Source organism: Oncorhynchus kisutch, unplaced genomic scaffold (assembly GCF_002021735.2).
Source record: "Oncorhynchus kisutch isolate 150728-3 unplaced genomic scaffold, Okis_V2 Okis03b-Okis08b_hom, whole genome shotgun sequence".
Lineage (NCBI taxonomy): Eukaryota > Metazoa > Chordata > Actinopteri > Salmoniformes > Salmonidae > Oncorhynchus > Oncorhynchus kisutch.
This window is the reverse complement of record NW_022261980.1, coordinates 6,603,513-6,736,267: the sequence shown is the minus strand read 5'-3', so window position 1 is coordinate 6,736,267 and position 132,755 is coordinate 6,603,513. Positions and strand designations below refer to the sequence as shown.

Below are 132,755 nucleotides of genomic sequence, written 5' to 3'. Positions count from 1 at the left end.
TCACACACACACATACACCTGTAGATGGTGTTCGCTCCCCTGATGTTATAGGAAGAAGATTGTGTTTATGTGACCTCTGACAGTTTCATGTTCTGTGTCTCGGTCAGTCACATTTACACAGAGTGAGAAGAAAGCCAGGCTATAGTCATGGAATGGATTTACACAGAGTGAGAAGAACGCCAGGCTATAGTCATGGAATGGATTTACACAGAGTGAGAAGAACGCCAGGCTATAGTCATGGAATGGATTTACACAGAGTGAGAAGAACGCCAGGCTATAGTCATGGAATGGATTTACACAGAGTGAGAAGAACGCCAGGCTATAGTCATGGAATGGATTTACACAGAGTGAGAAGAACGCCAGGCTATAGTCATGGAATGGATTTACACAGAGTGAGAAGAACGCCAGGCTATAGTCATGGAATGGATTTACACAGAGTGAGAAGAACGCCAGGCTATAGTCATGGAATGGATTTACACAGAGTGAGAAGAACACCAGGCTATAGTCATGGAATGGATTTACACAGAGTGAGAAGAACACCAGGCTATAGTCATGGAATGGATTTACACAGAGCTTTTCAACGTCTTCACATGACTTGCACTGTATATTTTATTTATTTGACTAGGATAGGCAGTTAAGAACAAATTCTTATTTACAATGACGGCCTACCCCGGCCAAACTCTAACCCAGACAACGCTGGACCAATTGTGCGCCGTCCTGTAGGACTCCCAATCACGGTCGATTGTGATACAGCCTGGAATCGAACCAGTGTCTGTAGTGACAGCTCTAGCACTGAGATGCAGTGCCTTAGATCTGCTGCGCCACTCGGTAGCCCTATATAGGTCAATCTCACGACTAGTATTAGCTCCCAGAGCTTCTGCAGCGGGCTGACACAGTCTTGTGGTGTATAGCAGAGCTGGGTTTAAATCCAGTCAGTCACAGTTAAATGTTTGCTTTGAAAATCAAACCTGTGTTAAAGGACTGTTTTCAGACTCTGTTTGAGTTGTAATGTCCTATAGATCTCTGCCGGGGGGCTTTGCTTTTAGCAGTCCTCCAAGGTCCTTCCATCTCACTGCACTGCTTCCACACAGTCGATTCTTCAGCCTCATTACTTTTGGAAAGTTGAAAATACTTCCCCCGCATGATGTTTTTAAAGAGGGAAAATGGATGGGATAAAAAAAAAGGAGAAATGCTGCTTACAATGAAAGGTGCTACACAGAACGTATGGAGACAAGAATGGGTCTCATACATGGGCAGAAATATTATCCAGAGGTGATCTCATTGGATAGAATGGGGGCACACCTCCCCCACGCCCATGAGCATATATACTGAACAAAAATATAAATGCAACATGCAACAATTTCAATCATTTTAGTTACAGTTCATATAAGGAAATCAGTCAATTGAAATAAATTCACTAGGCCCTAATCTATGGATATCACAATTACTGGGCGGGGGTGCAGTCATGGGTGGGTCTGGGAGGGAATAGGCCCACCCTCTTGGGAGCCAGGCCCACCCACTGGGTAGCCAGGCTGAGCCAATCCGAATTAGTTTTCCCATACAAAGGGCTTTATTACAGAAAACAAATGCTCCTCAGTTTCATCAGCTGGCTGGTCTCAGACGACCCTGCAGGTGAAGAAGCCGGATGTGGAGGTCCTGGGCTGGTGTGGTTACACGTGGTCTGTGGTTGTGAGGCCGGTTGGACGTACTGCCAAATTCTCTAAAACTATGTTTTAGGCTTATGGTAGAGAAATGATCTGGTGGACATTCCTGCAGTCGGCATGTTAATTGTACGCTCCTTCAAAACGTGAAACATCTGTGACATTGTGCTGTGTGACAAAACTGCACATTTTAGAGTGGCCTTTTATTGTCCCCAGCACAAGGTGCACCTGTGTAATGATAATGCTGTTTAATCAGCTTCTTGATATGCCACACCTGTCAGGTGGATGGTGGATTATCTTTGCAAATGAGAAATGCTCAGTAACAGGAATGTAAATACATTTGTGCACAAAATTGAAGAGAAATAAGCTTTTTGTGCGTATGAAAGATTTCTCAAATCTTTTTCAGCTCATGAAACATGGGACCAACACTTTACATGTTGCGTTTATATTTTTGTTCAGTATAGTTTGCCTAAAACTAGAGATTGGTGTGGCTTCATGAGATATTATCATCCACAGTGTATCTTTAATACAACAATATACAGGATTCAAACACAAACGTAGAAGATGGTGTGTTGAATCAAACGTCTAATGTAAAGCAGTGAGAACAGTGTAAACTCCATTATGTCAGAGGTTTAACTATTGGGGATCGTGGTAAACTAATGGAAAATAGACAAAAATGAGACAAGCTACTTTCTTTCCGACCAGAGACGTCAATACCATACTCTCAACCAGAGACAAGCTGGGTGGTCATCTCTTTATGGCCTTCTCCAGTTTGATTTAAAGGGGACATCGACAACAAATCTCAGAAGTATTTTAAATGATGAGCTCTGAGCTAAATTCAGACCCTGTTCCTTGTCAGGACTACCCTCGGTGCTTTACATAATTCACGATATAACTTTTTAGACTAAGATCATAGCGAGATGTTTACCCTTCTGGCCTTCAATGGGCAGCCATTTTGGAGTATTTTACGCCTCGTACTGTAACTGTACACAGGTAACCTGATGCAAAGCATGAGAAAGCAATGGGAATATCAAAGCGTCACAACCCCCCCCCAACACCATCACTAGTGTGGAGTTTCTACAACTATACAATAGAGTGTTCCACCATTGGAAGAGGGAGAAATGTAGACTACTGTAGACTATACCCCTAATAGTTACAGCTTTTGTTATCATCAGGTCAGATGTCTCCCTGTCCTCTTTTGCTATAGATAAACACCTGATACAAAGCCAAAGTACACAGTGGAGGCTCTTGATGAGCGTTGTGTTTTATTTGTGAAAAGCGGCCCCATTGTCCCACAAGTCACCTCACACAGCACTCTTCTTCTGCAGCGCCTCACTGACTCTGTCCTGTTGCGTTAGTGTCACCGGCCGCTAAAGCACTTAGCTTGTGTTCCCAGTGTCCTCTGTGGCTGAGCGAAACATCCACTTGGAAGTCTAAAGGAACTTTGAAGACTTCGCCTGCACAGAGTGATATGCATTTTATATGTATATCCCTTTATGGATGGTTTATATATAGAGAATCAAGGTATTTTCTAGAAATAACGAAAACATAGCTTTGCTGACTTTACTATTAAAACTGCTTTTACTATTAAAAAATATAAATCATAGAATCCTACTGTTCTCTTCAGTTATTTTTTATTAATCGTTACATAATATAGTTGACTCTGTTCTTGACCCAATTAGGGTCGACAATGTAGTGGCACATAGCCTTCTGGGAGTCAAGGGGTAGCTTCTGGTGGGCAAGGTGTAGTGTCTGGTTGTCAATGTGTAGCATCTGGCTGTCAAGGTGTAGCGTCTGGCTGTCAAGGTGTAGCGTCTGGCTGTCAAGGTGTAGTGTCTGGCTGTCAAGGTGTAGCGTCTGGCAGTCAAGGGGTAGCGTCTGGCAGTCGAGGGGTAGCGTCTGGCAGTCGAGGGGTAGCGTCTGGCAGTCAAGGGGTAGCGTCTGGCAGTCGAGGGGTAGCGTCTGGCAGTCGAGGGGTAGCGTCTGGCAGTCGAGGTGTAGCGTCTGGCAGTCAAGGTGTAGCGCCTGGCAGTCAAGGGGTAGCTTCTGGCAGTCAAGGGGTAGCGTCTGGCAGTCAAGGGGTAGCTTCTGGCAGTCAAGGGGTAGCTTCTGGCAGTCAAGGGGTAGCTTCTGGCAGTCAAGGGGTAGCGTCTGGCAGTCAAGGGGTAGCTTCTGGCAGTCAAGGGGTAGCTTCTGGCAGTCAAGGGGTAGCTTCTGGCAGTCAAGGGGTAGCTTCTGGCAGTCAAAGGTTAGCTTCTGGCAGTCAAGGGGTAGCTTCTGGCAGTCAAGGTGTAGCTTCCGGGAGTCAACAGGAAGAGGGAAGACAGTAGCAAAATGGGTTGATAAATTAAGATAGTTCACTCAGGCCGTTTACCACCGGAAAAAAATGTGTCAGATCCGGTCTGCTTAACGGGATGGTTCTCCCATAGATGCCAATGCAATAGCAGCTGGGTCTAGTAAGATTAGTTCATTGACTGTAATGTAACCAGACTCTGACTGTAGATTACCTGACTGAATGGTGTTCAGTAGAAAAAAAATCATATATTTTGAAAAGGGAGGTACTACCTGAACTTGTCCAATAACAACGCTCATAATATTGTAAAACGTTTTGCGACGTTGAGTCCTACTGAACATGACCCAGTCTCTGTCCCTCACCGACTGTAGCTTGAGGAAAGAAAACGTGACTGTCATCTCCCCTTGGCAGGTCTCCAGATTCACAACAAGATAAAAAAATGTTCTTAAATGGTGAATCTCTGTTATAGAGCGTCCTCTAGATCACAACATCAAACACTGGTAACATGATCTCTTCCATCAGCACACTGCCCAGCTGTGGTAGACTGTTCCAGAGACTCCAGTAGTCTTTGACATGTTGGCTGTCATTCACATCCCAGGAAACACAAACATCCACAAATTTACTCTAACTTCAGTTCATTGCCTCCACCACTTCTTAAAGGTCCATTGCAGTCAAAAACGTGATATTTATGTTTTTTTTATATATTTCCACACTATGCATTTGGAATAATACTGTGACATTTTGAAACTAATTAGAATGCCCTTTTAGTGTAAGATCTGTTTGAGAAGACATCCTGACATTTCAGCCTGTTTTGGTGGATGGAGTTTTGGCCTTCCATGGTGACATCGCCATGCGGTAAATTAGTTAATAGACCAATAAGAAAGAGTTCCAAACCTCTCTGCCAATAACAGCTCATTTTCTGTTTTCCCCTCCTCACTCAGAACACTCCCAGACAGTCCTAGCTAAATTCTTTCTTGAGAAATGGCTCTTTGCTAAGAAGCTATTTTTGTTTCTTTTTGAGCGCTTTAATTGAAAACATTCACAGTAAAGTACTTCATTGTTACCCAGAAATTATTTGATATTTCGATACAAATGGCTGCATTGGACCTTTAAACTCTGTGCTGTTTTTCTTTCTTCCCCACAATGAAAACAAAGTTAGTGCCAAGGTAGCCTCTGTTTATTGTTTTATACAGAACAGAATGCAATAACTTTGAGTTGCAATATGACATGAGATTTTATCATGATGGTGCCTGTATCACTGGTGCTCCCTGAACAACAGTCAGAGAACTGTACTGATAGTGTCTGATGTGTTGCATGTGAATGACAGAACACCCTTGGTTGTTTTTTCTCGTTCAACCTTTTGACAAGGACAGATCATCTTAGGGAAAGGACTGCTGTCCTCTCTGTTGCATGCTCACAGCCTGTAATAGATGTCATAGATGTTGTCACAACAACAACAACAACTGAAATGATCTGAATTGTGCTATTCAAACTAACCATGGCTAACATGTCAGCACTGGCTTACTAGCAAATGCTAAATTCCTACTTATATGTTATGATTTTGATAAGATGTCTTGCTATTAGTGTCAGTGTAAGAATTAAACCTTCAGTCCCAAAACAGGGGACTTTCTCGGCCGGGTATCAGCAGAACAAATAATAATATAGATACATTTCAGTGAAAACACAAACACTCTCTCAATGTCCTTTCTCTACAACAGTCCTCCACTTCCTGTTGAAGTATGGGACATGGACACAGAGGGTTATGCTATTAAAACCAAAGGGCAACATATTCCCAGGAAGAGGAATCTGATAAACTATGTTGCCAGTTTCTCAAGGGGAGAGGGGGATGGAGGAAGAGGTCCGTTGAAAGGGAATGGGGCCAGATCCCCGGAGGAGATTCCGACACAAAACTAGGAATGTAATTTGTGCATCAGCGTGTTGAACCATTACAACAATTCTCAAGCAACAAGTCAATATAGACAAATTAGACTATTAGCAAACATTTGTGAACGGTTGACATTGTTGAACGCATGTCTGGTTGAATCTCTACTTTATCTGTATAGCAAGACAAGCGTTGAAACATATTAAATGAGTTAAATGACATTGGCGTTGATACTCCTCACCCCAGTCTGCAAATTTAATTATTTTACTGACATCTCTGCAGTGACTCGGTGAGAAAACATCAATGAACTCAGTGTATTAATTTGGATTTGCCTCTGTCTCCTTTGGGACCCCCTAATCACTGTCCAATGTGATGTGATGTCCGCGTGTTTATGTGCAGTTGTAATGTCTGAGGCTACTGAAGGAAGTGGGCATGGGCCCATGTAAGCAGCCCTGGAATTTCAAAGACAGGAAGGCCTGTTGATAAGAATCACACCAGGCAGTCTGTGCTCTAAACACCCTTAGACTAGAACATTATACAATGGTTTCTAATGGGCAGAATGACCTGTTAGGTAAACAGGGCTACTTTAAGATGTTTTTCAACATATTTGGTTATATGTACATGGATAATTATCAGTGTAACCACAACTACAGTACGAATACATTTAGTACATTTCAACGACAAAAACATGAACGTTTCTCGGGTAGTTTTTGATTCACAATGGAGCCCCTGCTTCTCCCTTCTAAAAGCCAGACTTCGAATGATATGAATAAAGTAAAAGATGACATTATGATTATCGTTTGACTCTATAACCAACTATAGACTGGGACTGGACTTTATGATACACTTTCTAGTGACTTAAATGTCTCCAACTAAGGGGGCTACTGTGTTTTGGTGGTAACCATGGCTACCTCCACTTATTATTTAAACTGTGTTTGTCATATCTCCACAGTGTCTTATAGTCATTTCGAGGTAAGTGATCTTATCAATGACATTTTATGACGCCATCAGAGAGAAAGACTTGGTTTGCAGACCATGTATGGGTAAATGTGTGTTGTGTTGTCATATAGCCATGGGACGGAACTATTTCACATTTCCCAAGCTAATTTTAGAAACTCAAGTTCAACTACTCCTCTATAGGCTTGTCTGTCTTTGGGCTAGATCAACATCTGACTGCCTGTTTCCTCTGTAACACAACATTCTAACTAGGCCTATTAAAGGAGCATTCCATAATATTGCCACACACAAATAGATTGTAATGTCTATGATATATAGTAGTAAAGGAATAGTATTCCTTGAAATATTTTTGTTGTTGTATTTTAATCATTTGAAAAGCTACAAGGTTGCTTGTCTACTGAGTGTCTGGTCTACCCATCTTCAATCGCAGTGCCTTCCTGATTCGCAATAGGTTCTCCTTCTTGCAGGATGCAAATGTAAACAACATAGGCCTGACCATATTTCATGTCCCACAAGGAATGTGTTTTTGGTTTATGATCAGGTAAAAAAAAACTGTAGTAAGCTATGTTCCATACTGCCTCTTTAAAGGGCTGAGGAATACTGAAATGTACACTATTCTACATCTCTACCAGTATCTACTGTGCACTGTTTCTAAGAAAGAATGTTTACCTCAGAGATAAGATGAACACACTGACCAATATAGAAAGACATGTCTGTTCTCTCTCTTAGTTCAACCACAGATACCATAACACCCTGACATGTCTGTACCCTCTCTTAGTTCAACCACAGATACCATAACACCCTGACATGTCTGTACCCTCTCTTAGTTCAACCACAGATACCATAACACCCTGACATGTCTGTACCCTCTCTTAGTTCAACCACAGATACCATAACACCCTGACATGTCTGTACCCTCTCTTAGTTCAACCACAGATACCATAACACCCTGACATGTCTGTACCCTCTCTTAGTTCAACCACAGATACCATAACACCCTGACATGTCTGTACCCTCTCTTAGTTCAACCACAGATACCATAACACCCTGACATGTCTGTACCCTCTCTTAGTTCAACCACAGATACCATAACACCCTGACATGTCTGTACCCTCTCTTAGTTCAACCACAGATACCATAACACCCTGACATGTCTGTACCCTCTCTTAGTTCAACCACAGATACCATAACACCCTGACATGTCTGTACCCTCTCTTAGTTCAACCACAGATACCATAACACCCTGACATGTCTGTACCCTCTCTTAGTTCAACCACAGATACCATAACACCCTGACATGTCTGTACCCTCTCTTAGTTCAACCACAGATACCATAACACCCTGACATGTCTGTACCCTCTCTTAGTTCAACCACAGATACCATAACACCCTGACATGTCTGTACCCTCTCTTAGTTCAACCACAGATACCATAACACCCTGACATGTCTGTACCCTCTCTTACATCTGTTTGTTTACGTTGTAGTTTGACGAGGATTTTACTTTGTTTAGAGTTTTACTGGCCCCACTTTGCATTTAAAAGCCCTGTTGTGCTGCTCTTTTACAAGTGCGGAGTACTTAGAGAGAGTGTTGTCTGTTGCTGTCTAAATGAACATCAATCAAAGAACCTAAATCCAAACATATAATTAACTCTCCACCCACCCCTCCTGCTCTCTCTACCTCTCAGAACATCTATTGACTAACAGACAACGTCAAGTCCCTACTAGTGACAGAGCACAGTCCTTTCTGACTTAGAGGGACTAAATCAATCTAATCCAAATAAACACTTTTCTTACAATATCTCATCTTGAAACCTGTGCTGTAGGTGGGATGCAGATTGTCTTCAGGCGGTTAGTTGCAATTCAACACTTCTACAAAGCAGGAATCGCATGTTATTAAGTGAAGTCTTAATGGGAAATCTGCCACATGGCCACCTTTTTTTTATGACAAGAACCAGTTGTGTTTTTGACATTAGTCCTGTCTGTTGTTGGGAAATACAATATGGCCAGTGGTACATCCTGTTCAATCTTCTTTCTTTTCTCAGGGATCAGTGGAATCACATTCAAATGTATTTTGCCTCTGAAAATCTGGAAATCAAATGATAATGGTCATCATTACAGATGGAAACACTGGGATTACACACTTTTACGGCTAAAATCTGTTTTCTCTCTGATTGGTGCCCTATTTAGAATGTGCATACCAGCAGAGGGTTATCTGGACAGAAGAAAGCTGGATTCTTGAGTCACCTGCTCAATTTAGACTCTAAGGCAGTCAGCAGAACTAACAGTGTAGAACCAGTGAGCGGAACTAATCTCATCAAATATTAAACCTGGTTTGGAGACTGGTTCAGTGGTGCAGGATTCCCCTGGGATCCAACATAGACAAAGCTTCAGGATTATAGAACACAGTGTACAGGAAGTGAAACCTGGAGTGGCCATTTTGAAAGAGTAGACTATGCCAAGAAGAAACCTACAGAAAATAAGGTCAATGCTGTTTTGTGCCACCACTTCCACTTCAGATTTATAGACGAAATGCTGACAATGTAGCTGATGCAGGCAAGGAGAGAGGTGACTTCAACACACGTTGTAGAGCTTGTCAACAAGAAGCGTTTTGTAAACCACAAGAAACGAGGCCAACACTTCCAGTGTTAACACAGCTCTTTGCAATGAAACTTCCTATCTCCAATTGTATATATATATATATATATATATATACAGTACCAGTCAAAAGTTTTAGAACACCTACTCATTCAAGGGTTTTCTTTATTTAGACTATTTTCTATATTGTAGAATAATAATGAAGATGTCAAAACTATAAAATAACATATATGGAATCCTGTAGTAACCAAAAAAGTGTTAAACAAATCAAAATATATTTTATATTTGAGATTCTTCAAATAGCCACCCTTTGCCTTGATGACAGCTTTGCACACTCTTGGCATTCTCTCAACCAGCTTCACCTGGAATGCTTTTCCAACAGTCTTGAAGGAGTTCCCACATATGCTGAGCACTTGTTGGCTGATTTTCCTTCACTCTGTGGTCCGACTCATCCCAAACCATCTCAATTTGTTTGAGGTCGGGGGATTGTGGAGGCCAGGTCATCTGATGCAGCACTCCATCAATCTCCTTCTTGGTAAAATAGCCCTTACACTGCCTGGAGTTGTGTTTGGTCATTGTCCTGTTGAAAAACAAATAATAGTCCCACTAAGTGCAAACCAGATGGGATGGCGTATTGCTGCAGAATGCTGTGGTAGCCATGCTGGTTAAGTGTGCCTTGAATTCTAAACAAATCACAGTGTCACCAGCAAAGCAGCCACACACCATAACACCTCCTCCTCCATGCTTTACGGTGGGAAGTACACATGCGGGGATAATCCGTTCACCCACACCGCGTCTCACAAAGACACTGCGGTTGGAACAAAAAATCCAATCCAGTCCAATTTGGACTCCAAGACCAAAGGACAATTTTCCACCGGTCTAATGTCCATTGCTCATGTTTCTTCTTATTGGTGTCCTTTAGTAGTGGTTTCTTTGCAGCAATTCGACCATGAAGGCCTGTCTCCTCTGAACAGTTGATGTTGACATGTGTCTGTTACTTGAACTCTGTGAAGCATTTATTTGGGCTGCAATTTCTGAGGCTGGTAAATCTAATGAACTTATCCTCTGCAGCAGAGGTAACTCTGGGTCTTCCATTCCTGTGGCAGTCCTCATGAGAGGCAGTTTCATCATAGCACTTGATAGTTTTTGCGACTGAACTTGAAGAAACGGTCAAAGTTCTTGAAATGCTCTGTATTGACTGACCTTCATGTCTTAAAGTAATGATGGACTGGTGTTTCTCTTTGCTTATTTGAGCTGTTCTTGCCATAATATGGCCATGGTCTTTTACCAAATAGGGCTATCTTCTGTATACCCCCCTTACCTTGTCACAACATAACTGATTGGCTCAAACACATTAAGAAGGAAGATATTCCACAACTTAACTTTTAAGAAGTTCATTCCAGGTGACTACCTCATGAAGCTGGTTGTGAGAATGCCAAGAGTGTGCAAAGCTGTCAACAAGGCAAAGGGTGGCTATTTGAAGAATCTGAAATATAAAATATATTTTGATTTGTTTAACACTTTTTTGGTTACAACATGATTCCATATGTGTTATTTCATCATTTTTATGTCTTCACTATTATTCTACAATGTAGAAAATAGTAAAAATAAAGAAAAAACCTTGAATGAGTAGTTGTTCTAAAACTTTTGACCGGTAGTATATATAGTAGGAATCCTTGCTTTATGAGCCACATTACAATTCCCACCAAGTGGGTTAACCCTATTTGAGCGACGCGTAGGGTGTGTTGCGTTTCATGCCAGCAACCCGAGTTTGCTTTCCTGCCCCACCATTCGCTACAATACAGTTGAAGTCAGAAGTTTACATACACTTAGGTTGGAGTCATTAAAACTTGTTTCTCAACCACTGCACAAATGTCTTGTTAACAAACTATAAGTTTGGCAATTCGGTTAGGACATCTACTTTGTGCATGACACATGTAATTTTTCCAACAATTGTTTACAGACAGATTATTTCACTTATAATTCACTGTATCACAATTCCAGCGGGTCAGAAGTTTACAAACACTAAGTTGACTGTGCCTTTAAACAGCTTGGAAATTTCCAGAAAATTATGTCATGCTTTAGAAGCTTCTGATAGGCTAATTTACATCATTTGAGTCAATTTGAGGTTTATTTGTGGATGTATTTCAAGGCCTACCTTCAAACTCAGTGCCTCTTTGCTTGACATCATGGGAAAATCAAAAGAAATCAGCCAAGACCCCAGAAAATACATTTTAGACCTCCACAAGTCTGGTTCATCCTTGGGAGCAATTTCCAAACGCTTGAAGGTACCACGTTTATCTGTACAAACAATAGTACACAAGTATAAACACCATGGGACCATGCAGTCATCATACCGCTCAGGAAGGAGATGCGTTCTGTCTCCTAGAGATGAACGTACTTTGGTGCGAAAAGTGCAAATCAATCCCAGAACAACAGCAAAGGACCTTAAGAAGATGCTGTAGGAAACAGGTGCAAAATAATCTATATCCACAGTAAAATGAGTCCTATATCGACATAACCTGAAAGGTCATTCACCAAGGAAGAAGCCACTGCTCCAAAACTGCCATAAAAAAGCCAGACTACGGTTTGCAACTGCACATGGGGATAAAGATCGTAAAGATAATTTTTTGAGAAATATCCTCTGGTCTGATGAAACATGGCCAAACAGTTTCTTCTAACAAAACCCTCGTTATGTTTGGAGAAAAATGGGGGAGGCTTGCAAGCCGAAGAACACCATCCCAACCGTGAAGCACAGGGGTTGGCAGCATCATGTTGTGGGGGTACTTTGCTGCAGGAGGGCCTGGTGCACTTCACAAAATAGATAGCATCATGAGGAAGAAAAATTGTGTAGATATATTGAAGCAACATCTCAAAACATCAGTCAGGAAGTTAAAGCTTGGTATTAAATGGGTCTTCCAAATGGACAATGACCTCAAGCATACTTCCAAAGTTGTGGCAAAATGGCTTAAGGACAACAAAGTTAAGGCATTGGAGTGGCCATCCCAAAGACCTGACCTCAATCCTATTGAACATTTGGAAAAACTGAAAAAGCATGTGCGAGCAAGGAGGCCTACAAACCTGACTCAGTTACACCAGCTCTGTCAGGAGGAATGGGCCAAAATTGACCCAACTTATTGTGGGAAGCTTGTAGAAGGCTACCCAAAACGTTTGACCCATGTTAAACAATTTGAAGGCAATGCTACCAAATACTAATTGAGTGTATGTAAACTTCTGACCCACTGGGAATGTGATGAAAGAAATAAAAGCTGAAATAAATAATTCTCTCTACTATTATTCTGACATTTCACATTCTTAAAATAAAGTGGTGATCCTAACTGACATAAGACAGGGAATTTTTACTTGGATTAAATGTCAGGAATTGTGAAAAACGGAGTTTAAGGAGTTTAAGGTGTATGTAGACTTCCGACAACTGTATATACAGTATACACAATATAATGCCATTTAGCAGAACCTTTACCCTATACCCTATGCCCTTTACCCTTTTATCCCAAAATACCTACAGAGAGTGCATAATACATTTGAGCATTATAGCCCCAGTGGGATTGAACCCACAACCCTGGCATTGATAGAGCCACATTCTTACCCTGGTGTTGTATCGCTCTGCTGGTCTTTCCCACAAGTTCATCTAAAGTTTTGGAGGTGGGTAGGGGTGGTTGAGTTTTGGAGGTGGGTAGAGGAGGTTGAGTTTTGGAGGTGGGTAGAGGAGGTTGAGTTTTGGAGCTGGGTAGAGGAGGTTGAGTGTTGGAGTGGGTAGAGGAGGTTGAGTTTTGGAGATGGGTGGAGGAGGTTGAGTTTTGGAGTGGGTAGAGGAGGTTGAGTTTTGGAGTGGGTAGAGGAGGTTGAGTTTTGGAGTGAGTAGAGGAGGTTGAGTTTTGGAGTGGGTAGAGGAGGTTGAGTGTTGGAGTGGGTAGAGGAGGTTGAGTGTTGGAGTGGGTAGAGGAGGTTGAGTTTTGGAGGTGGGTAGAGGAGGTTGAGTTTTGGAGGTGGGTAGAGGAGGTTGAGTTTTGGACTGAGTAGAGGAGGTTGAGTTTTGGAGTGGGTAGAGGAGGTTGAGTGTTGGAGTGGGTAGAGGAGGTTGAATTTTGGAGTGGGTAGAGGAGGTTGAGTTTTGGAGTGGGTAGAGGAGGTTGAGTTTTGGAGGTGGGTAGAGGAGGTTGAGTTTTGGAGGTGGGTAGAGGAGGTTGAGTTTTGGAGGTGGGTAGAGGAGGTTGAGTGTTGGAGTGGGTAGAGGAGGTTGAGTTTTGGAGTGGGTAGAGGAGGTTGAGTGTTGGAGTGGGTAGAGGAGGTTGAGTTTTGGAGTGGGTAGAGGAGGTAGAGTTTTGGAGTGGGTAGAGGAGGTTGAGTTTTGGAGTGGGTAGAGGAGGTTGAGTTTTGGAATGGGTAGAGGAGGTTGAGTTTTGGAGTGGGTAGAGGAGGTTGAGTTTTGGAGGTGGGTAGAGGAGGTTGAGTTTTGGAGGTGGGTAGAGGAGGTTGAGTGTTGGAGGTGGGTAGAGGAGGTTGAGTGTTGGAGGTGGGTAGAGGAGGTTGAGTTTTGGAGGTGGGTAGAGGAGGTTGAGTGTTGGAGGTGGGTAGAGGAGGTTGAGTGTTGGAGTGGGTAGAGGAGGTTGAGTTTTGGAGTGGGTAGAGGAGGTTGAGTGTTGGAGGTGGGTAGAGGAGGTTGAGTTTTGGAGTGGGTAGAGGAGGTTGAGTGGGTAGAGGAGGTTGAGTGTTGGAGTGGGTAGAGGAGGTTGAGTTTTGGAGTGGGTAGAGGAGGTTGAGTTTTGGAGTGGGTAGAGGAGGTTGAGTGTTGGAGTGGGTAGAGGAGGTTGAGTTTTGGAGTGGGTAGAGGAGGTTGAGTGTTGGAGTGGGTAGAGGAGGTTGAGTGTTGGAGTGGGTAGAGGAGGTTGAGTGTTGGAGTGGGTAGAGGAGGTTGAGTGTTGGAGTGGGTAGAGGAGGTTGAGTGTTGGAGTGGGTAGAGGAGGTTGAGTTTTGGAGTGGGTAGAGGAGGTTGAGTGTTGGAGTGGGTAGAGGAGGTTGAGTGTTGGAGTGGGTAGAGGAGGTTGAGTGTTGGAGTGGGTAGAGGAGGTTGAGTGTTGGAGTGGGTAGAGGAGGTTGAGTGTTGGAGAGGGTAGAGGAGGTTGAGTGTTGGAGTGGGTAGAGGTTGAGTGTTGGAGTGGGTAGAGGAGGTTGAGTTTTGGAGTGGGTAGAGGAGGTTGAGTGTTGGAGTGGGTAGAGGAGGTTGAGTGTTGGAGTGGGTAGAGCAGGTTGAGTGTTGGAGTGGGTAGAGGAGGTTGAGTGTTGGAGTGGGTAGAGGAGGTTGAGTTTTGAGCAGGTGGAGTTTTTAAAGGGAAGCAGTAATGGGGAGGGAGAAATGGGAACAGAAAAAGGAACATTCCAGACTTAGTCAAAGTGAAGTGCATTACTCGGGGGCGGCCGATGGGGTTGGCAGGCTCATCACACGTTACACAACGCCTCCAGTCAACTCCACCAGCACCAGCTGAGGCTTTACTTAGCGGGATAAATATTTCATACACCACCTTCCCCATCGCATGGGCCTGTCATAATGCGTTCCCTCTGACAACTAAGCACAACTCCACTTCTGGACATAAGAGGATGCTGGAGTTTGCATAATTTAGACGGCCCATGCTGTGAAATGTGCCCCGTACCCTTATCAAATATGTATCAGATTTGAACTTCAGGGAGGTTGTATTTGGCATGGGGGTGGGTTGGGGTTGAAGAGCTAGTCCAGACAATAGATGTGTGTGAAGTCCAATGTAGTAGTGTGACTCTGTCAATAACTTTTCCTGTCCAGACCACTGGGAAGCTAACGTATGTGGATGCTGTACATGCTAACGTGCATAGATACTGTACATGCTAATGTATGTGGATGCTGTACATGCTAACGTGCGTGAATACTGTACATGCTAATATGTGTGGATGCTGTACATGCTAACGTGCATGAATGCTGTACATGCTAACGTGCGTGGATGCTGTACATGCTAACGTGCGTGGAAGCTGTACATGCTAACGTGCGTGGATACTGTACATGTTAACGTGTGTGCCTGCACACATACAGTGCATGAGTGCAGGAAAGCAGAAACCTATGCATATTCAAAGACATCAGCCAATAGTTTGGTTAACTGGAGCAAGATAATCCACCCACTTACTGTGTACAGTATGAATGTAACTCTAGAGATCCTAGCCTTGAAGTGGTTGGATGCTTAACTGTTTCCTATTGCTAACACCAACAGTTCAACATTCCAACTGGAAATGGAAGTTTAAAAAAGTACTCCTTTTCAATAAAGCCTCAGCAACATGAAGGGAACTAACAGAATGGGAAAGCCTACCTCTCCTGACAGAAACGCAGTCTGCACTACCAATTATATCAGCACTAATAAAAACAAACATTCTCTTTTAATTATTACTATTAAAACAATTTAATGTATAGCTTTTTACATTGTATGGGGGAACAAATGTCTAGCACCCACCTTGGCCAAGCCATGGCAGCCATTTTGCACCAGAAACTTCACCACTCACCCCTTATCACAGTGGAGCAGTGAGGTAGAGCAAGGTAGTCACCATAACTAATGGGCCTATGAAAGCAAATGGAGAGCATGTGAAAATGGTGGTAGCACAGTAGTTGAGCTGTGTGTTTATTAAACAGAAGTGATGATCATCATGGAACAAAAGGCCCATTGGGAAGGGAGCCAACGAGGACAGCTGCAGTTACACAGGTCAAGGTGAAACAGGCCAAGATGAGTGGAGAGGAAGAGTAGTGGAGAGGATGACTAGTGAAGAGGAAGGGTAGTGGAGAGGAAGACTAGTGGAGAGGAAGACTAGTGGAGAGGAAGAGTAGTGGAGAGGAAGACTAGTGGGGAGGAAGACTAGTGGAGAGGAAGAGTAGTGGAGAGGATGACTAGTGGGGAGGAAGGGTAGTGGTGAGGAAGACTAGTGGAGAGGAAGACTAGTGGAGAGGAAGAGTAGTGGAGAGGAAGACTAGTGGAGAGTAAGGGTAGTGGAGAGGAGAGGAAGACTAGTGCAGAGGAAGACTAGTGGAGAGGAAGGGTAGTGAAGAGGAAGACTAGTGGGGAGGAAGACTAGTGGAGAGGAAGGGTAGTGGAGAGGAAGGGTAGTGGAGAGGAAGGGTAGTGGAGAGGAAGACTAGTGGAGAGGAAAACTAGTGGGGAGGAAGGTTAGTGGTGAGGAAGACTAGTGGAGAGGAAGGCTAGTGGTGAGGAAGACTCATGGAGAGGAAGGGTAGTGGAGAGTTGCAAGGAACACTTGCTGTATGGGTAAGTCTTTGGGAAATTGTCTTAACCTCATTTCTCAATAATAGTGTAGCTATTTCTGGGGGTAGCCCAAATGGTAAACCTACGACACTGTGGCTGTCAGTTTAACATGAAGAGATCCAAACCTTTTGATGAGGTCGTTGGTGTTTTACTTGGGATTGGTCAACTCCAGTCCTCAGGGGCTGGAGTGGTGTCACACTTTTCCCCACCCCTAGAAAACACAGCGGATTATACTAATTGCATTCTAAACTGATGATTGTGATACATTTATCATTGGACTCAGGTGTGTTAACTGAGGTTGGGGCAAAAGTGCGACACCAATCAGGCCCCGAGGACTGGAGTTGCCCATCCCTGTGCAAAAATATTATATCTGTGCTCATGCTTCTAGTACAGGGCTCTCCAACCCTGTTCCTGGAGAGGACCCTCCTGTTGGTTTTCACTCTTACCCTAATCTAGCACACCTGAATCTAATAATTAGCTGGTTGATAATCTGATTCGGGTTAGTTATAACTGGGTTTGGAGTAAAAACCTACAGGAAGGTGGCTCTAAAGGAAAAGGGTTGGAGGAGTTAAAACCTACAGGAGGGTAGCTCTCCAGGAACAGGGTTGGAGTTAAAACCTACAGGAGGGTAGCTCTCTAGGAACAGGGTTAGAGTTAACCTAGAGGAGGGTAGCTCTCCAGGAACAGGGTTGGAGTTAAAACCTACAGGAGGGTAGCTCTCTAGGAACAGGGTTAGAGTTAACCTACAGGAGGGTAGCTCTCCAGGAACAGGGTTGGAGTTAAAACCTACAGGAGGGTAGCTCTCCAGGAACAGGGTTGGAGTTAAAACCTACAGGAGGGTAGCTCTCCAGGAAAAGGGTTGGAGTTAAAACCTACAGGAGGGTAGCTCTCCAGGAACAGGGTTGGAGTTAAAACCTACAGGAGGGTAGCTCTCCAGGAACAGGGTTAGAGTTAACCTACAGGAGGGTAGCTCTCCAGGAACAGGGTTGGAGTTAACCTACAGGAGGGTAGCTCTCTAGGAACAGGGTTGGAGTTAAAACCTACAGGAGGGTAGCTCTCTAGCAACAGGGTTAGAGTTAACCTACAGGAGGGTAGCTCTCCAGGAACAGGGTTGGAGTTAAAACCTACAGGAGGGTAGCTCTCCAGGAACAGGGTTGGAGTTAAAACCTACAGGAGGGTAGCTCTCCAGGAAAAGGGTTGGAGTTAAAACCTACAGGAGGGTAGCTCTCCAGGAACAGGGTTGGAGTTAAAACCTACAGGAGGGTAGCTCTCCAGGAACAGGGTTGAAGAGCCCTGCACTAGTGTTTTCAGTCATATGAATGTGAGAGGACACTGCGTGGGAGTTCAGGCATGGTTGTGAATCTACTAAAGAGTCAAGGGGTCAAGTCTGGGATTATTTGCTTGCCAGTGAGTTGTGTAGGAGTGTTATTTCTCTGTTATCTAGCTGGCCGAAGCATAAAGGAGATGTGCTGCATCTAGCAGGCAGGTATATCATTAAATAGCATAAGACATACTAACATTAGAAGTGGTAATAAATGTAGTAGGTCTAAAACGGGAAGCATAAATTGCTAGAGCAGAAAAAGTCCAGTTCCAAAGCAACACCATGTTTTCATTATGGTAGATAGTTTGAAACGGCCTCCCACACCGAGTTAATTTAGAGAACTAAATAATCATTTTAAATAGTACCACAACTTTCTCCTAAGACATGATGTCAAAATAAGACAACAGCTACAGATGTATTTAATATATATTTGTTCAAAATCTTGTACATTTAAGAAGCAAAATGTTATTCAGCAATAAAATAAATGTGTGTATTGTCTGCCCCAACAAGACAAGAACAAAGCAGGTCTGTCTTCTTCAAGCTCGGAGAGGGATACCATACAATCCAACCATGTGATCGTGTGCCAATAGACACAGAGGTAGAAAGTTAATATATCTCCATAGAAGGTAATGTTTGCCAGTTCCTAATTATTGTTGACATCCATGAAAATGAACCCTTAATCATCCTCCATGTAAGGTGAACCTACGCACCAGAAGGCCTGTCTGTTATTTTAGTGATATTGTAAGGGCATTACTAAACCCTACTCTCTAATTCTGCTCAAATGCTGGTCATGAATGACCAGTTATGGTCAAATTATGGTAATTACTCAAAGTAAGGTTTTGGATCATTGCCCAGTCACTGCAAGTTCAGAAGAGACACCATCAATATCCAAGTTATAGAGAAGTAAGTTGACTGTTTTAGGACTCTATTGAGAATGGGGTTTTTCTGTTTAGTCTCGTGCCCAAATAAATGAAACAGATACATTAGATGCTGTGGTGAATTTATAATGGCCATAATGTTTAAAGAGTAACTTCCATTATGTTTACAGGGCAGACACCACTGTGGTGAATTTATAATGGCCATAATGTTTAAAGAGTAACTTCCATTATGTTTACAGGGCAGACACCACTGTGGTGAATTTATAATGGCCATAATGTTTAAAGAGTAACTTCCATTATGTTTACAGGGCAGACACCACTGTGGTGAATTTATAATGGCCATAATGTTTAAAGAGTAACTTCCATTATGTTTACAGGGCCGACACCACTGTGGTGAATTTATAATGGCCATAATGTTTAAAGAGTAACTTCCATTATGTTTACACGACAGACACCACTGTGGTGAATTTATAATGGCCATAATGTTTAATTAAAGAGTAACTTCCATTATGTTTACACGGCAGACACCACTGTGGTGAATTTATAATGGCCATAATGTTTAAAGAGTAACTAACATTATGTTTACACGGCAGACACCACTGGACACACCACATCATTTCAGCGTGGAAAATTAGCTCATATTTAGTATGTAGATATTGATCAATAAGATTCCAAACTATTTTCACCCACTCAAAAAGACAGCCAAAAGTTTGCTGAATTCACAATGTGTTATCATTAAGATTTCAACCATTTAAAGGGACATTCAAATTCCAATGGAAAAGCAATGTCTGATTTTTGGTTTAGTTGCACCTAAATGTGTTATAGCTCCACTTTCAACCATTTGAAAGCACACCACAGTTAGAATGGGAATACAATGTCAGATATTATGTTCATGTATACAACTTAATGCGTTATCTCTGTGCTTCATCTCATAGCAGAACCAAATGACCTGGATTGCAGTTAGTCGAGGTTACATTAAAGTACATGGTGCAAGTGATCAATGCCGTTGGAGATTCTGTGCAGATCATTTTGCAAAAGTAATATTGAATTGTGTTTGGTTGTCAACGCAACCATATATCAACATTTGAAGGAGATGTATCTTCTGCTTAGATAGTTCCATCTGTGCCACTAAAGGAGTCTGGCTTTAATTCCAGTTTGTCTGCAAATTAATAATTGATGTTGGATTCACGTCTCCATTTCAACCAAAAATCTAAGATAAAGAATAAGACTTTGTTTTTGGTTGAGATAGAGATGTGAATCCAACATATTTCTTATTAACTTGTTGATTCCATTTTAAACCAACCAAAGCTTGAAACTCTAGGCCTATGTATTGTCTATTTTTAGTTGAATCCTGGGCTGAATTTAAACTATAGCTGTTGATAACATGACAAATGCTATATAGGCCAAAATAGCATCATTGATGATACATGATTGATTTAATTTGCTCTATTGAACCTACCCTTTTGAATGACTTCGATAGCAACAGTGAATCTATTAAGTGGCGATCTCTCAACAATCATTCTCATGATAGCACATTGGTAATAGTCAGTGACATCATAGCTAAGCAGGGCTGGGCTTGGTTAAAACCCTGGATAGGAGACCAAAGGGTTAGCTGTAGATAGATCAACTCTCCAGTAGGAGGTGCTGCCCAGCCTATAGTTTTATTGATCTGACCTTGTTTCAAAGGTACAAATTCAACATATTTTATACAAGGTTTGTCTATGTTGAAAATTGGTTACCATGACGACATACTGTACATAATCCTGTGATTGAATTTTTACCCTCAAAACAACAGTTGATAACTTTTTTTAAATCTAATAAATTTCCTACGTAGATTCGTTGACAAATTACGTTGAAACAACGTCAATTTAACCAGTTTGTGCCCAGTGGGACATTAATATCGGTCAGACTCTAAAAGCAAAAGGAGACACAGACATCAGCAGACATCCCACTGGGCAAAAATTTGTTGAATCAACATTGTTTCCACATAATTTCAACCCAAAAATTCAGTGTGATGACGTTGAATCAACACAGACAACTGATTGGATTAGCAAAAAGTCATCAACATCAGGACATTTTGGAAATCCAATGACAGGGTGATATTTCTGGCTGATTTCACATTGAATTCAAGTTAGTTGACAACTCAACCAAGTGTAAATGAAAACTAGATGTTGAACTGACGTCTGTGCCCAGTGGGGGATGGCACGTTCTTCTCCCTCGGTCTATGTGTATCTTCAGTGTTCTCCTGCAATATAAACCAGCTCTGATCTGCCCGTCAGTGATTTGTTGCGTGAGTTCTCAAGATCAGTGGAGGACTGGAGGCCTCGGGATCAAGGGCTATAGAAATGGCAACAGTCCCGTCTCATGCACTAACGCTTGTTTTTTCCCTCTGGGATAGAGGACAGACCAGAGCAAAGCAGAGCTGAGCCAGGAAGAAGAATGACTCCCCCTGATACTGGCCCTTGTCTATCTATCCCCCGCTCCTCCTCTTTCGCTTCCCCAGCATCGCTAGCGCCTGTCTCTTGTTTGGATAAGTTAGTGGGGAGACGTCAGCTCGTTGCTGATGTATACCACCTGCCTTGGCCTCTCCCTGAACCTTCCTCCAGCTCCCACCACTGAGACATTCCACTGCCTTTTCTGGGCCTGTGTTTACACGGCAACAGCTTACCCAGCACTCCCCTCTATCTCTTTCTACTGGTTAAGGACAGGAGGCCAAGGGGCTACTCCACCACCACCGCTTCGCTGCCAAGATCCTCCCACTCATAATCACAGTCATGGTCATTAGGCTGAAAATGGAATGAAACAAGGAGATACTACCAGGACTCTTCCAATAAAGAACTTTCATTTTTGTTTTTTATTGCAAAATGTTTTTAAACCTTTTCCATTGCATGCCCTCATGAACAAAACCCAGAGCCAAGGACGGGTCAAAACAATTAGGGCTCACTAGCGAACATGCATGACCTCATCGTTACTGCCCTTTGAGAAGATTAATGACTGTTGATTTACACTTTATGTTCATTGAAAGCAATGGAAAAACGAGTAGTTTGGATGTGTGCGCACCTAACCATGACGCATGGAGAATGAAAAGGATCCGTGGAGGAAAGAGAAGTCATTCACACGGTCCTGCAGACAATGTACTCCATGCAACAGCTTCATTTCAGTTGATCCCAAGCTCATTGACGCCTGTTATCAGGATCTGACAGACTGTAACATTGGCTCTGTGTTGAGTCGAGTTTAGTGGAGAAACCACAGTTCCAGTGGGCAGGAGTTCCTTTTTAGTAATACAAGTATATGTGACTAGCTAAATAAGTTTCTGTTTATTATGTTAGACCTACTGTCCTCTCAGGGTAGCCATGTGTACACTGAGTGGTTAATATAACCATGTTGATAGAATCATCACAGGAAAACCTCTAAATAATAGGCACACATAAAACACAATCCCAAATCAATCCCTGGGTATAGGGTATATAGGGGAAAGGGGGAAACCTAGTCAGTTGTCCAACAATGTATTCAACTGAAATGTGTCTTCTGCATTTAAGTATAGGGTATAGAAGTATATAGTGGCTGTTCAGACAGTGTTTCTGTGTGGCACAGCCACAGCAGCAGCTGTTATCAATCGTGACCACCACCAGACTGTAACGGTCATTCAGTCTCTCCATTACTGACCACACACACACTGATACACCACACATCAAATACTTGGTCTTTACCAGAGAAACACCACCTGGTGTTTGACCTCTCATCTATAGCCAAGGTTCTACTGCTCTTCTCCCCAGAAACATAAAACATTCAGAGTTAGATCTGGATAGGTGCTGGAACTGTCCCCAAAATGTGCTGCTTTTCTATGATCATTCAGAGAGCCTTCTCCCACTTTAAGGTCTCCCACTAAATCACCTTTACTCAGAGTATATCCCTTCATGTCTTCATTAACAGTATATCCCTTCATGTCTTCATTAACAGTATATCATTTCATGTCTTCATTAACAGTATATCCCTTCATGTCTTCATTAACAGTATATCATTTCATGTCTTCATTAACAGTATATCCCTTCATGTCTTCATTAACAGTATATCATTTCATGTCTTCATTAACAGTATATCATTGAATGTCTTCATTAACAGTATATCATTGAATGTCTTCATTAACAGTATATCATTAAATGTCTTCATCCAGTAGAGCTTTCATCATTGTGAATTCTAAATGAACCCATCCTGGTATGAACTGTGTTTTTCAACACCTCATAAAATTGTTGTGAGAGCATGTGCACCGGCCTCAACACTTGTCTAAGATTAGGAACACACACACAAATGTAAAACTGACTGTGACAATGAAAGGCTAGGCCTATATACATTTTAAGACACTGAAGATAAGAACTTGTAATTTCTATAATGATCTCTTCAGTTGCATTATAGTTTTTCTCCACAACAAAGAGTGATTGATTGTTCCACGTGTTAACAGGCAACTCAGATAAATGGCCATAAATTGATAGTTGCTCCACAGCTCCACCAAGTGGCAGAACATAAAAACATTACACAAATAAAAGAATAGAAAGCACTGCACTACTGAACTAACTGTGGCAACCGCAGGCATGGTGGATATCATACCCTTTATTATAAAGTGTTAAGTTGAAAGAGTAAAGTACTCCATCGCCTTTGACTCATAAACAACAACAAAACACCACATCAGTATTTATTAAGGATCCCCATTAGTCCCTGCCAAGGCAGCAGCTACTCTTCCTGGGGTTTATTAAGGATCCCCATTAGTTCCTGCCAAGGCAGCAGCTACTCTTCCTGGAGTTTATTAATGATCCCCATTAGTTCCTGCCAAGGCAGCAGCTACTCTTCCTGGAGTTTATTAAGGATCCCCATTAGTTCCTGCCAAGGCAGCAGCTACTCTTCCTGGGGTTTATTATGGATCCCCATTAGTTCCTGCCAAGGCAGCAGCTACTCTTCCTGGGGTTTATTAAGGATCCCCATTAGTTCCTGCCAAGGCAGCAGCTACTCTTCCTGGTGTTTATTAAGGATCCCCATTAGTTCCTGCCAAGGCAGCAGCTACTCTTCCTGGGGTTTATTAAGGATCCCCATTAGTTCCTGCCAAGGCAGCAGCTACTCTTCCTGGGGTTTATTAAGGATCCCCATTAGTTCCTGCCAAGGCAGCAGCTACTCTTCCTGGGGTTTATTAAGGATCCCCATTAGTCCCTGCCAAGGCAGCAGCTACTCTTCCTGGAGTTTATTAAGGATCCCCATTAGTTCCTGCCAAGGCAGCAGCTACTCTTCTTGGGGTCCAAACACATTAAGGCACTTACATTACATATAAAACAAAAGATAAAACAGTACATCATATAACATTATTACACCACTACATATCTACAATACAAAATGTATATACCACCATACAACAATATTACAACGTACGTGTGTGTAGAGTGTGGAATCTCCTAGTTTTCAAATGATGTAACTAGTATATTAATTGTATATTTTTGTATATTCATTATTGACTTGATGGATCGGTTACTCCCATTGATAGATTGGAAAACCAACCAGGTATGGTCACAGGCCACAGTGCCTTCTCCACCGAACACACTGTCTTCCCCTAACACTAGCTGCAACGCAGTCATTCACGAGGGGTATCTGTCAAAAGCACCCCTTGGGAAAAAGACGTTTAGAAACCTCTTTGGGCAGAATCCGATCCAAGGAGATATTACGATATCTCGACACATTCCATCAGCCAATCTGATTGACCATTCTTGTCATGATTTCGAGCCAGCTGTCTCTGTGAATACGCAACTTCCCTCCTCCTTGCAGTCGTGCAATACAGTAGTTGAGATTAACTTCTCTTGCCTTTCAGACACTTCCGCAAGCACTGCGGCCGTCTCAGCAAGAAAAACATTGATGCACAGAGTATACTCTGCTTCCGATGACACCTTACGTTTTGTGGGGGACTGTCAACCCTTACAATGACACTAATGGCGTCAGTCCAGCAACTGACCCGATGACTCCCACTGGTGAAAAACTTTGCGATATCACAGACCGATATCCTCGTCTCAGTTCGCAGGTACTGAAGAGGTTGCCACACGCGGGCGCGGTGGTGACTGACAGACCTCGACAGCCACTGAAGGTGTTGAAGCACAAACACCAGATTTGGTTGAAAGGTTACAGCCACTCTCATAATAATGCGGCCACTGACAACTCGTACATAGGGTCCGAACTTTTAGTTTACACCTCGGATACCAACACCACCCGCTGGTGGGGGGATCCCGAGACACAAAGGGGGGGGCAACACTCAGTAAAAGGATTAGTAACCTCACGAGTTAAATTGCTATTGATAATAGCAAGATAGGAGTCACTCAGAGTGCAGCACGGGGAAGGGAATCTCCATTGCACTCTTCCACATTCCACCAATAAATAGAACCCTCCGTTCAGGAGAAAAGTTATTAGAGTCATGAACCACGATCACACCACATACGACTGGTCTAATACTTAGAGTACTTCCGTCATGGGGTTAGCTCATCCGTGTATAACATAGCTATGAAGTAGACTTCTTCATACCTACCTCCACTACAATAGTGGAAGACAGTGACTGGTAGTAAAACTACTACAGACTCCCTCGACACCAATTCTGACTGACCTCCAGGCATTGACCTGAAAATAACCTGACTACGTCAGACTCATTCTGAACAAGTTGTAATCTGCCAGGATACTTGGTTTCCTTCCCTTGACATGTGCGCTTGCGTAAACATAAACGCACATGAACAACGGAACATCCAATTAGGATTTATGCTAGGATCACTTAAGGGTCCGAGCAAAATATCAGCCTTAGTAAAGTGGAACATTTATTTTGAGGCCTTTAACTCTATCTACAGCTACATCACTCACCAGTTTCCTATGGACTTCAGAAGGCCATAGGTCATCCCTGTAGACTGCCCAAAACTAGTGCCTTACAGCTGTAGACTTATCATATAGTTATCAACTTAGGATAGTACCCTAAGCAACATCCCACAAATTAGGAAAGCCCTAGATATGACATTAGACAATGCCATGATAGGGTCATTTTGCCAGGACCATGGACGTATATAGAATACAGTCCAGTTAGATGATTAAGGGGGCATAACTATATTTTGTTTTGTTTATGCTTTCATTCATTTTGTTTCATTTTCTTCAGCACATAGAAAGTGATAGAGCCATAAACAACTTCCCCATATAACCACCAGTTAGTGCCACAACGCTTCTCATTTGGGAGGAAATGTAATGATATATTTCATGAGTGTGTGCATTGTTAACATCTGCATAAGTTACTGCCCAGATCTTCCAGTCTGGACGACCAGACGACGGGTCCGGAACGACGATCCCAATCCGGACATCCACTGCCCAGCCATGGAGCGGACTTCTTCCTTTGCAGATACCCTACCCGGGTCGACCACCAGATGGGGACCACAACCCACTGTCATTTTTATGTTGGTTTGCAACATGCAGGTTAATCGCAAGATTGAACCCAACATGGGGGGACTGTCATGACATTGGACTGGGGGTTAGGTTTATGACAGTCATAAATACCTCTTCCCCCCTTTTTCCTCTCTCTACCCTGCTGAGGTTACATTTGCAAAACCACCTGGTTAACATAGAGATTCGGGGAACATCAGAAGGTGGGGGGAAATGAACTATATTCTGGTAATGCGACCAATTGAACATATGCGGTGGTATTTAATGAATATGATGTCAGTTCGGTTGTCATCGGAGACCTTCTCATTAATGATAAGATGACATAAAATCTACAGTGGAAAGTCTACACATCAGAGTTATCGGATTCACATGGAATTGTTTTTCAATTTAAATGTTTGAATATGAAATTATTCGTGATGGGATGAAATGTGATTTTAGCTTCTAAAAGGTGAGATTTGGGTTTTCATAAGACAGGGCTCTGCTCAATCAGTGGCCCGCCCCTGTGAAGGGACATGGGCTATAAAACTTTTCAAACACGCCCTCCTCTCCCTTCCTATATAAGCCCTTAACGACAATATAACCCCTGCTGTTCCGATGATGTGAGGATGACGGTCCTATGTCAGAATGGTTCAGATAATAACTACAGAATGAAGCCAACATCAGCGTGAGCTTTGGTTGTGAATGGTATGAACTTCGAACTCTTATTCACTACAGAAGTGATACCTCCTAGCCATTGAGTTAGCAACAGCAGATGCAAACGAGGGTTAGGAAGGAACAGACAGAGTATCCCGTCTATCACCCAACGACGTTAGTACAACGTATCCAATTGACAACCAGAGACATTCTTCAAAGGACTCGGTTGAGCAACACGGCCTTCCATCTACCACCAACCTAGCGAAGCGCAGCTCAGAGTAAATATTTATTGCATTTTCCTTTTCCAAATGGGCGGTAATTTAGAATGCATAAGATACTGTATTTACGATAGCACAGCTTCTTTCCTTTGTTCCTCAGTCTTTGCGCTCTTTCACTCAAACCCAGACCCTTTTCTTTTGTGTAACAAGCTGTCATATCTGTTCCGCCCGCTAGGGGCGTTTTCCTTTATGATGTAATTTGTAATCAAGTTATGATTTAATTATGTGTATGTGTAATTCTGTGTGATTAGTTAGGTATTTAGTAAATAAATGATTAAACCCAATTTTGTATTGCTGATTCAAATGGTTAGCCAGGGTTCGTGCAGATAACCAAGAATTTACAACTTTCAGATGAGACTGAATTAAGAGGACGATTAATATTGACTGCTATTGATGTAAAATATTACTAGGTCTTTAAGAGTTTATTCACTCTATAAATATTATTTCGTGGTGCCCGACTCTCTAGTTAATTACATTTACATGATTAGCTCAATCAAGTGATATTAATTACGGATAAATTATTTTATAGAATAGCATGTCATATCACTTAATCCGGCATAGACAAAGACACGACAATTACTATACAAAACCCATTTTAACATAGACAATTACTATACAAAACCCATTTTAACATGCAGAAATTCAAAAATTTTTTGACAAGAGTTTAATAGGAATTGGCCATGGATATGAATATTAATTAGCTACACATGAAATGTGCTACAATTAAGCAATAATGCACGAGGAGGTGTGGTATATGGCCAATATACCACGGCTAAGGGCTGTTTTTAAGCATGACGCAACGCGGAGTGGCTGGATTACAGCCCTTAGCCGTGGTATATTGGCCATATACCACAAACCCCTGAGGTACCTTATTGTTATTATAAACTGGTTACCAACGTAATTAGAGCAGTAAAAATAAATGTTTTGTCATACACGTGGTATACGGTCTGATATACCACAGCTGTAAGCCAAGCAGCATTCAAGGCCCGATCCACCCAGTTTATAATCAAGTACAAACCCTAAGAAAATGAAGACCTATTCCCTCTAGAAAGTACAAATATCAGTTACATACAATTGTTAGCATACTTCAATGTTTGTTCCAACATCATCATCATGTTTCACCAAAAGGTGTAGGCTACAAGGCAGGAATGCTACATTTTGGCTATCACATTGTGTTTTAAACATCTGTCTACTGAATTTGCTGTTTGCGATAGTCCCTCGCCATTTTTCTCATGTCTTGGTATGGCTTGAGGTCAGTTAATGTCAGTAACTTGTTTGTCTTGGGATCAGTTCCAAGCCATGTCCTGTAAATGTTGGGAAGACAGTAAACCATTCTCAAAAAATAGTGGTCAAATAATTCATTTAATTCGTTAAGTAATTTAAAATGTTTACAGTAGGCGAAGACTTTCCAGTTTGAAGAATTGTCAATCAGTTAAATGTCTAAGCCTATCGCAATAAGACACAAAAACTACTGACACCGAACTGATATAGTTGCTAGCAATGTGTTATTTCAGTTCTGCATGCAAGGGATGAGAAAAAATGTATTTGATAAATAAACTAACAGTCATTTGCTAATATTTGAGCCCACAATTAATACAAATCAAATGTTATTGGTCACATACACGTGTTTAGCAGATGTTATTGCAGGTGTAGCGAAATGCTTGTGCTTCTAGCTCCGACAGTGCAGTAATATCTAACAGTTTCACAACATATACTCAAATACACATAAATCTAAGTAAGGAAAGAATTAAGAATTACACGAATGTGGCTTGTGTTTAAACAAACTCAGAAGCTTCCGATGAAAAACCACACATAGCGACATCAGCTTAATATTTTTGGATTTCTTTATAAAAGCAACACGTTAATTATGAATCATAAATAACGACATATCAATATGAATAATAACCAGCTTACCTCTTCAGATGTTTCTCAATGGCCTTTCGCTCGTACACTGTTCCCTCCTGGTTCTTCACTGGGTCAACAAACATCTTGTTGGTTAGTGGACAAATCAAGTGTGAGGGTATGAACTTCTCAGGCAACTCTTCACCCAACAATTCCTGTAAATTTAAAAGGGAAAGATCATCACACCCTGAACAAACTGTTACATTAAAGGGTTGCTGTTAAATAAATGTATCTGAGAAACTGCTAATGTAGACCAGGTATTCCCAAACTGGGGTCCGCGTACAAATGCCGTCTGGGGTACGCCAAATAAAAATGTGATTCACGTTTAAAATAAAATAAAAAATAAAAGGATTCTTCACATTTTCAAACAGTACATTACTATTTTCCAACGGGACTATACATTTGGGTGAGAAAATATCCTCGTTTCACTGCCCAAAAATACAATTGAACCATCTAGTGTTCAGCAAAATAACAACACAATGTCAAATACAGGTAGCCTAGTCAAATAACTAACATCCAATCACATTAACCGTTATCCAATCACATTAACCGTTTTCCAATCACATTAACCGTTATCCAATCACATTAACCGTTTTCCAATCACATTAACCGTTTTCCAATCACATTAACCGTTATCCAATCACATTAACCGTTTTCCAATCACGTTAACCGTTATCCAATCACATTAACCATTTTCCAATCACATTAACCGTTATCCAATCACATTAACCGTTATCCAATCACATTAACCGTTATCCAATCACATTAACCGTTTTCCAATCACATTAACCGTTATCCAATCACATTAACCGTTACTCTCTCGCGGGAAACCTTCACTCTTGTGGAGACATTTAGAAACAAAACATGACAATTTGAAAAATAAGCCATGGGTGTTTTTGAGCGAGAATAAAGACGACTTTCGAGTAGTAATACATGTATAAAAGTAACAGATAATAAGGGGCTAGAAGCATCTTATATGGTGAGCTACCGAGTGGCTAGGACAGGCAAGCCCCATACTATTGTGTAGGACTTAATTCTTCCTGCTGCTGTGGATATGACTGGGACAATGCTGGGGGAAAAGGTCCAAAAAACTATACAGACAATGCCTTCATCAAACAACACTGTTTCACGACGCATCAGTGATATGGCAGGAGTTGTGTGATGACCTTCTCCCATTCCTCCTCTGGATCATCCAGATGGTCATTGGCAAACTTCAGGCGGGCCTGGACATGCGCTGGCTTGAGCAGGGGGACCTTGCGTGCGCTGCAGGATTTTAATCCATGACGGCGTAGTGTGTTACTAATGGTTTTCTTTGAGACTGTGGTCCCAGCTCTCTTCAGGTCATTGACCAGGTCCTGCCGTGTAGTTCTGGGCTGATCCCTCACCTTCCTCATGATCATTGATGCCCCACGAGGTGAGATCTTGCATGGAGCCCCAGACCGAGGGTGATTGACCGTCATCTTGAACTTCTTCCATTTTCTAATAATTGCGCCAACAGTTGTTGCCTTCTCACCAGGTGCAGTTAATACTTCTTAAAGAAAAACGAACAGGTCTGTGAGAGCCGGAATTCTTACTGGTTGGTAGGTGATCAAGTACTTATGTCATGCAAAAAAATTGAAATAATTTACATAAAAATCATACAATGTGATTACCTGGATTTTGTTTTAGATTCCGTCTCTCACAGTTGAAGTGTACCTATGATAAAATTACAGACCTCTACATGCTTTGTAAGTAGGAAAACCTGCAAAATCGGCAGTGTATCAAATACTTGTTCTCCCCACTGTAGGTGCATCCTTTTAAGCACACCTTTCTCATTAACCTGTGGTGAGTTATTCACCATTATTGATGAACAAATAAGGTTTTAAATATAAGACAGCTAAATAAAGAGCAAAATTATTGATTATTATTATAATATTATTATTTGTGCCCTGGCCCTATAAGAGCTCTTTGTCACTTCCCACGAGCCGGGTTGTGACAAAAACTCACACTCATTCTTATGTTTAATAAAGGTCGTATAGTGTGTGTGTTGTATAGATCGTATAGTGTGTGTGTTGTATAGATCGTATAGTGTGTGTGTTGTATAGATCATATAGTGTGTGTGTTGTATAGATCGTATAGTGTGTGTGTTGTATAGATCGTATAGTGTGTGTGTCGTATAGATCGTATAGTGTGTGTGTTGTATAGATCGTATAGTGTGTGTGTCGTATAGATCGTATAGTGTGTGTGTCGTATAGATCGTATAGTGTGTGTGTGTGTTGTATAAATCGTATAGTGTGTGTGTCGTATAGATCGTATAGTGTGTGTGTTGTATAGATCGTATAGTGTGTGTGTTGTATAGATCGTATAGTGTGTGTGTTGTATAAATCGTATAGTGTGTGTGTTGTATAGATCGTATAGTGTGTGTGTCGTATAGATCGTATAGTGTGTGTGTCGTATAAATCTTATAGTGTGTGTGTCGTATAGATCGTATAGTGTGTGTGTCGTATAGATCGTATAGTGTGTGTGTCGTATAGATCGTATAGTGTGTGTGTCGTATAGATCGTATAGTGTGTGTGTGTGGCAGGCTTACACAATGATGGCAAAAAACCAAATTTGAGAGTGCGCTGACCCTGGTGCTAGCTGGAGGTATGTAGCTGGAGGTTGAATGTTTGAAGGGGTACGGGACTATAACAAGTTTGGGAGCCACTGACGTAGACTGTGACATGTCAGTTTTACATGGAAATGTCTGAGAAGTGAATCCACCTCTTTTTACACACAAACGCCCCCAATAAAAGATGTAGGAGAGCTTGCAAAAATTAACATAATTAGATAAGTGCATTCACCTTCTCCATGTCATCCAATGATTGGCCTGCAACTTCCTCTGTGTTCTTCTTGGCCTCTTCTTCATACTTGTTTCTGCTGGTCAGGTATTCCTCTGCCAAAATACTTTTACAAGACATTTTTATTCAGATAAAATGTAGGTATATGAATTCAATATACTACATACTAATAAATATAATGCACTATTTCCTACTTTTCCTTTTTAATTTTAGAATCAGAGTTAACACCACTCATTGTATACAGTGTGGTCATCAAATAACGAGAAACCAACCTGTCCAGTGGATCTTGGGGTTCAGGAACGATGAGCAGTCCATATACAGCATCCAAGATGTCTCTCATGGTTATGTGAGCGTTGTAGCTGCGGTCAAATATGTTGTGGCAGATACGACCCACACTGTTTATGTTGCAGTGGTACACCTTCGTCCACATTAAGGATTTTTCATGGCCTCCCGAGTGAGCAGTGGTCTAAGGCAATGCATCGCAGTGCTAGAGGAGTCACTACAGACCCGGGTTCAATCCCGGGCTGTATCACAACCGGCCGTGATCGGGAATCCCATAGGGTGGCGCACAATTGGCGCAGCGTCGCCTGGGTTAAGGGAGGGTTTGGCCTGGGGGGGCTGTACTTGGCTCATCGCGCTCTAGCGACTCCTTGTGGCGGGCCTGGTGCCTGCAGGCTGACCTCGGTAGTCAGTTGAAGTGTTTTCTCCGACACATTGGTGCGGCGGGCTTCCGGGTTAAGCAGGCGGGTGTTAATAAGCGCGGTTAGGCGGGTAATGTTTCAGAGGACGCATGACTTGACCTTTGCCACCCGACCCCTTTGGAGAGTTACCAGCGATGAGACAAAAAAAAAATGGGTAAAAAATAAAACGATTTTTCATGACGGAAAAAAGCATCAATCAACTGGATAGAATTTGAAAATGTATGACTTAGGCAATACGAATAAATACACTGTCTTCATGTATTCATTGTGTAGAAGGATACAGGTGTGACAAAGCGCACAAGTGGAGGTTTGACGGGGTAGTCAGCTCCAAACTGACAGTACAGCTCAAAGACTCCATCCTCATAAGGTGTATCAGGAGGGCCTTGCATGAGAATCTTCCAAAACGCTGAATAGGTATGGAATCACAGGGGTTAAATGTTTTTGACAATATTGTGCAAAATGAGTCAAACAATAACCAACTGGTCATGTGGATGGGAAGTTGATTTGAACACTTTACAGTCAAACAAACCAATAACTTGAGGCTGTTACGGTCATGGTCCATGTAGACTATATTTAAGCAGTAAGGCTCGAGGGGGTGTGGTATATGGCCAATATACCACGGCTAAGGGCTGTTCTTATTCACGACGCAATGCAGAGTCCCTGGATACAGCCCTTAGCCGTGGTATATTGGCCATATGCCACAAACCCTCGAGGTGCCTTATCGCTATTATAAACTGGTTACCAATGTAATTAGAGCAGTAAAAATAAATGTTTTATCATACCCGTGGTATACGGTCTGATATACCACGGCTGTCATCCAATCAGCAATCAGGGCTTGAACCACCCAAGTATTAACAATGCTATTATAAAGCATTATGAAAAGTATATTTATACTAAGTGTTACCAGATCAATAACACTTAACACAATACCCTAATAATGTTTACTTACTAAAGTCTGACTCTGAAGGCAGAACAGTGCAGAATGGGTGTGGGTCACAGTGCAGGCTCTTCAGCTCTTCCAGAAGGCGTTTGTCCTTCTCCAAAAAGCGTCCGCTCTTGGATTCCTGGATCTTCTTTTTTAATGCACTATTTTGTGACATATTCATTTTTGTTAGAGTAATACAGTAGTTTACCTCAATCTCAACATTAAATAAATGCTTCTTGAGCATAATAGTGGTTTACTAGAAAAGTAATTAGTAGTGGAAGTAAATGACTCTGTCATTCCAGAATGACATGCTGATAATGGAACTGCTCGTACTTCTCTGTCCCAGTCACTTTATCGTTTAGTCCACTTGGCAGAGCAACCTCTGGCTTCTCGTCATAACCCCGGTTGGCGAAGAGAGCAACTAGAATGTTCTGTAGAGGCAAATGAGCATTGTTCAGTACAATTCGTTTTAAGATCAATGTTATTAACTTACACTTTATTTGATTTGATTTAAATATGTATTTGTCACATGCAACTTGACAGTGAAATGTTTGTTTACGAGCCCTTCCCAACGATGAAAAGTTGTAAAAAATCATACAAATAGTAACACAAGAGGAATAAAATACACAAGAATGGAACTATATACAGGAAGTACCAGATCAATGTACATGTACATGGCATGAGGTATTTTAGGTAGTTGTGTACATAAAGGCAGGGTAAAGTGACTAGGCATCAGGATAGATAATAATAAGAGTAAAATAAAGTAAAGAGTAAAATAAAGAACAAGAATCATATTATTTTATATAGAATATATGGAAACACTTGTCCTATTTGAATAGTTTTTGTTTAATAGATCGTACCTCGCTCCTAATGTAGGATGGGTCCAGTTTCTTCTTCAGCTTCCTCATCTCCAAAGACAGAACAGTTTCCATTTCAAAAAGCTTCAGACCAGCTTTACTCGTCTCTGGTTTGAAACAACACCCTCCTAAAAGACATGGATGGATTGAAACAACACCCTCCTAAAAGACATGGATGGTTTGAAACAACACCCTCCTAAAAGACATGGATGGTTTGAAACAACACCCTCCTAAAAGACATGGATGGTTTGAAACATCACCCTCCTAAAAGACATGGATGGTTTGAAACATCACCCTCCTAAAAGACATGGATGGTTTGAAACAACACCCTCCTAAAAGACATGGATGGTTTGAAACAACACCCTCCTATAAGAAGACATGGATGGTTTGAAACAACACCCTCCTAAAAGACATGGATGGTTTGAAACATCACCCTCCTACAAGCCATGGATGGTTTGAAACAACACCCTCCTATAAGACATGGATTGTTTGAAACATCCTATAAGAAGACATGGATGGTTTGAAACAACACCCTCCTATAAGAAGACATGGATGGTTTGAAACAACACCCTCCTAAAAGCCATGGATGGTTTGAAACAACACCCTCCTACAAGCCATGGATGGTTTGAAACAACACCCTCCTAAAAGACATGGATGGTTTGAAACAACACCCTCCTAAAAGACATGGATGGTTTGAAACAACACCCTCCTATAAGAAGACATGGACGGTTTGAAACAACACCCTCCCATAAGACATGGATGGTTTGAAACAACACCCTCCCATAAGAAGACATGGATGGTTTGAAACAACACCCTCCTAAAAGACATGGGATGGTTTGAAACAACACCCTCCTAAAAGACATGGATGGTTTGAAACAACACCCTCCTAAAAGACATGGATGGTTTGAAACAACACCCTCCTATAAGAAGACATGGACGGTTTGAAACAACACCCTCCTATAAGAAGACATGGATGGTTTGAAACAACACCCTCCTATAAGACATGGATGGTTTGAAACAACACCCTCCCATAAGAAGACATGGATGGTTTGAAACAACACCCTCCTATAAGAAGACATGGATGGTTTGAAACAACACCATCCTATAAGAAGACATGGATGGTTTGAAACAACACCCTCCTATAAGACATGGAGTGGATACAGTTGCTTCATTGTTATTACTTAACCAAATATGTATAAAATAGGACATTGTTATGTAGGGGCTCAAAAAACACCCAATGGCTGCCTAATATTTTATTAGACTGTAGACTGCTGTCATCTTCATTTAACCAAATGCAATTCAAACTTCCAAGGGAATGCAAACTGGCTGTAAAAGGATGGATCAAAATGAAAACCCAACCACTAGTGAATTAGTAACCAAGTACGTCCAGATTTTAAACCCTTTACAACCCTGTTACAAAATATACTTTCATGTCAATTGTCATCTAAATTACGATAAACTGTAATATTATGATATACTGTAATATTGAATACTTACAATTTTCCTTCAAATTTTTAAAAATCCCAAATGCAGTAAACCTCATATCAAAAACATTTAATGTTTTACTTGCGTTTTTGAGTGCAGTCAGGCCAAAATGATATAACAATGAGAAATGATTGGACAAAATGCATTCATTCTGATTCTACGTCCATATTTCAGCCACAAGAAGACATCATGATGGTGGCGTACGTCCACTGCTGGGATATAAACCAGAATCTCTTTACACATTATACAGTACCTGTTGCATTGCTGATTCCACGCAGCACATTGTTGTCCACCTTTCCAACAACGATGGCATCAACAACAATGTTCAGGCTCATCAGTTTGGTTGTGACAGCATCTGGTTCGGTCATTGATCTACAGATAGAATTATTAACCAATCAATCCAATTGAACAATACCTTTGTGTTATCGCAATGAATGTAACGTCAAGGTAATCACTGTTTTACACACTGAAAAAGTATCATTCTATTTACCCATCATCATTCCCATCTGTGAGACATATGATGCGAAGTCTGCAGTCTGGAAATTGCTCTCCAACTTGTTTCAGTTGAGACATGCCACGTTTCAAGGCATCATACAGCACAGTGCATCCATTGGCCTCCAGATTGTGTACGTGTTCCTGTAAGTGCCAAAAATATCTTCTAATATCCGTAATATTATGTGAGGTTTGCAGATGCATGCTAAAGAATGATATCATGAATGCCACAAAATCCCTGATTGAGCAGTAGCGTCAGCAACGCACACATAAACTACAACATGGGGACAATTTGAAGCGCCTCCATACACATGCAGATCCTCTGAGTGCATCGTAGTGCATCACGCTCCTCTGTAACATGTACAGTGCTGCTCGAGGCAACATCATATAGCTGAGTCACAGTTTCAGTCTTTAAGACAGGTTTGAGGGGAGTATGTATGTGATCTCAGTACAGTACTTGAATGGATCTTATTGAAATCACCCCCATCGCTATTTTGCATTCATAAAACAGAAATGAGAAAATATATTTACCTTGAAGGTCTCCAGAGTCTCTGTAAATGTGTGGAGAGTTTTAACTGATGAGTCAAACTTCACCAAGCCAATGACATGATGAAAATTGTACGCCATGCTTCTAGTTGCGAAGTTATCAAAGAGCTGTTTAACAGCATCCAACCGTGACATGTTGTCATCGGAATCATAGCATGTCTCATTCATGGAGGAGCTTGAATCCACTAGCACCTAAAAGGTTGGATGGAGAAGTATTATTTAGCTAGAACAAAACGGAGGAGATTATCTAACTATTATATTGTATAACTTTGTTACATCAACATGGATCGTTTTTGGCTATCATCTTTATCATTCAAGGTATCTATCTGTAAGACCATGGGCTGCTTGGTGTTTGACAAAATTTGAGCCATAGCAGGGGGTCAAGCTTGCCAAGTGTCAAAACTGACCTTAGCTTAGATGCAGAAATATAAATAGATGCAAATATAAATAATGACATACACACACATATATATACACATATACATATATATATATCATATACACTACCGGTCAAAAGTTTTAGATCACCTACTCATTCAAGGGTTTTTCTTTATTTTTACTATTTTCTATATTATAGAATAATAGTGAAAACATCAAAACTATGAAATAACACGTATGCAATCATGTAGTAACCAAAAAAAGTGTTCAAAATATATATAGATTCTTCAAATAGCCATCCTTTGCCTTGATGACAGCTTTGCAATCTATTTTGAATCGTTTAACACTTTTGGTTACTACATGATTCCATGTATGTTATTTCCTAGTGTTGATGTCTTCACTATTATTCTACAATGTAGAAAATAGTAAAGAATAAAGAAAACCCCTTGAATGAGAAGGTAGCTCTAAAACCTTTGACCAGTAGTGTATATCATTAATTATATCTTAATTATCACAAATATGTATGATATACAGTGGATGTCAGAAGTTTACACACACCTTAGCCAAACTCAGTTTTTCACAATTCCTGACAATTAATCCTAGTAAAAAAAATATTTTAAGAATGTGAAATGTCAGAATAATAGTAGAGAGAATGATTTATTTCAGCTTTTATTTCTTTCATCAAATTCCCAGTGGGTCAGAAGTTTACATACACACAATTAGTATTTGGTAGCATTGCCTTTAAATTGTTTAACTTGGGTCAAACGTTTCGGGTAGCCTTCCACAAGCTTCCCACAATAAGTTGGGTGAATTTTGGCCCATTCCTCCTGACAGAGCTGGTGTAACTGAGTCAGGTTTGTAGGCCTCCTTGCTCGCACACACTTTTTCAGTTCTGCCCACAAATGTTCTATGGGATTGAGGTCAGGGCTTTGTGATGGCCACTCCAATACCTTGACTTTGTTGTCCTTAAGCCATTTTGCCACAACTTTGGAAGTGTGATTGGGGTCATTGTCCATTTGGAAGAACCAATTGTGACCAAGCTTTAACTTCCTGAATGATATCTTGAGATATTTCTTCAATATATCCACATAATTTTCCTCTCTCATGACGCCATCTATTTGTGAAGAGCACCAGTCCCTCATGCAGCAAAGCACACCCACAACAAGATGCTGCCACCCCCATGCTTCACGGTTGGGATGGTGTTCTTCGGCTTGCAAGCCTCCCCCTTTTCCTCCAAACATAACAATGTTCATTATGGCCAAACAGTTCTATATTTGTTTCATCAGACCAGAGGACATTTCTCCAAAAAGTCAGATCTTTGTCCCTATGTGCAGTTGCAAACCGTAGTCTGTCTTTTTTTGTGGCGGTTTTGGAGCAGTGGCTTCTTCCTTGCTGAGCAGCCTTTCAGGTTATGTCAATATAGGACTTGTTTACTGTGGATATAGATACTTTGTACCTGTTTTCTCCAGCATCTTCACAAGGTCCTTTGCTGTTGTTCTGGGATTGATTTGCACTTTTCACACCAAAGTACGTTCATTTCTAGGAGACAGAACGCATCTCCTTCCTGAGCCGTATGGCGGCTGCGTGGTCCCATGGTGTTTATACTTGCGTACTCTTGTTTGTACAGATGAACGTGGTACCTTCAGGCGTTTTAAAATTGCTCCCAAGGATGAACCAGACTTGTGGAGGTCTAAAATGTATTTTCTGGGGTCTTGGCTGATTTCTTTTGATTTTCCCATCCACAGGTACACCTCCAATTGACTCAAATTATGTCAACTAGCCTATCAGAAGCTTCTAAAGCCATGACATCATTTTCTGGAATTTTCCAAGCTGTTTAAAGGCCCAGTCAACCTAGTGTATGTAAACTTCTGACCCACTGGAATTATGATACAGTGAATTATAAGTGAATTAATCTGTCTGTAAACAATTTTAAAAAAAATTACTAACCGACTTGCCAAAACTATAGTTTGTTAACAAGAAATGTGTGGAGTGGTTGAAAAACAGGTTTTAATGACTCCAACCTAAGTCAAATCAAATCAAATCAAATTTATTTATATAGCCCTTCGTACATCAGCTGATATCTCAAAGTGCTGTACAGAAACCCAGCCTAAAACCCCAAACAGCAAGCAATGCAGGTGTAGAAGCACGGTGGCTAGGAAAAACTCCCTAGAAAGGCCAATACCTAGGAAGAAACCTAGAGAGGAACCAGGCTATGTGGGGTGGCCAGTCCTCTTCTGGCTGTGCCGGGTGGAGATTATAACAGAACATGGCCAAGATGTTCAAATGTTCATAAATGACCAGCATGGTCGAATAATAATAAGGCAGAACAGTTGAAACTAGAGCAGCAGCACAGTCAGGTGGAAGTTGAAACTGGAGCAGTGTATGTAAACTTCCAACTTCAACTGTTTATCAGAATATCTTGAATTACCAGTATGGCCTCTTTAGGAGTCCTGGTGGTCATGAAGGTCAGGTCACTTCTGATGTCTCTCATTCTGAAGCGATATGAAAAACCCAGGAATAAAAGGGACATGGCATTATGAGCATTATGATCTGTAGCTGCAACAAGTTTACCATAGAAATAGAACCCACTCTATGAGTTTCCATAGATACAACTATATGATGGACTGTAATGCATTTGATTTGTTCATTATTAAAGCCATTCAGCCCTGTACCCCAGCTTTTAAATAATGAATCTCGTTATGCTGCCAGATAACCTACATTATACAGCATTTCGCAAGTCTGAAGATTAGCGAAGCACATATCACTATTCATGTCCATCACACTTTAACAGGATGAGGTAGAACAGACTTAAAGCTAGAATCATTCATTGCTGCACCCATTTTTGGACTCATCAATTAATGATATATACACATTTATTTGTGAAAAATACAACTTATAAATGCCTCATGAGTGTAGTTCAACTGTCGTATCCCATCTGAACCCAGCATATAATATTGTTTTACTCCAAATGTTTGTAAACAAATGGGATGAAATACTGTATAGCCTCAGAACATGGTTAAAACTATAATGTTGATGTCATGGATGGTTCTTCCATCCATACATAGCACTCGCTCTGAATTTGGTCCATCCCTCAGCTTTTTACCAAAACACAGGCGGGGGGCTGCTTTGTTATTGTTTCAATGAAGGATTCCAGCTTCAAGGCCAGAAGTTTGATGAAGAGGATCAGTTCATTAATTGATCAAATGTTTGTCTTCATGAAGAGCCCACCAGTTATTGTGATGCTTCATGTCATCACAAACAAAGTATTTGGCACATTTTCAGATGGAGGTACTTACACATTTGCCAACTCGTCCACGTTCAACGTTTTGAATTTCATAGCTAAACAATCAAAAACGTAGATATCCTGAGGAGATCCTTTTTGTTTACAGATGTAAACACCAAGGTTATCTGTCAAGGAGAGGCATTTGTTAAAATACAACAAACAAGTATTTCTCCAAAAACAACCTGCAACCAATCATTAGATGACAACCAAATGACGATAATAGTCCAGCTTTCACAATAACGAGACAGCCGAGGCAGAACCTTTATATTCTTCTAAAACGGATCATAACTCATAAATAAGTAGAGCCCACTCAAAAATATAAACACTACTTATGTTTCAGAGCACACAGTAAAGTTTCAAATGTTTCAAATATTTATTGTGTGTTTTTGTTCTACTTGACTTTATAGTACTACTGATATTGATTACTGCATCGTTGGGAAAGAGTTTGCAGTGAAGTCATGTCACTGTACTTGTGCACGTGACAATAAAACTTGAAATGACACCAACACAGACTTTGAGGCGTCCTTCAAGAGGCCTGGGTTCAGTCCAAAATATCACACATTGGATAACTTGAGTTAATTATTTATTATTTTTAATAATTATATACAATATATATACTATATTTATTATTATATACAATAATTATTTTAGATTTGCAAATTTATGTTAACATCCTTCCCCCTAAGGAAAATTAAAGAAATTATTGCAGGAATATCTAAAACATTGGCCAAATTCAAACGGAACATCCCTGATACATTAGGAAACAAGGCCCAGTACTTTGTTGACTACAAACTTGTAGACTTGTAGACTGTTTGTTCCCAGACTCGGGACTCTCTCTATTGGTTACAGACTTTTGGCCTCCCATCCCATTCTAACCACCTCTCACCAGCTTTGTATTCATGTTACCTGATGAAATTGCTGTACAATATGATCTTGTTGCCATCTGATGCACATTCAGGTGTCATAAATCAGCACTGCAGAGCTCTCCCTGTCCTATGCTGTGCCTTGATTGTATTACTGTTGATGATATCTGTAATGTGCATGTCCACCCTGGCCCATCTACTGTTGATGATATCTGTAATGTGCATGTACACCCTGGCCCATCTACTGTTGATGATATCTGGAATGTGCATGTCCACCCTGGCCCATCTACTGTTGATGATATCTGGAATGTGCATGTATACCCTGGTCTATCTACTGTTGATGATATCTGGAATGTGCATGTACACCCTGGCCCATCTACTGTTGATGATATCTGGAATGTGCATGTACACCCTGGCCCATCTACTGTTGATGATATCTGGAATGTGCATGTACACCCTGGCCAATCTACTGTTGATGATATCTGGAATGTGCATGTACACCCTGGCCCATCTACTGTTGATGATATCTGGAATGTGCATGTCCACCCTGGCCCATCTACTGTTGATGATATCTGGAATGTGCATGTACACCCTGGCCAATCTACTGTTGATGATATCTGGAATGTGCATGTACACCCTGGCCCATCTACTGTTGATGATATCTGGAATGTGCATGTCCACCCTGGCCCATCTACTGTTGATGATATCTGGAATGTGCATGTCCACCCTGGCCCATCTACTGTTGATGATATCTGGAATGTGCATGTATACCCTGGCCAATCTACTGTTGCCAGCCCCGATTCTGACTTGTGCTCTGATATCTGCTTCACTGATTTTCTGCATGTTAACACTAGAAGCTTATTACCTAAATGGATCAAGTGTGAGTTCACAGCTCCAATCCAGATGTGTTGGTAATTACTGAGACATGGTTAAGAAAGAGTGTTTTGAACACTGATGTTAACCTTTCTGGCTATAACCTTTTTTTAGTAAGACAGATCTTCCAAAGGTGGGGGAGTGTCGATCTTTACCAAGGATCACCTTCAGTAACTCGGTTGTCTCCACCAAGTCTGTCCCCAATTTGATTTGCTCGTTTTAAGCATTAAACTTTCAAATAGTTCTTTGTTGACTGTTGCTGGGTGCCATTGTCCTCCATCAGCACCGGCCTGTCCTAAGCTCTCTCCTGGCCCCTTAGACTAGGTCTGAATTTGTCCTGCTAGGTGACCTAAACTGGGACATGCTTAAACCCCCTGACCAAGTCCTAAATCAATGAGACTCCCTAAATATTTCTCAGATTATCAACAATCCTACAAGATATGACTCCAAACACCCAGAAAAGGCTACTCTCCTTGATGTTATCCTCACAAATAATCCTGATAGGTATCAGTCTGGTGTTTTCTGTAATGACCTTAGTGACTACTGTTTTACAGCCTGTGTTCGTAATGGCTGCTCAGTGAAACGACCTGTCCTGATTTGTCATAGACGCTTGCTAAAACTTTAATGAGCAAGCCTTCCTTCACGAACTGGCCTCTGTGAAATGGTATAGAATCAACATGATCGCCTCTGTCGAAGACGCTTGGACCTTCTTTTTTGATATTTTCAGTGGTATTGTTAACAAACACGCCCCCATAAAGAAAATGAGAATTAAAAACAGGTTCAGCCCCTGGTTCGACCGTGATCTTGCAGAGTTACTTCATCTCAAGAATTGCATTTGGCGAAAGGCTCTGCACCCACATACTCAGGCTGACTGGCTATTGTTCAGGCAAATGAGAAATAAGTGCACTCAGGCTATCCGGAAGGCCAAATTTAGTTACTTTAAGGAGCAGTTCTCTCTCTGTGGGTCTAACCAAGAAGTTCTGGAAAACGGTTAAAGACCTGGAGAATAAACCCTCCTCCTCACAGCTGCCCATGTCCCTTAATGTTGATAATGTGGTTGTTACTGACAAGAAGCACATGGCTGAGCTCTTTAATTACCACTTCATTAAGTCAGAATTCCTATTTGACTCAGCCATGCCTCCTTGCCCGTCCAACATTTCCTCATCTCCTACCCTTTCTAATGCGACTATCCCCGATTCTTCTCCCTCTTTTTCCCTGCCCCGCTACAAAGTTTCTCCCTGCAGGCAGTCACTGAGTCCGAGGTGCTAAATGAGCTGCTTAAACTTGACCCCAAAAAACCATCTGGGTCAGATGGTTTAGACTCTTTCTTCTTTAAGGTCTATCTCCAACCTTTTAAACCCGTCTCTCCTTTCTGGGGAGGTTCCCATTGCTTGGAAGGCAGCCACAGTTCGTCCTTTATTTAAAGGGCGAGATCAAGCTGATCCTAACTGTTATAGGCCTATTTCTATTTTGTCCTGTTTATCAAAAATGTTGGAAAAACTTGTCAATAATCAACTGACTGGCTTTCTTGACGTCTATAGTATTCTCTCGGGTATGCAATCAGGTTTCCACTCAGGTTATGGATGTGTCATTGCAACCTTAAAGGTCCTCAATGATGTCACCATTGCCCTTGATTCTAAGCAATATTGAGCTGCTATTTTTATTAACTTGGCCAAAGCTTTTGATACGGTAGACCATTCCATTCTTGTGGGCTGGCTAAGGAGTATTGGTGTCTCTTTGCTAACTACCTCTCTCAAAGAGTGCAGTGTAAATAAAGTCAGAAAATTTGCTGTCTCAGTCACTGCCTGTCACCAAGGGAGTACCCCAAGGCGCAATCCTGGGCCCCAAGCTCTTCTCAATTTACATCAACAACATAGTTCAGGCAGTAGGAAGCGCTCTCATCCATTTATATGCAGATGATACAGTCTTATACTCAGCTGGCCCCTCCCTGGTTTTGTGTTAAATGCTCTACAACAAAGCTTTCTTATTGTCCAACAAGCTTTCTCTACCCTTAACCTTGTTCTGAACACCTCCAAAACAAAGGTCATGTGGTTTGGTAAGAAGAATGCCCCTCTTCCCACAGGTGTTATTACTACCTCTGAGGGTTTAGAGCAGGTCACCTCATACAAGTACTTTCAGAGTATGGCTAGACGCTGCACTGTCCTTCTCTCAGTACATATCAAAGCTGCAGGCTAAAGTTAAATCTAGACTTGGTTTCCTCTATCGTAATCGCTCGTCTTTCACCCCAGCTGCCAAACTAACCCTGATTCAGATGACCATCCTACCCATGCTAGATTACGGAGACATAATTTATAGATTGGTAGGTAAGGGTGCTCTCGATCGGCTACATGTTCTTTACCAGTCGGCCATCAGATTTGCCACCAATGCTCCTTATAGGACACATCACTGCACAATATACTCCTCTGTAAACTGGTCATCTCTGTATACCTGTCGCAAGAGCCACTGGTTGATGCTTATTTATAAAACCCTCTTAGGCCTCACTCCCCCCTATCTGAGATATCTACTGCAGCCCTCATCCTCCACATACAACACCTGTTCTGCAAGACACATTATGTTAAAGGTCCCTAAAGCACACACATCCCTGGGTCGCTCCTCTTTTCAGTTCGCTGCAGCTAGCGACTGGAACAGGCTGCAACAAACACTCAAACTGGACAGTTTTATCTCAATCTCTTCATTCAAAGACTCAATCAGGGACACTCTTATTGACAGTTGTGGCTGCTTTGTGTGATGTATTGTTGTCTCTACCTTCTTGACCTTTGTGCTGTTGACTGTGCCCGATAATGTTCGTACCATGTTGTGTTGCTACCATGTTGTTGTTATGTTGTGTTGCTACCATGCTGTGTTGTCATGTGTTGCTGCCTTGCTACGACGTCCTTTTGGTAGGCCGTCATTGTAAATAAGAATTTGTTCTTTATTGACTTGCCTAGTTAGATAAAGGATACATTAAATAAAGCCTACTTTCTTCCAAGAAGACGAGACGTGGCCCATATACTCCAACATCCTTCAACTGTAATGCTGGAGTCACTGTCAGATGAACGTATTCTTTCACTTCTTCGCTCATCTTGGCAAATGTGTCATCGACAACAATCTGAAAACTTTCATTTTTATTCGACACTTAGCATTAATATCAACACATATATTTATATAGAATTTATTGTGGATTAAAGCAATGTGAAGAGGAATCATACATACTTTTGGCCAGTCACAAGTCCAGATGAAGCCCACTTAGGGAATGTTTTGATGAATGGAGGCAGACTGAGCAAAATCTTTTCAACATCAGAGGCTCTAGACATTGAAGTATCTGTCAGGATCTCCACAGAGCAGTTTGGAATTTTCTCTCCATCTTAACAATGGGAAAACAGTATATCATGCAATTAAAGATCATGCTACATAAAACTATTAAAAAATGCTGAAGATTGTTGCTGTTCAGATTTACCTTTGATTTTCTGCAGAACATACTCTCTCTCAAAGACATCTGGTAACCCAGGTACTCGAACTGGGTCGCAGAAACGTTCTCCAGGTTGAGAGTTCAAGACTATTGGTACATAGACCTCATGGTGTGAACTCTCTTTCTAGGGTAGATAGAAAGGTCAAAAGTATTTTTCACACAGGGGTTTGTATGATACAGTGTTATGCCTGTAAAGTCTAGGTGCAGTATCTCAATTCACCATTTAAGTTATTTCATAACGTGTTTCAGTAGGCTACAGTAGAAACAGCTTTAATCAACAGCATCTCAAAAGACAATGGGCACACCTTTGCTTCAGATAACAGGTAGGCCCAGCACACTGGTGCATTCTCAAAAACATCTGAGTCTTCAATGATTTTGTCACCTCTTCTTTTGAGGAGGCTTGGCAACAGCTCTCTGAAGAGATTGTACAATCCTTCAACGATAGCAACCTAAAACAAATGTATACATTTTATTCATACTTTTGTGGACATATTAAATGATATTATATTTGTATGCTTTTGTGACAAAATATATATCACCTTCTGGGTCCTTGTTCCAACCTCATTTCTATACAACAGCTGATGCAGACTTTGGGCCAAAGGATTGCACCCACTGAGCTTTCGAATGTATGCAATCACTTTGCTTAATAAATCTCCAGAACGGTGTTCTCTATTGTTCTGTAAAGATTAGGGGGAAAGCATTGAATGTGTTATAGCAGGGGACGAAGTTCACATCAAAACCAATGAGACTAGCAAAGGAACCATGTTGCATGCTTGGCCTGAGCATGGTCAAACATGACAAGACAGTGTAATAAATATTGGAATATCTCACAATGGCATAAAGTGAAGAAAAGAAAGCACTGAGTCCTTTCTGGGATTGTTGCACTGAGGGTACGACATCATTGAAGTAGAATTCCTTAATGTCTGGACGCTCATCAGGGAAGGAGGACAGAGAAAAGACCACAGTTGACTCCTCATTGATTCCACAATCTAGCAAAGTCTGTCCAACTCCCCCGCGTTCACATCTGCAGAAACATCAATATTGACTTAATAATGATAGCTTATCATGGCTACTGATGCTGTGTGAAAGAAAACATTGTATTGATACTATCAGTAGTCAAAACATTAGATGTGCTGGTGTTTTAAAATGTATGTGTTTTTTATGCTATCAAATGTATTCCAAATTCAGCGGAGGTTGACGAAAATGATCCCGCTAAAGGGATTGGTGCGCCAAGAGGTTAATGATTAAATGAATTAATGAACATAAGATTACTTATAATGGAGGACATGTGCTGGGATTCCACTTTCATCAGAGAGCTTCTGTCTCAGATCTCGTAATGTGTCACTTGCCAAGTCCACCTTGACCTCAAAGTCTCCCTGTTGATGAAAAGTGTTCATATATAAGTATTAAAGGTAGACTCAGCGGGATGACGTAGATGCACAAAGTAAACAGCATAGTGGGTCAATTAAAGAGTGCAAGGCTAAACTTCTCAGCTGTTTTGGTCCCATAACTAACGCGTTGTAGCAGCGTGAATGGAACCCGCGCAGATACTGTGAGCGACAAATAAAATGACCTCGACTGCCTGTACCCCCGCACATTGACTCGGTACTGGTACCCCCTGTATATAGCCTCCTTACTAACCTGTACCACCGCACATTGACTTGGTACTGGTACCCCCTGTATATAGCCTCCTTACTAACCTGTACCCCCGCACATTGACTCGGTACTGGTACCCCCTGTATATAGCCTCCTTACTAACCTGTACCCCCGCACATTGACTCGGTACTGGTACCCCCTGTATATAGCCTCCTTATTAACCTGTACCACCGCACATTGACTCGGTACTGGTACCCCCTGTATATAGCCTCCTTATTAACCTGTACCAATGCACATTGACTCGGTACTGGTACCCCCTGTATATAGCCTCCTTATTAACCTGTACCAATGCACATTGACTCGGTACTGGTACCCCCTGTATATAGCCTCCTTACTAACCTGTACCACCGCACATTGACTCGGTACTGGTACCCCCTGTATATAGCCTCCTTACTAACCTGTACCACCGCACATTGACTCGGTACTGGTACCCCCTGTATATAGCCTCCTTATTAACCTGTACCACCGCACATTGACTCGGTACTGGTACCCCCTGTATATAGCCTCCTTATTAACCTGTACCAATGCACATTGACTCGGTACTGGTACCCCCTGTATATAGCCTCCTTATTAACCTGTACCACCGCACATTGACTCGGTACTGGTACCCCCTGTATATAGCCTCCTTACTAACCTGTACCACCGCACATTGACTCGGTACTGGTACCCCCTGTATATAGCCTCCTTATTAACCTGTACCAATGCACATTGACTCGGTACTGGTACCCCCTGTATATAGCCTCCTTACTAACCTGTACCACCGCACATTGACTCGGTACTGGTACCCCCTGTATATAGCCTCCTTATTAACCTGTACCAATGCACATTGACTCGGTACTGGTACCCCCTGTATATAGCCTCCTTATTAACCTGTACCAATGCACATTGACTCGGTACTGGTACCCCCTGTATATAGCCTCCTTATTAACCTGTACCAATGCACATTGACTCGGTACTGGTACCCCCTGTATATAGCCTCCTTATTAACCTGTACCACCGCACATTGACTCGGTACTGGTACCCCCTGTATATAGCCTCCTTATTAACCTGTACCAATGCACATTGACTCGGTACTGGTACCCCCTGTATATAGCCTCCTTACTAACCTGTACCACCGCACATTGACTCGGTACTGGTACCCCCTGTATATAGCCTCCTTATTAACCTGTACCACCGCACATTGACTCGGTACTGGTACCCCCTGTATATAGCCTCCTTATTAACCTGTACCAATGCACATTGACTCGGTACTGGTACCCCCTGTATATAGCCTCCTTATTAACCTGTACCACCGCACATTGACTCGGTACTGGTACCCCTGTATATAGCCTCCTTACTAACCTGTACCACCGCACATTGACTCGGTACTGGTACCCCCCTGTATATAGCCTCCTTATTAACCTGTACCAATGCACATTGACTCGGTACTGGTACCCCCTGTATATAGCCTCCTTACTAACCTGTACCACCGCACATTGACTCGGTACTGGTACCCCCTGTATATAGCCTCCTTATTAACCTGTACCAATGCACATTGACTCGGTACTGGTACCCCCTGTATATAGCCTCCTTATTAACCTGTACCAATGCACATTGACTCGGTACTGGTACCCCCTGTATATAGCCTCCTTATTAACCTGTACCAATGCACATTGACTCAGTACTGGTACCCCCTGTATATAGCCTCCTTATTAACCTGTACCACCGCACATTGACTCGGTACTGGTACCCCCTGTATATAGCCTCCTTACTAACCTGTACCACCGCACATTGACTCGGTACTGGTACCCCCTGTATATAGCCTCCTTATTAACCTGTACCAATGCACATTGACTCGGTACTGGTACCCCCTGTATATAGCCTCCTTACTAACCTGTACCACCGCACATTGACTCGGTACTGGTACCCCCTGTATATAGCCTCCTTATTAACCTGTACCAATGCACATTGACTCGGTACTGGTACCCCCTGTATATAGCCTCCTTATTAACCTGTACCAATGCACATTGACTCGGTACTGGTACCCCCTGTATATAGCCTCCTTATTAACCTGTACCAATGCACATTGACTCGGTACTGGTACCCCCTGTATATAGCCTCCTTATTAACCTGTACCACCGCACATTGACTCGGTACTGGTACCCCCTGTATATAGCCTCCTTATTAACCTGTACCAATGCACATTGACTCGGTACTGGTACCCCCTGTATATAGCCTCCTTACTAACCTGTACCACCGCACATTGACTCGGTACTGGTACCCCCTGTATATAGCCTCCTTATTAACCTGTACCACCGCACATTGACTCGGTACTGGTACCCCCTGTATATAGCCTCCTTATTAACCTGTACCAATGCACATTGACTCGGTACTGGTACCCCCTGTATATAGCCTCCTTATTAACCTGTACCACCGCACATTGACTCGGTACTGGTACCCCTGTATATAGCCTCCTTACTAACCTGTACCACCGCACATTGACTCGGTACTGGTACCCCCTGTATATAGCCTCCTTATTAACCTGTACCAATGCACATTGACTCGGTACTGGTACCCCCTGTATATAGCCTCCTTACTAACCTGTACCACCGCACATTGACTCGGTACTGGTACCCCCTGTATATAGCCTCCTTATTAACCTGTACCAATGCACATTGACTCGGTACTGGTACCCCCTGTATATAGCCTCCTTATTAACCTGTACCAATGCACATTGACTCGGTACTGGTACCCCCTGTATATAGCCTCCTTATTAACCTGTACCAATGCACATTGACTCAGTACTGGTACCCCCTGTATATAGCCTCCTTATTAACCTGTACCAATGCACATTGACTCGGTACTGGTACCCCCTGTATATAGCCTCCTTATTAACCTGTACCAATGCACATTGACTCGGTACTGGTACCCCCTGTATATAGCCTCCTTATTAACCTGTACCAATGCACATTGACTCGGGTACTGGTACCCCCTGTATATAGCCTCCTTATTAACCTGTACCAATGCACATTGACTCGGTACTGGTACCCCCTGTATATAGCCTCCTTATTAACCTGTACCAATGCACATGGACTCGGTACTGGTACCCCCTGTATATAGCCTCCTTATTAACCTGTACCAATGCACATCGACTCGGTACTGGTACCCCCTGTATATAGCCTCCTTACTAACCTGTACCAATGCACATTGACTCTGTACTGGTACCCCCTGTATATAGCCTCCTTATTAACCTGTACCAATGCACATTGACTCGGTACTGGTACCCCCTGTATATAGCCTCCTTATTAACCTGTACCACCGCACATTGACTCGGTACTGGTACCCCCTGTATATAGCCTCCTTACTAACCTGTACCACCGCACATTGACTCGGTACTGGTACCCCCTGTATATAGCCTCCTTATTAACCTGTACCACCACACATTGACTCGGTACTGGTACCCCCTGTATATAGCCTCCTTATTAACCTGTACCACCGCACATTGACTCGGTACTGGTACCCCCTGTATATAGCCTCCTTACTAACCTGTACCCCCGCACATTGACTCGGTACTGGTACCCCCTGTATATAGCCTCCTTATTAACCTGTACCACCGCACATTGACTCGGTACTGGTACCCCCTGTATATAGCCTCCTTACTAACCTGTACCCCCGCACATTGACTCGGTACTGGTACCCCCTGTATATAGCCTCCTTACTAACCTGTACCACCGCACATTAACTCGGTACTGGTACCCCCTGTATATAGCCTCCTTATTAACCTGTACCACCGCACATTGACTCGGTACTGGTACCCCCTGTATATAGCCTCCTTATTAACCTGTACCACCGCACATTGACTCGGCACTGGTACCCCCTGTATATAGCCTCCTTATTAACCTGTACCAATGCACATTGACTCGGTACTGGTACCCCCTGTATATAGCCTCCTTACTAACCTGTACCACCGCACATTGACTCGGTACTGGTACCCCCTGTATATAGCCTCCTTATTAACCTGTACCACCGCACATTGACTCGGTACTGGTACCCCCTGTATATAGCCTCCTTACTAACCTGTACCAATGCACATTGACTCGGTACTGGTACCCCCTGTATATAGCCTCCTTACTAACCTGTACCACCGCACATTGACTCGGTACTGGTACCCCCTGTATATAGCCTCCTTATTAACCTGTACCACGCACATTGACTCGGTACTGGTACCCCCTGTATATAGCCTCCTTATTAACCTGTACCACCGCACATTGACTCGGTACTGGTACCCCCTGTATATAGCCTCCTTATTAACCTGTACCACCGCACATTGACTCGGTACTGGTACCCCCTGTATATAGCCTCCTTACTAACCTGTACCACCGCACATTGACTCGGTACTGGTACCCCCTGTATATAGCCTCCACATTGACTCGGTACCGGTACCCCCTGTATATAGCCTCCACATTGACTCGGTACCGGTACCCCCTGTATATAGCCTCCACATTGACTCGGTACTGGTACCCCTGTATATAGCCTCCACATTGACTCGGTACTGGTACCCCCTGTATATAGCCTCCACATTGACTCGGTACTGGTACCCCCTGTATATAGCCTCCACATTGACTCGGTACTGGTACCCCCTGTATATAGCCTCCACATTGACTCGGTACTGGTACCCCCTGTATATAGCCTCCACATTGACTCGGTACTGGTACCCCCTGTATATAGCCTCCTTACTAACCTGTACCACCGCACATTGACTCGGTACTGGTACCCCCTGTATATAGCCTCCTTATTAACCTGTACCAATGCACATTGACTCGGTACTGGTACCCCCTGTATATAGCCTCCTTATTAACCTGTACCAATGCACATTGACTCGGTACTGGTACCCCCTGTATATAGCCTCCTTATTAACCTGTACCAATGCACATTGACTCAGTACTGGTACCCCCTGTATATAGCCTCCTTATTAACCTGTACCAATGCACATTGACTCGGTACTGGTACCCCCTGTATATAGCCTCCTTATTAACCTGTACCAATGCACATTGACTCGGTACTGGTACCCCCTGTATATAGCCTCCTTATTAACCTGTACCAATGCACATTGACTCGGGTACTGGTACCCCCTGTATATAGCCTCCTTATTAACCTGTACCAATGCACATTGACTCGGTACTGGTACCCCCTGTATATAGCCTCCTTATTAACCTGTACCAATGCACATGGACTCGGTACTGGTACCCCCTGTATATAGCCTCCTTATTAACCTGTACCAATGCACATCGACTCGGTACTGGTACCCCCTGTATATAGCCTCCTTACTAACCTGTACCAATGCACATTGACTCTGTACTGGTACCCCCTGTATATAGCCTCCTTATTAACCTGTACCAATGCACATTGACTCGGTACTGGTACCCCCTGTATATAGCCTCCTTATTAACCTGTACCACCGCACATTGACTCGGTACTGGTACCCCCTGTATATAGCCTCCTTACTAACCTGTACCACCGCACATTGACTCGGTACTGGTACCCCCTGTATATAGCCTCCTTATTAACCTGTACCACCACACATTGACTCGGTACTGGTACCCCCTGTATATAGCCTCCTTATTAACCTGTACCACCGCACATTGACTCGGTACTGGTACCCCCTGTATATAGCCTCCTTACTAACCTGTACCCCCGCACATTGACTCGGTACTGGTACCCCCTGTATATAGCCTCCTTATTAACCTGTACCACCGCACATTGACTCGGTACTGGTACCCCCTGTATATAGCCTCCTTACTAACCTGTACCCCGCACATTGACTCGGTACTGGTACCCCCCTGTATATAGCCTCCTTACTAACCTGTACCACCGCACATTAACTCGGTACTGGTACCCCCTGTATATAGCCTCCTTATTAACCTGTACCACCGCACATTGACTCGGTACTGGTACCCCCTGTATATAGCCTCCTTATTAACCTGTACCACCGCACATTGACTCGGCACTGGTACCCCCTGTATATAGCCTCCTTATTAACCTGTACCAATGCACATTGACTCGGTACTGGTACCCCCTGTATATAGCCTCCTTACTAACCTGTACCACCGCACATTGACTCGGTACTGGTACCCCCTGTATATAGCCTCCTTATTAACCTGTACCACCGCACATTGACTCGGTACTGGTACCCCCTGTATATAGCCTCCTTATTAACCTGTACCAATGCACATTGACTCGGTACTGGTACCCCCTGTATATAGCCTCCTTATTAACCTGTACCAATGCACATTGACTCGGTACTGGTACCCCCTGTATATAGCCTCCTTATTAACCTGTACCAATGCACATTGACTCGGTACTGGTACCCCCTGTATATAGCCTCCTTATTAACCTGTACCAATGCACATTGACTCGGTACTGGTACCCCCTGTATATAGCCTCCTTATTAACCTGTACCACCGCACATTGACTCGGTACTGGTACCCCCTGTATATAGCCTCCTTACTAACCTGTACCACCGCACATTGACTCGGTACTGGTACCCCCTGTATATAGCCTCCTTATTAACCTGTACCAATGCACATTGACTCGGTACTGGTACCCCCTGTATATAGCCTCCTTACTAACCTGTACCACCGCACATTGACTCGGTACTGGTACCCCCTGTATATAGCCTCCTTATTAACCTGTACCAATGCACATTGACTCGGTACTGGTACCCCCTGTATATAGCCTCCTTATTAACCTGTACCAATGCACATTGACTCGGTACTGGTACCCCCTGTATATAGCCTCCTTATTAACCTGTACCAATGCACATTGACTCGGTACTGGTACCCCCTGTATATAGCCTCCTTATTAACCTGTACCACCGCACATTGACTCGGTACTGGTACCCCCTGTATATAGCCTCCTTATTAACCTGTACCAATGCACATTGACTCGGTACTGGTACCCCCTGTATATAGCCTCCTTACTAACCTGTACCACCGCACATTGACTCGGTACTGGTACCCCCTGTATATAGCCTCCTTATTAACCTGTACCACCGCACATTGACTCGGTACTGGTACCCCCTGTATATAGCCTCCTTATTAACCTGTACCACCGCACATTGACTCGGTACTGGTACCCCTGTATATAGCCTCCTTACTAACCTGTACCACCGCACATTGACTCGGTACTGGTACCCCCTGTATATAGCCTCCTTATTAACCTGTACCAATGCACATTGACTCGGTACTGGTACCCCCTGTATATAGCCTCCTTACTAACCTGTACCACCGCACATTGACTCGGTACTGGTACCCCCCTGTATATAGCCTCCTTATTAACCTGTACCAATGCACATTGACTCGGTACTGGTACCCCCTGTATATAGCCTCCTTATTAACCTGTACCAATGCACATTGACTCGGTACTGGTACCCCCTGTATATAGCCTCCTTATTAACCTGTACCAATGCACATTGACTCAGTACTGGTACCCCCTGTATATAGCCTCCTTATTAACCTGTACCAATGCACATTGACTCGGTACTGGTACCCCCTGTATATAGCCTCCTTATTAACCTGTACCAATGCACATTGACTCGGTACTGGTACCCCCTGTATATAGCCTCCTTATTAACCTGTACCAATGCACATTGACTCGGGTACTGGTACCCCCTGTATATAGCCTCCTTATTAACCTGTACCAATGCACATTGACTCGGTACTGGTACCCCCTGTATATAGCCTCCTTATTAACCTGTACCAATGCACATGGACTCGGTACTGGTACCCCCTGTATATAGCCTCCTTATTAACCTGTACCAATGCACATCGACTCGGTACTGGTACCCCCTGTATATAGCCTCCTTACTAACCTGTACCAATGCACATTGACTCTGTACTGGTACCCCCTGTATATAGCCTCCTTATTAACCTGTACCACCGCACATTGACTCGGTACTGGTACCCCCTGTATATAGCCTCCTTACTAACCTGTACCCCCGCACATTGACTCGGTACTGGTACCCCCTGTATATAGCCTCCTTATTAACCTGTACCACCGCACATTGACTCGGTACTGGTACCCCCTGTATATAGCCTCCTTACTAACCTGTACCCCCGCACATTGACTCGGTACTGGTACCCCCCTGTATATAGCCTCCTTACTAACCTGTACCACCGCACATTAACTCGGTACTGGTACCCCCTGTATATAGCCTCCTTATTAACCTGTACCACCGCACATTGACTCGGTACTGGTACCCCCTGTATATAGCCTCCTTATTAACCTGTACCACCGCACATTGACTCGGCACTGGTACCCCCTGTATATAGCCTCCTTATTAACCTGTACCAATGCACATTGACTCGGTACTGGTACCCCCTGTATATAGCCTCCTTACTAACCTGTACCACCGCACATTGACTCGGTACTGGTACCCCCTGTATATAGCCTCCTTATTAACCTGTACCACCGCACATTGACTCGGTACTGGTACCCCCTGTATATAGCCTCCTTACTAACCTGTACCAATGCACATTGACTCGGTACTGGTACCCCCTGTATATAGCCTCCTTACTAACCTGTACCACCGCACATTGACTCGGTACTGGTACCCCCTGTATATAGCCTCCTTATTAACCTGTACCACGCACATTGACTCGGTACTGGTACCCCCTGTATATAGCCTCCTTATTAACCTGTACCACCGCACATTGACTCGGTACTGGTACCCCCTGTATATAGCCTCCTTATTAACCTGTACCACCGCACATTGACTCGGTACTGGTACCCCCTGTATATAGCCTCCTTACTAACCTGTACCACCGCACATTGACTCGGTACTGGTACCCCCTGTATATAGCCTCCACATTGACTCGGTACCGGTACCCCCTGTATATAGCCTCCACATTGACTCGGTACCGGTACCCCCTGTATATAGCCTCCACATTGACTCGGTACTGGTACCCCTGTATATAGCCTCCACATTGACTCGGTACTGGTACCCCCTGTATATAGCCTCCACATTGACTCGGTACTGGTACCCCCCTGTATATAGCCTCCACATTGACTCGGTACTGGTACCCCCCTGTATATAGCCTCCACATTGACTCGGTACTGGTACCCCCTGTATATAGCCTCCTTACTAACCTGTACCACCGCACATTGACTCGGTACTGGTACCCCCTGTATATAGCCTCCTTATTAACCTGTACCAATGCACATTGACTCGGTACTGGTACCCCCTGTATATAGCCTCCTTATTAACCTGTACCAATGCACATTGACTCGGTACTGGTACCCCCTGTATATAGCCTCCTTATTAACCTGTACCAATGCACATTGACTCAGTACTGGTACCCCCTGTATATAGCCTCCTTATTAACCTGTACCAATGCACATTGACTCGGTACTGGTACCCCCTGTATATAGCCTCCTTATTAACCTGTACCAATGCACATTGACTCGGTACTGGTACCCCCTGTATATAGCCTCCTTATTAACCTGTACCAATGCACATTGACTCGGGTACTGGTACCCCCTGTATATAGCCTCCTTATTAACCTGTACCAATGCACATTGACTCGGTACTGGTACCCCCTGTATATAGCCTCCTTATTAACCTGTACCAATGCACATGGACTCGGTACTGGTACCCCCTGTATATAGCCTCCTTATTAACCTGTACCAATGCACATCGACTCGGTACTGGTACCCCCTGTATATAGCCTCCTTACTAACCTGTACCAATGCACATTGACTCTGTACTGGTACCCCCTGTATATAGCCTCCTTATTAACCTGTACCAATGCACATTGACTCGGTACTGGTACCCCCTGTATATAGCCTCCTTATTAACCTGTACCACCGCACATTGACTCGGTACTGGTACCCCCTGTATATAGCCTCCTTACTAACCTGTACCACCGCACATTGACTCGGTACTGGTACCCCCTGTATATAGCCTCCTTATTAACCTGTACCACCACACATTGACTCGGTACTGGTACCCCCTGTATATAGCCTCCTTATTAACCTGTACCACCGCACATTGACTCGGTACTGGTACCCCCTGTATATAGCCTCCTTACTAACCTGTACCCCCGCACATTGACTCGGTACTGGTACCCCCTGTATATAGCCTCCTTATTAACCTGTACCACCGCACATTGACTCGGTACTGGTACCCCCTGTATATAGCCTCCTTACTAACCTGTACCCCCGCACATTGACTCGGTACTGGTACCCCCTGTATATAGCCTCCTTACTAACCTGTACCACCGCACATTAACTCGGTACTGGTACCCCCTGTATATAGCCTCCTTATTAACCTGTACCACCGCACATTGACTCGGTACTGGTACCCCCCTGTATATAGCCTCCTTATTAACCTGTACCACCGCACATTGACTCGGCACTGGTACCCCCTGTATATAGCCTCCTTATTAACCTGTACCAATGCACATTGACTCGGTACTGGTACCCCCTGTATATAGCCTCCTTACTAACCTGTACCACCGCACATTGACTCGGTACTGGTACCCCCTGTATATAGCCTCCTTATTAACCTGTACCACCGCACATTGACTCGGTACTGGTACCCCCTGTATATAGCCTCCTTACTAACCTGTACCAATGCACATTGACTCGGTACTGGTACCCCCTGTATATAGCCTCCTTACTAACCTGTACCACCGCACATTGACTCGGTACTGGTACCCCCTGTATATAGCCTCCTTATTAACCTGTACCACGCACATTGACTCGGTACTGGTACCCCCTGTATATAGCCTCCTTATTAACCTGTACCACCGCACATTGACTCGGTACTGGTACCCCCTGTATATAGCCTCCTTATTAACCTGTACCACCGCACATTGACTCGGTACTGGTACCCCCTGTATATAGCCTCCTTACTAACCTGTACCACCGCACATTGACTCGGTACTGGTACCCCCTGTATATAGCCTCCACATTCACTCGGTACCGGTACCCCCTGTATATAGCCTCCACATTGACTCGGTACCGGTACCCCCTGTATATAGCCTCCACATTGACTCGGTACTGGTACCCCTGTATATAGCTCCACATTGACTCGGTACCGGTACCCCCCTGTATATAGCCTCCACATTGACTCGGTACCGGTACCCCCCTGTATATAGCCTCCACATTGACTCGGTACTGGTACCCCTGTATATAGCCTCCACATTGACTCGGTACTGGTACCCCCTGTATATAGCCTCCACATTGACTCGGTACTGGTACCCCCTGTATATAGCCTCCACATTGACTCGGTACTGGTACCCCCTGTATATAGCCTCCACATTGACTCGGTACTGGTACCCCCTGTATATAGCCTCCACATTGACTCGGTACTGGTACCCCCTGTATATAGCCTCCTTACTAACCTGTACCAATGCACATTGACTCGGTACTGGTACCCCCTGTATATAGCCTCCACATTGACTCGGTACTGGTACCCCCTGTATATAGCCTCCACATTGACTCGGTACTGGTACCCCCTGTATATAGCCTCCACATTGACTCGGTACTGGTACCCCCTGTATATAGCCTCCACATTGACTCGGTACTGGTACCCCCTGTATATAGCCTCCACATTGACTCGGTACTGGTACCCCCTGTATATAGCCTCCACATTGACTCGGTACTGGTACCCCCTGTATATAGCCTCCACATTGACTCGGTACTGGTACCCCTTGTATATAGCCTCCACATTGACTCGGTACTGGTACCCCTGTATATAGCCTCCACATTGACTCGGTACTGGTACCCCCTGTATATAGCCTCCACATTGACTCGGTACTGGTACCCCCTGTATATAGCCTCCACATTGATAGGGTACTGGTACCCCTGTATATAGCCTCCACATTGACTCGGTACCGGTACCCCCTGTATATAGCCTCCACATTGACTCGGTACTGGTACCCCCTGTATATAGCCTCCACATTGACTCGGTACTGGTACCCCCTGTATATAGCCTCCACATTGACTCGGTACTGGTACCCCCTGTATATAGCCTCCACATTGACTCGGTACTGGTACCCCCTGAATATAGCCTCCACATTGACTCGGTACTGGTACCCCCTGTATATAGCCTCCACATTGACTCGGTACCGGTACCCCCTGTATATAGCCTCCACATTGACTCGGTACCGGTACCCCCTGTATATAGTCTCCACATTGACTCTGTACCGGTACCCCTGTATATAGCCTCCACATTGACTCGGTACCGGTACCCCCTGTATATAGCCTCCACATTGACTCGGGTACTGGTAGCCCCTGTATATAGCCTCCACATTGACTCGGTACTGGTACCCCCTGTATATAGCCTCCACATTGACTCGGTACTGGTACCCCCTGTATATAGCCTCCACATTGACTCGGTACTGGTACCCCCTGTATATAGCCTCCACATTGACTCGGTACTGGTACCCCCTGTATATAGCCTCCACATTGACTCGGTACTGGTACCCCCTGTATATAGCCTCCACATTAACTCGGTACTGGTACCCCATGTATAAGCCTCCACATTGACTCGGTACTGTAGCCACCCTGTATATAGCCTCCACATTGACTCGGTACTGGTACCCCCTGTAATATAGCCTCCACATTGACTCGGTACTGGTACCCCCTGTATACAGCCTCCACATTGACTCGGTACTGGTTACCCCCTGTATATAGCCTCCACATTGACTCGGTACTGGTACCCCCTGTATATAGCCTCCACATTGACTCGGTACTGGTACCCCCTGTATATAGCCTCCACATTGACTCGGTACTGGTACCCCCTGTATATAGCCTCCACATTGACTCGGTACTGGTACCCCCTGTATAAGCCTCCACATTGACTCGGTACTGGTACCCCTGTATATAGCCTCCACATTGACTCGGTACTGGTACCCCCTGTATATAGCCTCCACATTGACTCGGTACTGGTACCCCCCTGTATATAGCCTCCACATTGACTCGGTACTGGTACCCCCTGTATATAGCCTCCACATTGACTCGGTACTGGTACCCCCTGTATATAGCCTCCACATTGACTCGGTACTGGTACCCCCTGTATATAGCCTCCACATTGACTCGGTACTGGTACCCCCCTGTATATAGCCTCCACATTGACTCGGTACTGGTACCCCCTGTATATAGCCTCCACATTGACTCGGTACTGGTGCCCCCTGTATATAGCCTCCACATTGACTCGGTACTGGTACCCCCTGTAATACAGCCTCCACATTGACTCGGTACTGGTACCCCCTGTATATAGCCTCCACATTGACTCGGTACTGGTACCCCCTGTATATAGCCTCCACATTGACTCGGTACTGGTACCCCCTGTATACAGCCTCCACATTGACTCGGTACTGGTACCCCCTGTATATAGCCTCCACATTGACTCGGTACTGGTACCCCCTGTATATAGCCTCCACATTGACTCGGTACTGGTACCCCCTGTATATAGCCTCCACATTGACTCGGTACTGGTACCCCTTGTATATAGCCTCCACATTAACTCTGTACTGGTACCCCCTGTATATAGCCTCCACATTGACTCGGTACTGGTACCCCTTGTATATAGCCTCCACATTAACTCTGTACTGGTACCCCCTGTATATAGCCTCCACATTGACTCGGTACTGGTACCCCCTGTATATAGCCTCCACATTGACTCGGTACTGGTACCCCCTGTATATAGCCTCCACATTGACTCGGTACTGGTACCCCCTGTATACAGCCTCCACATTGACTCGGTACTGGTACCCCCTGTATATAGCCTCCACATTGACTCGGTACTGGTACCCCCTGTATACAGCCTCCACATTGACTCGGTACTGGTACCCCTGTATATAGCCTCCAAATTGACTCGTTACTGGTACCCCCTGTATATAGCCTCCACATTGACTCGGTACTGGTACCCCCTGTATATAGCCTCCACATTGATAGGGTACTGGTACCCCTGTATATAGCCTCCACATTGACTCGGTACCGGTACCCCCTGTATATAGCCTCCACATTGACTCGGTACTGGTACCCCCCTGTATATAGCCTCCACATTGACTCGGTACTGGTACCCCCTGTATATAGCCTCCACATTGACTCGGTACTGGTACCCCCCTGTATATAGCCTCCACATTGACTACTGGTACCCTGTAGCCATTGGTACCCCCTGTATATAGCCTCCACATTGACTCGGTACTGGTACCCCCTGTATATAGCCTCCACATTGACTCGGTACTGGTTACCCCCTGTATATAGCCTCCACATTGACTCGGTACTGGTACCCCCTGTATATAGCCTCCACATTGACTCGGTACTGGTACCCCCTGTATACAGCCTCCACATTGACTCGGTACTGGTACCCCCTGTATATAGCCTCCACATTGACTCGGTACTGGTACCCCCTGTATATAGCCTCCACATTGACTCGGTACTGGTACCCCCTGTATATAGCCTCCACATTGACTCGGTACTGGTACCCCTTGTATATAGCCTCCACATTAACTCTGTACTGGTACCCCCTGTATATAGCCTCCACATTGACTCGGTACTGGTACCCCTTGTATATAGCCTCCACATTAACTCTGTACTGGTACCCCCTGTATATAGCCTCCACATTGACTCGGTACTGGTACCCCCTGTATATAGCCTCCTTATTAACCTGTACCACCGCACATTGACTCGGTACTGGTACCCCCTGTATATAGCCTCCTTATTAACCTGTACCAATGCACATTGACTCGGTACTGGTACCCCCTGTATATAGCCTCCTTATTAACCTGTACCACCGCACATTGACTCGGTACTGGTACCCCTGTATATAGCCTCCTTACTAACCTGTACCACCGCACATTGACTCGGTACTGGTACCCCCTGTATATAGCCTCCTTATTAACCTGTACCAATGCACATTGACTCGGTACTGGTACCCCCTGTATATAGCCTCCTTACTAACCTGTACCACCGCACATTGACTCGGTACTGGTACCCCCTGTATATAGCCTCCTTATTAACCTGTACCAATGCACATTGACTCGGTACTGGTACCCCCTGTATATAGCCTCCTTATTAACCTGTACCAATGCACATTGACTCGGTACTGGTACCCCCTGTATATAGCCTCCTTATTAACCTGTACCAATGCACATTGACTCAGTACTGGTACCCCCTGTATATAGCCTCCTTATTAACCTGTACCAATGCACATTGACTCGGTACTGGTACCCCCTGTATATAGCCTCCTTATTAACCTGTACCAATGCACATTGACTCTGTACTGGTACCCCCTGTATATAGCCTCCTTATTAACCTGTACCAATGCACATTGACTCGGTACTGGTACCCCCTGTATATAGCCTCCTTATTAACCTGTACCACCGCACATTGACTCGGTACTGGTACCCCCTGTATATAGCCTCCTTACTAACCTGTACCACCGCACATTGACTCGGTACTGGTACCCCCTGTATATAGCCTCCTTATTAACCTGTACCACCACACATTGACTCGGTACTGGTACCCCCTGTATATAGCCTCCTTATTAACCTGTACCACCGCACATTGACTCGGTACTGGTACCCCCTGTATATAGCCTCCTTACTAACCTGTACCCCCGCACATTGACTCGGTACTGGTACCCCCTGTATATAGCCTCCTTATTAACCTGTACCACCGCACATTGACTCGGTACTGGTACACCCTGTATATAGCCTCCTTACTAACCTGTACCCCCGCACATTGACTCGGTACTGGTACCCCCTGTATATAGCCTCCTTACTAACCTGTACCACCGCACATTAACTCGGTACTGGTACCCCCTGTATATAGCCTCCTTATTAACCTGTACCACCGCACATTGACTCGGTACTGGTACCCCCTGTATATAGCCTCCTTATTAACCTGTACCACCGCACATTGACTCGGCACTGGTACCCCCTGTATATAGCCTCCTTATTAACCTGTACCAATGCACATTGACTCGGTACTGGTACCCCCTGTATATAGCCTCCTTACTAACCTGTACCACCGCACATTGACTCGGTACTGGTACCCCCTGTATATAGCCTCCTTATTAACCTGTACCACCGCACATTGACTCGGTACTGGTACCCCCTGTATATAGCCTCCTTACTAACCTGTACCAATGCACATTGACTCGGTACTGGTACCCCCTGTATATAGCCTCCTTACTAACCTGTACCACCGCACATTGACTCGGTACTGGTACCCCCTGTATATAGCCTCCTTATTAACCTGTACCACGCACATTGACTCGGTACTGGTACCCCCCTGTATATAGCCTCCTTATTAACCTGTACCACCGCACATTGACTCGGTACTGGTACCCCCCTGTATATAGCCTCCTTATTAACCTGTACCACCGCACATTGACTCGGTACTGGTACCCCCTGTATATAGCCTCCTTACTAACCTGTACCACCGCACATTGACTCGGTACTGGTACCCCCTGTATATAGCCTCCACATTGACTCGGTACCGGTACCCCCTGTATATAGCCTCCACATTGACTCGGTACCGGTACCCCCTGTATATAGCCTCCACATTGACTCGGTACTGGTACCCCTGTATATAGCCTCCACATTGACTCGGTACTGGTACCCCCTGTATATAGCCTCCACATTGACTCGGTACTGGTACCCCCTGTATATAGCCTCCACATTGACTCGGTACTGGTACCCCCTGTATATAGCCTCCACATTGACTCGGTACTGGTACCCCCTGTATATAGCCTCCACATTGACTCGGTACTGGTACCCCCTGTATATAGCCTCCACATTGACTCGGTACTGGTACCCCCTGTATATAGCCTCCACATTGACTCGGTACTGGTACCCCTTGTATATAGCCTCCACATTGACTCGGTACCGGTACCCCCTGTATATAGCCTCCACATTGACTCGGTACTGGTACCCCTGTATATAGCCTCCACATTGACTCGGTACTGGTACCCCCTGTATATAACCTCCACATTGACTCGGTACTGGTACCCCCTGTATATAGCCTCCACATTGATAGGGTACTGGTACCCCTGTATATAGCCTCCACATTGACTCGGTACCGGTACCCCCTGTATATAGCCTCCACATTGACTCGGTACTGGTACCCCCTGTATATAGCCTCCACATTGACTCGGTACTGGTACCCCCTGTATATAGCCTCCACATTGACTCGGTACTGGTACCCCCTGTATATAGCCTCCACATTGACTCGGTACTGGTACCCCCTGAATATAGCCTCCACATTGACTCGGTACTGGTACCCCCTGTATATAGCCTCCACATTGACTCGGTACCGGTACCCCCTGTATATAGCCTCCACATTGACTCGGTACCGGTACCCCCTGTATATAGTCTCCACATTGACTCTGTACCGGTACCCCCTGTATATAGCCTCCACATTGACTCGGTACCGGTACCCCCTGTATATAGCCTCCACATTGACTCGGTACTGGTAGCCCCTGTATATAGCCTCCACATTGACTCGGTACTGGTACCCCCTGTATATAGCCTCCACATTGACTCGGTACTGGTACCCCCTGTATATAGCCTCCACATTGACTCGGTACTGGTACCCCCTGTATATAGCCTCCACATTGACTCGGTACTGGTACCCCCTGTATATAGCCTCCACATTGACTCGGTACTGGTACCCCCTGTATATAGCCTCCACATTAACTCGGTACTGGTACCCCCTGTATATAGCCTCCACATTGACTCGGTACTGGTACCCCCTGTATATAGCCTCCACATTGACTCGGTACTGGTACCCCCTGTATATAGCCTCCACATTGACTCGGTACTGGTACCCCCTGTATACAGCCTCCACATTGACTCGGTACTGGTACCCCCTGTATATAGCCTCCACATTGACTCGGTACTGGTACCCCCTGTATATAGCCTCCACATTGACTCGGTACTGGTACCCCTGTATATAGCCTCCACATTGACTCGGTACTGGTACCCCCTGTATACAGCCTCCACATTGACTCGGTACTGGTACCCCCTGTATATAGCCTCCACATTGACTCGGTACTGGTACCCCCTGTATATAGCCTCCACATTGACTCGGTACTGGTACCCCCTGTATACAGCCTCCACATTGACTCGGTACTGGTACCCCCTGTATATAGCCTCCACATTGACTCGGTACTGGTACCCCCTGTATATAGCCTCCACATTGACTCGGTACTGGTACCCCCTGTATATAGCCTCCACATTGACTCGGTACTGGTACCCCTTGTATATAGCCTCCACATTAACTCTGTACTGGTACCCCCTGTATATAGCCTCCACATTGACTCGGTACTGGTACCCCTTGTATATAGCCTCCACATTAACTCTGTACTGGTACCCCCTGTATATAGCCTCCACATTGACTCGGTACTGGTACCCCCTGTATATAGCCTCCACATTGACTCGGTACTGGTACCCCCTGTATATAGCCTCCACATTGACTCGGTACTGGTACCCCCTGTATACAGCCTCCACATTGACTCGGTACTGGTACCCCCTGTATATAGCCTCCCACATTGACTCGGTACTGGTACCCCCTGTATACAGCCTCCACATTGACTCGGTACTGGTACCCCTGTATATAGCCTCCACATTGACTCGGTACTGGTACCCCCTGTATATAGCCTCCACATTGACTCGGTACTGGTACCCCCTGTATATAGCCTCCACATTGATAGGGTACTGGTACCCCTGTATATAGCCTCCACATTGACTCGGTACCGGTACCCCCTGTATATAGCCTCCACATTGACTCGGTACTGGTACCCCCTGTATATAGCCTCCACATTGACTCGGTACTGGTACCCCCTGTATATAGCCTCCACATTGACTCGGTACTGGTACCCCCTGTATATAGCCTCCACATTGACTCGGTACTGGTACCCCCTGTATATAGCCTCCACATTGACTCGGTACTGGTGCCCCCTGTATATAGCCTCCACATTGACTCGGTACTGGTACCCCCTGTATATAGCCTCCACATTGACTCGGTACTGGTACCCCCTGTATATAGCCTCCACATTGACTCGGTACTGGTACCCCCTGTATACAGCCTCCACATTGACTCGGTACTGGTACCCCCTGTATATAGCCTCCACATTGACTCGGTACTGGTACCCCCTGTATATAGCCTCCACATTGACTCGGTACTGGTACCCCCTGTATATAGCCTCCACATTGACTCGGTACTGGTACCCCTTGTATATAGCCTCCACATTAACTCTGTACTGGTACCCCCTGTATATAGCCTCCACATTGACTCGGTACTGGTACCCCTTGTATATAGCCTCCACATTAACTCTGTACTGGTACCCCCTGTATATAGCCTCCACATTGACTCGGTACTGGTACCCCCTGTATATAGCCTCCTTATTAACCTGTACCACCGCACATTGACTCGGTACTGGTACCCCCTGTATATAGCCTCCTTATTAACCTGTACCAATGCACATTGACTCGGTACTGGTACCCCCTGTATATAGCCTCCTTATTAACCTGTACCACCGCACATTGACTCGGTACTGGTACCCCTGTATATAGCCTCCTTACTAACCTGTACCACCGCACATTGACTCGGTACTGGTACCCCCTGTATATAGCCTCCTTATTAACCTGTACCAATGCACATTGACTCGGTACTGGTACCCCCTGTATATAGCCTCCTTACTAACCTGTACCACCGCACATTGACTCGGTACTGGTACCCCCTGTATATAGCCTCCTTATTAACCTGTACCAATGCACATTGACTCGGTACTGGTACCCCCTGTATATAGCCTCCTTATTAACCTGTACCAATGCACATTGACTCGGTACTGGTACCCCCTGTATATAGCCTCCTTATTAACCTGTACCAATGCACATTGACTCAGTACTGGTACCCCCTGTATATAGCCTCCTTATTAACCTGTACCAATGCACATTGACTCGGTACTGGTACCCCCTGTATATAGCCTCCTTATTAACCTGTACCAATGCACATTGACTCGGTACTGGTACCCCCTGTATATAGCCTCCTTATTAACCTGTACCAATGCACATTGACTCGGGTACTGGTACCCCCTGTATATAGCCTCCTTATTAACCTGTACCAATGCACATTGACTCGGTACTGGTACCCCCTGTATATAGCCTCCTTATTAACCTGTACCAATGCACATGGACTCGGTACTGGTACCCCCTGTATATAGCCTCCTTATTAACCTGTACCAATGCACATCGACTCGGTACTGGTACCCCCTGTATATAGCCTCCTTACTAACCTGTACCAATGCACATTGACTCTGTACTGGTACCCCCTGTATATAGCCTCCTTATTAACCTGTACCAATGCACATTGACTCGGTACTGGTACCCCCTGTATATAGCCTCCTTATTAACCTGTACCACCGCACATTGACTCGGTACTGGTACCCCCTGTATATAGCCTCCTTACTAACCTGTACCACCGCACATTGACTCGGTACTGGTACCCCCTGTATATAGCCTCCTTATTAACCTGTACCACCACACATTGACTCGGTACTGGTACCCCCTGTATATAGCCTCCTTATTAACCTGTACCACCGCACATTGACTCGGTACTGGTACCCCCTGTATATAGCCTCCTTACTAACCTGTACCCCCGCACATTGACTCGGTACTGGTACCCCCTGTATATAGCCTCCTTATTAACCTGTACCACCGCACATTGACTCGGTACTGGTACCCCCTGTATATAGCCTCCTTACTAACCTGTACCCCCGCACATTGACTCGGTACTGGTACCCCCTGTATATAGCCTCCTTACTAACCTGTACCACCGCACATTAACTCGGTACTGGTACCCCCTGTATATAGCCTCCTTATTAACCTGTACCACCGCACATTGACTCGGTACTGGTACCCCCTGTATATAGCCTCCTTATTAACCTGTACCACCGCACATTGACTCGGCACTGGTACCCCCTGTATATAGCCTCCTTATTAACCTGTACCAATGCACATTGACTCGGTACTGGTACCCCCTGTATATAGCCTCCTTACTAACCTGTACCACCGCACATTGACTCGGTACTGGTACCCCCTGTATATAGCCTCCTTATTAACCTGTACCACCGCACATTGACTCGGTACTGGTACCCCCTGTATATAGCCTCCTTACTAACCTGTACCAATGCACATTGACTCGGTACTGGTACCCCCTGTATATAGCCTCCTTACTAACCTGTACCACCGCACATTGACTCGGTACTGGTACCCCCTGTATATAGCCTCCTTATTAACCTGTACCACGCACATTGACTCGGTACTGGTACCCCCTGTATATAGCCTCCTTATTAACCTGTACCACCGCACATTGACTCGGTACTGGTACCCCCTGTATATAGCCTCCTTACTAACCTGTACCACCGCACATTGACTCGGTACTGGTACCCCCTGTATATAGCCTCCACATTGACTCGGTACCGGTACCCCCTGTATATAGCCTCCACATTGACTCGGTACCGGTACCCCCTGTATATAGCCTCCACATTGACTCGGTACTGGTACCCCTGTATATAGCCTCCACATTGACTCGGTACTGGTACCCCCTGTATATAGCCTCCACATTGACTCGGTACTGGTACCCCCTGTATATAGCCTCCACATTGACTCGGTACTGGTACCCCCTGTATATAGCCTCCACATTGACTCGGTACTGGTACCCCCTGTATATAGCCTCCACATTGACTCGGTACTGGTACCCCCTGTATATAGCCTCCACATTGACTCGGTACTGTACCCCCTGTATATAGCCTCCTTACTAACCTGTACCAATGCACATTGACTCGGTACTGGTACCCCCTGTATATAGCCTCCACATTGACTCGGTACTGGTACCCCCTGTATATAGCCTCCACATTGACTCGGTACTGGTACCCCCTGTATATAGCCTCCACATTGACTCGGTACTGGTACCCCCTGTATACAGCCTCCACATTGACTCGGTACTGGTACCCCCTGTATATAGCCTCCACATTGACTCGGTACTGGTACCCCCTGTATATAGCCTCCACATTGACTCGGTACTGGTACCCCCTGTATATAGCCTCCACATTGACTCGGTACTGGTACCCCCTGTATATAGCCTCCACATTGACTCGGTACTGGTACCCCCTGTATATAGCCTCCACATTGACTCGGTACTGGTACCCCCTGTATATAGCCTCCACATTGACTCGGTACTGGTACCCCTTGTATATAGCCTCCACATTAACTCTGTACTGGTACCCCCTGTATATAGCCTCCACATTGACTCGGTACTGGTACCCCTTGTATATAGCCTCCACATTAACTCTGTACTGGTACCCCCTGTATATAGCCTCCACATTGACTCGGTACTGGTACCCCCTGTATATAGCCTCCACATTGACTCGGTACTGGTACCCCCTGTATATAGCCTCCACATTGACTCGGTACTGGTACCCCCTGTATACAGCCTCCACATTGACTCGGTACTGGTACCCCCTGTATATAGCCTCCACATTGACTCGGTACTGGTACCCCCTGTATATAGCCTCCACATTGACTCGGTACTGGTACCCCTTGTATACAGCCTCCACATTAACTCTGTACTGGTACCCCCTGTATATAGCCTCCACATTGACTCGGTACTGGTACCCCTTGTATATAGCCTCCACATTAACTCTGTACTGGTACCCCCTGTATATAGCCTCCACATTGACTCGGTACTGGTACCCCCTGTATATAGCCTCCACATTGACTCGGTACTGGTACCCCCTGTATATAGCCTCCACATTGACTCGGTACTGGTACCCCCTGTATACAGCCTCCACATTGACTCGGTACTGGTACCCCCTGTATATAGCCTCCACATTGACTCGGTACTGGTACCCCCTGTATACAGCCTCCACATTGACTCGGTACTGGTACCCCTGTATATAGCCTCCACATTGACTCGGTACTGGTACCCCCTGTATATAGCCTCCACATTGACTCGGTACTGGTACCCCCTGTATATAGCCTCCACATTGATAGGGTACTGGTACCCCTGTATATAGCCTCCACATTGACTCGGTACCGGTACCCCCTGTATATAGCCTCCACATTGACTCGGTACTGGTACCCCCTGTATATAGCCTCCACATTGACTCGGTACTGGTACCCCCTGTATATAGCCTCCACATTGACTCGGTACTGGTACCCCCTGTATATAGCCTCCACATTGACTCGGTACTGGTACCCCCTGTATATAGCCTCCACATTGACTCGGTACTGGTGCCCCCTGTATATAGCCTCCACATTGACTCGGTACTGGTACCCCCTGTATACAGCCTCCACATTGACTCGGTACTGGTACCCCCTGTATATAGCCTCCACATTGACTCGGTACTGGTACCCCCTGTATATAGCCTCCACATTGACTCGGTACTGGTACCCCTGTATACAGCCTCCACATTGACTCGGTACTGGTACCCCCTGTATATAGCCTCCACATTGACTCGGTACTGGTACCCCCTGTATATAGCCTCCACATTGACTCGGTACTGGTACCCCCTGTATATAGCCTCCACATTGACTCGGTACTGGTACCCCCTGTATATAGCCTCCTTATTAACCTGTACCAATGCACATTGACTCGGTACTGGTACCCCCTGTATATAGCCTCCTTATTAACCTGTACCAATGCACATTGACTCGGTACTGGTACCCCCTGTATATAGCCTCCTTATTAACCTGTACCAATGCACATTGACTCGGGTACTGGTACCCCCTGTATATAGCCTCCTTATTAACCTGTACCAATGCACATTGACTCGGTACTGGTACCCCCTGTATATAGCCTCCTTATTAACCTGTACCAATGCACATGGACTCGGTACTGGTACCCCCTGTATATAGCCTCCTTATTAACCTGTACCAATGCACATCGACTCGGTACTGGTACCCCCTGTATATAGCCTCCTTACTAACCTGTACCAATGCACATTGACTCTGTACTGGTACCCCCTGTATATAGCCTCCTTATTAACCTGTACCAATGCACATTGACTCGGTACTGGTACCCCCTGTATATAGCCTCCTTATTAACCTGTACCACCGCACATTGACTCGGTACTGGTACCCCCTGTATATAGCCTCCTTACTAACCTGTACCACCGCACATTGACTCGGTACTGGTACCCCCTGTATATAGCCTCCTTATTAACCTGTACCACCACACATTGACTCGGTACTGGTACCCCCTGTATATAGCCTCCTTATTAACCTGTACCACCGCACATTGACTCGGTACTGGTACCCCCTGTATATAGCCTCCTTACTAACCTGTACCCCCGCACATTGACTCGGTACTGGTACCCCCTGTATATAGCCTCCTTATTAACCTGTACCACCGCACATTGACTCGGTACTGGTACCCCCTGTATATAGCCTCCTTACTAACCTGTACCCCCGCACATTGACTCGGTACTGGTACCCCCTGTATATAGCCTCCTTACTAACCTGTACCACCGCACATTAACTCGGTACTGGTACCCCCTGTATATAGCCTCCTTATTAACCTGTACCACCGCACATTGACTCGGTACTGGTACCCCCTGTATATAGCCTCCTTATTAACCTGTACCACCGCACATTGACTCGGCACTGGTACCCCCTGTATATAGCCTCCTTATTAACCTGTACCAATGCACATTGACTCGGTACTGGTACCCCCTGTATATAGCCTCCTTACTAACCTGTACCACCGCACATTGACTCGGTACTGGTACCCCCTGTATATAGCCTCCTTATTAACCTGTACCACCGCACATTGACTCGGTACTGGTACCCCCTGTATATAGCCTCCTTACTAACCTGTACCAATGCACATTGACTCGGTACTGGTACCCCCTGTATATAGCCTCCTTACTAACCTGTACCACCGCACATTGACTCGGTACTGGTACCCCCTGTATATAGCCTCCTTATTAACCTGTACCACGCACATTGACTCGGTACTGGTACCCCCTGTATATAGCCTCCTTATTAACCTGTACCACCGCACATTGACTCGGTACTGGTACCCCCTGTATATAGCCTCCTTACTAACCTGTACCACCGCACATTGACTCGGTACTGGTACCCCCTGTATATAGCCTCCACATTGACTCGGTACCGGTACCCCCTGTATATAGCCTCCACATTGACTCGGTACCGGTACCCCCTGTATATAGCCTCCACATTGACTCGGTACTGGTACCCCTGTATATAGCCTCCACATTGACTCGGTACTGGTACCCCCTGTATATAGCCTCCACATTGACTCGGTACTGGTACCCCCTGTATATAGCCTCCACATTGACTCGGTACTGGTACCCCCTGTATATAGCCTCCACATTGACTCGGTACTGGTACCCCCTGTATATAGCCTCCACATTGACTCGGTACTGGTACCCCCTGTATATAGCCTCCACATTGACTCGGTACTGGTACCCCCTGTATATAGCCTCCTTACTAACCTGTACCAATGCACATTGACTCGGTACTGGTACCCCCTGTATATAGCCTCCACATTGACTCGGTACTGGTACCCCCTGTATATAGCCTCCACATTGACTCGGTACTGGTACCCCCTGTATATAGCCTCCACATTGACTCGGTACTGGTACCCCCTGTATATAGCCTCCACATTGACTCGGTACTGGTACCCCCTGTATATAGCCTCCACATTGACTCGGTACTGGTACCCCCTGTATATAGCCTCCACATTGACTCGGTACTGGTACCCCCTGTATATAGCCTCCACATTGACTCGGTACTGGTACCCCCTGTATACAGCCTCCACATTGACTCGGTACTGGTACCCCCTGTATATAGCCTCCACATTGTGGAGTCAATGTGGAGGCTATATACAGGGGGTACCAGTACCGAGTCAATGTGGAGGCTATATACAGGGGGTACCAGTACCGAGTCAATGTGGAGGCTATATACAGGGGGTACCAGTACCGAGTCAATGTGGAGGCTGTATACAGGGGGTACCAGTACCGAGTCAATGTGGAGGCTATATACAGGGGGTACCAGTACCGAGTCAATGTGGAGGCTATATACAGGGGGTACCAGTACCGAGTCAATGTGGAGGCTATATACAGGGGGTATATAGCCTCCACATTGACTCGGTACTGGTACCCCCTGTATATAGCCTCCACATTGACTCGGTACTGGTACCCCCTGTATATAGCCTCCACATTGACTCGGTACTGGTACCCCCTGTATACAGCCTCCACATTGACTCGGTACTGGTACCCCCTGTATATAGCCTCCACATTGACTCGGTACTGGTACCCCCTGTATATAGCCTCCACATTGACTCGGTACTGGTACCCCCTGTATATAGCCTCCACATTGACTCGGTACTGGTACCCCCTGTATATAGCCTCCACATTGACTCGGTACTGGTACCCCCTGTATATAGCCTCCACATTGACTCGGTACTGGTACCCCCTGTATATAGCCTCCACATTGACTCGGTACTGGTACCCCCTGTATATAGCCTCCACATTGACTCGGTACTGGTACCCCCTGTATATAGCCTCCACATTGACTCGGTACTGGTGCCCCCTGTATATAGCCTCCACATTGACTCGGTACTGGTACCCCCTGTATACAGCCTCCACATTGACTCGGTACTGGTACCCCCTGTATATAGCCTCCACATTGACTCGGTACTGGTACCCCCTGTATATAGCCTCCACATTGACTCGGTACTGGTACCCCCTGTATACAGCCTCCACATTGACTCGGTACTGGTACCCCCTGTATATAGCCTCCACATTGACTCGGTACTGGTACCCCCTGTATATAGCCTCCACATTGACTCGGTACTGGTACCCCCTGTATATAGCCTCCACATTGACTCGGTACTGGTACCCCTTGTATATAGCCTCCACATTAACTCTGTACTGGTACCCCCTGTATATAGCCTCCACATTGACTCGGTACTGGTACCCCTTGTATATAGCCTCCACATTAACTCTGTACTGGTACCCCCTGTATATAGCCTCCACATTGACTCGGTACTGGTACCCCCTGTATATAGCCTCCACATTGACTCGGTACTGGTACCCCCTGTATATAGCCTCCACATTGACTCGGTACTGGTACCCCCTGTATACAGCCTCCACATTGACTCGGTACTGGTACCCCCTGTATATAGCCTCCACATTGACTCGGTACTGGTACCCCCTGTATACAGCCTCCACATTGACTCGGTACTGGTACCCCTGTATATAGCCTCCACATTGACTCGGTACTGGTACCCCCTGTATATAGCCTCCACATTGACTCGGTACTGGTACCCCCTGTATATAGCCTCCACATTGATAGGGTACTGGTACCCCTGTATATAGCCTCCACATTGACTCGGTACCGGTACCCCCTGTATATAGCCTCCACATTGACTCGGTACTGGTACCCCCTGTATATAGCCTCCACATTGACTCGGTACTGGTACCCCCTGTATATAGCCTCCACATTGACTCGGTACTGGTACCCCCTGTATATAGCCTCCACATTGACTCGGTACTGGTACCCCCTGTATATAGCCTCCACATTGACTCGGTACTGGTGCCCCCTGTATATAGCCTCCACATTGACTCGGTACTGGTACCCCCTGTATACAGCCTCCACATTGACTCGGTACTGGTACCCCCTGTATATAGCCTCCACATTGACTCGGTACTGGTACCCCCTGTATATAGCCTCCACATTGACTCGGTACTGGTACCCCCTGTATACAGCCTCCACATTGACTCGGTACTGGTACCCCCTGTATATAGCCTCCACATTGACTCGGTACTGGTACCCCCTGTATATAGCCTCCACATTGACTCGGTACTGGTACCCCCTGTATATAGCCTCCACATTGACTCGGTACTGGTACCCCTTGTATATAGCCTCCACATTAACTCTGTACTGGTACCCCCTGTATATAGCCTCCACATTGACTCGGTACTGGTACCCCCTGTATATAGCCTCCACATTGACTCGGTACTGGTACCCCTTGTATATAGCCTCCACATTAACTCTGTACTGGTACCCCCTGTATATAGCCTCCACATTGACTCGGTACTGGTACCCCCTGTATATAGCCTCCACATTGACTCGGTACTGGTACCCCCTGTATATAGCCTCCACATTGACTCGGTACTGGTACCCCCTGTATATAGCCTCCACATTGACTCGGTACTGGTACCCCCTGTATATAGCCTCCACATTGACTCGGTACTGGTACCCCCTGTATATAGCCTCCACATTGACTCTGTACTGGTACCCCCTGTATATAGCCTCCACATTGACTCGGTACTGGTACCCCCTGTATATAGCCTCCACATTGACTCGGTACTGGTACCCCCTGTATATAGCCTCCACATTGACTCGGTACTGGTACCCCCTGTAAATAGCCTCCTTATTGTTATGTCATTTTCTTGTGTTACTTTTTGATTTCATCGTATTTATTATTCAGTAAATATTTCTTCAACTGAATTGTTGGTTAATTAAGGGATTGTATGTAAGCATTTCACAGTAAGGTCTACTACACCTGTTGTATTCGGCGCATGTGACAAATAAAATTTGAGCAAAGTCTTGCATCGCGCTCAGCACAATATTTGCAGTGCTGCTCTTGGCAACATAATTTCTCTGAGTCTACCTTTAAATAAGGGACAGCAATGATTTAGGAAGAAATCCAGGGATCACACCCTTTCATACACACAGGTTTGGGAAAATGTAGCCTATAGTAAGAGCTGATTTGTGCTTTATCCGGAATTCAGTGTGTACGCTAACAAACACAGAATGTGGCATCGAAAACATTTCCCCCCACTTCACCAGTCAACGTGTAACCATCTGTGTATGGAACGCAGACCCAATAGAGTACACCAATGTAAAGATGAATTCACCTTGAGCATGATGTGGCATCGAACATTATCCTCTCCTGTCATGTCAGTCATTTCTTGTAGTGTCACTAGCAGGGCTGGTCTCAAGTTCTCCTTGGGTGTAAACATGGCATAGAGCTCACTTCCAATTTCAATGTGCCTGTCTTTCAAAGACCCTAATGGGTGAAATAGAAGATGCATGTCAACACAAGGGATGGTCCATGTCATTACACAAGTTTCTTTTCACTCAGATTATACTGAAGTAGACAGGAATTACCAACCCTTTCAAATGGACGTATACAAAGATTTGTATCATAATATTCTGTAAAGTGTTGTACCATGCAAATATGTCTTAGAGGCTACATGCATTTGATTGTATAGCTGTGATACAGTTATGGGGCCAAAAATGATGGGAACTGAGTGAAATAAGAAAACTATGCAAACTGTATCTGGTTAACTGACATGTGTTGAAGAAAGGATCATCAGTTAGAGGCATTCCATCAACTGTGTAGAGGCACACAGCTTTAGAGTTCTCAATGCCCTCTTGGTGGCAGATCCTTAGCATCAGGTCTTCAACGGTGTTGGTAGCAGGATCCATGTCTGCATTCAAAATTGTACAAAAGGGAGTAAAGGATAGTTTCTGATGTGATGCTTTTGATTCCTCCCCTCTTTGTTATAAGAACTACATAAAGATGGTTTATGTCTCACCTCTGATCTCTTTTAGCTCAGGACAGTGGGGGTATGTGTACCACAGTTGGAAAGACTCCATTGGTTTTTGTACAGGCATCGCTTGCTGTGGCGCTCTGAGTCTTTGAATGAAATCTTTCATTTTTTCAAAGCGATTCTTCTCTACTTGACTGAAACCTGTTAGAAAATTAGGGGCATTGGACAAGTTGAATGCATGTCTATGGTGAGTGAGACAACCAATTATTATTATTTATTTATTTAAATAGTGAATTTACATATGACCAATCAGAACAGTTTACATATGACCAATCAGAACAGTTTACATATGACCAATCAGAACAGTTTACATATGACCAATCAGAACAGTTTACATATGACCAAGCAGAACAGTTTACATATGACCAGGCAAAACTGTTTACAGTGGAATAATGCAGTTGTTGGCATGATGGGATACTTTAAATCACCCGAGTCAGTAACCGGTCTGTGACCTTACCCATTTTGTCTAAATCTTCACCATTTACGCCATCGGTGAAATCTCTCTCGTCTTGGACACCCAAAGTGAGGAATTTGTGGTGGTAGGTGTCCAGTCTGTGCTGCTGGAGAAGGTTGTATATTGTATCCATCTGAATAGAACAATCAGGTCAGACATCAAATTTTTTGATAACTAGTTTTGACACAAGACCTTTCCTCTCTGCCAAATAATGCTCTGCACCAAGAAGAAGAAATAGTGTTCCTAGTTTGTCATTCACTTGAGAAAAACAAAGAAAGAATGGGGATTGAATAATGTCAATGTCTCTTTATTATCTAGAGAACTAGCGTTTCTTCACAAACTAAAATGTTTATTTATTACTGGCAATAGCTTTGACTGGTTGTTGGTCCATTTAAGTCTTCCGCCTCATGTTCTGGAGGAGCCAAACTGATTTTTATTAAGACATTAGTTTAATTAAGAAAAACTGAGTTTTATTAAGACATTACACATATAGCTCTGGAGCAGCTCACACACCTAGGGTGTATTCACTAGGAACCAAACAGAAGCAAATGGAACAAAACGGGGAGGGACCTACCTGAATTTGTCCAATAGAAACTCTTATTTTTCGTTGCAAAACGTTTTGGACTAATGATTACACAACTGATTAAACATATTGCATTGTAAACTGAAGCCCATGATAAGCAGTTTTGGGAGTCAAGTGTGTTGGTAGAGTGTGGCAATAAAGTGCGTCAATCAGATCCCTGGGGATGGTTGTTCAAAATGTATCTGATTGGATTACCCCTATCGGATAGGATTATAATAGTTTTTTTTCCAAAACTGAAAAATAGGATTCTGATCCTCCGGATAGGGATAAGGATTTGGTCATCCAATCTGACCTTTAAATCAGGGATTGTAGGTCATTTAGCATTTTTCAAAACTCAAAGGTAGTGATTAGGATAGTTTTGATCATCTCGATTCCACTAGGAGGGTGGATTTAGAAAGGTGAAAGGCACTACAACCAAGAAATATCAATGTAACTCAAGGGAGCTTTATCAAAAACGTTTTTCCATCTGAAAACCAAAGGTTCATTATATTAAATGTCCCCGAGCTGACATGGTAAAAATCCATCGTTCTGCCCCTGAACAAGGCAGTTAACCCACTGTTCCCTGGTAGGACATCATTGTAAATAAGAATGTGTTCTTAACTGGCTTGCCTAGTTAAAAAAAAAAGGTAAAAAAATTAATGAAATTGACCTCAGTATAGGTAAGCCAATGTGGTCAGTTGTTATATTGAGAAGTGTCAAATAAATACATCCATTTACTTATAAGTGAAATGCAGGCTCTACTATTTTGAATCAAGGTACATTATTCATGTAGTTTAACTCATGTCTGTTTCTCTATGACAATGAAGTAGTAACACAACCTGTCCAGTAGATGGCGAGGTGTAGGTCTGTTCAAAGCACTGAACATCTGGATTCTGTGACCTTGATATTGTGGTATCCGGATCAGAACGATCCTATCCAATTATTTTCTGGAAAATCGGTTCAAAAACAGACAGATCGATTTGGTCCGGGATAGCAAAAATGAGGATTACAGAATCCGGATCATTCTGATCCCCCAAAATGTTTTGAAAAACCGTTCCGAGGACTGGAGTTTGCCTATCCTTGGTCTGGAGAATGCCAGGCTATGCCTAAACCATGCCTTACGTTGGTCTGGTGTGCATTAGTATTACCGGCCTATATGACATGTCATTATTTTTCATGTTGACATTGTGAATCAATTATATTAAATGTGTGCATTTTTAAAGTGAGATTAGCTGGCTAAATATGACCACTTTGAGCGCGCTAAAGTTAACTAGCTACGCATCGTCAGGCCCAGCCTAGTAATAGTGGACGACTTTTCCAGGAACTGTGCTATAATACTCACCTTTACACATTGAAGGCCTGCCATTGGGTGACAGGAGCTATATAGCTATGCCTACTCAGTCGGTTACATTTACACTACGGAGAAAACGCTTTTGATAGCTGGGTTCAGCAGCTGCTCGTCTCCAACACAGTATCGACGTTTTTAGGGAACCTTTTTTATAACTACGTTTTGATTTCCGCATTTCTACACTTTTTTGTAACTACGTTTTGACTTCCGCATTTCTACACTTGTTTTACTGTTAGGTGTTGTAGCACCATCTGCTGGAAATTTGGAGGATTGATCACCAGGGAACTCCTGTCATGATCCCAGTTTGTCTTTATACGGTGCACACAGGCCAGTCGGAGAGCAGTCCAGACCCATCTGCGCTGCTCTGCAACACAAAAACAGGACCGTCTTTAGGACTACTTGGCGCTTCACGGATGGTGAATTATCCTGCCGAACGTCTATTGAATAGCTATTGTTTTGGTTGTAAGGAAATTCCTTTTTCATTATTTTCTCATAATGTCTGCCACTGAAGAGAGGTAAGAATTCCTGATATTGTTGGTTTAATTTGCGTAACAGATTGATTACATGATATGAACAACATTTAGCAAATATATTCATTAATATTGCAAACTTAATGTATGGTGAAATATGCTGCTGTCTAAAAACAGGAATATCTTACTTTTTACAGAGCAACAACACTTTTGCAGCTATTCTGTTGGTGTAATTCCTACAATAATTAATGCTGTTTTTTTAAGGGTGAGATTGTGCACTTCAACATATTGTTCTATTACAGATAGCTAGCTACTTAAAGTGATTGTTATTTGAAGTTTAAACAAATATATATCCTGTGACCTGTGTATCTGATAATAATGACTCGTGTAGGTCACCAGGTATAATATCCAATTTGTGAAAAGTACATGCATTCAAAACAGGGATAACATCTGTAGACAGACGGTCTGAAACCCGTGTTGCCCATTGTTCCTCAAAACAGGGATAACATCTGTAGACAGACGGTCTGAAACCCGTGTTGCCCATTGTTCCTCAAAACAGGGATAACATCTGTAGACAGACGGTCTGAAACCCGTGTTGCCCATTGTTCCTCAAAACAGTGCATCATGCATGCCTCAGGAATCACTTTTATTGACTACTGGCTCAACAGCTTCATTTGAATGATTAATGAACCACTATCGAATGACAAAATATCAATAGCAAATCCATCTCCATTTTACATCACTGAAACATAGTTTTGTTCTTTGCATAGAGTAGTTTCTTTCCAACATTTTTTTCCTTCAATCTCCTTTTTTAAACATTACAAGCATTTCGCTACACCCGCAATAACATCTGCTAAACATGTGTATGTGACCAATACAATTTGATTTGATTCACAGCACATAGTAGGGCTATGAGAATCTCTGCCACAGCACAATTCCAGCCAAAAGCAGCAATTTCTGCATAAAGCAGCAGTTGTGTAACAGGGACAGATCCTGGATCTGTCCCTGTTACACAACTGCTGCTTTATGCAGACTCCTCCCCCCTAGAGAATTAGATAAGCCACTTAGAAATAGTACCCTTGCTTGAATGGATAGTAGACTCTCTCCTCCCACAGTGCAGCACACTGAGATGTTGTTAATAATATGTGGGTGGTCAGTTAGATGGACCTGAGCCCTACTTTTCTAGAAAGTTCTATAGGTGTCTTGTTGTGATGTGTTGTCAGTATACAGCACAGGAGTGGTACCTTAATTGGGAAGGACGGGCTCGTGGTAATGGCTGGAGCGGAGTCAGTGGAATGGTATCAAATACATGTGTTTCATGCCATTCCATTTGCTCCGTTCCGGACATTATTATGAGCCGTCCTCCCCATCAGCAGCCTCCACTGGTATATAGGTCAGGTTAGAGGTTACATGTCCACTAGCACACACTAGGTCATGGTTTCCTAGCCAGGCTCTTAATTCCTGACCTAATTCCCTCTCTGCCAGTGAGCTGTAAATAATGAGTTTTTTAAAGGTTGGTTTAGTACAATAATAGAAACATGTTACTCGTTTTGAGTGTGCATGCCAAATGTGGGGTGTTTTGAGTGAACAAACTCTGCTGACATTCTTCATTACATTTTTAATTGGAAGTACAATAGGCTACGTAGCTTTAATCCCAGCCTGCATATACAGTACAATAGCACTCTGAGGTGAAAGTATTTTCTGGGTCAGGCTAGTGTCTCTACTGTTTTTATTTGAACTGGTACCCTATGCTAACTGACCATCCCATCCAAAGCCACTTATATTACAATAACTTTAGCATGACTTAGCCAACCTCACCTTGTTGTTCTGTGTACCGCCAGTCCCATGTTGGTGTCGTATATGGGCTGCTCCAAACGCCAGGCTCCAGGGCCTCTGTGGTGCTCCTGATGCCCCTCACCCACCGCTGAAGATCCCAGGTGGGCGAGGGACTGGCAGGGATCCCCCTCTCCATGTGCTCCTTCACAAAGTGAGTCCCTATAGGGCCCCATCCCAATAGCCAAACAATGTATTCTTCCTCTATTGAAGTTATCAATCAAAGACCTGAGAGAATTGGATTGGTTAAAGCAATGGGGTTAGAAACATAAATTTCACTCATCCAAACACATAGGTCATTAAGGGAAGAAATTAGGAAGGATGTCTGTTTTAATAACCATGAGGATATTACAAAGATGAATGTTTAAAATTAGCACATTTTGTCAAAAAATACATTGCATCGTACTGTTTAGCTTTATAGCCATAAGCCCACAGGCACTTCACTTGATGCTCCATCTACCATTTGAGAGACTGCAGTCGGTTTACATGGTCTGTTTAGCTACTTGTTAACACGTTCAGGGATGTGGGTCACTGTGTCAGGTGCCAAAACCCACTCTCGTTAACCCAGAACGCTAGTGAACCACAAAATGACACGAGCCCAAAGATACTCAGCATTCCTACACACGCCCAAAAGCATGCTCTTAAAGTTAGGTTAATCCTTGCTACTTTTAGTAGTGAACAAGTGACCCTTGTAAACAAGGACAAGTTTCATCCTAGACTGCCTGGAATTAGTCAAAATGGGAGAACAGGCAGAGAATGGCTTGAATATCCCTGTGTGTAATTTACAGGTTATTGTCAATATGTGTATCAGGTTAATGTCACTATGTGTACATGTTAATGTCACTATGTGTATCAGGTTAATGTCACTATGTGTATAGGTTAATGTCACTATGTGTACAGGTTAATGTCACTATGTGTGCAGGTAAATGTCACTATGTGTACAGGTTAATGTCACTATGTGTACAGGTTAATGTCGCTATGTGTACAGGTTAATGTCGCTATGTGTACAGGTTAATGTCGCTATGTGTATAGGTTAATGTCACTATGTATACAGGTTAATGTCGCTATGTGTATAGGTTAATGTCACTATGTGTACAGGTTAATGTCACTATGTGTACAGGCTAATGTCACTATGTGTACAGGTTAATGTCACTATGTGTACAGGTTAATGTCACTATGTGTACAGGTTAATGTCACTATGTGTACAGGTTAATGTCACTATGTGTACAGGCTAATGTCACTATGTGTACAGGTTAATGTCACTATGTGTATAAGTTAATGTCAGTCACTGTGTCGATCAAACAACAATGGTGAAGAGAGTCATTCTGCTGGAGGTCCATTGGTTAGAAAAATTTTTACGCTCATAGGCAATAATCATAACAACAGGATTCCCTTACTGAGATAGATGCTAGATCAGGCTAAAGTGTAACCGATCTAGTTCCTAGATAGAAAGCTGACAAAGACATATGTTATGGGTCAAAACCTTGTCCATCTAATAACTGTGGAAGATCTGTATCGAATAGTGTTCCAACACGTTTTGCTTCCCTCTCTCAGGATGGAAGGCTGACAGTGACCCAGGTGACCTCTGTGCGTGGATCTCTCCCCATCCTGCACTTTCACTACCAGCTGAGCGAGCAACGCAATGCATGCTGGGAGACTATGTTCACCTCAGACAGCCTCTTCCTGGAGATCCCAGAGGGGTCACTCCCTGAGGGCAGCAAAGAGGGGTGAGGAGGAACTGCCATCTATCCTTGCTGGCTTTATAGTCATGCATACATACACCTGTTATAACCATGCATTATGCCATCAGTAAGGCTGGAATTAAGTATAAAAAAATACATTTTTCAGATTTTAAATAAAAAACGTGCACTTTAAAACAACAACAAACAAACAAATTATTATTTACGATTATTTACGATGACGGCCTGTGATGGGGGCTGGGATTAGAAATAAAATGTAGGACAAAACACGCATCACGACAAGAGACACCACTACATAAAGAGAGACCTAAGACAACAACACAACATGACAACACAGCATGGCAGCAACACATGACAACACAGCATGGTAGCAACACAACATGACAACACAGCAGGTTAGCAACACAACATGACAACATGGTAGTAGCACAAACATGGTACAAGCATTGTTGGGGACAGACAACAGCACAAAGGGCCTAAAAGGTAGAGACAACAATACAGCACCTGAAGCAGCCACAAGTGTCAGTAAGAGTGTCCATGATTCAAATGTAGTGATGGAGATAAAACGGTCCAGTTTGAGTGTTTTTTGCAGCTCGTTCCAAATGTTAAAGAACATCTAGCCGCTCGAGAGCACCCTTACCTGCCGATCTATAAATTACGTCTCCGTAATCTAGCATGGGTAGAGGGTGAGGAGCGATTGTGATAGAGGAAACAAAGTCTAGATTTAACTTTAGCCTGCAGCTGTATATGTGCTGTACTGGGTGGAGCCACAGAGGACTACTTTGGGAGAATCCTGCATATTACAGTGTACATGAGTATGGAAGGGAACACAAAGGAGCAACACTTACATTTGAGATACACCCCTACCTTCTTTCCCCTCTTCTCTCTTATCAGACTCACCAGTCTCCTCATGTTCTCGGAAGAAAAGTTAGGAGTCAGCCATGTGTTTCTGTGGTTCTCGAAAAGCAGAGTGGATCAAGGTATGTCGAAGTCTAGACACATTTTCTTTCATGTGTAGTGTATACATCTAGCACTTCTTTGGACACTGTTAACAAACCTCCAAACGAGCATCAATGCCATACAACACTCCATCCGTGGCCTCCAACTGCTCTTAAATGCTAGTAAAACTAAATGCATGCTTTTCAACCGTTCGCCGTCCAAAATTAAATCTAGAATCTGCTTCCTATTTCGCAACCTCCTTCACTCACGCCGCCAAAACATGCCCTCGTAAAACTGACTATCCTACCGATCCTCTACTTCGGCGATGTCATTTACAAAATAGCCTCCAACACTCTACTCAGCAAACTGGATGCAGTCTATCACAGTGCCATCCGTTTTGACAACCAAAGCCCCATATACCACCCACCACTGCGACCTGTATGCTCTCGTTGGCTGGCCCTCGCTGCATATTCGTCGCCAGACCCACTGGCTCCAGGTCATCTATAAGTCTTTGTTAGGTAAAGCTCTGCCTTATCTCAGCTCTCTGGTCACTATAACAACACCCACTCGTAGTATGCGCTCCAGCAGGTATATCTCACTGGTCATCCCTTAAGCCAACACCTCACCTTTCCTTCCAGTTCTCTGCTAGTGACTGGAACGAATTGCAAAAATTACTGAAGTTGGAGACTTATATTTCCCTCACCAACTTTCAACATCAGCAATCTGAGCAGTTAACCGATCACTGCAGCTGTACATAGTCCATCTGTAAATAGCCCATCCAATCTTCCTACCTCATCCCCATATTGTTTTTATTTACTTTTCTGCTCTTTTGCACACCAGTATTTCTACTTGCACATCATCATCTGCACATCTATCACTCGTGTTAATTTACTAAATTGTAATTACCTCGCTAGTATGGCCTATTTATTGCCTTACCTCCTCACGCCATTTGCACACACGGTACTAAGACTTATATAGACTTTTTCCCCCCTATTGTGTTATTGACTGTGCGCTTGTTTATTCCATGTGTTGTTTGTGTCGCACTGCTCTGCTTTATCAGTTGTAAATGAGAACTTGTTCTCAACTAATCTACCTGGTTAAATAAAGATGAAATAAAAAAAATAAAAAGTGCTTTATATTAGACACATTATTCAATTAGTTGAAAGATTAATTGATAAAAATTAGTGACTTCTAACCATACTAGTGTTAAAACATCAGGAATAATGCAACGTGCACACTAAAATTGAAAAAGGGAAACTGAATTTAGATGGTCTGAACAGTCACGTTAACAATCCTGTTTTCTACGTCTTTCCAGCACTTCTTACCAGGACTTTCCACTACATAGGGTTTGAGATAGTGAAACCAGGCCACCCTCTGATACCACCCCGAGCAGACCTTGTGTTTTTGGGCTACTCCATGAGTCCAACATGCCCAGAGTCAGAGGAAGATTGATGTTTGGGTTGATCAGGAGGGGATCACTCATCTTTGCTCTGACCCAATAGTCTCTTTTCCATGCCTAACTGACCTTTTATGTTTTTTTCCTGTGGTGGTGATAGGAAACAAGAAAAGGAATCTATTTAAGCATATTGGGACAAGACCCGCCTCTCTCTTCCTCTCTGCACTTCTCATATGTAGTGCTGTAGTCATGATGGAGAGCAAGCCATTAATTATGTAGACCTCTTCAGTGATAGAACCTTCAAGGAGATAACCAAAAGGATTGAACCTATTAGGCGGCTGCGTTCTTGACGTCTTGCATGTTATCGCCTGTGTGGCTCAGTTGGTAGAGCAGGGTTGTGGGTTCGATTCCCCCTGAGGAACAGTGTGAAAAAGGATTTGAAGTATTTTTGCATAAAAGCATCTGCTAAATGACTAAACTGTAAATGTTGCCACATCTTCTAGTACAAGTGGGACACTCAGTGCTAAAAATATTAACTTCAACTCCACAGTGCAGCTAAAGGCGAGGGACTGTGATAATATAAAACAGTGTACTGGAAGAGGGGGCTAAGGGCAATATGGCACATATTGGAATCTAGACTTCTGGATAATTAAATTACGGGTACGCTTTCAGGACTATTTCTTTGACTGAACCGCTGCAACAAATGTATTTTAAAGTGCAAATGTCTCTGTCTTGAATTGAGTGATTGATCCATGTAAACTCCCATTATTGACAGATTTAGCAGAGGTCAGGGGAGCACTTAATACATACTGTGTACTGGACTCACTTTCCATTCTGCTTGTGCATTCAGTTGAGAAGATTAGGCTGCACGTGTGAAAGCAAGAACCTACATTCCCCTGTTGCTGATACAACTTACATACTATGCACACACTCTTCCTACTATTGTGTCCTAGAATTTCTATATACATTTTAGATTTCCATGTTCATGTAATGACACTAAACATGGAATAAAATTCCTGTTATACCTCTGTTCTTGTCAGTATTGTGTTTTGGAACTTAACATTAGTTAACAGCCCATGTGTAATGATGTGAATCCAAGTATATTGCATATAAGTATATTGGTTGTTCTAAGTGAAACAAGCTGAACTTAATAACAAGTGCTTTAAAATGTTTTGCTACTGTGTGCCCTACTGAACATGACCCAGTTCACAACAGTGAAATTCTCTAAACAATCAGGACATACCCTGTGGCATTAATCTTTCCCTTGCCTTGGCCTTTTTTTGGGGGGGGGGGGGTTTACTGCAGTATTTCTGAGAAGTCTGCCTGGATACACAATAGTTATCACACCATAATAAAACTAGAGATTCTATCAGCACATTTGGTTTCAATATTTTAATAAAGAAAAAGACAAACAGGCGCATAACACATTACGGGATTTTTTTAGGAAAGTATGCATTCTAAATATGTGTTTATTTGTCCTTCTCCTTCTGTTCTTTGTCTTTCTTGTCCTTCTCGGCCTTGGCTTCTTCAGCCTCGTGTCGTTTGATCAGCTCCTCCACCTCTTTCTGTTTCAGCACCTTGATCTTGGTCTTTCCGTCTTCTCGCGTCAGGGTGGCTATTTCCACTGGGGAGGTCAAGATATCCATGAGTCATACAGTCTTATGTTCATATCTCAGGCTGCATTACAGATGTATCGCTTAATATGAATATCTCTAGACACACAACATATTTATTATACACAGTATGTGTGCATGATGTACAACAGCTGATGATGTCTAATGTTTTAGACATCATCATCACTAGCCTACTCTCCATAGAACAGCTGTGAATTAGGATAACACTGTCCCACTCTACACAACATCTCCAGTCTGTGTTTACTCAGTGTGCTCCAAGGCAGGACGGGTTCAGGAGTTGTTTAGAACGGTGATGTCAGGTGTAGATCTTACCTTTCTCCGCCGAGAGCTTGCTGACGTCCATGGTCTTGTTCAGGACTTTGACGGCCAACGCCAGGGCAGAGGACAGCGACATTTCACCCTCTTTGAAATCCTGCTTCAACATGGACACTGCAGCCTGGGGGGCAGAGAAGACAACTTGATGATTTATACAAAAGGGTGGATCTAATCCTGAACGCTGATTGGTTAAAATCGTTTTCCAGCCAGTGTCTATTCCACAAGTTACCGCAGGTTAAAACCTCAGTACCACTCGATGAGATAATTGTGTTTAGTTTCATTGAGAGGGAGTATGCCACTTAGGCAGCCATAAGTCTGACATCCAGAAAAGGAGCTGAATTATTGAAATATTATGCCATAAAAGTATCAGCTATATGTTAATTCCCAGTCAACACTGTAGCACCATCTACTGTGACGTTTCACGTCTTTACTTTGTGGCAATGCTGCTGCCTAAACGTGTGCATTGTGCCAATGTTGATGACAGCAAACAGGCTTACCGCACTGTTGTTTCCGATGCAAGTAGCCTTCCAGCCTCCATAGTTCCCACTGGGGTCACTCTGGTACAGCTGGAAGCCGTAGTGTTTGTCCCAGCCCATGTACAGCAGAGACACTCCAAACGGCCTCTTCCCTGAAGACACACAACATCAAATACAATCAAACCTGTGCTTACACTAACTGTACTCTAATGACTCTGGTATGTTCTTTTCCCACACAGCCCTTTGGTCCAATATGGTTTCAGCAACAGTGTAACCAGGGTGGTGTTTACTAGAGAACCCAACTGAGGTGTTAATGTCATTTGTCTTATAGCTAACCTCCAAATTGTGTGTAGGCCTGTTTGATGTCACACAACGCTGTCACCAACTGCTCACAGGGGATTGGCTCCTGGTACTGCAGTAGATATCTGTGTGAATTAAATAACACATACACATCATCTGTCAGACAAACAGACACGGTGCTAGATTACTAGAGATGCCTTGTTGGTCTTTCACTAACACTGTACATTGCATTGTATACAAATGAATGAACAAATGGGTCACAGGTAGAGACCGTGGACTTTACTACCCAACGTACCTCTGTGCTATTAGCCTCAGTTCATTGGTTAGAACGTTAGCATCGGAGGTGATTCCGGCAACACTGCAAGCCATGTCTCTGAAAGGATAAAGGTTACGACACCAAATCACAGAGCAGCCCATGGGTATAATGTAGCAGCATGTACCAGCTTCAGAGTAGGAGTGCTGATCTAGGATCAGTTTCTCTGATCATAATTATCATAATAATAATGCAGACCTGATCCTAGATCAACACTCCTAGTCTTGAGACGCTTTATGAGAAGATCCTGATCTGTCTTGTTGGCATGCTAATAGCAGTGCTACATATAAGCCTGGCAAGAGAGACTATGGTCATACTCACTCATTGAGCTTGTAGATCTTCTCTGAGAAGAAAACCTCATCAAGCAGCTTGTGGATGTTCCGTCTCTCTGCAGCCAACAGCACTCCGTCATTGGCTAAAATCCCAAGACATGAGCCGGCGTGGCCAATAGCCTCCATGGCATACTCCACCTGATATAAGCGTCCTGTAAAACAGCAACAATGAATTGTTATGGTTGGTCAGAGGAGAACACTTGACAATATAGTATTGAATGTGATGGTAACATTGATTATGGACAGTACATCGTTATTAGAAAGATAACACTTGCCTTCAGGTGAGAAAATGGTCGTCCGGGAATCATATCTACGAGACTACAAAAACAAATAAGTTTTAACAATTTCCCAAGAAAGCACCAAAGTAAAAGTTGCAAGGTAGTCAATTGCATCACATTAAACATGTACAGGTAAGTGCCAAAATAAAGGAAACACGAGTAAATGAGAGATACAAGGTATATTGAAAGCAGGTGCTTTAACAGATGTGGTTCCCGAGTTAATTAAGCAAATAAAATAAAAAGTACCCTGTTTTTTTGGCTACCATGGCTAGAAGAGATCTCAGTGTCTGAAAGAGGGGTCTCAAAGGAGCATAGGGGGTTTAAAGGGTGTGTGTGTGTGTGTGTGTCTCAGTCACCAGATCTCAACCCAATTGAAGACTTACGGGAGATTCTGGACAGGTGCCTGAGACCACCATTAAACAAAACAACAAATGATGGAAGTTCTCATAGAAGTATGGTGTCACATCCCTCCAATAGAGCTCCAGACACTTGTAGAATCTATGCCATGGGGCATTGCGCTGTTCTGGCCGCTCGTGGTGGTCCAGCACCCTATTAAAGTTGCACTATGAAGAAATCACTCCGCCATTTCCTGGTTGCTAAAACTAATTGTTTGCCTAATTTTAGTTTGACAAAATAAGCTATAGTGTAGAGCCCTCAAACTCAACTCTGGACCTCGACGCCAGTTCCACTACTATTTTTTTTCTTTCACTTCCATTGTCGCTCTCTGGTCAGACTGATTTAGACCTGGAACACCAGGTGGGTGAAGTTAATTATTAGGTAGAACAGAAAACCAGCAGGCTCCAGACCTTGTAGGGTCAGAGTTGAATATCCCTGGTGTAGAGAATCATTGTACCATCTAAACCACTGTGAAATATATTTTCCATAACTAAAAATATTGTATTTTCAGCTGTTTGAAACTGGTACAAAACAGAAAGTAAAAGATGCAAAAACAAAACGTAACGGAAAAAAGCATTGAAATAACGCACATAGAACAGATCTACTGCTTCTTAGACTTGCTTTGAAGTAGAATGATACATCTATAACTCACATTTCTGTGAATTTGGTCGGGTCGCCCAAAAAGTTACATATTGCCACTTTAAGACACTATGTTGGTGTTTCCTTTATTTTTGAAGTTACTTGTACATTACAGAAAGCGACGTTAACGTAGCTAGCTACTTACCATGATTCAGCCTGCCTGTAAAATAAAACCTGCGAAACAAATAATTCCAACAATATTAATGAAGTTCCATAATCAAAGCTCAAAACAATAAGTGTTGCTGTCAAAAGGGGCATGGCAAATCATGACTACTGTTTATTAGACAGGGGCTGGTAAGTTAGCGAACTATATTATTTGATTAAAGTATAGCTAGCTAGCCAATTAGAAAGTTAACATATAGCTACAGTAGTAGCTCAATTAGCTAGAGTAACGTTAGTCAGCAAACGTTAGCGAGTTAACGTTAGTTCATTCATACAAGGCAAATGTTAAACAGAAATATGCTTGCTAGCTAGCATGCTAACCCTTAGCTAGCTAACTTCACAATGACTGGATAGGCTAGCTGACTTTTGGCGCCGTTTTAACAAGAAGTCACTTTTTAGCAATTTATGATATTTTTATAGTAACATGTAGCTAAAAAGACAGGAATATAAAACAGTTATTTACCTTAGCTAGCCTGATGCTGTAGTTTGTTGCTGACACACCGCTGGGAAGCAAGCAAGAATAACTAAGAACTTCCGGGTCCGGTATTTTTTGGAGTCCTTCAGAATAAAAGTTCAGTCCTATATACTTTGTAAATTAATAATTACGGTGTAAATGTGCACAATTAATTATATTTTATACTAGTTATCATACAAAGAAAAATGTAAAGTATTTCTATAAGATATGTCATTTATTTATTTTATACATATTGCACAATAAAGAGTTATCTGTAGTAAGAATGGGGGGGTCCATTCTACTCAGGGACACTTCACGTTTCCTCTGGGTGTAAACCAGTGGAGGCTATTCAGAGGAGGAAGGGAAGGACCATCCTCAATGAATTTCAACAAAATAAAAATTGTGAAACATTGCATTTATATTTTTTTTTAGAAAGAACTATACTAAATATATTCACGTCACCAAATAATCTATGAAAACACACTGTTTTGCAATGAAGGTCTTCAGTAGCCTCAGCAGCACTCTGCAAGGTAGCACCATGGTGTAGACAGAGGACAGCTAGCTTCTGTCCTCCTCTGACTTCAATACAAAACCTTGGAGGCTCATGGTTCTCACCCCCTTTATAAAAAACTTTTTTATTTATTAACAACAAATCAGTACAGAAAGTACAGGAGGGAACACAAGTATATATAGATGATATACAATGGACAATCGAGCTAGGGGGTACAATATCACATTACAATTACACAAGGACCTTAAGGGACATACATACACTTACAATTCTAACAGCTTTTTTGTTAGTAGAGTATTTAACTGTCTAAAATACAGTTCAATTTATTTTTGTAGGGTAAGAAAATTAGTTTTTTTGTTTGTAAATTTACATTTGTGTATATGAAATTTGGCCAAAAGAATAATGAAATTAATTACATTAAAAAAAAAAAATCTATCATATGTAAAGAATCCAAGCAGTACATCTCTCCACAATAGTGTAAAATCTTCATAAATGTGTTCAATTATAAATCTACTGATGTCTTGCCACAGTTTTCTTACATGAATAAAATGCCAAAAAAAGATGCAACACTGTTTCTGGGTGGTCATTACAAAAGGAGCTATTTGAGTTGAAGTTTTCCTTAAACTTCTTCATATAGTGGTTGGCAGGATAACATTTATGAATAATTTAAAAGGAAACTTCCTTAATTTTGTTCACAAGTAGGTACGTGTGTGGCAACATCCAAACTTTTTTCCAACAGATATTATCAATGAATCCATTCCAATAAGGCATAACATAAGGTATACAACATCCTGCTGAAACAAGGTTCGTATCGATCTGTTGTTGAATGGACCATAAGAGAAACAAATCTTTCCTACTGATGAGACAACAGGGTCAATAGACGGTAGGCTCTGAGGGTCAGGTCTTGACACGTTCCTGAATAACAGAGCAACACCTGAAGGTATGGCATCTAAAACAATTGCAAAATCTTTAGGTGTAACAGGGAACTTGTAAAGTGAAATAAGAATAAGAATTCCTTATAACTGTGTAAAAGACCCTCTGGTTCTCACCCCCTTCCATTATTTACACAGTAATTATGACAACTTCTGAACGATGTACTCCAACCTATCAGATCTCTTGCAGCATGAACTGACATGTTCTCCACCCAATCAAAGGATCAGAGAATGCATCTAGTACTGAAAGCATAGCTAGCACTGAAGTGCATAAAATGTTGTGAGTAGTTAGCAATCGTATATTAGCAATGTATGTTATTAGTAACTACTGTTGTTGGTTTGGCGTCAAATAAGCCACTCTTTATGTGTTATTTGCCGAATCTCAGTTTTCCATGTGGGTTTTATGATGTAATGTCAACTTTATACATTTATATCCCGGAAACATTCAATTTCCAACTCACCCACAGCAATTCTCCATAAATCTGCTGTGGATGACCCAGAATCCCATACCTTTATCACTCAGTGTATTATACAATGTAAACACACTACTCTACCAGGAGGTGGCATAATACCCAATTTTATGCAGGAATTTCAACAATTTAACTGCACCGTTACAGAGGCAAGAGTGTGCAAGGCGTTATTGTCTGTCTGTTACCTTGATTACTCTAATTTCTCTCGACCAGTGCGCCTACACTTTAATTTGTAGGCTAGGTTGAAGCAACCTCACGATGGGTATAGGGAATATTTGAGTATCATGTAGTAACCTAAACCTATCGATGTTACATTGAGTTGGGTGAATGGAATATGAATGACAGTCATCCAATATGATGTAATAGAAATAAGGCCATGCTCATTAAAAAAATAAGTTTTCCCTCATCTTAAAGGTAAACTGTGTTGATTTGGAAATTAAAGGTGAGTAGAATGGACCTCCTTTTTACTACTGCGACACAACGTACAGATAATTGTGTACGGTGCAATATGTATTGTCATTATGAAAAAACGATTGGATTCAAACTGATTGGCCACTTTAGGGGATGATTAGCAGCGACGCTTATCTCGTGTAATGCCGCGTTCAAAACAATGGGGAACTCTAAAAAATACGAGGTAAAATCAAGTCCCATTTATTTTGAATCCACGGAAGTCGGAGATTTCACTTTTGTATATTATCTACTTCACTTGCTTTGGAAATGTTAACATATGCCAAAGAAGCCCCTTGAATTGAATTGATTTCCGAGTTGTTTTGAACGCGGCACAATCTGTGGATTTGGAAACTAAAAGTCTTCCTGAGTAGAATGGACCCCCTTTTACTGCGACACAAAGCACATGAAATGTTGTACTACTGTGCAGTGTGTTCAATATGAAAAACTTACTGAATATTATGCAATACAAATGGACTAATTAACAATGGGATTTAAACGTGTTTTCTAAAGTTGATTATTGTAATTATACGAAATATATTATTATTGCTATTATTATTAATAGTAGAATAAATCATATTTTCTTATTTGTATTACGTTAAGACCTGACCCATGATAACTATCTAATAATCATTATTTTTTGTAAATGCTGTTAACAATAATGTAAATTATAAACATTTATTTGTCCTATGAAGGCGATTCACTTTATTACATTTTTCATATAGTTAAACTGAAATTCTAAGTCTGCAAACATTTCCTCATAAAATGTTACGAATTTCGACCATTTGTATTATTTTTCATTGCGGGACTGATTTTGAAGGAAAAGCGCCGAGGTTACGGCCTTATTCTTGCTAGGTTTTACTTATTTCTGTTGGCTGAACGGAGGTCTGACACACGGGGCATGGAGTTTAGAAAACACTATATCTCATTGGGGTCCATTGTTTGTAATCTATGTATGCTTGTGTTCCCTCATGTGCTTTATGTATTGATTTGTTGTTAATAAAAAATATATTAAAAAAATAAAATAAAAAATAAAAAAAATAAAAAATAAACTATATCTCATTGGCAAAGTACCGGTCGAAGAAAATAGGTTACAGCGCCATCTATCGTCAAGGTGGTGTCTCTGTGATAGCGCAGTACAGTAGAGGAGAAAAGTTCAATTATTACAAAACCCCCTGGCTTGCTGAGCAAAACGAGAAAAAAAACGAAAAAAACGCCACCTGCTGGAAACCACAAATGTTTTCCCAGTAACCTCTGGCGTTGCCTCTTCCTCTCTGGTTTAGTTCTCCAACATATCATCAAATCATAACCCGGACAGGTAGCTCTAAATTCGGTATCGCTTTCCTCACCTGCTGATATGGAATTGCTATTCCGACTATGTACATAATATTTTGATATACATTTGTCCAACGAGGTAAGTTAACGTTTGCTTGTTTCAAATAGTTAACTGTTAGCCTGCTTGCTAGCAAGGAAATCAACCAACGCATAGCTGGCTAGCTAACGACTGGATGCATTATTATTAGCCAGCTAGCTAGCCAATTTGTGGTTACATACAGTCTGACCTACTGTTTACACATGCACAAGTATTCAACCTATGCATTGTTAGTTAGCTACTATTTCAGTGTTATTTCCGGATTGCGCGATTGACAATAGGCTCATTGGTTTAGGGAACATTGTGTCCTGTGACCTGCAACTAGCAGTAGCTTGTAATGTTAGCGCATAACTACTTCAGCTAGAGAGCACATTATGCGATCTGTTTTTACCTTGTCAGGCTTTTAATAACATAGTCATGACTGCTACGAAGCAGTACAGTGTGTGTATGACCTTTGATCCTTCCTAACACAAACCCAGTCAGTTTAGACATCGCTCATTTCCCAAGGAGACTTGGGAGATAATGAGTGACACACCACACAACACAGGCCTTGTTTTCTGATGTAGTCGTTTGTGAATCATTGTCATGATACTGGTACAACCTTCAGACCTACTGCCATCTTTAATTCATTAAGTTGATGCATTCAAGACTTCAAATGTTGTGCTACCTCGTGGAGGAAACCGTTGACAGTGTTGTGTGGTCTGTATTTCCCCAGGTAGAGGCTAGTCTGATGAGGGGGCTCTCCAGAAAGGCAGGATGCAACAGAACAGGAACATCCAGATCATTGAATGGGAGGACCTGGACAAGAGGAAGTTCTACTCCTTCGGGGTATTCATGACCATGACCATCCGGGCCACCGTCTACCCGGCCACCCTCATCCGCACCAGGCTGCAAGTGCAGAAGGGTAAGTCGCTCTACAACGGGACCTTCGATGCCTTCTTCAAGATCCTGCGGGCCGAGGGCGTGCGGGGCCTCTACCGCGGCTTCATGGTCAACACCTTCACTCTCATATCGGGCCAGGCTTACATCACCACCTACGAGCTGGTGAGGAAATACGTCTCCAACTATTCCAAGGACAATACCGTCAAGTCTCTGGTGGCAGGTGGCGCGGCGTCCCTGGTGGCACAAACCATCACTGTCCCCATAGACGTGATTTCCCAGCAGCTGATGATGCAGGGCCAAGGGAAGCACCTGACTCGCTTCCGGGTCAAGGTCAAAACGGAGGCTGACGGGAAGACAAAAATGGCATTTGGCCAAACCAGGAACATGATTGCTCAGATCTTTGCGGCCGACGGTTTCCGAGGCTTCTACAGGGGATATGTGGCCTCCCTTCTAACATACATCCCAAATAGCGCGGTCTGGTGGCCTTTTTATCACTTTTACGCAGGTAAAAAGGAGTGTTTACAAGGGTATTTAAAGGACCGAGTTCCCGGACACGGGTTAAGCCTGGTCCTGGACAAAGCGCTTCATTGAGCTTTGAGTCCTGGGGTAGGCTTTATCCGGGAAACCGTCCCTTAATGTTATTATTAGTATTTTCTTCAAGAAGGGTCGGAGATGAATAATGTCTTATATCTTTATAGTCCCTATAGTCAACATACATTGTCTATAAGTAGCATTTCAAAGCACAAATCTTCCACAACGTTTCACAGAACAGCTATCCAAAATGGCGCCCAGTGACTGCCCTCATCTACTACTCCAAGCCATGGCCGGACCACTAGCTGCTGCGACTGCTTCCACTGTCACCAACCCCATGGATGTGGTCAGAGCTAGAGTGCAGGTAGAGTGCAACTTCAGCTAAAAGCACTAGTGGAATGTAATGGGGTAAAGGGTCTGTTTGGATAGCCACATGTGGCCATCCTTGGGGCCACTGTTTTCTCTAACAGATGTTAGTGGCACAGAGTCTAATCAGGGATAGGCAACCCTGGTCTTGGAGTGCCACAGGCACATTATTATTATTTTTTTGATTCAACAAAATCCTGCAGTGGCTGTTCCACTCCACGACCAGAGTTTCCTACCCCGGGTCTAAATCCTGGCATAGCAAATCGAATTTTACACAAAACAATGTACATTAATAAATACCTTTGTAACAACAGCCTTGTGTGGGTGGCAGGTTGAAGGCAGGACCTCCATCATCGAGACTTTCAGGCACCTGCTGGCAGAGGAGGGATTCTGGGGGATGACCAAAGGGCTGTCTGCACGCATCATATCCTCCATTCCCACCGCCATCGTTATGGTCGTGGGCTACGAAACCCTCAAGAGAGTGAGCCTGAGACCGGAGCTGGTCGACTCCAGACACTGGTAGAGGACATTAGCACCCAATTCCAAATCGACCCCTAGCCCAAACCCTCTATGCCCAGGTGAGGGGGATAGGTTTTACCAATATGGAAATAGCTACAAATTTCTCACTTGAATTTTCACCACATTGTCTATACAATCATAGTGGGTAAGGGACACAGATGGATGTGGGATTAGAAATGGTTGTTGTGGCCCTGATTCCAATTTGGCCTCTAGAGCTCCCCTGACCTCACCGCTACATAGGTGATAGCAATAGAGCACAATATTGTCCCAGGGACTGAAATGGAACTGGGCCAACAAGCTCTGCCTGCTTCTATTCCTTAATGGCTTCCTTGTCCTTATCATTTTGTTTGCCTTTTAAATTACTGCTGCCTTTTAGTGGGGATTTTTATCTTAAATTGTAAGTGAATGAAGGAACAGTAGTTTGAGATTTGTGACCAGTGCTGAGCGATTAACCGTTATTTTTCATTTTTTTAAGAAACTAATTGACCAATGTCTGGTGAATTATTTGTATTCCATTTAGTTGTTTTTTTGTCTGAGCGCTATGCACAGTTTTTCTAGAGATAAATCAGATCAAGCCCGAACTGTGCAATGGAGTTGTAGTTTCCATAAAAACATGCCCTGTTTACTTTAAAGAACTACTCAAATAGTGAGTTTGTCAGACAGCCTGGGCAGCAGCTCTGTAAAGATGACATGACTTGGAATGAAATAAAGACATTAAATAGGCTTAAAACAAATGAAATATTGAATTAAAATCGTGAATAAATTATGCTTAATAAGTGATAAGCGGTAATGGGCAGTCACTACTGTCATGGGACTTTTAATGGTTTTATTCTGTGTTACAGTATTCAAACCACATAATGCGCAGTGCATTTAATGTAAAAAATAAAATAAAAATTAAAGAAAACGTCATTTAAAAAATAAATTCAAACCAAACCAACTTCAAAAAGTAATCGCTCAGCACTAGTTGGTTCCTTCGGTATGAACACTGGACTGATCCATCACTTCTAATGTATTTCTACTGTCTTAGTAATAGGATAGATGCTCTTCAATCTGTTTACAGCTGCCCTCTGTAGCCTTTATCAGGTTTAGTTCTAGGAGGTAGCAACAGCAAATTACATACACAAGTTCAGCTCAAACACACAGGACAAAACAACCAATTAGGGCACATGTTCCTCTTCTTCTTTGACTTTTCACTTGCAAAGACCCTCCCCTTTAGTCCTCCCAACCTAATCTCGTCCACCCAGCCAGCTCTCTAGCAATTGAGCCTGGGGTCGGACAAGGTTACTCCCAGCACAAAATAAAGTAGCTGGTAAATGATATAGTTATTATATTAGAGGTAGTACATGTAACTTTGGGGTGTTTAGGGCAGCCATCTTATTGTGAATTAAAGAAATATGTGATGTGATCCTGTATATGATACTGTTAAAGCACATTGTTTCCAATTGTCTTCACCTCAACTCCAATATTCAATAGTTTGACCCTGGTATTTACCATTGCTGCTGTGGCAATATTAGCAATATTCAACTAATGTTGTACTGACCAATCAAGGTTGTTGGCCAATTGTGAAATGCTAACTGTTGTAGTTTAAAATGTTGAGTAAATGACTTTTCTGATGCTTTCAGGGTTGGTACTTTGGGAGGGATTTGTTGTCAGTGTGCTGGACCACCAGTGAAGTGCTCTTTAAAGGAAGCCATGTGAGATGAGGACTCCAGGCAGAGAACAAGATGAGGCATGTCCCTTTGTGTATTGTGGCAGTAAACCTCTGAGTGCAATCTATGTATTAACTTAATCACTTCCAGCTCAAACGTGTGGTTGCACAATGTACATTTCTTTGAATCTGTCAATATATTATTGTCTTAAAAGAAATGTTCTGACGTTATTTATTGGAGAGAAAAAAAATATATTTTGATATTTCTCTGGACAATAGCAAAGGTTCAAACGATACTGAAGAAAAATATAAACACAACCATTTCAAAGATTTTACTGAGTGACGTGACTGGAAATACAGATATGCATCTGTTGGTCACAGATACCTTAAAATAAATGGGTCTCACAATGTGCCTCGGGATCTCGTCATGGTATTTGTGTATTCAAATTGCCATCGATCAAATGCAATTGTGTTCGTTGTCCGTACCTTATGCCTGCCCATACCATAACCTCACCACCACCATGGGGCACTCTGTTCATAACGTTGACATCAGCAAACTGCTCACCGACATGACGACATACACGTGGTCTGCGGTTGTGAGGCCAATTGGACGTACTGCCAAATTCTCTAAAATGATGTTGAATGTTTTTGGTAGAGAAATTAACATTAAAGTCTCTGGCAACAGCTCTGGTGGACATTCCTGCTGTCAGCATGCCAAGTACACACTCCCTCAACTTGAGACATCTGTGGCATTGTGTTGTGTGACAAAATGGCACATTTTATAGTGGCCTTTTATTTTCACCAGCACAAGGTGCACCTGTGTAATGATCATGCTGTTTAATCAGCTTCATGATATGGCACATCTGTCAGGTGGATGGATTATCTTGGCAAAGCAGAAATGCTCACTAACAGGGATGTAAAGAAATGTGTGCACAACATTTTAAAGAAATAAGCTTTTTGGGCATATGAAATGGGACCAACACTTTACATGTTGCATTTATATTTTTCTTCAGTGTGGTTTACATCTTACTTGCCTTCTAGGTTCATTTATGTACATTAGTATTTCTGTCTCAAATACTCTGTCATGTATTGGAAAGGGCACTTGTTATGGGCAACAAGGCTACCCTCTATAGAGGCTTGTTTTGTAAATCCATGCTCCCCTAGGGTGAGTAGGGACTGTAATTTGACTTCAATGAAGACAATAATTAAGCACATTCAAAATATATAGACTACTGCCTGGAATTTTAATATCAAACTTGACCCGAAATTATTTTTTATTTTTTTTAAGGAATCCAGGCAGCACACAGGCTTGCTGTTTAACATAGTGTGTTCTGTTGTGATAACCGAGTGGCTCGTTTCAAACGTCTGCTATGATCACATCACATGGCTCCAACATAATGGAGAGTCACTAGAAACCAAACAGAAGAAAAAGGAGAGAAATGGGGAGAGACTAGACTTGTACTAATGAATAGGACCCAGGTTTCTTTGATGGTTTTGTGCGGCAGTTTTGTTTCACTAACTTGGGTCATTAAAATATCACGATTGGATGGCAGACTCACCTTGGTTATTCTGCCATAACTAAGGTTAAGCATGACAAATGACCACTAAGAGAACGATAGAGGGGGTCTTTAAGCTAGTCCTTTAGGAGTCCATAGAAAAAGCCCCAGGGCTTGAAAGGGTCTGAGTTGGGTTAGCAGACATTTTGGGAGAGCACAATGCGATTCGCTGCTCTGAATGGCTAATGTCTCCTAGATGTTCTTGTGACTGGGGGGCCTTAGTATGTCTATTTGGAAGTGACGTTCTGACACACAAGGTCATGTATCTGTGTTGCTAGATATTAGGTGAGATGGATAGGATCCATTAGAAAAGAGTCTTGTTTAATTTAAATCCAATATACAGTCTTAGGGGAAAAAGGTTCTATATAGAGCCAAAGAGTGTTCTATCGCTTATTTCATATATTTCGCCCCTAAAGGTGAAGCAAGAGAGAACCCTTTTTGGTTCTTTAAAAAAAAAATGTTTTTAAGAGTGTATGGTTAACTAGTTCTAAGGCACTGCATCTCAGTGCTAGAGGCATCACTGCAGACCCTGGTTCGATCCCGGGACTGTATCACAACCGGCCGTGATCGAGAGTCCCATAGGGCGGCGCACAATTGGCCCAGTGTTGTCCGGGTTAGGGGAGGCCGGGGTAGGCCGTCATTATAAATAATAATTTGTTCTTAACTGACTTGCCAAGTTAAACAAAAACGACGTCATAGTCCCAACTGTGCATACAGATTTCAGGGAGGATGAACATCTTGACTAAGCTGTCACCCATTCATTTGTTTGAAATATTTTGTCATTCAAATGTCTATGGATTGTCTCATCACAACCAACAGAATACTTTCAAAATTAGAAAATGTTTATCAAATCGGTGAATTATCCCTTTAATGTGTATTTCTCCCCTCACAGCATGATACTAATAATTAAATAAGTCCACTCACTAAAAAAACTAAAACAAAGCTGCGCGAACCTCGTGAAAGGGTCATTCATTCAACGCTTAACACAGAAAATCAAACCATTTCTCTGTTTTTCTTTCCCCTACTGCTCTCTGTGTGTTCAAAGAAAAACAGCACCCAAAGGCTAAAGACAAATCTATTGATTGATGAGACAAACTGTGGTGGACCAGCATGCATAGGGAAATAGATGGGAGCCTTTTTAACGTGACACTTCCTGGAGGGATGACAGAGTGCTCCCTGCTCTGCTCTATACATGAATTATCAACTGCTGTCTGGAAGCCACTTTGTCAAAGAGATTGATGAAGACCCATCAGAAAGAGAACAAATCAGACTTGATGGGAGGGGGAGTGAGTGAAGCTATCGGGGCCTCTCATTCTGTGTTGGGGGGCTGTTGGAGTGAGTTGGTGAGTTGAGGGGGGGGGGCTTGAGTTGAATTGGACTTAATGGGAAATATATTGAATGCATGTTTAGTCTGATCCTCAGCTGTATCCAGGGAGAGAGAGGGCTTGTCAATGGGATGAACGTTAGATGGACATTGACTCCCATCATTTATCAAAGAAAGATCTTAGATCTTTATCACAACTACAATATTGGTTTATATTGGAAATCATGATCGCTCTCAACGCTTTATTATATTGCTGTGATGGTGACATCCATGGTTCTTTTCTTTGAAATTCATTCCATTTAAATGTCCTATTTATATTGCAGGCTTGAAACGAGACCACCTGAACCCCTGTCCATCTGTCATTTAAAATGGTCATTAAGAGGAGGACATTTCACTCACTACAGGACTAGAGAGAGAGGAGCATGCTGGGAGGGGTTATTACACACACAGAGAGAGAGAGAGAGAGAGGAGCATGCTGTGAGGGGTTATTACAGAGAGAGAGAAAGGGAGGGAGGGTGAAAGGGAGAGCGTAGGGGAGGGATAGTGGGACAGTGAGCTGAGGAGATACAGAGCATATCAAGAGGCAGAGAGAGACCGGTACACGTCGAGCCTTCCCAAGAAAATGACCAATTTCGCAGGCACTTGGAAAATGAGAAGCAGTGAAAATTTTGATGAACTACTCAAAGCACTTGGTAAGACGTCTATAGTTCTTACCTTCTATCATTAAGAGCTATTTGAAAGAATAAATACTTAACAATATACTATCAAAATCCTAACTGTTCTTTCTCTATTGTGTCCGACTACCAAACGCATCATTATTTTCATCTGTGTTCTAATTATTTGGGGAAATATTTGAGAAAACAATATTTGGGAGAGGCCACAGGGTGTGTGACATGTTGATCATCTTTGAGTTTCGCATATATCATCAGTTTTAGGATCATCCCAGCATACATTAATCCATGTACCTTGTTCATTTGAGATGCATTTTATGTTGTCATGTTGATATTCCCGAAAGTCAACTGAGTTGGGCATTTATAAAAATAAAAAAAATGAAAATGTACACAAGGTGCACATGTAATACATATTATAATGCACTTACATATTACAAATCACTTCAGCTTGATCTTGCGTGCTGTTTCCTGCCATAGAATAGTCATCTTTTCAGTGAAAGCAGTGAGGGTGGATCATCCCAACGCTGCACTGTTGAGCCCAGCTGGTGTGGAATAGATGAGACAATTCACTGTGTATGTTTTCTCAAATACATCTCCTGTGACTGCACTGAGATCTCACTTAATCTGGCTTGGTATTGGCTTGGACAAAACTTTGACTTTTGGTGCTGTAGTTTTTATTTTTTCATCGTGGAACAAAGAGATGAGAGGAGAAAATAAGGTAAAGAGATTGAACTCCTCTCCTCTGGGGAACTCAAGTACACCGATTGTTTAAATGAGAGCAATAAGACTAGTACTGAAGGATACCGTATTTGAGAGAGAGCAGCTCTGAAAACCAATGCAGAGGGGAATGAATGGAAACAGCAAGACATTTTCTCATCCAATTGGTTAAATTGTAACTGTGTGACAGAGCCAACTAGCTCCACAATAACTTCTTGGAGGAATCCATCAGTCTGCAGGAGAGCTAAACAAAACTAATGACTCCAGCATTCCTTGTTTTCATCACCTTGTCATAGCATCCACCCATATTTGAAACATCTGCTGATAACCATCTCATTTGCAGTTGCTTGCCTTGAGAACTCTGTATATAACAACTTGAATACCTACAGTGCACCATTGATTTCTTCTCACACTCTCAAGAACCTTCTGTCTACCAGGACTTTGTCACAAATAGGTAACACTGCCACTATGCATTCCTCTTGTAAATAAGCACAACCTACACCTTTGAAAGTGGAATTCAGGATTGCTTTCCTTCTATCAATGGCGCCAGGAGGAGACAGAAATGTATCTGTACTCATCCTTGAATTATAGGTGAGGATAGGCACAAACATGTCATACCAAATGTCAGTACAAGTCAAACGATAGCCCCGTGAAGCCATATTGTCACCATGGGTTCAACCCAGTGGCATGTCAAGGTTGTGTACAGTCAGTTGTCATAACCTGACAAAGTCAAAACTGATCAATGACACATGCAATTGGTTATGCAGCACTTATGACCCTTAAAGTTAGCGTAATGACGTGTTATTTGCCCACAGGGGTCAATGCTATGTTGAGGAAGGTGGCTGGTGCCGCGGCGTCCAAACCTCACGTGGAGATCAGGCAGAATGGGGAGCAGTTCTACATCAAGACCTCCACCACCGTGCGCACCACCGAGATCAACTTCCTCATAGGCCAGGAGTTCAATGAGGAGACAGTAGATGGCAGGAAGTGCAAGGTAAAGTCTCTGAGTCTGCCCCCATACAATGTAAAGGTAGTCTCTGCCCCATATAATGTAAAGGTAGTCTCTGCCCCCATCCAATGTAAAGGTAGTCTCTGCCCCTATACAATGTAAAGGTAGTCTGCTCCCATACAATGTAAAGGTAGTCTGCTCCCATACAATGTAATGGTAATGTCCCAATCCTATTCAGATAGCATTTGTACGGATGAAGGAAAGGAGACAAGGAGAGGAAGCTACATTGAGACGCAGCCCATGTTCACTCATTCAGATCAGATCCCCTTTCGATAAGTGAGGACAGGAAAGTACATGGATGTATTGACATGGACCCTCTTCATTGCATTACACTCATATCAACAGAGCCTGGCCACATGGGAGACCGAGAGCAAAATGTACTGCAGGCAGACTCTCCTGGATGGCAACGGCCCAAGGACCTTCTGGACCAGAGAGCTGAGGGGAGATGAACTCATACTGGTGAGGACGTTTGTGACTAAAGAAAGGCAGTAGGCAAGGCTGTCATGTCAGGCCCCCTCCGTTTTATCTATTTGTGCACTGAAACAAAGCAAATGCTTGCTTATGGGTCCTTTTCCAACAATGCAGAGAGAAAGTGAAAGATTCAAATAATAAATAGTGGCATGAGGAATAAATACACACTGAATAACAATAACGAGTACAAAATAGCATGGCTATAAATAACATGGCTATATATAGGGAGTAGAAAATAACATGGCTATATACAGGGAGTAGAAAATAACATGGCTATATACAGGGAGTAGAAAATAACATGGCTATATACAGGGAGTAGAAAATAACATGGCTATATACAGGGAGTAGAAAATAACATGGCTATATACAGGGAGTAGAAAATAACATGGCTATATACAGGGAGTAGAAAATAACATGGCTATATACAGGGAGTAGAAAATAACATGGCTATATACAGGGAGTAGAAAATAACATGGCTATATACAGGGAGTAGAAAATAACATGGCTATATACAGGGAGTAGAAAATAACATGGCTTTGTATAGGGAGTAGAAAATAACATGGCTATAAATAACATGGCTTTGTATAGGGAGTAGAAAATAACATGGCTATAAATAACATGGCTTTGTATAGGGAGTAGAAAATAACATGGCTATATACAGGGAGTAGAAAATAACATGGCTATATACAGGGAGTAGAAAATAACATGGCTATAAATAACATGGCTTTGTATAGGGAGTAGAAAATAACATGGCTATATACAGGGAGTAGAAAATAACATGGCTATATACAGGGAGTAGAAAATAACATGGCTATATATAGGGAGTAGAAAATAACATGGCTTTATACAGGGAGTAGAAAATAACATGGCTTTATACAGGGAGTAGAAAATAACATGGCTTTATACAGGGAGTAGAAAATAACATGGCTAAAGAGTCCAGTAGAGTCCAGTGTGTGTGTAGAGTCCAGTGTGTGTGTAGAGTCCAGTGTGTGCGTGGAGTCCATTGTGTGGTGGAGTCCAGTGTGTGTGTGTAGAGTCCAGTGTGTGGTGGAGTCCAGTGCGTGGTGGAGTCCAGTGCGTGTAGAGTCCAGTGCGTGGTGGAGTCCAGTGTGTGGGTGGAGTCCAGTGCGTGTAGAGTCCAGTGCGTGTAGAGTCCAGTGTGTGGGTGGAGTCCAGTGCGTGGTGGAGTCCAGTGTGTGGGTGGAGTCCAGTGTGTGTGTAGAGTCCAGTGTGTGGGTAGAGTCCAGTGTGTGGGTAGAGTCCAGTGTGTGTGTAGAGTCCAGTGTGTGGGTAGAGTCCAGTGCGTGTGGTAGAGTCCAGTGCGTGTAGAGTCCAGTGCGTGTAGAGTCCAGTGTGTGGGTAGAGTCCAGTGTGTGGGTAGAGTCCAGTGTGTGGGTAGAGTCCAGTGTGTGTGTGTAGAGTCCAGTGTGTGTGTGTAGAGTCCAGTGTGTGGGTAGAGTCCAGTGTGTGGGTGGAGTCCAGTGTGTGTGTGTAGAGTCCAGTGTGTGTGTGTAGAGTCCAGTGTGTGGGTAGAGTCCAGTGTGTGGGTAGAGTCCAGTGCGTGTGTGTAGAGTTCAGTGCGTGTGTGTAGAGTCCAGTGCGTGTGTAGAATCCAGAGTGTGTGTATAGAGTCCAGTGTGTGTGTGTAGAGTTCAGTGTGTGTGTAGAGACCCGTGTGTGTGTAGAGTCAGTGCAAGAGAGTTGGTGCAAAAATAAAGGGTCAATGCAGGTAGTCTGGGTAGCCATTTGATTAGCTCTTTAGCAGTCTAATGGCTTGGGGGTAGAAGCGCATCCTGTTGGTTCCAGACTTGGTGCACTGGTACCCCACACTGTTAGTATTAACACTTCATTCTGAACCCAAAAGAGAGTAGGCCTGCACTTCATACTATTCTCTAAGAGATTATACTGTAGGTTCAAACAGACGCTTGACATCAAAGCTAAGACAAGCTTTTCCACCAGAACACTCCGTATGATGGATTTTGCTCTGCACAGCCTAACTCAGAAACTATTGGCTCTGTTACGAACACCTCTGAAAGGGTTCCTAAGGGATTTCAAAGCTTGTTCTTTGATGTATTGGTACTGGCTGATATTATACTGCACAAAAATATATGTTTGCTGTTAATTAAGGTCTTCAAATACCAGGTCCTTACATCCATCAAAAACTGTTCTTGACTTCTTCACGGCACTGGCTTTCATATTAAAAATATGTGCTTTTTGTAAACTTCTGGCCTGTTTTAATTTGATAGACTGATTGACAACAGTAAATGGGGCCAATAACCTTAGATTCCAGTTTATAAATGATGAGGATAACCTCTTTATTGACTCTTACAAAGCCCAGAGGGAAATCAAGAGGAAAACCTCTATGTAAGGGACTCCTTTCTGGATAGCATGCTTGGACTTCGCAACAGGAGATCCTATGAACAAACATGAAATGTGTGTGTTTCAACTCAAGGCTGTGTAGTTCGGTGCATATTGAGCCACATGATAGGTCTGTGAGGCCGTTGTTGGACAACTGTCTGATTGTTTAGAGATGGGATCATGAGGTTGGCTCAGAGTTCTGTCCAATATTAGAGGGGGGGGGTCAGTGTAACATGTGTTTCCTGCTAGACACACAATCTTGTGTTTTACTGTGGAGGAAAATACTTTTTCACTAAATGCTCAACTTGGTAGGGTCTCAAAAGGTGGGAACCATGACTTTTTCTTATTGAATTACCGCAATATGGAGAAAGTCCCCAATGCACTGCATCTGCCCATCCACATGCAGCAAAACCCACTGGATGACAAAGAAGGTGCCACGATACACTTCTTCCCAGGTCCCACACATCGAAAAGCATAACCCCAGAATTTTGTTCTCACAGGCCAATGGATCTAAATTTGAACAATTTGTTCATTAATTCCAGGGAGCTAATGGGCAGTGCCTCATCCTCCACTAAAACAAGCCTCTGCTCTCCTTCCGGTGACAAAGGAATCTGGACCTGGCCAGGAAAACGGAAATGCAGGTGGCTCACATCAAAGCATCTATGAGCTGATGAGGAAATGAAGCTTTGAAAGAGGGAGGGGGTGTTGGGGGAAAGAAAGTAATGAAGACCGTATGTTCTGGCTTTACTGTATCCAGTGATGTAAGACAGAGTCCAGGATGTGTTCATTAGCATGAAGAAATCTCAGGGGACTAGTTTAGTTTAATAGGACGGGCAGCAGGGGATGTGCCTGTAGTTACTCTGATACTGCATGTGTTCCTGACTGACACTGTTCACGTTATCTACCATGCTGTTGTCCTGTAGTTAGTCTGATACTGCATGTGTTCCTGACTGACACTGTTCATGTTATCTACCATGCTGTTGTCCTGTAGTTACTCCGATACTGCATGTGTTCCTGACTGACACACAGTTCATGTTATCTACCATGTTGTTGTCCTGTAGTTACTCTGATACTGCATGTGTTCCTGACTGACACTGTTCACGTTATCTACCATGCTGTTGTCCTGTAGTTCCTCTGATACTGCATGTGTTCCTGACTGACACTGTTCATGTTATCTACCATGCTGTTGTCCTGTAGTTCCTCTGATACTGCATGTGTTCCTGACTGACACACTGTTCATGTTATCTACCATGCTGTTGTCCTGTAGTTCCTCTGATACTGCATGTGTTCCTGACTGACACACTGTTCATGTTATCTACCATGCTGTTGTCCTGTAGTTCCTCTGATACTGCATGTGTTCCTGACTGACACACTGTTCATGTTATCTACCATGCTGTTGTCCTGTAGTTACTCTGATACTGCATGTGTTCCTGACTGACACACTGTTCATGTTATCTACCATGCTGTTGTCCTGTAGTTACTCTGATACTGTTCATGTTATCTACCATGCTGTTGTCCTGTAGTTACTCTGATACTGCATGTGTTCCTGACTGACACTGTTCATGTTATCTACCATGCTGTTGTCCTGTAAAATATTGACACCTCAATGTAAGAAGCGGGGGCCTTCCCTTCTCCAGTGCCTGATGCAGGCCTTTACCGCCAGAGGTGTGTGTGTGTGTAGGGTTAAAATCTACTGGCTGTCTGCCCGCAATAATGTGCCTCATTGATCATGTTGTGTTAGAAAACGCCAATGAACCATGACGCATCTCACGTTAATGGCTCCCTGGACACTCACTGCACACGGCAGATGGCTCCATCTTAGCGCCATTCTTTAAACCCGAATGATACTTACTTTCCTCCCTCCCTGGGTGCTGGGGTAATGATGATCTGTGGTGCTGACAAGTTCGGTTGCAGTCTTGCTGCACCTCTCAAAGTACCATAAATCTTTGGGGGCTCGATGCGCCTCTGCCACTCACACACACATCTTGATCATTTCCCCTCTTCCCTCATTAATTCACTGATACTGTAGCAGATGCCATGTGCCAAATTGACTGTTTTTGGACAGGAAATCTCAACCAGTTGTGTGCTAAAGCAGTCTTCCATTCTGTCACAATGAGAGTTTGAACAATAAATATATATTTTTTAAATCTCACTTGACACCAGTTGTCATATTTGAGATGAACACAAATTGGTCCTGTGTTCTTACCTGAAGGTTGAACATCTGATGTACAACAGCAGGAAGCACTTCTGTTGAGATAACTGGCATCTTTTGTCTTTTTCAGACCTTTGGGGCAGACGACGTGGTTTGCACACGGATTTACATACGAGAAAATAAATAACGTAGCTTCAGGACCGACCAGGACCATCATAATGGGCTCCATCCCCCTTGGTACAGCTGCAGTAACTCTCCAACACATCCATCTTCAGAGAAATATTTCATAACATCATATATCAGATTAAACAGACATTTACCATGCTTCATGTAACTAGACCAAACATGCAATTGTATTTAGACAACATTGTTTCTCATGCCAACTGCCACTTTAATAAAACAATGTTTAATCCTTTTTGTATTTACAGTTTTTTGTCAGTATTGGCAATAAGAGACGATATACATATAATTTCAATATATTGTATTATTTGGTCAGGGAGTACGAAGGCCATGCAGTCAAAACAAGTCGGTTTAAAAAAAAACTGTTTCTATTGAACATGCCATACTAATAAAGGCAATTTAATTAATTATATGAAGAGTTGGTCCTCCTTTCTTTTTGATGACCAATTTAGCCCTTTTACCAAAGAGCACCTTCTATCTACCAAAATGTACTATTGTGTACCTTAGTAGCGCTTCCCTTCCTCTTCTTTCTACTCATATTGTATTATTTGTCTGGTGTCAAGGAAATGTCTAAAGAAATAAATCTGCTTGTATCAAGACAAACGTCAGGTAGGAAAATGATGAACTTCCTTCTAAGTTTAGGTGACCTATTGCTTTAACATGCAGAAATGTCACTGCAACAAGGAACCAAAAAGGAGCATCAAAGATTTGCCCAATCAGAACAGATGCAGACTATGTTTCTCTTGTTCAAGCAACTTGACCGCCACCTAGAGGTTTAAAATAAACTATGGACAAGGCTTCAGTCTATTCAAATAAGAGTTTAATGCCAAACACCATACTACACAACATCATAGAAGTCAAAGAAGAGGTGACAAAGGGACACAGAAAATGGGCTACAAATGTAGTCTTTGTAGTTTGTATATACAATTCAGCTGCCCGGTAGTCCTCCATGTTCAACACAGTAAATAGAAAAATGAAACTCAGTCTAAAGATAGAAACAGTCCAGAGATTGTCTTTAGCTGGTTACAGCACTGACAGAGTCGCCTTGTGGGGCCAAACGTTGATGGGGAAACTGGTCCTATTTGGGTTGTTAAAATGTCCTCCTTCCAGATCAATTGGTGGCAGTTCAACTTCACACAACTCTCCCCAAAGTATTCCCTGGTGTAGTGGCTTGGATCTATTCCATGAGATCGTTCCATCGGTAGTGTAGGAGCAAGACTTCAGTCAAGTGGATCTGAGGATCTGGTTGATGTCCGTAGCCAAAGTGTTTTTGTTTACATTTGTTCATGTAAATCGGAATGCCCAGGTTCTCATGTGAGATCAGAATTAACATCCAGAATATACAGGCTATGCTGGACAGAAACAGAGCCAGATGAGAAGGTTCTGGTCAGGTGTGAAGAGGTACCGAGTGGTGTGACATGTGGTTAGACAAAATGAAACTCAAATTAATTCGATGATGAAACACTGGGAAAATGGAAGTATTACCACCAACCCAAAACACTACAGGCGCAACCTTTCTGGGGACAGGACTTCTTACAAGAAAAAGAGAAAGGAATCGCATGTCAAATGCAGTGTGCTTGTTGCTTGGTTGTTGATGATTCAATTGTAGCGGTTGAATGGTATACATTCACATATACTCATATGGTTGTCAATGTGGATCTTATTATGGACATGGACCAGATTTGGCGATCAGAATACAATTTCACAAATCATTGTATATATGTGTCTACACCTGCACCTTCTGAAAGTGTACAACATGACACTATAAAACAGTGCTGTTTATAATTGGGGGGGCCATTACCACCGCTCACTTTTATATTGAGACATTATCAATACCTTGTAAAGTAGGCAGAACCACATCTCATCTGGATTGATTTTAATGGAGCATGATTGTGCTTCAGAAACAGACTCGGGAGTCTTACGTCTCTGAGTCATGTTTAAAGTGACATTTACCAGAAAGTAGAGATGGGGATGCTGCATGTGGCTGATTGGTTCTGTGGAGGTGGTGGCATGACTGATCCCTCTACTGTAGCCCCGGAGGAGGAACCTGTGATCCAAGTGGGAATCTTAACACGCAACAACCTGCCTGTTACCAATGGCAACTATCATCCCAACCACAATAAGACTACGTGGATTTATGGGATCAGCGGTTCCATATTTGATGACTGATCCAGACATTCTGATGGATATATTAATGGAGAATTGGTTTAGGGGGTACAAACCGTTTACATTATGTACAGGGAAAGCGTAAATAGCTTCTAGGCTACATTCATTGTTCAGAAATTCCGAATGGGAACTGGTGCCAATGACTTGAGTGAAAAACCAGATAGACAAATAAGGTCTTGAAACATTTTGTATAAAATTATCAATTTCAAGACAATGAAAACGTTATACTTTGCTAAATGAAGGCTTACATGACATAACAGGAAGAAACAGAACGCAAAGGAAAAAGGCTCTAATAAAGGTCCTTTGGTAAAAACAGTTGTTAAAATTTGAGCATTTTCAATATAGGCTATTTCTCTTCAGCAACTTTTGACCCGAGGTCTAAACTAAGTCTGTTAGGGTACACATCAATGCACATCTCTGACAAAAAGGACGACTATCAACAAGCTATTTACAAAATCAGCAGTATGTGGGTAGTCTGATGTTACTATACTTGACTGACTGGGGGAAAACCTGGTATTTTCGCAGAAATCTGCCCAATAACTACACCACGGCTGCCAGAGATGTTTGTGGACACATAGCATACATACCTGTACCACTGAAAAAAAGAAACATTCACAGGCTTTACAATTATACAAAATCCAAAAGCCATCTTGTGGTCTGGATAAAATACATGTTCATAGTCCATGCCTGTATGCTAATCTTCCTACTCACAGTGGTTGTGAGAGACTTCTGTGGTTCCCCTTAGCAGTTAAACTAGAGACCTGCACACCGGATGGTGTGGTGCTCCTCAACCACTTCAATGGGTGTATATTGCTTCAAAACAGGGGGGGGAAAGGCCAAGCATTCTGTATGGCGTGCTCTCAACACTATCCATCAGTCTGAGGATCAGTCCAGCCGAGGATCAATAGCTGTTTCACGACAACGGCTTCCTTTCTTGCACTCAGAGTATTCGGTCGCAGCTTATCTTCTGCTGTATTCAAAGGTGGCATAAGACAGGCCGGTAGGGGTGGGTGGGGGTTCAGGGGGCTGATGGACAACTGGTTGGTGGCCACATAGGAAATTTGGCTTTTTTTTGTGCTGCAAAGATAGGGAGGGTCCATTTAAAAAGTCCTTATAAAAACAAATATAAAGTAATCTCCGGCAGTTTCCAGAATCCAGCAATTTGCTGCCAAACTGATGTATTAAAATGACAAGTAATACACTCCTGTCATCTCGTCACCCGGGTTAAGCTAAGGTGCCCCTGACGAGCTGCCATGATACGTCACATGGTATCTGTTGATTTTCAGGTAATAGAGGACCTGGGGATCCCGGGTGGTGGTGCACGGCAACAGACCCTCGCGACGCTCTCCCATCAGCCACTTGCGGGTGTCGGTGGCCATGTCGCTGGTCACGTGTTCCTTGGCCCAGGTGTCCACCAAGCCTTGGAAGCGGCGGTGCAGGCGAGTGTGGACTCTCTGGTGGGACTGGGGAAGGGAGGGACACCGGGGTTAGCTGTAGTGAAGATCATATCAGCACTCTGACCAACACCGTTGGTTGAAACGTCAGTAATGGCCATTATGTTTCTCTAAATTATTTCAAAATATGACATATTCCAATATCTTTACATATTCCAATATCTTTAGTGTTTTCCACATGTACATTACTTGCCAGCCAAATAGAAATAGTAGCCAGGTCCCCCTGGGTACATGTTTTTGTGGAAGGAGGTGTATTTCGGGGGCCTACGGTACATTCTAATGCCTTGATTATTGAATACTTTATCGAGTTTACCGCCCAAAATGGAAACATTTGTTGTAGAAAGACATGACTTTACAATTTAAAATACTGAACATTGATGAATTCAGTTTATTGTTAGTTGTTTGGGATTTTGTCTTTTAATTGGCTCATGTTGCATCGACTTACTTAAGTTATGCTTAAAAAGATTCTGAGTGGTAGATCTCAGATTGCATCTTGACTCAGAATGTGACTGGGACTCAGAAAAGGTTGGTGTCCACTGTTCTAGAGTATTCCGTGCATGTAGCCACGGTTTCACATTTTGTTCATACCCTTTGCTAGTCAGTGAGTTATTAGCCCAGTTATAGATCAATTGTAGTCAGCAATAGGGGAGTGATTGCTTCTTACAAGAGCACAAAATGTGTGCATTTCTAGACTTCTTTTAAAAGTGAGTCAGGTAAAGAGACTGTCTTAAAGGGACATTGTTTGTATTTTGAGACAGACTTGAATAAGCAAAGTAGCCAATAGGCAGAGGGTAGCATTAGTCTGATTCTCTGTAGTAATGGTATGGGAATATTAATTAATTTGATTTTGTTTCTTGCATCAAACAACATTTTCAGTCAAGTGTATGAACAGGTTAATGACAAGCCCACATGTTGTTGTTTTTAAAGTCTCATGGAATGTAGACCTACATTGAACACCACACATTGGCTACTACTGTTGTCTGAATGATAGAACAGCTATTTCCATGTTAAAACGTTATGGGATCCATTTTAGCCATTGTTTTTGATCAAATAGCCACAGTAACCTACTTGGCCAATTTGAAAATTTAAAGGGAGTACAGCCTCAGTGTTCACAGTAAACACGCGCTGGAAGTTGCACAGAATTTCCAGAAATGTTCAAATTTGCGTTCAGCAGACCTGAAATTTGCTCAGTGGCCCACATTCTTTTCGGGAACATTGGTTGGTGGTGTTGCCTACCTGGTGAGCCCGGGTCAACGCAGTGCGTCTGTACATGTAGTCCTCCGACTTGAAGACGTACACCATCTTGTACGAGTTGAGTTTGAACATGCACTCCATCTTCAGGTCCTCAGCGCTGTGGGACTTCTCCGATGTCCCCGTAGCCGCCTTCGCCTGCTGCAGCTGCTCCCACCCTCTCTGGCACTTCCGGATCCGCCGGAGGTTCCTGATTGGAAGAGGAGAAAGATTGGCATTAGACCAGCGCCAGTAACACCTTGCTTACCTGTGCCCTCTTCCCACATAGCAATTCAGTTTACAAGGACAGTTTACGCAAATTTCAGTCAAATCATGCGAGTACTTAGACTGCAATGCACTATATCCATACCATTTGTAACATTGGTTGAGCACAGGATGTGTAAGTTATAGCTAAATGACAGGACACATGGTTCCCAAATAGCAGACCAACGCTAATGCTATTTAGAGGTCAAAATACTCAAGTCATTTAGGCCAATATTTTCCATTTCCGACTCAAAGTTAACAATTTTAATAGATCCGAAAATGTGTGAAATTTGAGCGGGCCGTCCCTGTAAAGATTTGTCTTGATATACCCATGCATAGCAACTCACCCAATAAGAGTTTAACTGGGACACAAATGATTAGGGGAAGGGTAGGCTCTATTGCAGTAGCAGCAGTATTCCTGTACAGTGCACTTCCGTTTAACATTCATATGTTGATTCTCTTGTTAGTCTTTAATATCCTTGGCAAACAATATTTTGGTCAATCAAATTGAATCCAGATTTAAAAAATTATTTTGCAAGCATTAAAAATGCAATGATTATTCACCCCGCTTTAATGTAAGGTTTAAATGTGTACTTACCACACAGGGTAGAGGTGAGCGAGGACTGAAACCGTGAAGCATATTTTGTCAATGCCACTTAGGACATTGCAGTTAGAGTAGCCAATTTCCAATAGAAATGGGAGAAAGGACATTTCATTTGTTTTTTTACACATTGCCGCCAAAAGGGTTAACAAGCCAGGATATGGGTTGAAGGATACTTTGATGTGCACATACAGTACTTCCACTGACAATGTACAGAGCAGTTATGACCATGCAATGAGGATAACATTTAACTGAAAAGACAACCTGCTGGTTGTCACTGCTGTTTGAAGGTACTTTTAGGGGTGGAAAATAAGAGAATCATGCCTATTGACTTTTGTACCAACCTCTCATATTCTTGATATGAGAAACAGACTGAATGTGGGTGAGATCACTGATAAATCATATCCAGTCAAGACAAGTAGCAAATATATGCAATGGGTAAAATAAAACAAAAGGGGGGGGGGGGGGACTGACGCCAATTTTTTTGTTCCTGTTTTGCATGGGTCCTTCCAGCCCATTGAAATGTATATGATACATTATGGACACCCTTTTTGAAAAATGGCAACAAGCACTGAAAACCAAAGACAGACAGGCTTGATGTGCAACACTCATCTCAGGGCTTAATAGAGAACCCAACCACCCTTCCATGCAATGCTCAGAGAGACGTCTGGAAAGAAATACACCAACATTTGAGCATACAATTCAGACCATTTTATTCACAAGCCCCTTCTCTTTTGTACAAGTGTTGCAGATGCCGTGCTTGACCAGGTTTTCATGAGTTATCAGCACTAGTCTTGGTCAACTCGTATAAAAACCTCACCCACAACAAAAAGATTGCAACGGGAGTGCACTGTATCCTTAAATTGTTTTACACATTATAATAGAGTATGCTGAACACCCCAAATCTCAATCCGTACAACATTTACATGTATCTAAACAGTGATTAGAAGAAGTCACATACAGAATGTTTTTCCTATGAATACAATGACAGGAAACACAGGGTAGCTGATAAAAAAGAAAAATGATTTTATCTGAATCCTTTTCTCTAGACCGACAAAAAGGGGTCTTTTGCCTGTCACCAATGCCACAACAAAAAAAATGGCCGCCGTGACAATGCAATTAAGGACACTGTACATATAGAATTTCTGCTCAACCAAATGGTTCTCCTCCAACAGAGGAAATGATTGTACAATAGAACACTAATATGCTCCATGGTATAAAAATACTTCCTTCCCTTACATACATACGCAATGTGAAAAGTCAACTCCTGTTCATTGCTTTTTCTTCTTCTTTTTCCTCCTTTCAGTTTATATCAAACCACTATTGTAGCCTTATTCTCACAAGAAAAAAAAAATCGAACGAATTTTATTTTTTACCCAATGATTTGGTGACTAGTCTGTTGAGTGGGAAAGTTGAAATAAATACTATCCTACTAATATAATATAAAAATTGCAATATTCATAAATAAAAGGGCCCCGTAAAACAAAACAAAAGTGTGAATAAATGGATAAATAATGAGTCTATTTAAAAAGATGGCAGGGTAAAGTGCAATCTTTCAGAGATAAAGGCAGGGGGCAGAAATGGAGGGAAACAAGTTGCTGATCGAGTAGACAGCCAATTACATTCTCTCTAACAAAAACAGGACAGGCACCGTCAGCATTTCTACTAAACATATATATATTTTTTTAGCACTTAGGCCTACTTTTCTGAGGAAAGCAAACACAAAAATGACCTAGTGCACTTGTAGTTCAACTGGTGTGTGTGTTCATCACTATTGGCAGAGTTTTTCAAAACAAGTGCTTCGTGGATAAGTCTCGGGGCCCCATTTAGTTTGAGGCTACGGGGAGAAAGCCCTGAAAGTTTGGTTTGTGCAAAAAACACTGACCTGGAACTGACCTGCACGTCGAGAGGGAGATGGGCTTGCACTCATTCTCAAAATGAGTCGTTTTTGTTTTTTTGTCAGCTGGTTTTGGCTTGTGAAACAGTACCATGGCCTGTCTTAGAGAGCCTTTAGGGGTAGATGCTGTTAGCTGTGCAGACGGGGGAGACACAGCCAGAGGCCTCACCTGGGGAGGAACACAGGCTTTTGGGCCAGGTGCTCGCGCAGCTCTGGAGACGCTGAGTCCGAGTTCAGGTAGCGTCCCACGTAGTCGCACCACCGCTGTTTAAAGAACCAGAAGAGAACTACCGTCACAACACAAGAACCTGACTCATCTGAATCTGTTCTAAATGTCATGTGGCGATGCATGTGGCGACTGCCTGCCATACACACTAACAAACACACACCTCTGTCTCAGCGGGTTCGTCTGAGTTCTCCTCCTCCGTGTCAAGCAGCTCTAGGGTCAGGGTCACGCTGCCTTGGCTCTTCACAAACATCAGCTGGACCACAAACAAACCAGTCAAACAACAAGACAACCAACAAGACAAGACAGCAAAGGTCAGAGAGAACGTACCAGGGGGGACAGAAGAACAAAATGGGGACAGAAGAACAAAACGAAAGCAAGAGAGAAAAACCAGAGAGCTGGAGAGAGAACACATGAAAGTTGAAATGCAACTCAAAGTATTTTCCTGAGACACAATAACATTCCAGGTGGGCCAGCCATCCACCCACCCATACTGTACCTTGAAGCAGTTCTCGTCGGACATGAGCTGCTCCGCCTTGCGCTGGTATGCCCCCTCGGCGGTCGCTCTGGAGGCCTGGGTGGACAGGGCGCCGCCGGTGGCCTTGTTGGTGCTCTGGCTCAGGTAGAGGTCTGTCACGCGCACGCAGAGCTCATCACTCACAATGTGCTGGAGCTGGTGATAGGAACCACAATGCCAGGTGTGAGCACAGCCATTAAGTCAGCCATCAAAGTTATCATTGTTTAGGCCGGGTGGGCCCCCATTTAGCTCTGTTGCTGCCCCCCCCCCCCCACCGCCTGAAAGAGATTGGCCTCAACTGATTTCATTTGACAATTTTGGCACCTAGATGTTCCTCAAGGTTGGCTTTTTCTCGCCGCCTGGGACCTAACGGAGGGAAAAGACTGTACTGACCTGTCTGACAATGCTCTGGATGAGCTTGTCCATGGTGAAGGCAGTGTAGGCGTGGATGGTGAACATCTCCCTGAGGGAGTCCTCGTACTGGGTGGGCTCCATGTTACCGTCCAGGAGGTTCCGCACCATCTCCAGGAAGGCAGAGTAGTAGTCCTCCACTTCAATGTCCACTGGAAAAGGAGAAAGTCAGGATTTAAAGTAATAGTACAGATGATTTGTATACTTTCAGCAAGTGGTTTTTGAAAGTAGCGTTCACCAGCCAAAAGGGGTCACGGAAAACTGTTTAAGTTACATGTGTGTATCAGTTCATTGTTCTGCTGCCCTGATCCCGCCTCCCACTTTTACCTTGCAACCTCATTAGACATCATTCCACCTGCCAATCAACATCAGAGGTGCGTTCAGCAAGATGCAGCAAGATGTGGAACAAACATGCCTTTCTGACATGTAGCCTAGATTAGAATAAGGATACAACGGACTATTGGTGGCATTTCGTTCGGCAACTGAATGTGGCCCAGGTAAGGTTGCTGTAGGATTCTTAATGTACATCCCTTGTAGCACAGTCTGATCAGATCATTATGGCAAAATATAGCCTAGTGAAATGAGAGATGGTGTGTACAACAACGTCCACTTCATAGTATGACACTATGGGCTATAAGGATGTTATTTAGGAATTGTTATGTAACTAATGTCTCACCCTCATCTGTTATTAGTAGGAGAACTTCTGACTAACGTCTGATCTGAGGCATTGATTTGACCGATGTATTTGATTTATTCTCAGTTATCACAATAACTAAGCATTTATAGTTACCCTGTGTTAATTCACAAGTGCCTGTCCACTATGAAACAAACGAGCGCAGCTCACATGCAGGAAATATTTGAAGCATTGAATGTAAGGATTGTGTGGCTTTCTCCGCTTAGGGGGAGGTTGCAGAGGGTATCTTATGGATGAATGAGCCATACATTGGCAAAACGTGTTGAAATCAGAAGGTTTAAAAATACAGACAGTTGTCATGATCCCGGCTAGCCTATTGAGATTAGGAAAACATCTGGAGGGTATATCTCCCCCTGGTTGTGGTGTAAATGATAGGAAGGGTATCTATGTGCAATTGGAACAAAGGTCTGTGTTGGGACCATTGACGTTGTCAAAAAAAAACATTCTCCAGGAGACGTTAGCATGTACTGTACATGTACATTGTTTTCAGATATGAAAGTAAAAACAATGTGACTTTCAGAGGAAAAGCTCTGCAGATAGAAAACTGCATGATGAAGGTAAAGTACATTTTCTACATAGAAAACTGCATGATGAAGGTAAAGTACATTTTCTACATAGAAAACTGCATGATGAAGGTAAAGTACATTTTCTACATAGAAAAATGTTAAACTGGGTGCAAAAAAAATGTGTGATCCTTTGATCTAAACCTTAATGGTCAGTGGGTTCATAGCGTGCTGCAGTTTGGTTTTAAAGGTTGTCTGGACTTACTGGGCTCCTTTAGTCTCAGCTGGACGGCAGGATTCTCACTCTTATCCCGTTTGACACCCAGCACCTCCCTCTCCCACTCCCGTTCCCTGCAGTCCTCCTCGATCTGCCTCTCTGCCTGCCCGTAGATGCGCAACAACCGCAAACAGAGGATCTGATGCAGGCGCTGGAAGATGTACCAGTTGTTGTTGACGTAGTAGAGGTTGTAGACGTCGTCTAGGCCACGCAGTTTCTGTGCCCCCGTGTTGCCGAATAGCAGCTTAGACTTAGCGGAGCCACCACTGCCAGCCAACCCGTTGTGCTTCTTTGACCCGTCTTCATCTGGCCCGGTTTCGTCTTCTTCCTCCTCCTCCTCCTCGTCTTCCTCTTCCTCCACATCCGACAGCTCCCCGCGCCGGGCGAACAGCATGTCTGGGATAAAGTGGTGGATGACCTGTTTGATCTTGTACTTGTCCTCCTTCTGGATGCCGACCTGCCTCTTGACGTGGTGGATGATGAGCGAGGCGGCGTCCTCCAGGATCTGGCTGTCCTGGTAGGTCAGGGTCATGTGGGGCCCGCCAGGCACGGGGGCCGTGTCCTCGGAAGCCTGTTCCTGTCGCTAAACGGAGGCAAAAAAAACACAGGTTAGAGTAGCTTATATATATATATATAAAAAAGCTTTAATCAATACTTGGGAGACATTAACACATGGATCAGATCAAGTAAGTGGTATATCACTGCCTCTTACCTCATCGTATATGGTCTCAATCTCATTGAGCAAGGTCTTTGAGCGGAACACCTTGGTGTCATTCTGCTTGAAGTTGATGCCTTGGTGGTCGAGGGACTTGAGGTAATACTTCTCATTCTGCTCCCTCCAGATCTTGTTGAATCCTCTCTGGGCTTCCCTCCATTCTTCTTCTTTCATCTTTAACCTGGAACGAGGTCAATCAGAACACATAGCGTGGTCAACATGGGACAGCAACATGTTCTCTGGAAGCTGTTGCTTAGGCCGCTTTACATTACTCTAATTTACATTTATTGTCCATCACACAACCTCTTCATATCACACCTCTTGAGTACTATAGGGACGGACACAGCCGGGTTCCTCTTGAGCCCGTCGATGATGTCGGCGGCCTTGTCGCCGTATATCCTCTGGATGGCCTTGCGGTGGATGACCTCAGAGCAGCCGCCCATGGTGTTGTCCAGCCGGAACTTGACCTGTTCCTCGGCCGTCATGCGCGACAGCCTCCTCTGTACGGCCTCCAGAGCTCTTATGGTGGCCAGGTTGGTCTCCAGCACCACGTCCAGCTGCAGGGAGAAGAAGAGTATGGAAAATGTCAGTACATCACTTCAGACAGGACATCAGCATACTTTGGTTTGTACTATTAGAATATAACTACCATGAGAGGGGGGGAAAGTCTCACCTCGAAGCGCTCGTCCTCACATCTGTAAATATGCTCCTCATACTGGGTCTTCTTGGAGCTGACAAAGGTGGAATCCTCTGACCACGAAGGGAACGACACCCACGTGTCATTCAGGACCTGAAATGGACCATACTGTTAAAACTCTGCTCTAATTCAGTCACTTGCCAAGATGAACAACATCTCAGTACTAACCAATTAAACCCCTGTGATCGACTTCACTGGCAGGATGACGCATGCAAAAAAGTGACTAAAATTGTATTTTCTTTGCTCTTAATTTTCCAATACACAAACATGTATTTGACTAATTCCTCAGGTTTTTATTGATCCTCTGATTCAATTTGGTTGACTTTGAAGGGTAACATTTGACTGTCAATAACTGCTACGCTCACCTCTTTACACAGTGGGGTCCTCCCTGTACACTTGGGCTGTGTGTAGCTCTTGGGTAGCGCCCTGTAGCTGGAGCCCAACCTCTTACAGGAAGCGTAGTCAATCTCCATGGCCATGCCCTCTGTGGTCCTCTCCTTGGGAAAGCTCTCGATGTGGCTGGACTCTCTGTAGCCCAGGAAGTTTTTGAACCAGGAAAACAGCTCTGGGAATTTTCTGCAGATCACATTCCAGAATGGGTGTTAGATGAGCGGAAAAATATCAGGATGAATAACAAAGCTTGTATTTTCACATGCCGTTAACGAACAAGGCCATCTATTTTTGATGTAATATTTTCATTTTACCTTTATTTAACTAAGCAAGTCAGTTAAAAACAAATTCTTATTTACAATGACAGCCTACCTGGGAACAGTGGGTTAACTGCCTTGTTCAGGGGCAGAATGACGTATTTTTACCTTGTCAGCTCGGGGATTCGATCCAGCAACTTTTCAGTTACTGGCCCAACGCTCCAACCACTAGGCTACCTGCCTCCAACCACTAGGCTACCTGCCTCCAACCACTAGGCTACCTGCCTCCAACCACTAGGCTACCTGCCTCCAACCACTAGGCTACCTGCCTCCAACCACTAGGCTACCTGCCTCCAACCACTAGGCTACCTGCCTCCAACCACTAGGCTACCTGCCTCTAACCACTAGGCTACCTGCCTCTAACCACTAGGCTACCTGCCTCTAACCACTAGGCTACCTGCCTCTAACCACTAGGCTACCTGCCTCTAACCACTAGGCTACCTGCCTCTAACCACTAGGCTACCTGCCTCTAACCACTAGGCTACCTGCCTCTAACCACTAGGCTACCTGCCTCTAACCACTAGGCTACCTGCCTCTAACCACTAGGCTACCTGCCTCTAACCACTAGGCTACCTGCCTCTAACCACTAGGCTACCTGCCTTCCCCGAGCTGACAATGTATAGGAGGCCAATAATAGGAATAGAGAAGGATGCCTATAGCTTTTTAGATCATGAACATGGACATTCATTTAGCCTAAGAACAAACATATTAGCAACACCTTTTTGACATGCTCAGAGTGTCAGAGTTTTATACTACCGACTCAGCCTGATCTTGAGAGGCTGGTGGCCCTGTTAACTCTACTCATCTGCTGTAGCATGACTGAATTGTCTACACTCCTCACAGCAGAGAAGGTAGTTGCAACAGCTATGCAGCGCGTCCTGTAGTCAGGCTGATAAATTGTGCAAAGTTTTTTAAATGGTTGTTTGGCGCAGGTGATAGTTGCTTAAAGCTTACCCCAGGAATGGCAGCACTAGCTGCACAAGCTCTGCACGAGAAATCACTTCCTGGTTAAAGATGAGCAGACACCGCAGGAAGTTGTCATAGGCCTCAGAGCTCCGGAGGGCTTTCCTCACCTATGATAAGAAAGGAGCTCTGTAAATACACACTTCAACACACACTGAATTACTTTACAATTGGGTTAGGGGGACAGCGTCTCATCACAACCAGGCAATTCATTCATTCATGTTCAGTTGGAACAGAATAAATCATTTCTATAGGTGTCATTCGTATAGATCACATTTTATGTTATTGTATAACATTCACATTAGGTTTAAAACTAAAATGTAGAAGGACCTTTTCAAAGAAGAGAGATTCTGTGCCGATGCTGTGTTTGCTGGCCTCAGCCATGGCATGGTCTTTCCCCAACATCTTGGGTTTCTTCTGCAAGGGTGGGAAAGAGAAGAATTGAGTGTAAATAAGGACTACATTACCACTGACATGGTAGACCAATTAACTGATACAGGGACAGAGGCTTCAGAGGTATATTACAGTTCTACGGTAAATAAGAGAAGCTAAAAAAGAAGGTAAAAATCCCACATTTAAAGAGTTGACAGATCTATGGGACGCTCTAGTCAAAAGTATACCATTCTAAGCTGTCTGAACAGTATTACAACTGTTACTACTGCTAACTAGTTTCTTAATAACCGCATGTCTGACAACTACGGTTGCAAAGCTACCGGAAATCTATCGGAATCTTCAGTCATTTTGGTAATTAACAGGTCATCTATGGTAATTTGGGTAATTTATACTTGAATAACTTTTTAAAAAACAAAACAATATATCGTATTAATTTGTTATATCTGTGTCCATATTGTCCATTAGCTTCTAGTGGATAGACCATATGGTTCAAGAGAAAATAACCTAATTATTGAAAAAAGTCAAACGATGAAATTATTCTCAATTATTTACTCTTTCACAACTGCCACCGGTTTGGTGCCAAAACGTTTACATACAAAGGCTTTAGACTCAACGAGAGGGCGCTAGTTTACCTTGACGGGAGGCGTGGCGCCCGCTCCAGAATGCCTCCGGATTGGACAGCCGTTCTGGTTGAGACGCTGCTTGTTGTTCATCAAGGGCCTCTTGACCGTGGTGCCGTGGTCGTTGCGCACCGACTCCGCCCGGTCGGCCGTGGTCTTGCTCAGCAGCTGGAGAAAAGGGGGACAACTCTGGATCAGAGATAAACGTGAGAGTTTAAGATAGGCAACATCTGTGTAGATCTGCACAGAACATACAACTTTTACATCAAACTGAAAGGCATTATCAGTGCATCTTGATCATGCACCCTGTCTGAGTCACATGATGTAGTAAATAAAACAGGTGGTATAAGTCATATGAAAATAACCATACGATATGACAGTGGCCAAGTTTGTAATTCAATGGCCTCACATAGTTTAAACTCAACTTCTATCATTCTGAAATAACATCTCAGGTGAAGGAAGCATTATCTCTTGCAATAGAGCACTATTTTAGCGTGGACGTGAAACACTCACCACTGAACTGTTGGCGTCCGGTAAGAACTGTCCGAACTCCGAGAGCAGGTCCTCCTGGTTCTTGAAGAGCCGTGCCACCTGAGCGTACACCTCCTGCTCTGTTAATGCCGGAGTGTAGTTCCCCCCAGCCTCCTTCGCATTTCGCTGCTCCTTCTGCAAAAGCAGCAATCAGACCACTGGTTACAGACTACACCAAGAACTTCAATCAGACCACTGGTTACAGACTACACCAAGAACTTCAAATCAGACCACTGGTTACAGACTACACCAAGAACTTCAATCAGACCACTGGTTACAGACTACACCAAGAACTTCAATCAGACCACTGGCTACAGACTATACCAATAACTTCAGATCACTGGTTACAGACTACACCAAGAATTAACCATGGATGACATAATAGGGTCAATGTAAATAACATTACATATATGTATTTATTTAACAAGGCAAGTCAGTTAACATTCTTATTTACAGTGATGACCTACACCGGCCAAACCCTAACCAGGACGACACTGGGCCAGGGCGGCGCACAATCAGAATGATCTGAATTTCCTTCCTCTAAGGTTTCTTTCTGCAATGATTATCCAGTACATCTCTGGTTCTTGTATCCCTGTTCCCAGAAAGTGACCAGGGAGACCACACAAAGGGCACCACTGCCCCGTCGGCAGTTTCGTTATAGCACTGGAATGGAACCTCAAGTTCATATTGAATGGTGACCCAGGTTACGAACAGATCTCTGTGTGTACACTGTCTTTTGTATAGCTTGTTGTTTACACTGAAAATAAATCACCCTTCAGAAAGAAGCCAGATTTATTGAATGAAATGCTTTGTGTGGGGCAGTTCTCGCACTGTGTTTTTACCTGGTAAGTGTGCAGGATCTCCAAGAAGGCTTTGTAGATGTCGGGCTGCCCCTGGAAGCGGTTCTTGATCTTGTTAACGTAGTTAATGGCGTGGTTGAACTCCACGGGCTGGTTGTTCTGCAGGGGAGGCCCGCTGGAAGGGGTGCTGCTCACCGGGGCGTGGGACTGGACCGAGGGGGACCGTGGGGAGGCGTAGGATGGGATTGATGGGTTGGGTTGGCTAGTCGGGGTCAGGGCAGGAGACTGCATCGGCTGTGGGGGGAAAAGGAGATCGACAATGAGTTGCCCCAAAATATGAAATATACACTACCATTCAAAAGTTTGGGGTCTCTTAGAAATGTTGTTTTTTTTATACAGAAAAGCAATTTTTTGTGTGCATTAAAATAACATCAAATTAAGCCGAAATACAGCGTTGTTAATGTTGTAAATGACGATTGTAGCTGGAAACAGCTGATTTTTAATGGAATATCTACATAGGTCCATTATCAGCAACCATCACTCCTGTGTATCAATGGCACGTTGTGTTAGCTAATCCAAGTTAATCATTTCAAAAAGGCTAATTGATCAGTAGAAAACCCTTTTGCAATTATGTTAGCACAGCTGAAAACTGTTGTTCTGATTAAAGAAGCAATAAAACTGGCCTTCTTTAGACTATTTGAGAATCTGGAACGTCAGCATTTGTGGGCTCGATTACAGGCTCAAAATGGTCAGAAACAAAGACCTTTCTTCTGAAACTCGTCAGTCTATTCTTGTTCTGAGAAATGAAGGCTATTTCATGTGAGAAATTGCCAAGAGACTGAAGATCCCGTACAACGCTATGTACGACTCCCTTCACAGAACAGTGCAAAATGGCTCTAAACAGAATAGAAGGAGTGGGAGGCCCCGGGGCACAACTGAGCAAGAGGACAAGTACATTAGAGTGTCTAGTTTGAGAAACAGACGCCTCACAAGTCCTCAACTGGCAGCTTCATTAAATAGTACCTGCAAAACACAGACTGGCCAATAAAATTAAAAGATTAAGCTGGACAAAAGAACAGACACTGGACAGAGGAACTCTGCCTAGAAGGCCAGCATCCCGGAGTCGCCTCTTCTGTTGACGTTGAGACTGGTGTTTTGCAGGTACTATTTAATGACGCTGCCAGTTGAGGACTTGTGAGGCGTCTGTTTCTCAAACAAGAAACCCTAATGTACTTGTCCTCTTGCGCAGTTGTGCACCGGGGCCTCCCATTCCTATTTCTATTCTGGTTAGGGCCAGTTTGCGCTGTTCTGTGAAGGGAGTCGTACACAGCGTTGTATGAGATCTTCAGTTTCTTGGCAATTTCTCACGTGGAATAGCCTTCATTTCTCAGAACAAGAATAGACTGATGAGATTCAGAAGAAAGTACTTTGTTTCTGGCCATTTTGAGCCTGTAATTGAACCCACAAATGCTAATGCTCCAGGCCAGTTTTATTGCTTCTTTAATCAGAACAGTTTTCAGCTGTGCTAACAATTTCAAAAGGGTTTTCTAATGACCAATTAGCCTTTTAAAATGATTAACTTGGATTAGCTAACACAACATGCCATTGGAACACAGGAGTGATGGTTGTTGATAATGGGCCTCTGTACGCCTATGAAGTTATTCCATTAAAAACCAGCCGTTTCCAGCTACAAGAGTCATTTACAACATTAACAATGTCTACACTGTTTCTGATCAATTTTATGTTATTTTAATGGACAAAAAAAGGCACTTTTCTTTCAAAACCAAGGAAATTTCTAAGTGACCCCAAACTTTTGAATGGTAGTGTACAGCAGCACATAACAATAAAACAGTTGAATAATATATTTGACATACGCAACTATACAGTAATAAGTAAATGAATACATGTTTACATAACAAATGAAGAAATAAGCCAATGACTTGTGGTTCAAATCTCCAATAGGAAACTAAACACGCAGAAACAAAGAACTTGAGAAGAGGTTCTTGCACAGAATGACACAACAAAGGAAAGGGGTCTTAGTGAGCTGGAACCTTGCTGGTCTTGGCCGGTGTAGGCTGTGTGGGTAGAGCGGTGCTGGCTGTGGCGGTGCTGGTGGGGGGTCCACTGGGCAGCTGCAGGGCCTGGTGATGATGGGGCACCGGCTGGCTGGGTGGCCCCGTAACGGGGAGGTTCTGGACAGAGATGCCGTGCGGGGTGATGTAGTGGATCTGTCCTGGCGTGGTCACGTTGACCTGCTCGTTGGTCTGGACCTCAATCTTGTAGCCCGGCGGCAGGAAGGTGTTGAATCCCATGATGAGGTCTGGGTGGCCCTTGAAGAGCTGGGAGACACGGCTGATCACACCTGGAGTGTCGATGCTGTGAAAGTAAATGTGCGTGTTTAAGATTGACTACATGGTAGTTAGACTGTGCAGAATCACTGATCTACAAATCACCTTGCTTCTCAAATAACTACTAATTATGTGATCAAGATTAGTGATTCCCCACCTCGCCTTGCTCAAACTGATCCCCTCAAACACATGGAATATCTTCCTGCAGCAAGAGCTCACGGCTTACATGGATGTTTACAGTGTTTGCTTAGAAAAACAAACTAAATTGTAACTGACCTCTGTGACTTGAACTCTTTCATGATGTCAAGGAAGTCGTTGTAGACTTGAGGCTGATTCCCAAACTGCAGTTTCACTTGGTCCAAGTAGGACAGAGCATCTTCAACCTACAAACACAGTTATGCCAGTCAAACAATGTTTTCAAAGGTATAAGGAGATGAAGTGGGCATTGATCAAGATAATGAAAACATCCCAATGAGCTCCATACTTTAATTGTTGACTAGTCTCATTGCTGTATTATCTACTAGTGATGGGGGGGGCTCAATACAGTTACACGTAGGATATATCATCCAAAATAATATCCCTATCATTTTGACAATATCCCAATATTATTTTTGCACTAGTTGGCTGAACCACCTTAAAAAAAAGGTATTTAACCTTTATTTAACTGGGCAAGTCAGTTAAGAACAAATTCTTATTTACAATGACGGCCTACCCCATCCAAACCCTCCCCTAACCAGGAAGATGCTGGGCTAATTGTGCACCATCCTATGGGACTCCAATCACAGCTGGTGGTGATACAGCCCGGAATTGAACCCGGGTCTGTAGTGATGCAGTGCCTTAGACCGCTGCTCCATTCTGGATCCCTATACTCCAGTACTTCTCCTTCATAGCTTGTTTTCAGCACTTTTATTTCCATGACTGATCCAAACTAATTTTCCCATGGCTCTCGTCCCTCTGCAGCAGTCATACAGTGAGCAATGTTTGTAACGTGGAATAGCAATTCAATGACAGAATACATATAGAATCGCAATACATATCGGTACCCAAGTACGGTGATGATATTGTATCCCTGGCAACTCCCAGCCCTATTATCTACCATGCTTTGAAATCAACAGGTCCTAATTGAGTCCATCATACCTCCACTTTATTCTGTATTTAGTACATGTGCTTATTTTGATCTCTTTTGTACATTCAATAAAATGTATACATATGAAAAATGCACCTTGAGTCGCTGGAACTGGGCACCCTGTGAGGGGGCCATAGGGGCCAAAGGGTGGGCATGGCTCTGGACCATCGCAGCCCCCTGTGATTGGACAGCTGGACTGTGGGGGTGGGGCCCGACAAGTGCAGCGGGACTAGAGGCATGTCCATGGCCACTGGAGTTCTGGGGCATTGTGGGAACCTGGAGGACAAGATTCAGTCAAATATCAGCATTCTGCCTGTGGTAAAATAGTAAACAAAGACTTGAAAAAGGCAAATACAGAAACTACAGTTTGCTGGTTAATTGGCACTTATAAATTCATGCATTGTAGAATCTAGCAAAATTATTATTTTCTGTGCAACATGCTCTCATCTAGATTAAAGAGATATGACAACAGTTCCCATACCTGGTAACCCTGGGGGATGGAGTATTGGATGCCGGGGGAAGGCTGCATGTTGTCGGTGACGGCCTCGTACACGGCTGGGGCTAGGACGCGGTGCTGGAAGCCCTCCGCAGTACCCGGGACTGGGGGGCGACGCTGCTGCTGGGACGCAAATACTGGTTCCTGATCCTCCACACGCCGCTTCATTGTATATTCATACTCAAGAGCTAGGAGGCACAGGTACAACACAGTTAACATTTAGACATATTTGATTGATAAATCGATAGTCACCCTGACACAACTGCCAATTTCAAGATGGATACATTCATTTAGCACATTTCAGACTCTGTGGCACACATTTATGGGATTCTCCAGTTTCTGTCTCACCCACAACTAGTGGCTATATTTTTAAAAAACGTGATATGAACGTTATTGGGATCACTTTGGAGGGAGAGTGGTAGCCCCCCCAACAAGGCTGGAGAATTCAGTACGTCACAAAGAAGGATGTTTGACCAGAATATGAGCTAGAATTCACATGGACTGCTTTAGTGGACAATACATAGATTACTATGTAGCTAACTATAGTGTGTAGGGACGAGGGACGCATTGGCAAGATACCGACTGGACAACGTTATTCAACCATTTATCTAGCTAGCGTGCTTGCTAAGATAACTCGGAAGTAACGTTACTCTGATCACTCAAGATGGTAAACCAACATATGGAATATGGCTAGGGAACACATCCATAAGTCTAATCCAATTAAATGTATGTTTCTTATTTAGCGGTGGCGACACGTCCCAAAGACAATCCACAAGCTAACAGTGAGATGTTAACTGGCTAGCGGTTAGCTTCTAAACCAGCCATAAGACCTGCCCATTCCCCTCCCCCTCTGCCAAGAGAGGGCCTGACGCCATCCACTGCTATAGCGGAGTCGTGCGCGCCCGAACTTGTGTGGCTAAATGTACGAGCGTGTCAGGTCAAATAATGTGCAGAGTACTGTTAACTATTTGCCTTTTCATTTTTAACTAACGCGTTAGCCTTAGCTATCGTAATAACGAAAATTTCAATTAAAAATAGATTTCAGTTAACGTTAGCTAACAAGGGATGGTTGACTTCCCGGTGGTCTTTTTAGTAAGCTACTGCTAGCAACACATTGTGGCTTTACGCTAACCAGCCATGTTCGAACGTCATCATCATGAAACCCAGTGATTCGACTAACGTTAGGTAGCACAACAACTGTCCTTGCTAACATTATCTCAATACTGTAGCAAATACTGTTTTTCGCTGGATAAATGTGTTTCACGATTAGCTAGTTACAGTCGTTAATTTGTCCGAATCCTATCTAAATGTTTAGCTAGCCAACTACTGTTGTACGATGCTGTTCACTAGCTCATGGAACTACTGTAGCTAGCTAATCGTCAAAAACACATTAGCCAGCGAACATTAGCGACATTTTCGACATGCAAAAGCAGGCATCGTTAATGTTTAAAGACTCAGTCTGCCAGCAGAAAGATAACATTTTCTGAGTTGTATTTATGCATCTGTCTGACAAGGTTATGTAGCAACTTGCTGTAACAGCACGTAGCGCCATTTAGTTTTGCTTCAAATGGGCTTAGTTAGCTAGCTAACGTTAGCTTGAGAGATAAAACTCACCTCAACTGACTGAGACCAATAACAACTTGTCGAACCAAATTTGGATTTTCTCAGTCAAATGACAAAAATTCGCCAGTTAAAACGTATCAAGATTGAGGGTGCATATTCCAATTGAAATGTCAAAGAAGAACTGCCCCTGCTAGCAAACCCGCTAACAACAATCCCTGTGGCTAGTACGCTCCTTGAACAGAGGCGTGGTTCCAATGAGGGCGGCTAGTCTCCTCCCATTCTAAATGATAATTGGCAACTCTTCAACAGAGGAAACAATAGCAACGGAACTTCATTGGTCAGATTTCCAGTCACTCAGATCAGGGATTTTTTTTACTTACAGGCATTTTTAGACCTCCGCAAACTTTTTTTTTTACCATTGACTACAAAATATCATATATAGAACCATAAACTCGATGATAATGTAAGAAATATAGCTACTGTACCTGTATGAACATAATACTCTACTTTGTGCCTTGTCGTATCTTGACACGGGGATACAGCACAACCGCATAAACACACCAATTCATGCATAGGTATTATAGTGCTCAACGACTTCATAAGCACAACATATAGTATTTATGAACCAGACTATAGATGCTTCACAAATCAGTTATAACCAAAGCGATACTATAAAAGGTGCTTACTTCTGGTGCTTTTCCAAATGGTAAATTACGTGTTCTTACGAATGACTTCGGAGAATCTGGTAGTCAGTCAAAGGGTTTATGTTTCATGGGTATAAAATGTTTGAATTAAGTGAAATTCATGAGGATTAACACTATTTCAGGGGTAGTAGGAGACCAATACGCCTTTTTGTGACCAACTGCGTATCAGACCTGGTTTGTCCTTGCACCTGAAGACTGATAGCCAGATGAACTAAAGCCCCAGCAGGAGTCGTCTTTGTGCGTACAAAAGCACGATCTATGTTTGTAGTAAACGTGGGGCGGGAGTAGTATCAATAATATTGATTAGTTAAGACCGGGTTACTGTAATGATGTGACAACTGTTGATGGCTTTATAAATACATTTGATCGAATTTGATTGGTATTCATTGGGAGTTATTAGAAAGGTTGTTAAAAAAAATATTTAAAAAACAACTTTGAAAACCTTTCAATTTCACTTAACAGTGGAGAAAACTCTTGTAAATATGTGTCAACGGCAGTTTAAAAATAACATCGAGTATAATTTGCTAATTGCAGGATAATTTTACTCAACCCCCCCCCCCATATTCATTAGTCCACTTTTGATACATTCCCACAAAAGTGTGCATGCCAACATCCAATTAAGATATACTACACTGCTCAAAAAAATAAAGGGAACACTTAAACAACACAATGTAACTCCAAGTCAATCACACTTATATGAAATCAAACTGTCCACTGAGGAAGCAACACTGATTGACAATACATTTCACATGCTGTTGTGCAAATGGAATAACAACAGGTGGACATTATAGGCAATTAGCAAGACACCCCCAATAAAGGAGTGGTTCTGCAGGTGGTGACCACAGACCACTTCTCAGTTCCTATGCTTCCTGGCTGATGTTTTGGTCACTTTTGAATGCTGGCGGTGCTTTCACTCTAGTGGTAGCATGAGACGGAGTCTACAACCCACACAAGTGGCTCAGGTAGTGCAGCTCATCCAGGATGGGACATCAATGCGAGCTGTGGCAAGAAGGTTTGTGTCAGCGTAGTGTCCAGAGCATGGAGGCGCTACCAGGAGACAGGCCAGTACATCAGGAGACATGGAGGAGGGCAACAACCCAGCAGCAGGACCGCTACCTCCGCCTTTGTGCAAGGAGGAGCACTGCCAGAGCCCTGCAAAATGACCTCCAGCAGGCCACAAATGTGCATGTGTCTGCTCAAACAGTCAGAAACAGACTCCATGAGGGTGGTATGAGGGCCAGACGTCCACAGGTGGAGGTTGTGCTTACAGCCCAACACCGTGCAGGACGTTTGGCATTTGCCAGAGAACACCAAGATTGGCAAATTCGCCACTGGCACCCTGTGCTCTTCATTGATGAAAGCAGGTTCACACTGAGCACATGTGCTCAGCCCTCCATGTGCTCACCAGAGGTAGCCTGACTGCCATTAGGTACCGAGATGAGATCCTCAGACCCATTGTGAGACCATATGCTGGTGCGGTTGGCCCTGGGTTCCTCATAATGCAAGAGAATGCTAGACCTCATGTGGCTGGAGTGAGTCAGCAGTTCCTGCAAGAGGAAGGCATTGATGCTATGGACTGGCCCGCCCGTTCCCCAGACCTGAATCCAATTG

General features: G+C 43.4%; 5 protein-coding genes, 1 non-coding gene and 1 pseudogene across 9 annotated transcripts; 3 read left to right on the top strand and 4 right to left on the bottom strand.

Annotated features, from left to right (window-relative positions):
• Positions 1-28,245: 28,245 nt before the first annotated feature.
• Positions 28,246-81,907, bottom strand: LOC109876451 (uncharacterized). Of its 2 annotated transcripts, none has more exons than XM_031812707.1 (25): positions 81,777-81,907; positions 77,582-77,711; positions 77,110-77,265; positions 76,864-77,001; positions 76,426-76,577; positions 47,097-47,200; positions 46,656-46,848; positions 46,364-46,501; positions 46,130-46,273; positions 45,813-45,948; positions 45,569-45,719; positions 45,335-45,471; positions 40,633-40,744; positions 39,765-39,828; positions 36,944-37,150; positions 36,411-36,556; positions 36,174-36,292; positions 34,439-34,563; positions 33,912-34,009; positions 33,603-33,739; positions 32,935-33,059; positions 32,225-32,370; positions 31,956-32,058; positions 29,146-29,288; positions 28,246-28,535 (listed from the first exon to the last, which is right to left on the bottom strand). In XM_031812707.1, the coding sequence occupies exons 2-25, from the start codon at positions 77,709-77,711 to the stop codon at positions 28,421-28,423; spliced, it is 3,219 nt and encodes a 1,072-aa protein (XP_031668567.1). In that variant the 5' UTR covers positions 81,777-81,907; the 3' UTR covers positions 28,246-28,420. The 2 variants fall into 2 exon arrangements, with proteins under 2 accessions (XP_031668567.1, XP_031668565.1); XM_031812705.1 differs by lacking the exon at positions 81,777-81,907 and adding an exon at positions 79,483-79,678.
• On the top strand, positions 79,765-86,855 carry LOC109877409 (ornithine decarboxylase antizyme 2-like; annotated as a pseudogene).
• Positions 86,856-87,199: 344 nt separating this feature from the next.
• Positions 87,200-91,233, bottom strand: LOC109877383 (proteasome subunit alpha type-4-like). The gene is made up of 9 exons (XM_031812708.1): positions 91,135-91,233; positions 90,655-90,683; positions 89,472-89,514; positions 89,186-89,348; positions 88,847-88,924; positions 88,588-88,676; positions 88,273-88,403; positions 87,773-87,896; positions 87,200-87,450 (listed from the first exon to the last, which is right to left on the bottom strand). The coding sequence occupies exons 2-9, from the start codon at positions 90,655-90,657 to the stop codon at positions 87,296-87,298; spliced, it is 786 nt and encodes a 261-aa protein (XP_031668568.1). The 5' UTR covers positions 90,658-90,683; positions 91,135-91,233; the 3' UTR covers positions 87,200-87,295.
• Positions 91,234-94,601: 3,368 nt separating this feature from the next.
• On the top strand, positions 94,602-100,350 carry LOC109877039 (solute carrier family 25 member 44). 2 transcript variants are annotated; one of them, XR_002253119.2, is made up of 5 exons: positions 94,606-94,899; positions 95,573-96,244; positions 96,507-96,634; positions 96,968-97,214; positions 98,778-100,350. XR_002253119.2 is itself a non-coding variant. In XM_020469363.2 (4 exons), exons 2-4 carry the CDS (start codon positions 95,614-95,616, stop codon positions 97,157-97,159), a joined length of 951 nt encoding a protein of 316 aa, XP_020324952.2. In that variant the 5' UTR covers positions 94,602-94,899; positions 95,573-95,613; the 3' UTR covers positions 97,160-99,215. The 2 variants fall into 2 exon arrangements, 1 of the variants encoding a protein (XP_020324952.2); XM_020469363.2 differs by having other exon boundaries at positions 94,602-94,899; positions 96,968-99,215.
• Positions 100,351-100,961: 611 nt separating this feature from the next.
• LOC116359634 (cellular retinoic acid-binding protein 1) lies at positions 100,962-109,482 on the top strand. Its single transcript, XM_031812704.1, has 4 exons — positions 100,962-102,375; positions 103,887-104,065; positions 104,426-104,539; positions 109,192-109,482. Exons 1-4 carry the CDS (start codon positions 102,306-102,308, stop codon positions 109,246-109,248), a joined length of 420 nt encoding a protein of 139 aa, XP_031668564.1. The 5' UTR covers positions 100,962-102,305; the 3' UTR covers positions 109,249-109,482.
• A 561-nt stretch (positions 109,483-110,043) lies between these two features.
• LOC109876442 (paired amphipathic helix protein Sin3a-like) lies at positions 110,044-130,700 on the bottom strand. Of its 2 annotated transcripts, none has more exons than XM_031812702.1 (21): positions 130,492-130,700; positions 128,863-129,065; positions 128,478-128,657; positions 127,532-127,638; positions 126,959-127,283; positions 124,950-125,201; positions 124,090-124,242; positions 123,589-123,765; positions 122,894-122,980; positions 122,555-122,673; positions 121,259-121,469; positions 120,870-120,986; positions 120,515-120,753; positions 120,194-120,377; positions 119,470-120,064; positions 117,990-118,159; positions 117,579-117,752; positions 117,243-117,335; positions 117,023-117,117; positions 114,098-114,302; positions 110,044-112,870 (listed from the first exon to the last, which is right to left on the bottom strand). In XM_031812702.1, exons 2-21 carry the CDS (start codon positions 129,043-129,045, stop codon positions 112,637-112,639), a joined length of 3,900 nt encoding a protein of 1,299 aa, XP_031668562.1. In that variant the 5' UTR covers positions 129,046-129,065; positions 130,492-130,700; the 3' UTR covers positions 110,044-112,636. The 2 variants fall into 2 exon arrangements, with proteins under 2 accessions (XP_031668562.1, XP_031668563.1); XM_031812703.1 differs by having other exon boundaries at positions 123,589-123,744.
• On the bottom strand, positions 122,335-122,472 carry LOC116359685 (small nucleolar RNA U109). Its single transcript, XR_004206742.1, has one exon. It is a non-coding gene; the product is annotated as a small nucleolar RNA U109 (small nucleolar RNA).
• Positions 130,701-132,755: the final 2,055 nt, after the last annotated feature.

What these genes read in the sequence shown, in the direction of transcription:
- LOC109876451 (XM_031812705.1), bottom strand. Translation starts at nt 79,506, where the DNA reads ATGGCAGGCCTTCAATGTGTAAAG. An exon ending in TGTTCTGCAGAAAATCAAAG is followed by an intron (nt 45,720 to 45,812) that starts GTAAATCTGAAC and finishes CCCATTGTTAAG; the next exon opens with ATGGAGAGAAAATTCCAAAC. An exon ending in CCCCAAGATCCACTGGACAG is followed by an intron (nt 32,059 to 32,224) that starts GTTGGTTTCTCG and finishes GTCTTGTAAAAG; the next exon opens with TATTTTGGCAGAGGAATACC.
- LOC109877383 (XM_031812708.1), bottom strand. An exon ending in AAGATCTACAAGCTCAATGA is followed by an intron (nt 88,925 to 89,185) that starts GTGAGTATGACC and finishes TTATCCTTTCAG; the next exon opens with AGACATGGCTTGCAGTGTTG. An exon ending in CAAGCTCTCGGCGGAGAAAG is followed by an intron (nt 87,451 to 87,772) that starts GTAAGATCTACA and finishes TGACCTCCCCAG; the next exon opens with TGGAAATAGCCACCCTGACG.
- LOC109877039 (XM_020469363.2), top strand. Translation starts at nt 95,614, where the DNA reads ATGCAACAGAACAGGAACATCCAGATCATTGAATGGGAGGACCTGGAC. An exon ending in TTTTTATCACTTTTACGCAG is followed by an intron (nt 96,245 to 96,506) that starts GTAAAAAGGAGT and finishes AACGTTTCACAG; the next exon opens with AACAGCTATCCAAAATGGCG. An exon ending in TGGTCAGAGCTAGAGTGCAG is followed by an intron (nt 96,635 to 96,967) that starts GTAGAGTGCAAC and finishes TGTGGGTGGCAG; the next exon opens with GTTGAAGGCAGGACCTCCAT.
- LOC116359634 (XM_031812704.1), top strand. Translation starts at nt 102,306, where the DNA reads ATGACCAATTTCGCAGGCACTTGGAAAATGAGAAGCAGTGAAAATTTT. An exon ending in TGAACTACTCAAAGCACTTG is followed by an intron (nt 102,376 to 103,886) that starts GTAAGACGTCTA and finishes ATTTGCCCACAG; the next exon opens with GGGTCAATGCTATGTTGAGG. An exon ending in GGGGAGATGAACTCATACTG is followed by an intron (nt 104,540 to 109,191) that starts GTGAGGACGTTT and finishes TGTCTTTTTCAG; the next exon opens with ACCTTTGGGGCAGACGACGT.
- LOC109876442 (XM_031812702.1), bottom strand. Translation starts at nt 129,045, where the DNA reads ATGAAGCGGCGTGTGGAGGATCAGGAACCAGTATTTGCGTCCCAGCAG. An exon ending in GCTGAGACTAAAGGAGCCCA is followed by an intron (nt 118,160 to 119,469) that starts GTAAGTCCAGAC and finishes CTCCTTTTCCAG; the next exon opens with TGGACATTGAAGTGGAGGAC. An exon ending in ACGAACCCGCTGAGACAGAG is followed by an intron (nt 117,118 to 117,242) that starts GTGTGTGTTTGT and finishes TTCTTTAAACAG; the next exon opens with CGGTGGTGCGACTACGTGGG.